This window comes from Anopheles coustani, chromosome 3 (genome assembly GCF_943734705.1).
Source record: "Anopheles coustani chromosome 3, idAnoCousDA_361_x.2, whole genome shotgun sequence".
Taxonomy (NCBI): domain Eukaryota; kingdom Metazoa; phylum Arthropoda; class Insecta; order Diptera; family Culicidae; genus Anopheles; species Anopheles coustani.
Genome location: NC_071288.1, coordinates 88,534,153 through 88,675,276, shown reverse-complemented (window position 1 = coordinate 88,675,276; position 141,124 = coordinate 88,534,153). Strand labels below are relative to the sequence as shown.

At 43.4% G+C, this 141,124-nt stretch overlaps 15 protein-coding genes across 15 annotated transcripts; 9 read left to right on the top strand and 6 right to left on the bottom strand.

Annotated features, from left to right (window-relative positions):
- Positions 1 to 8,772: 8,772 nt before the first annotated feature.
- LOC131272312 (ATP-binding cassette subfamily G member 4) lies at positions 8,773 to 17,695 on the bottom strand. The gene is made up of 7 exons (XM_058274000.1): positions 17,637 to 17,695; positions 16,453 to 16,582; positions 11,359 to 11,897; positions 10,451 to 10,858; positions 10,265 to 10,381; positions 9,933 to 10,189; positions 8,773 to 9,861 (listed from the first exon to the last, which is right to left on the bottom strand). The coding sequence occupies exons 1-7, from the start codon at positions 17,692 to 17,694 to the stop codon at positions 9,520 to 9,522; spliced, it is 1,851 nt and encodes a 616-aa protein (XP_058129983.1). The 5' UTR covers position 17,695; the 3' UTR covers positions 8,773 to 9,519.
- Positions 17,696 to 38,455: 20,760 nt separating this feature from the next.
- LOC131261162 (ribonucleases P/MRP protein subunit POP1) lies at positions 38,456 to 41,306 on the top strand. The gene has a single exon (XM_058263097.1). The coding sequence runs from the start codon at positions 38,550 to 38,552 to the stop codon at positions 41,043 to 41,045; it is 2,496 nt and encodes an 831-aa protein (XP_058119080.1). The 5' UTR covers positions 38,456 to 38,549; the 3' UTR covers positions 41,046 to 41,306.
- A 420-nt stretch (positions 41,307 to 41,726) lies between these two features.
- On the bottom strand, positions 41,727 to 44,747 carry LOC131261163 (acyl-protein thioesterase 1). The gene is made up of 5 exons (XM_058263098.1): positions 44,463 to 44,747; positions 44,299 to 44,330; positions 43,377 to 43,764; positions 43,143 to 43,298; positions 41,727 to 43,076 (listed from the first exon to the last, which is right to left on the bottom strand). Exons 1-5 carry the CDS (start codon positions 44,511 to 44,513, stop codon positions 43,044 to 43,046), a joined length of 660 nt encoding a protein of 219 aa, XP_058119081.1. The 5' UTR covers positions 44,514 to 44,747; the 3' UTR covers positions 41,727 to 43,043.
- Positions 44,748 to 49,171: 4,424 nt separating this feature from the next.
- LOC131260781 (F-box only protein 25) lies at positions 49,172 to 63,325 on the bottom strand. Its single transcript, XM_058262601.1, has 6 exons — positions 63,251 to 63,325; positions 60,506 to 61,427; positions 51,568 to 51,621; positions 51,078 to 51,501; positions 50,741 to 51,012; positions 49,172 to 50,671 (listed from the first exon to the last, which is right to left on the bottom strand). The coding sequence occupies exons 2-6, from the start codon at positions 60,607 to 60,609 to the stop codon at positions 50,461 to 50,463; spliced, it is 1,065 nt and encodes a 354-aa protein (XP_058118584.1). The 5' UTR covers positions 60,610 to 61,427; positions 63,251 to 63,325; the 3' UTR covers positions 49,172 to 50,460.
- A 1,262-nt stretch (positions 63,326 to 64,587) lies between these two features.
- Positions 64,588 to 65,991, top strand: LOC131271775 (dimethyladenosine transferase 1, mitochondrial). Its single transcript, XM_058273304.1, has 2 exons — positions 64,588 to 64,723; positions 64,791 to 65,991. Exon 2 carries the CDS (start codon positions 64,861 to 64,863, stop codon positions 65,923 to 65,925), a length of 1,065 nt encoding a protein of 354 aa, XP_058129287.1. The 5' UTR covers positions 64,588 to 64,723; positions 64,791 to 64,860; the 3' UTR covers positions 65,926 to 65,991.
- An 8,095-nt stretch (positions 65,992 to 74,086) lies between these two features.
- LOC131271943 (allatotropin-like) lies at positions 74,087 to 91,437 on the top strand. Its single transcript, XM_058273533.1, has 3 exons — positions 74,087 to 74,240; positions 89,092 to 89,489; positions 90,077 to 91,437. Exons 1-3 carry the CDS (start codon positions 74,235 to 74,237, stop codon positions 90,237 to 90,239), a joined length of 567 nt encoding a protein of 188 aa, XP_058129516.1. The 5' UTR covers positions 74,087 to 74,234; the 3' UTR covers positions 90,240 to 91,437.
- Positions 91,438 to 94,475: 3,038 nt separating this feature from the next.
- Positions 94,476 to 95,760, top strand: LOC131269007 (probable chitinase 10). The gene is made up of 2 exons (XM_058271319.1): positions 94,476 to 94,482; positions 94,565 to 95,760. The coding sequence occupies exons 1-2, from the start codon at positions 94,476 to 94,478 to the stop codon at positions 95,758 to 95,760; spliced, it is 1,203 nt and encodes a 400-aa protein (XP_058127302.1).
- A 1,204-nt stretch (positions 95,761 to 96,964) lies between these two features.
- LOC131268996 (uncharacterized) lies at positions 96,965 to 99,739 on the bottom strand. The gene is made up of 2 exons (XM_058271309.1): positions 97,913 to 99,739; positions 96,965 to 97,228 (listed from the first exon to the last, which is right to left on the bottom strand). The coding sequence occupies exons 1-2, from the start codon at positions 99,737 to 99,739 to the stop codon at positions 96,965 to 96,967; spliced, it is 2,091 nt and encodes a 696-aa protein (XP_058127292.1).
- A 1,392-nt stretch (positions 99,740 to 101,131) lies between these two features.
- On the top strand, positions 101,132 to 101,581 carry LOC131268974 (probable chitinase 10). The gene is made up of 2 exons (XM_058271286.1): positions 101,132 to 101,138; positions 101,208 to 101,581. The coding sequence occupies exons 1-2, from the start codon at positions 101,132 to 101,134 to the stop codon at positions 101,579 to 101,581; spliced, it is 381 nt and encodes a 126-aa protein (XP_058127269.1).
- Positions 101,582 to 103,599: 2,018 nt separating this feature from the next.
- On the top strand, positions 103,600 to 104,137 carry LOC131268965 (peritrophin-1-like). Its single transcript, XM_058271278.1, has 2 exons — positions 103,600 to 103,606; positions 103,692 to 104,137. The coding sequence occupies exons 1-2, from the start codon at positions 103,600 to 103,602 to the stop codon at positions 104,135 to 104,137; spliced, it is 453 nt and encodes a 150-aa protein (XP_058127261.1).
- Positions 104,138 to 105,756: 1,619 nt separating this feature from the next.
- LOC131268955 (peritrophin-1-like) lies at positions 105,757 to 106,418 on the bottom strand. The gene is made up of 2 exons (XM_058271266.1): positions 106,412 to 106,418; positions 105,757 to 106,340 (listed from the first exon to the last, which is right to left on the bottom strand). Exons 1-2 carry the CDS (start codon positions 106,416 to 106,418, stop codon positions 105,757 to 105,759), a joined length of 591 nt encoding a protein of 196 aa, XP_058127249.1.
- A 1,054-nt stretch (positions 106,419 to 107,472) lies between these two features.
- On the top strand, positions 107,473 to 108,420 carry LOC131268946 (mucin-2-like). Its single transcript, XM_058271254.1, has one exon. It carries the CDS (start codon positions 107,473 to 107,475, stop codon positions 108,418 to 108,420), a length of 948 nt encoding a protein of 315 aa, XP_058127237.1.
- A 12,042-nt stretch (positions 108,421 to 120,462) lies between these two features.
- Positions 120,463 to 126,216, top strand: LOC131268936 (mucin-2-like). Its single transcript, XM_058271242.1, has 2 exons — positions 120,463 to 121,185; positions 124,651 to 126,216. The coding sequence occupies exons 1-2, from the start codon at positions 120,463 to 120,465 to the stop codon at positions 126,214 to 126,216; spliced, it is 2,289 nt and encodes a 762-aa protein (XP_058127225.1).
- Positions 126,217 to 127,823: 1,607 nt separating this feature from the next.
- Positions 127,824 to 128,769, bottom strand: LOC131268929 (uncharacterized). The gene is made up of 2 exons (XM_058271229.1): positions 128,176 to 128,769; positions 127,824 to 128,111 (listed from the first exon to the last, which is right to left on the bottom strand). Exons 1-2 carry the CDS (start codon positions 128,767 to 128,769, stop codon positions 127,824 to 127,826), a joined length of 882 nt encoding a protein of 293 aa, XP_058127212.1.
- Positions 128,770 to 130,670: 1,901 nt separating this feature from the next.
- Positions 130,671 to 140,810, top strand: LOC131268918 (mucin-2-like). Its single transcript, XM_058271219.1, has 3 exons — positions 130,671 to 134,577; positions 136,489 to 137,497; positions 139,817 to 140,810. The coding sequence occupies exons 1-3, from the start codon at positions 130,671 to 130,673 to the stop codon at positions 140,808 to 140,810; spliced, it is 5,910 nt and encodes a 1,969-aa protein (XP_058127202.1).
- Positions 140,811 to 141,124: the final 314 nt, after the last annotated feature.

The window sequence follows — 141,124 nt, the reverse complement described above, 5'->3', positions numbered from 1 at the left end:
TAATACACTCATTCATTGCACCAACACATTCGAAACACAGGTCTTTTGCTGGAATCCTTAACAATGCAGTATTGGATTGGGAATTCCCAGGTGAAAGCGAAGAAAATGCCCCGCCACTGTGGCTTTCTTTATTACACTGCGGGAAAACTCGCCTCCATTGAGACTACAGGGCGCCGAACAGAAAGGAAACGGGGAAAATCCACGCCAGGTGTACAAGTTTTCCCACGCTTTGCTCGACCTATTTTCCGCTGTCGATTCGATTCCATCGTTCCAGGAATTTGTACAGTCCAATTTTCCTTTCCAAACACTAGCAGGACAAGCACACACACACTCGCACGGTAGCACATAAATAGTGCAAAACAGAACTATAGAAAACACGGTAGCACGGAAGGGTGGAAAAAAAAACAAAGAAAAACACACAGCAACCCTTGGACAATACGGTACCGAAACCCTTGCTCGCTCGGAGGGCAGCACACGAGTGCCGAGGAAAATGCGACCGCACTGGTTCGCTGGCATTTTTGCGCGAGCGATGCTTTTCCGAACGACCCGCTCTCGGAATGCACATGCCGTGCTCACCTGACCTGAGCAGCTCGGGCGCGTTAGTGTTGGTTCGCGTTTTGTTTTTCACCTGCCGTATGTGTATGAGAAGAAAACACGAACGTAAGGATAGAGGAATTTTCACCGTTTGTTTCCCACCGTCAGTGCCTACATGGATCCTTGATGCTACACGGGGTCACGCACACCAGTGCCAGGGTGACAGCGTAATTACACGACCACATATAAACACGCACACGACCAGGACGAACTGCACCATTGAAGTCCTGAGTTCCTGTTTTTCCCACTGTGTTCGAGCGAAAAGCGACGGGGATGTTGTTGAGAGTTGAATGTTGAGAAAGGCAATGTGAAAGCAATCCTCAGGAAACACAAACACACACACGCGCGTTACATTGAACCGTAGGAAGCGTTACACCGAAAACCGTTATGCCGTTCATTCACGTTCACTTTGAACGGTCCATTTGCTTCCGTAATCTAAGCAGCAAAACTAAAGTGAGTAAATCAAATCAGCTGTCGACGCTGTCTTCTTGCCCCCTTCTCCCCTCTCACACTCACTCACAGTCCAACCTAAGGCAGTGAAAATCACATCTTCCGCATTCTTAAAGCAACCCCCGGGGGTACGAAAAACACTAACGCGCCACAAACGTCATGACGTGACGGAACGGTACACCTTTTGCGTTCAGCGTCCGAGCGAGTACTGGTCGACGGTGGGTTTGTAAAAATTAGAATGGTTTCCCACAGTCCGACCAGAGACAAACCATCTTCTCATCCGCCCGGTGGACAGTCGGCACATCTTTCAGCGAGCTGGGAGAGAGATCGTTTACCAACTGTCATCTCGAAAGTGCCCGTCCATTGAGGTGTGTACCTTAATGGATTTGTTTAAAATTGCTTCAACAAGCCAGCGTGCGTGTTTTATGATGTCCCATTGGCGTAATCGACCCGAAAATGGGTGGATTGAGCGTGGGTGATGAATATTGAAACCATCTCGTCCTCCCCCATCCTTTCCGCTAGTGCTGAATCATTCCCGGAGTGCAAGCGAACGAACCCCACCAAACGGTAGCGTTCGTTATTTATAATCTCGACCGAATTTTCGCACGTTCCGTCACGAATGCCGTCGCGAAGCGCGAAGGAAAAATTAAAGAGTCAACCGAAGGAATGCTCAACTGGGGGCGTAAGGGAAAAGAAACACGGTGTGCGTCTGTGTGTGAGGACGGGTTGCGCCACCAGGCGTCCGCTTTGTCGGTGGAAAAGTGAGCATGAACAAACACCCTGATTGCTCCCCTTCGTACGCATCAAAAAAGCGGGAGAGCATAAGGAAAACCGTCGAGTTAACGGGTGGCGAAGATGGTATTATCAAACAAAATAAGCGTTCGGAAAATAGGGAGTGCGGGATGATGAATAAAAAAAAAAGCGAAGTGTGAATCCGCACGAAGTGGTTTAATAACCCCGGTAGTGTTTGCTTAGGTTGTTTGGTTGCGGTTTTCAGTGGTAGGGCCGGTGGAAATTGAATCTTCTTTTTTATGAGCCATAAATGCATTGTCATGAGTCGATTGTTTTAGCAACGCATTCCCGGGAGGAAGGCTAATGAAGGCAGGGACAATGTTTTTACATCTAAAGGCTGGCATATTCACTCCGAAATTAAATGCATTAAATAATATTACATGTAATGCTTGAAGCGTTTTTCATTGAATTTTAACTGTTTATGCTTTATGTGAGTTACTAAACCATTTCAAACTAAATGATTTCTAAAATTAATCCTTTCATTTTAATCCTTAAACTAATCATCCACTAACCATGTTATGTTCGCCTCTTTTGAAAACACACCCACACACACCTTGATGGTTTCTAGGTTCATTTTTCTCTAATCATCATAAATCACTTAAACTCGTTTTTCAACCGTAGGGCATAAACTACACGAGGAGCGTCTTTCTTTTTTCACATGATTTATGGGTAATGGTTTTTTTACACAAAAATTCACCGAACCAATTCCGAGCGAAAAATTAAGATCTTCAAAAAGCAAAACAGGGTCAAAGAGTTTAAAATTCGTAGAATGAACAGACTGTTAGCTGCCTTGCGATTAGGAGGTTTTTTTTCTTGGGTGTGGTTTTCTTCTTCGCTACGCACCGCATTCTTTATTGCATTACGTGGCGGAATGCCATCGTCACCGGCAATTAATCGACGACAAAATGAAACAAAATAAACTAAACCGAGTGCAGTGCGTGCAAAGGCGACCCGTCATGTTGTTTTGTAAGTTGTGTAGGGGAATCGGGGTAATATTCATCTCTTTATGTTAAACAAAAAGATTTTACAATTCAACTAATAGCTAAATTTTTCATCAATCTATCAATTAATAAAAAATGTATTAGCAATAATAAAAGTAGCACAAAACTGTTTAAATCATGCATTTAGCAAAGAATTTGCTAAACATGCATTTAGCAAAGGATTAGCAAAGAATTTGCTGCTGTGTTCTGCTTATAAAAATAGATAAATGTAAACTTTAAGATTATCTTTGACGAAAAGGATAGCAGTTGGGAAAAATATATCAAATTTATTAATTCAGTTTGACCAAGGCTGTTTAGATAAAGGTTAGGCAAGTAAAATCGTTACACTTTTGTCAACTGGATCGTTTAGTTATTTTATGTAACTGGGAACCAGCTACATCAAAAATCTGATTGTAAAAAAGAACTTTTGCCTCAAATTTCTTGTCCTAATAAGCGAGGGAACAAAACAAGGATGGCTTTTTTTGTATAATAATCAATTACTGGTTCTGAGCAGATTTTGCGATAGATGTTAAATAGTAATAGCTTGTTTAGGCGACACAAAGAATTATTATATTTTATTGTTTTTTTTTTCCGACACCGTGTTGGGAATATTGTCCCCATATGACCCTACGTATTAAGACGTAGACACCATTTATCACAACGAATCACACCAACCGATCGTTGTTGTTCGCTTCGGCGCGTTTTTGACATTTGATCTCACAGCTCACCATCATTGTATCGCTTGGAATGAGAGGGATTCTTCTCACGGATGTGAATTTATCCCGTTACCGTTACCCACACACACACACACCCACACTAACGAATCCTGTAAACAATACCAGACATTCCCGGGAGCTCCCGCAGTCATCAATCATCTCGTTCCACACACTCCCGGAATGTTCGACGCCACGCAGGGAAAACAAGCAGCAGCGACAAGGGTTTGCTGGTAGTAGTGTAAGGATTTTCCTTCTTTGACCTCCTCCTCCACCAGCAGAATGTTATCCTTTGTGTCCCCCATAGGGTGAACCACACCACCTCACACCGGGTGGGTTCACGTTTGTGTGTGTATGTGTTTTCAATATGTTACGAGACGGGAAGGGGGGATCGATTTTACTTTTTTCCCTCAGCGAAGCCTGGGACACAAGGAAATCACCATTGTTCCTATCGTGGAGTATGTTTTAAGGACGAGAACGTTTTTACAACCATGAAGTAAATTCGGATAAAACGGGAGCTCATTGCTGTGAAAAAAAGAGCTTGGTTGCACTTTTGTATTTAGCTGAAAATTTCATTATTTATCAAAGCACGCTTCGATTTTCCACTGCGAATTTTCACCGCAAGAAGCTTGTAATATAATGTGCAACAATTCACTAGAGAAAGAAGAATACTTTTACTGTCCGCCAAGCCCTTGTTCTGATTTAATTTGTTAAATAATTTCCTTGAATTCTGCTGGAAAATTAATTTTCCCCACACACACACTCACACGCACTCGACACGGGTACACGATGGAGATCAAAAGCTGAGACGGGCGAACCGAGCAGGACCACGCACAACCTTCAACTGAAGCAGAAAACCGTGGGACTTATAGCCTTCGCCGAGAGTTTGCTGAACTGCTCCCCAATTGCAGCTCAACGGGATATATGTAGGCACAAGGAGAGTATAATGCACGCACACAAACACCTGCGCATTTGGCCCTTCTTTCCGCCTTTCTTCCTTTGGAGGAAATGGTGGAAAACCGAACTGTAAAGGGGACCGACTCCACCAGCAAACATCGCTGCATGCACCACCACTACCAGGGCAAGGACCACTCACTCACACGCCCAAACACGACGCGTTTGGAAGGAAAGCAGATGTGTGTATACATGCAAACGCGTGGCCTTCCTTGGATAGCTTGATTTGCCGGCAACGAATGTCCTTGCATGCGCAGAATGCGAGACGCGCGTTTTCCTGTGACGTCACGGTGCACAGTGGGGAAAACGGAACGCGAAGTCTACGAAAATTGTGAAAGAAAGTCTTTCTATCTTTTTGCATAAGAATCAATCACTAGACACTGCCATCACTAGCTAACTGACGGATGGCTTGGTTCTCGTATCTTGAGCTGTTGGAAAATTCGTGGTAACAAAAAAATAGATAAATGGGTATTAGTTTTTGATTGAGATTGCCAATTATTATCGCAATAACTTTATTCCTGATGACGCCGTTGATGCTTCGAGTGTTTGAAGATTCAGCTCTGGAAAAATTACGATTCGAAAACCAGCGTTTAAATACGAAATTTGGGAGACAACAAAACATAAGTTCAGTAAAGCCCTACTTAAGTTCGATTGAACAATGTGTGTTGTGCATTAAACTATTTAAATGTAAAAATGGTTTGGATAATTAATATAAAATCCTTTGAAACAAAATTACATATTGTTTACGTAGTTAGGTGAAACCCCCAACCCAGTAAGGAAAACAATGTTAAACCGGTATCTTCTCTTGAACTATCGAAAGTGAGATAAGTAGAAAATATATAAGGGAAATTTATTACAATGAAACTGTTTTTGGGAAGTTTCAAAAATGTAGCAATCATGAGGAAAATCTTACAAAGACGAGTGCTGTTTTTAAAGCAGTAGAAATGTCCCTCTTTGTTTTACATTGTACTTCCGCAATGTAACTTGCATCTCAAATTTTTCTAGAGAAAGAACGGGGCCGGTGAAGATCAAGATAAACAAAACACCGTCATATTCGTTAGAGAATCAGGTAAATGAAACTTGTTTTGGCAAATTTTCCTACAGTCGACCAATAATTCCAACGAATATCGAATGAAACAATTGAAGCAAACACAGCGCGTCATTTTTTCTTAGTCAACATTAACCCGCATCAATATTTTTGTGCCCTACATTTCCGTAGCGGTTAATATCGGAGGAGGTGAAACATTTTAAACATCATCCCTCCATGGGAGACTGCGAGGAGGAGGGTTTATTTTGAATTTCACCAACGAACACTTTCCGATCGCCCACACTGTTTCACTTGTGTCTTTGAGGCGTGTGAATCACACCCATCCCAAAAGGGGAACGTGGAGGTTTCACAAAAATATAAATGTCTGCCTCCCCGGCCGTACCGTAGGTCGTGTTTCTTTTGTTGTGTTAAAAAAATATATTGCAACAGGGCGCAAAGGGGATATGTTTTTTTAAGTGTTCGTTTCAATGCACTCCCGAGACAGAAACGCTGTTGATAGGCCTCAGATTGGGGATTTAAATCGTCACTAAGTGACATCGTGACGCTCAGTATTGATTCTTGTGTGAACGACATTCGCGTCGGTACGTGCTGGCGCCAAACGTTGCACGATGTTTACAAAAGCAACATCAAGCAGTGTTATTACTCAATTCGTAGGGTAAGAAAGATACGAGCAAAACCTGTTGTTGTTTGCGGCTCGTCTACCCTTGGACCGATTGGGGACGGCGACTGATAAACAGGATGTTTCGGTTGTTTCGCGTGTCGGCCTGCCGATGTGAGAATTTGGAATGAAACTTTTTGGTAGTTTTATCCCAAAAACCGAAACACAAACCAACTATCTAAATATAGAGTGCATGTTTCATACGTTGATTAACTGGCTTGTGTTTTTCCTAAATGCAAATAGCCAGAAATGCCATTTCTATATTATTGCTAGATCAGTAGATGATCAGCAACAGTATGCTGATTTTTTTTACTATTATCTGTGCAGAAAAAATACGTAAAAGAAATGTAATATTTATACTTTCTTGTGTTGCCTACGAGTCTTTTTTTAGTTCTCTCTCCAATTTTACGTACGCATATTTCAATTAAAATTATATATTACTACAACTCTTCCCTGAGGGTTCCCTGAGCACAAACATAAAAATAATTGTTAATACCTACGAGAATTTCTAGGTTGTTCTAAGGCGATTCTAGGCGATGTAACAAAAACACTTGGCCTTTCAATAAAACAACGCAATGCGTTTGATGCACTTTGTTCTGCATCTTGCCTAGCCTAGATTGCAGTGTGGGCCACCTTTAAAACACGTCACCCTGGCATGAATCAGTCGCGGTAAAAGTAATGTTCCATTCAGTTATGCGACCCTTTGATCTGTTCGGTTCCCTCGCACACCATCTGCCCGGGTTGGAATGATAAATGGAAAAATCTTGCCAATTAGTTCACCCGAATACTACTCCGACAGTAGGGCGAACTAAAAAAAAAGGTGTGCTCATTGAGAAGAAAAATCACCTCTAGAAATCGCCTCAGCCCGGTGACCAGTACATTCCAAATGAACGTTGCAAAATAAATTAACATTTTACCTGTCCGAGAGGTAGCACGTTTTTTATTTCTTGGCGCAGGCCAACACAAACCGTTGCCAAACTGTCGCGCAAGCCGGAATCTGAATTACCGCATGCTTTTTTTTTCTGTTGGTGGGTGAAAATATTACTGAACCTCCGGAGGTCCGGATGAGACAGTGAGTGATTTTTCTTTTTCGGTATCTGCTACCAAACGCTGTAATCCCGAGCTGTCTCGATGGCTGCAGGCCAGGTGGCGGATTTCCCGCTTTTTTGGGCAGGGAACGGACAGGCTGTTGGCACACGGAAGGTAAGTAAATTCTAACACTTGCACCGCCCATCGACGATCCCGTTGAAGCCGATCGAAACGGAACCGAAACTAATCGAACCGAGGCCGCGACGACGAATCGCGGGAGCGAGGGGAGCTTCGTTTCACTGTAAAAATATTTAAATGCACACGTTACAGAATGTAAAAAAACACCATAGAACATTTATATTTCAGACGCTTTGGCATCGGTCCAGAATCGGTCGAATGCAGGTTGCAAACAAAAAGCAAAACCCCAACCACCTTTACGAACGACCACGGTGGACACAGCTGACAGGTCCATTTGGCTGAGATCATGCTACGGGATCGTAATCATAATTCTCCGCTAATGTCCATTCATTCTCCTTTGCGCTTTGTGCTGGCAGAAGCGATTTTACTAGAGCAATTGCAAGTGCCGCCTAAAAAACACACACAAACTCCTCATCACCCACTTGCGCCAGAGGTTAGTAAACGATTAACGATAGATAAATTGCTTACATTCCACACGTCGTCGCATGCAGGATTTATACGACGATCGTAGTTTTGCATTCTATCTTGCGGTTCAAGAAACAATTATAATGGAAATCAATGCCAAATACTTTACTAATAAAATTCCATCACTAAAGATGACTGCGGGAAAACGAAAACAGAGCCGGGTTCGAAGAAAGCAAAACACTCATTTACAGGCGGCAATTATTTTCGTTTTGTTCTCGCAATTTATAAACTCATAATATTGTGGTCCTTAATCCACATACTCTGAGCGTGAATAATAGCAGGTAAGGTGCATCCGATGGGAAAAATCTCTTCAGGGCTAATGTTTTCTAAACAAACTTAAGAGCATTCCTCTACCGAATGACTCTGCGTAATCAAATTTACGATTAACTTTAGCTTATCGGATAAGGCAGAAGCTATGAGTAGTATGGATGAAGAATATGGTTTTCATTAACCTTATGATTTGTTCGACATTTTTTATATCACTTAGTTAAAATGCTTTAAAAAGCCCTCTCTTCTATTTAGTGAATGTCGCCATATACTGTAGTCATTACAGTAATTACAACTTTTGATGAAGAAAAACCGATACTAGATCGCTTATGCTTTTTTTTTGTAGTACAGCTACTAGATGTTTTAACAGATGTTTCAAACATGTTTCCTGCGAAATACTCAAGATGGTGACGCTTCGTTTGAAAGAGTGCTTCGAAAATAGAAAGCTCTAGTGCGAAAGGAAGTGCTTCGAGCTTTTGAACGTGACGGTTAAAGTTTTTAAACGACTAGATTGATAATCCTTGATCCTTTTCCACTTTAAACATTTGTTTTGTATCTAAGGATTGTAACTTCTCAACGAACTTCCTTCAAGTGAATAGATGAATACTGTTATTGGTTGTCGAAAGATTGTTCGTTTTATTCCTTTGTGGTCGCTTTTGTAAGTACAGGTCCAATATGTTTGTATATAAAAAAAGTATCACTAGGTTTTGTTTTCCATTTGGTCCACCAACTCTTAATCCTACTTCTATAAACGATAAAGAAGGACACCTTAGTACATAAACAAGAAGGAGAAAGATTAAAGCGGGAAAACTATCAACGCGTTAAAAAAAAGGAACATGACTCACGACAAGACACGCACAGCAACGCATGTCTTGGACGTCTGCTCTTCCTTTTGCACTATCGATTACAGTGAACATATGTTAAAGAGTCCTATTTCCTTGGTCTAACGTCTATGGGAATGTTGTAAGGCATTCGCTATTATCGATAGCTATTAACTTTTAAGAATTCGATGGTTTTTAAAGGGAAAAAATATCATGTACTGTCAAGAAAACAGAAAAAGAGAGTTTGATAAAGAGAGCTAGAGACTAATTTGCCAGCCTTAAAACCTAGAAGAGCCGGGTACGGTTTAAGAATAGTTTTCTAGTACAGTACAGGAAATATGTCTGTTCAACTAAAACTGAGAGTCTTCCATTTGGTTACCGTCTAAACAATGCAAAACGAAAAGCCTTCTTCTATCAAACAACAAAAGTACGTGCTAAAATAAACTCTCGCTGCTTTGGCCTGGCAGCGACAGGATCACATTATGATTGCATATCAGTGGGTCAATGTTGCTGGCTCTTTTGACTGCTTTCGGGCACCGTTTGTGTATACCTACTTGTAGAACCTTCTCCGTAGACTAAGGTAGCACACCAACCGGTAGAAGAGTGTCATCGAGACGAGGATGGTCAGCTCGAACAGCAGCGTCGTGTTGTCGATGCGAACGTAGTGCAGCAGCACCTTTGGGTCGTCGAAGTGGCAGTACATTTCGTCACAATCTAGCCGTGGTCGATTGTAGCCAAATACAACCAACACAACCGACACGACGCCACCGCGTATGAACGACACCCGCATCAGCCATTGCATGAGCGTGGGAATCTGTGCTGCAAAGTCGAATCCGTAGATGGCCAGACCCAGGAACGGGGCAATCGCCAGTGGGCCGATGGCGGAACCATTCTGTCAAACGAAGAGGTAAAAGTTAACAACACATTCAAAGTAGCTGGAGTAAGGCTCGCTTCGCTTCTTACCATCACGTTAAAGGTGGCGCCAATCATAAGACCGAAACCTTCGGCACACAAAGACACAATGATTCCCACTAGGGCGAATAAGCAGTAGCGGAACAGCTCCAGTGGCAACCCCGCCAGCCAATAAACCAGCATGGTGAACACGATATTGAGCAGCAATTGGACTGGCAGTCGAGAGAGCGTCAGGGCAAGATAGTAAGGAAACAGCCCGTACCAGCGGTTAAAACATTCCTTTTTCACCAACTTCACTTCACGAGGATCTGCAAAACGAAAAATGAAAAATGAATTTGTGTTTAGTAGACAACTTGTTCCTTTTTATAAGCAGGTTCACTTACAGCTTAGAATCGGCACCATAACCTGTGTGTAGCAGAAGAAGAAGCACACGCCGAGACAAAACTTTAAGTGGTCGAACATTCGCGCTCCGTCGTTGGCAGCGTTCAGGAAAATCAAACCTAGACCACAACGGAGGAAAATGATGCATTAAGACGCCGTAGCTAAAAGATTTCTTTACCATCACCTACCTATGAAAAACCCACACGCAATGTGATGTATCAGCTGGATCCACAGCACCGTCCGGTTGCGAATGATCTTCGTCCACATCAGGCGAAATAGCACCCAGAACTGCACGAACCCGGACACGGCGTGTCGATTGTGGAAAAAGCGCGTGATCTGCTTCATCTTCTGCACCAGCGTGCTAACGTGCGGTCCTTGCCGGTCGAGGATCATCGAGGTGACGGTCGGCTTTAGGACGAACTCTCCGGCCGGCTCGAGCGAGGACGGTTCTTGGTCGGAGGAGATCGATGCAGGTCCGGAGGCGGTCGTAGGGCCAGCGATCGCTTGCAGCTCGGAGCAGATCGATTTGCCGTTCTGCATTACGTTCGCAAGCGTCGGAATGAGCTCGTGGGTGTCGCTATCACAGATTTCGATAACTATATTCGAGAAAAAAAAACACGTTATTAGTACACCAACCAAACCTCTAGGAACTATTTATGTCCTTTTTTAACAAGAATTATGATTCTGTTACATAAATTATGCTAGTATGTTATTATCGTGTAAATTTTTAAGTTCAAAAACATTGCCTGAATCCAAATGTTCAACCGTAATCAATGGCTGCTGATGTTTCAACAGTTGCATACACTACGGCGCACATCATATTTTATAGCATTATGGCATCATTCTCCTACATCAATCTCTAATAAAATCATTGTTTTTCCTTAAAACTCCGGCATATTTTCAAATTGTTAATTAGTTGAAAACGAAGGTAATGCCACAGATTTGAACACTCTACTGATCTTCCAAACTCAACTGACGGAAGGTGTTTTTTTAAGTGGTACAACATCCCTTAGTGGAACAAGGCCTTTTTTCGAACAAAACTATAGCATAGATCGGTGATCCGTCGTTGGTAATAACGTAGGGTATATCCACTTACTAAAGTCAGCCGGATTGTAGTGCCTCGGACATTCGATGTTGACGTGCGCCAGGAAGGGTACGAGTGCCTTCGGGTTGCCCTGGTACACGCACTGGCCCCGGGCAATCACGTAGATGTGGTCAAACAGCGCAAAAATACGGGCCGACGGTTGATGAATGGTGCAGACGACCGTCCGGTCCTGGCGGGCGAGATCGCGCAACAGCCGCACGCAGTTGGCCGCCGTAACCTCGTCCAGCCCGCTCGTCGGCTCGTCCAGAAAGAATACCGACGGGTTCGCTACCATCTCGAGCGCAATTGAGAGTCGCTTTCGCTCGCCTCCACTCAGCCGCTCCGCCGTCACGTTCCGGCGGTGGTTCAAGTTGAGACTCGACAGCACCTCCGCGATCGTCTCCTGGCAGTCCGTTTGGTCTTTGATCTTCAGCTTGCACGCGAGTGCCATCAGTTCCTCGACCGTCAACATTGGTTGGTGGTGATCTTCTTGAGTGATGTAGCAGGATGCCTTCTTGTTCAAGTGTACTGTGCCCTGGACGCCAGATTTGCTGCAAAAGACAACAGAGACAAAGACCGAAGGAAAGATAAACCCCTGTAACAAACAAAAGTGGATCGTACGTTTGCCGCCATTGCCGGAAGGACCTGTGACGGCGACCCAAAATCGCAACGGCAAAGCGGGGCAACAATGTCGCGTTCGACAATTAATTCCATAACCCAGTTCCAGCACGTTCAATTAGTCCTCGCCGTATGAATAAAAGATGGTCGGGCTTATTTGCTTAGCACCGAAACCGAACAAAAAGGAACATTTGCTACCAACTTGCAAACGGGTGGAAGTAGGTGAATGAAAAGTGAGTTTTCGGTCGATGCAGGTTGATTAATCGATTTGATTTCTAACGTTCTTTGTTCCTGTCCTTCTACACGTGTATTTTGTGTTGTCGTTAAGTATGTTTACATATTTTTCAATCAATTTTGTCGACGCATTTGATTTGTTTTCTCTTAAAAGTATTAATTACAATATTTTATTTAAAATGAAAGTACTTTAATCGAAAAAAAAAGCTGATAATGATGTTATAATCACCGGTCGTTTTTTCCCAAGCGAATAGGCAAACGTAGTTTAACCTAATTAATTTTCGTTGATTACTTCATTACGAAATTCAACATTTTTTCATACTTAAGATCGACTCGGTTGAAAAAAAATTGCGCAAAAACATAACGAGTCTGCAGTTTTAATGTTAATCAGCGGGTAATTAGTGTGCTTTTCACTGGAGCTTTTTTTTTGCACGAAGCAATGAGGCAATGTTAATGTGTTTAACCAAAAATAAGCAGACTCGTGTTGGTTCACGTTTTTGTCGTTCTTCAAACGCCAAAGCGTCAATTAAGCTACGTGTGGAGAATTATTCAAATACAAATTATGCACATCGAAACTGCATGTTATTGCCTTAGTCAGATACATTTCGCATTTGCTACTGCATGGAAGGACATCAACATTACCTTGAATAAGTCAAATGATGCACTTTGACGATGCACGTGCAATGAAGGGCAGGATAGACAAGTTGCAATACGATCCAATACGAATAGATCAGTATTTTAAAGCTTTATAAATTTGTTGCCATGAGTGAACTTATCTCAAAACGCTGGAGCAAAGCAGCTAGTAAGAGCCACTATCTAAATTGAAATGTACTCCTCAACTTATCCTCACGAGCATAGCAATAAATTGTGCCAAGACATGTGCAATAAATACTAGCATAGAAAGACAAAACTCATTTTTCTTTCTCACCAAAATGACAAATTGCCTACCATTAGTCGCACGGATGAGAAAACACAGCTCCTCGCTGCTGCCCACAACCGTCTCTCTTCTCCTTTTAAACTCCACCATTCAAGTGTCATTGTGATTTGCGATTTGCAATTAGATCCAGGCCGTTCTGGTTCCATTTCGCTGCCTACATCGGCGCTTGGTTGGATGATTTCAGCGGATTTCCCTCGAATGACACATGCGGGCAAGCAAACACAACCCATTCCACCTGCGTTCATCCGATCGAGACCTTTGGAGGGCTGGTGTTCGGGCGCAAACACTCAGTAGTACATATTGGCACTGCAATTGGGTGGCGTTTTGCACACAAACGGCCAATAAATAGTTTTGCGCCAACTTCACGGCCATGAGATCGCGATCGACGGCAGGCCGAAGTGTTTGCAAACGTGTTATTAGACAATAATTCCCGGGCCTGTGTCAACGCGGCGGTACTCCCTGTTCTCTTCCCCGCGTTTTGAGCGAGCCGTTATTATCGCAAGTGAAATCGAAAGTTGTGGCCGGTAAGTATACACCAAATAAAACAACGGACTCACAAACGGAACCGACACAGTGATGGAGACATTGTGGTGGCACAAACTACAATTAAAAAAGGTTAACGATCGACAAATAAACTAAATGGTGACTGGTGCGTAACGATCGGTATGTTTATTGCAATTTTTATCCAAACGACACTGCACGTCAACGGAAACAAGCTACTCCATAAAACGATAAAACAATAGTAAATAACTTCTGCCTTACGCCGAGACATAAATAAGCGAACAAACATCAGTTTCCTCAAGGGTAATTGTACATGTAATGTCGACAACGAGCGATCGGGTTTACGCCCAACATAAATGTCTTCATTTTTATGCACCAACAAACTTCCGTCCGATTCTGATTGAGGTTTCTGACGACGATCGGTAGGTGCTTGCAATGCTCCCAAGGCCCTTTGGGCCGGTGCGGGTTTGTGTCATAAGCAACATGCACATGATGTTGCCACCTTCCACCGCTTTCGGGCACCGTTGGCGACTTTTCGGGCGATGCCATCGGCGATGCATGATTGTGCAATTGTGGCAAGCGGCTGAGGCCCCTTGACGTTGGCGTGGGGCGTGCGGGTGGGTTGGTGAATGTTAAAGTCACTTGCGCACGCACGGTTGCGTGCGTATGATCGATGTCAATGACCCCGCCCGCCGGTGCACTATGAGGCTGCCGATGGCGTCGGGTAACGGGCTAACCGGCGGGGTTGTTCGCTGCGTTCGCGAACTGCTCGAAATCGAGGTGGGATGTTTGTGTAGAAGAATGCTTGTCTGATGACGATAAAAATTGGTAATTGAATGATTAGGTGATAATTGAGTGGGTGCATAATAGACGCAGAACCGGATCTTACCAGATAACAACTCTATTTGACGAGTTGGAGATTAAAGATGAACAGAGTTTTAGATTATTTTAATACATTTATGTTGTTGTTTAGATATTTTCATCCAATAAGTTTACACTTATATCATTGTTCCGTAAGTTAGTTATCTGATTTGATTCTCTTTAGCATCAGATGTAAATCTATCGAAAATAATCCAGTTTATTATAGCTTAATATAACTCATTTGAAGTTAGACATTTCCTTTTCCATCCAGCATAAAACATGTTAATTTCACATGTCTACCCTTCCTATATCTTACGTGTTTCAAGCGAGCTTAGCATAAATAAACATATTTAAAAAAAACGTTGTATGAAGTTTAATAATTTCTTTATATTCCCGCTTCGCTTCGATTTCTGTTTTTTTAAGTTCCGTAGTGGAACTTCCCATCAGAAATATATTTGAAATATGCACCTACATTAGGATGCAATAAATATGGTCAAAACAATGTTGCGTTTTGTTGCTGGAACAGCAATTCTTCGGATACAACAGTCGGTGTGTTTTTCTTTAATTATCCTGAAATCGTAAATGCCGCCATGTGTAATCAACCAACTTTCCGCACATAAATTGATCAAACAAGCATTAGGGCATTAGTTTTCGTCGTAAAAGTTTCTTTTCAATTGTACGTACACATTATTTACACCACAAACCGAAATGTCAAACAAACAAACCGCTGTTTATTTTGCTATCCACACCCGATCATGATCATTAAAATCGCATAAAACGCCCTCGACCGCGCGCTGGCCCGCCCTTCTCGAGTGCAAAATTTAGTGCCCTCTCCCTCTCTCGTGTGGTGTGGAAAATCTGTTCAACCACCGCCGAAAAATGTGTGTCGTTGCTGCGGCCCGATTAAAGTTTTAAGATCGTGATCGTACGTAGCTAACAGCATCACCGGGGGTAGAAAACATCAAGACATCGGACTGTTGGCCTACTGCCAGCTAGCGGGTGAACCTTTTGCGGACGGGGCCCCGGCAACGACACGCTACCGAATATGCTGCGCGAAGGTCAGGCGCGCAGCAACCGGTTTCGAAGCACCGATGGTTTTGATGCCTCGATGGGGCGTCCGAGAGGCGGAATATGTAGTCAGTGACGCATGGAAACATAGGCAGAATGTTTGAAAAACATTTGATTTAAGTGCCACAACACGTGTCAGATACCAATAAAAGGAAACTTTCAGAAAAACCTCTTGAAAAGAAACCATGTTAAACAATAAAAAAGTCTTCAAAAAATAAATGAAAAAATTATGAAAAGTTACAATTATGACAAAAAACCTAGAATTGAATTGAAAGAAGATAAAACTAATGACCATCTAATCCCCACCCGAGAGGGGATAAGGCTTAAGAAAGGGCACACGAGGGGTTAAAAATGCCAGTCAAATGATAAAAACGTGTCGATGGCTTACATTGTCATTAGTGAATGTGTGGTTCTTGATGGATGGCTCAAGTGAACGCTGAATGGGTTGAGGTTCAGAGAGGTAAGTCACTCCAAGATTGATCCTTAATGACACGGTTGCCGGTTTTATTGCTTTCCTTGTTATCTACGGCGGTGTGCAACGAAACAAAACATTGTAAAAATTAATGATTTGTTCAAAGGTTGCGCTCGCAACCGTGCCGGATGAGTGGCAAATCTTAATATTTGTGCAGCGTTGCACAAACGGGCAACGTCGAATGTTTGCACTTCACTTCGCCGATGTCCATTCGGGTCAAGTGTGGAATAAGACTCATGATCTTTCTTACGTTCTAATATCCGCATCAATTGAACCCCCTCCTTCTGCCGGCACATCTTGTGACCAATCCCAATGCCCAACAGTCCCAAAAGTGGCCAGTCCACTTAAAATAACAACCGCACGGTAGATAATTCTTCGTACCCCCGAGGGAGCAGACTCACGGTGGCTCACTTACCGATAGCCAGATATTGCGTTCAGCAGGCTACTCTTGCCCGCCCCGGACGGTCCCATAATGGCTGTTAATTGTCCATGCCGGAAAACGCCGCTGACGCCCTTCAGGATCGTTCGCTTCTGGCTTTCACTCACTGAAACGAAACGAAGAAATGCACGGAAGTGATGAGGTGAAGCGGTTAGGCAACGGTGTATGAAATTTCATCCCAGGCCGTCGCCAAAGGGGAGTGTGCACGTCGCCCAGAGTGTCGGCCTGTCGAACATAACCTCTTTCGATCGAACGCGTGTGTGTTCTTGTGGATCTCGTTTTTCGCAGTGTCTTCTCATGAAAAAGGTGCATCAACATAAATTTTCACGCAATATTTTGATAAGACAATTCAAAAGAGTATAAAATCAACAAATATCAAGGATTTTTTGATAGAGTGATCACTATATTCTGACAAGATGCCATATTCTAGCAGAAGGTTTAAGGATGAGTGGAATTAAAACACTAAACAGTGTCTTGGATAAATGTTGAATTTGTTTTACCTATTACTAATTTCAGGAAGACCTATTAATTATTTTAGTTAAAATTGTTTAGATAAGCAATTAATAAAAACTATGTTTTTGGTTGCCATTTCATCTATCTTATGTTTATGTGTAAAACCAAACGATGGCTTTAGTATACATGGTAAATCAATTGAACCAGTTGCAGTTAGCAAGTTAACATGTTTGTATAGTCTTATCGAAATATGATTTACGATAAGATTTACGATTTATTTTCTGAAAAAAAATACTGAAATTCTGTATTTTCAATTTATCACGATCATTTCTTTGTTAATTATTCTACGAAGTTCTTAAAAATACTATAACTATTAAAAACCATATTTGCATTAACATTCCGGATTAAATCAAGGAAACTGCAACATGATCCATCTTCCATGTTCGCTTCCGGTTTGGAAGAGCAAAGCGTGTAGCAAAGATAATTTATATGAAATTGCAGTTCTCGAGACCTGACCCGGGGCAGAACTGGTTAACCTCGTTCAACAACACCACACCCTGTGTCGGACGGTATTGGTTCTACCGATGACTCCAACCTCTGTTACAATCCGATGAAAGTAACCACGCACACCACGTGTACCTTTTCTTTCGTGCTTAAGTCACTCTCCGTTGTCTCGGTGCATCCCCCGGCGATCGGTGCATACTTACGGAAACTTTTGCGCACATTGACCGCATACTCGATGTCTTGGAACTCGACGTCTTTCATCTTGAGGCCGTCCTCTGCTCGGGGTTAGTTTGTGTGTGACTGTCTGGAGCTCACTCCAGCCCGCTACAGGAGCAGAGGAAATGCACCGTGTGAAGGTTTGGAGTGGGGTTGGCCGTGGGCGAAAGGTTCTCTTTTCCTTTTTGCACACTCGATGACGACGAACGAAGGACGGGAACCAGGTACAAAGGGTACTTTCCTCGATGGTGGAATATTTCCTAGGCAGCTTTTGAATCCATTTCCGCGATGTACGTGTTCTTATCTAAAAAAATAGGAAAAACAGCACGTATTAATATTTACTGTACGATTGTATTTTCAAACTTTTTGTTGGGCTAGTGAATAAAATCGGGATTCCCACCCATTCCATTATTTAATGCCATTATTCAATCGGTTGTTTTGGTTTTCTACTATTTCAGACGTTGTTCGAACAAGGAAACCGGCATCGTCGAACCGGTTCCACCGGACGGCGATCGTTCGAAGATCAAGGCATCTCGGCGTCGCGACCATGTGCGCCTTGATCTTGAAAGCTGAACTCGACCGAATGGTCGCCGGCTTGTCCGTAGTTGACCCTTGATCATGTTCATAGATATTCTGTTTTCCCTTTTCCTCCTTCGCAGCGAATTCCAGCAATTATTTTACAACGAATCAAAACCCGATTCGATTCCTTTTTCCAACCCAAGCGAACGTCATGGTTGATGAATTGTTGAGTTCCGAGTTGCTGAAGTGTGCACACTGCTGGTGGTGGTGCTGCTGACACGCAATTCACGTTCTATGGGGTAAATATTTTTTTACATCTCCGAACCACACAATGGGGTGGGCAGATTGGAATGGGCCCCGAAAATTCTCAAGGGCACCGGTTCGTAGCAATTAAGTTTCCGTTTGTCTGCTCAACCGATATTTGTTGATCTTCAGAAATGTTCAACTTCGTGCAAAGCAAAGAAAAAAACAATATCACGTTTGTTGTTTGATCTGACTTCTTTTACAACTAAGCACCAAACAGGATCATTTAATCCGAAAACAAGAGACCAGTTTGATATCAGGAAATTCCAAAGAATTTACATATTACTAGAATTAAAGGTTATGAGTGATCTTATACTCAGTTCTGGATTTAAACTATTCATTTGAACAAAAAGAATAATTTATTTGGTAAAATAAAGCTCTTGATTTCCAAAACACAAAACCTGCCAGATTATGTATAATTATAGTTCAGGCTTTATGCATTTCAAACAACACGTTAGCAAGTCCAATAAAACGATAATGAATCCATGAATCATGGCATCGCGGGGATGAAATTGCCATGCTCGTTAGGAACTAGTTGGGATTTCATAAATCCAATCACCTTCCCATGAATCAACACGGCAGCATCAGGCGCATCGAAAGACACTTTGCACCTTGCCCCACGACGATCAATTACCGTCCAATGGGTGGCTGCATCCTGAGAAAAAGAGTAGCGAACCTCTGATGCATTTACGTCGATCACGATTTTATTTCTCCCCCCAAGCGAGACACAATGGGAGATGGCCAGGAAGCATTGGACGAAGAGGGCCGATGCCGATGCATCAGCAGAGGATCGATCGATCGATTGTCGTCAACAACGGTAGATTCAGCTGACCTCAAGGCATCGACGAAGTGGACGCTTCGGTTTATTTATTTTTTTCACTCATCTCCACCGCGATCTCGCAGTTCATAAACTCTACACGCGGGCGGAAAACAGATGCACAACGCCGCCACGCCGAAACGGTTCTCGTCGTATGCAAATTACGTTTTATTTATGCACACCCTGGCGCTGGGCGACACCTTACGGCCGCCATAGCCCCGGATCGGACATCGAACGTTGATCATTACCTTGTATCCGACTAGGCGACCAGAAGTCGGCAAGCGTTTCCCGAAACGGATCAAATGATGAAAAAGAGCACGGAATCGTAGGCAGGGCACAACAAACTGTTTGTGAATACAGTTCATCCGTTTTATTAATCGGTAAATAGCATACGACAATGTTATTAAGTAAAATGTTAATTCAAGCATTGATTAATCCAAACTTTCAACCGTTAATTTTTACGCTTATTATCAACTCATTTTTTTATTTTATTTTCTCTCATTGCACTTGAAATTATCCCTTCGCATCATTTGATCAGAATAAGATATTATTAATACTCAATAATAAAAAACGCTTAAAATTGTGGAATGTTTTGAATATATTTGATGCCATTGTGACATTGAAAAGAAAAGAAGAAAAGTGAAATACACGACTGTAGAAAATGTCGAACAATATTTAAAATACGATCGAAAAAGTTAAAGAATTTTAATATAAAAAGTTGCGTCATATGGGACATTATATCCTTTTTTAGAAAAAACAACAAAGTCGAGAAGAAAATAATGTTTTTTGAATGTTCTACTATCGGGCCGGACCCATATGCCGACCCCTGCAAGAGGCAGACGATGCTGTCGACCATCAACGATCGTTAATGAGACAATCTAGCGCTGTTCAACGACCGATCGAGGCGATAGTTTTCATGTAAAATCGGAAGCTGTGCGAGATTAATTAATGTTCTACCGTTAAAATAATTATAAATACCGGACTAGGAACAGGATGTCGCAAAATGGGTGAATAAAAATGTAAATTTTAAATCATAGCACGATATCTATTAGACGAACTTTGTAACATATTCACTAGAAATAGCATAATCTGCACATCCCTTGCAAAAAACCGGACAACAAACCTCCCACGAGCACGCGCCACTTTAATCTAAATGCCGTTGTGCAGCGGTGTGTCCTATCACTTAATTTATATTCCCAATTATAGGATATATACAAACAATTACCGAGTGGCCGCATCGTGTGTTAATTGGCATGTGAGAAACATCACCAACGCGGAACGTTACTATTTTCCAGTCATCGAGACCTCTTTAGCGTCACGCTAATAGAGGGTAACGTGAGATCGATTACCAGAGTGAGTGAGCTTGTCCTTCTAATCGCTGGGAAGTATGTTTCACGGGAACTGTAAGACATACAGTATAAACTTGCTTGTGCTTCCTATCTTTGTAGTTTGTAGTTTAATCGGTTTTTTTTTAATATCTTCAGTGGGACAAATAAGTATATCAGCAAACGTTCAATAGACTTTCCTCAAAATATTTTATGGGTAATTATAAATTGCATTTTTTTCGTTATAATATTAAAGAAATTTTGGTTTATCGTTTTTACATTATTTACTTACTTCTTTTGATTGTACACTATAACATGTTCGGCTTTTCTAGTTTTATTGAAAATATCTTCAGTGGGCAAAAAGTGGTTTAAACGTCCAATAATCAGCTTCCTAATAATTTTGTTGGTTGCTACAAATTTAGCTCTACACTAAAACACTAGAGATATCACTTTTTCCCATTTTTCGGAATGCAACATCAAGCCCAAACCCTTCGAGCCAAGTTAGGCTTTAAATGAGCAAAGAATGAGAATTGATCGGAAATACTAAATGGAAAAAAGATCCTGTGATAAAAATGAAAGATTATTAACATGCCGAGAAATAATTTATTACTTTAAAGACAACAATTTATCTTCCTTCTACCCCCTCATAATTGGTTGACAAGCGTTTAACTGCAAGTAGCACCCGGTGGCAGATTTTTTTCTTCTGCAGCATCGTATGCTGCACGAATAGTTTCATAACACCAAACACGGTATTCGGTCGATTCGCGAACGCCATCGAAACCGCGCAGCATCGGCACAAGCCCAGCTTTCACAGAGTAAATACGGGGCTGGCAAACGGTAAATCTTTTTTAAACGTTCTACGTGCAACGGACCCGGTTAGCGGCAAACCGCGTGCACCGAAGGTCGCCGCCATCACATATGCCCGTTTGTCCAGTTTGGGAACAGTCAGCCGCTATCGAAGAGGCTAGAAGCAGCGATTCTTTCCAAACGAGTTGGTGGTTGGTTGCATTTTCAAATCGAGAAACGGGGGATGGTGAGAAACGGTCACATAAAGCGGTGGCATAGACCGGGGGTTGGCAAAGTAAGAAAATGTTTAAAAAAGTTTAACGATAAAATTTCAAATATTTTTATCTTTTACCACTTTTTATGAAACTTAACTATTTAGAAAGCTGATACTCCACTCAAAAAGGGCACTACTTTGAAAACATTAAATAATCGTCTGGCCTTTTTTAGGGAATGTATATGCCGACCCCTGGCAAAGACGGTCGGGTGATGTGGTGGATTCTTTCGAGAAAGAGCAAAAGAAAAAAAACCCAAGATTCATTATGCAACTCTCGCAAGCCCAAACTGAAACTGAAACCAGCAATCGGGTGGTGGGTCGTGGATATTTGAACTAGCATCGTCGTGTAGGTCTCCCCCACCGACTAGAGAGAACCGGTTGAAATTTTGTATGCGAAAATGCAACATGCTCGCTTATCCCAACGGACGCAGTAGTCAACATTCGTTGCAACGGAACACATGACTGTGCCACACACATGCGCCGAACACGAGTTGGTTGCTTGACATTTATTTGACGACTCGGTTTGCCCATTGTGAGCATGCTTGCATTCTCTGAGTGCACTTGCATCTGAGCTTGCTTCAAGGTTAAGCGCGCTCAAGCGCAAAATTCCGAGAATCGTTAGCCGAATTGTTATACCAACAAGTCAACAACACTATAATTAGATAAAACAAGACAAAATGGCGTAGACAAAAAAGATGGTCTCTAACAACACAGTAAGGTCTAAACAACACTATAAATCGTTTTGAGTTCTTATGTTCACACAAACGTGGGGTGAAGTCAAGAGGGCAAGACATTAAAAAAATCCTAATCCCTAAACCCTTTCCTAATTACCGAAAGGTAAAGTTTTATGGTACTTTAAAAGAAAAGAAAAGAAATTTATTCGAATTTTGTTAGTTTTGTCATGTCATGTCATAACCATTTTATTTGGAAAATGCTATATGCTAAATGGGCATGCCATTAAGAGGGGCATGTTTAGTGTTATGCTTATGAATCTTTCACCTAGGATTCATTCAGATTGATTCATGAATCTTTGCGGATTCGAATCTTCAAAGCTTAATGAATCTTTCGAAACCTTCATGAATCTTTCATGACGCATGGCGTGGACCATGCGATCAAAACAATGGGGTGGTCCCTACCCATTTTTGGCTGATCATTTGATGAATCCCTCGACGAAAGATTCATGAATCCCTTAAACGCAGAAAGTCATTCAGATTCATGAATCTGAATCTGATTTTCACAACTCTACTTATGTTGTACCAGTTGAAAAGGTAAAATCATATAAATTTGCATATTCGCAGAAAACGTACATACAAGAGAGTAAAACAAAATTCCCCGAACCTGCTACTACTTGACCTGAACTAATTAACTCCTAAGGACTATGGCGAGGAGCTAAGATCATGCCTCTGATCGAGCGCGTGCCTTATGAACCGATTTTAATTACTGTTTGTTGCGAGATGATAGCTCATCTGGCAGATTGTACCTGCTATCATAGATGAAGGCGAAAACAGCACGTGTGCCGATGGTAATGTTGGGGGGTAAACTGCGGTAATTTTCTTCTTTCCCTACAAAACCACGAGACTACAGCTAGGAGCTTATTACAATAGATCACATCACCATTTTCTAAACGTGATCGATCACGAAAAGAATGTTAATTACCATATACGGAGTGGTTCTTTCCAGGTGACGAATTTTTACCCAACTACAATGTTAGTAAAAACTCCACGGAGGATTCAATAAGAGGAATGAAATAGAAAAGCCAGAAGCTGGTGCTAAATGCTAAACGTAAATGGCTCAACAGTCAGTTCACCGCATGGCTTGCAAATTGCAAATGTAATCTTTGCTTACAGAAACGGTTCAGAGCTTGATAAACCATGATCAGTTGCTGCAATTTCAACAAACCGTAGAAGCAGATGCTCCTAACCTAGGTTTGTCTTGGTTCGCTTACAGTAGATTGCAAGTTTGCCAACTGTACCATTGCACTTTTCACACTGATAGGAACGGATCAAGAGCGAAATGGAATCCAATGCTGATTAACACGTACTCGGTTCGCTAAACACAACGTCCTAGGTCTTTGTCCATACGCCCTCGATTGCTTCACAACCGAACCAGTTACTCAGCCTATCCGGAACAGTTAGTTGGCAGGCAAAGTCCACCGCAGAAGTCTGGGTTATCTAGTACCGGACGAGTGGCAAAATAGACGAGTTGAGATATTGGCAGCTTGGGTCAGACGAACTGGTCCCTACGATAGCTGCCGTTGTTATCGCCACGACCTAAATACACAACCACTGAACATTCTTCTCCAGTTCCTGAACAATGTCTCACTGTGGCCTAGGTTGTGCTTTATTTTTATTTACCCAACCATAATGTGTACACTCGGCGTCTTCGTTCTGTCGACGCGACGCAGGAGCATGCCAAGCATGCCGCACCCGATCAGTCCACGCCACCACCAATGGTGACTAATTGCGTTGCACTGATGTGCCGATATTGCATGATCGGAAGAATGCCTCTACGACGCGACGCGCGGGAACGATTTGATTAGCATTTTATTGAACGACGATAATTGAATTGAATTGTTCAATTAGTTCGAACGCTTCACGCAAATTTCCACCTCGCCAAGCGTGGTTTTGCTCGTTCCGGAGCAACAGGTCGCTTTGGTAGTACGCTTTCGAACCAGCAGCTTGCTCACGGCGCGCCTCTGGATGCGACATAACGTGTTCGAGAAGGAACACCAGGCAGAAGTGTCTACCGAAGGACGCCAACACACGCTAGGTACGCTAAATGATGGCGAGTGTCGTAGATATCGGGTGTCGGATTACTAATAGACTGGGTTGATGTGTTATCGATTCGATCGAAACCGATCATTCGTTTCCGATTCACTCATTTTTATTTAGAGGATCGCCGATGGAAAACGAAATTCTTAGAAACGTAAATCACTATCCGATGCATATTCTGTTGACGAACAGGAGCAGACCTCCAGCACGACTGGACTAACGTAGACTTTGGAACTACATTCAATAAGAAGTGATTCATGTATTAGTATAATGTTCGCGCTTTGCAAATGTTGGTTGTACGAAAGATTTCGAAGAAACTCTGTGACATCACTGTGAATCATAAGCGTTTGCAGTGTTTCGGAAGAAACAAACAACAGCAAATCAACAAACAATGAAAGAAGTGAAAAGAAATGGTACTCAATTTGCAAAGAAACAGTTACATGTGCAAACATCTTTCTCCACCCTTAAAAATTCTGTGGACTTTGCAAACTAATCTGATACCGTACGAACTGAGTTTTATGGACTATTTCAAGTTTGATAGCGTGAATACACGTCCACATTTTAATCCGCATCTAAAACCTAAAAGAAATATAAAAAATGAAGGACAACGGCAAACAAGAAAAAACAGTCCCATGTCTATATCTCGTTTTGAAGCAAAAAAAGAATAACTATCCCGGTCGAAAAAAAAAATTAAAAAAGTAAAGAGTAAAGCAACAGAAAAGAAACAAAACATGGTTGGAGCTTTTTATTACGCAAATTCACACCATGTGTTTCTTCAAACCGGCAATTGCGTCACACGTTGGATGAAAGATGAAACATCCAGATTGTATTCCTCACCTGAAAGTCGGTGCCTAAAAGTGAACGAAGGAAACTTCATAACTTCTTTTCGCCCTTGGCCAACCGCTGGCTTCTAGTCAAACTAACGAACACGAATCACGAAGCATTTGCAAACAGGATGCCAAAGTTCAGTCGAGGCAATTCACACAGTTTCGACTGCATTCGGTCGAGTCGCGTCAGAAGTCGAACCATAACTGGATGAACGTATCGTAAAAAAAGTGAATTGTCCTTTTCCGACGAAGTGAGTCCATTTTCTAGGGCAATTTTCTGGGAGACACACGGTCGCGATAAGTTCTAACGTGTGTAGTTGTTTGCGTATGGATCGATAGAGATTATATACCGAGGCTTTCGCTAAATCGTTCTGTTTCCCTTCGACGAGAAAGGAACTAGGCCGAGGTGCAATGGAAACTATTACATAACACTGACGCTGAAGAGACGAACTTGAACGACTGACGAATCTATTTACAATTAACATTCAGTGAATTGTTTGTCGAACAACTCGTCAAGGAAAGATAGCTCTAGATTGCACCGAGCGAGTAGATAAGGATCTCTTCACACAATGGCCCTCGAGGGGATGATTCACAAAGACTGTTCTATCAATAAGAGTCTGCCAAACAGACAAAGTGAACTTCCAGCGGTTTCCATTTCTTACGGTCCGGTGTGTCAGCCGCTCGGGTGTTGATTAGAATACGACGATCGACCTCTGACCCGAGCTCGCTGGTCCATAGACAGTCGTAGGGTCGCATGAACGCACACCCGGATCTAGCGGACCGTCGGTGGTACGGTGCAGAACTCCGCGTCGTGGCGTGATTGCCATGGCCAAGTTCAGTTCAGCGAGCAGCCTAGTAACAGGGGCAAGGTTTTGGTGTCTGCCCGTGTGCCTGAGTCCGTATTAGTGCACCTACTGTCCGCTCCTAACCATTCTGCGGGCCCTTTGCAGCAGGTAAATGTTCACAAAGAACTCTCTACTGCCTGTGGTATTTAAATTCTCTTTATGAGACATGTTTATACTAAAGTAAGAATAAAGAAATTCAACCGCAATTGACTATACTTAGGTATTCTAGTATTCTGAGAGTTGATAGCGTACTTTTCCTTACACATAAACTTGTCTAAACTTTTTAAAATCAACCTTCAAAGGCTACAAAGCAGAAGTCGCTACAAACAACGCAGAAGTCGTAAATCATAGCATACTCTTCCATGGATACCGACTGTAGGACGCAGGTTCTGTGAATTTTACTTCTGAAAAACAATGCTAACCCGATTGAATTACAAATGCATTAAAAATGTATTCACCCGACGCACGCAACATTCGTGTTCTGGTCGGATGCGAACGTGCGAACGTCGGTTTGTGACGTGCAACCAGCATGGATGTTGGACTGGAAATCGATAGCTTCCGTATGGAGTACCGTACAGCACACGACCGCCGGAACGTGTCGGTTGCATAATGCTGACGCTCGCGCTGTCACGATGGTCGAGGCCTTTTCTTATTTCGTAGAACGAGCTCGTTTGAGTTTGTTTATCTGTTTCACGGCGAAACGACACTATCAATGTTGTGGAATCTGCAGCATGCATCGAGTTTTCCCGACCTCCCAAGTGCCGCACTGACACGGGGAAGAACCATCATACAAAGCCGGGAGCCGGAAAGGGCAAAACGTGGTGTCGAACGTGAGAATGTTTTGCAAACACATCATTGATACTTTCGCCAGACAGTTCACGTCCTTCAGCAGTGGACTTTCGACCTGCTCGTTGTTTCGATGCTGAAATGGAGCATCGAGTCTTCGGAAGTCTTACATGTAAGAATAGTGATTTGTAATAAACTACTCCAGATAGATCCTAACCTAACGCTAATTGCACTCAGATCCACACGTGCCATTCCGCGCAAGGTTCCTCTGCTAACCCTTCTATTATAGCACAGAACACCCTGTCAGCACCTAGTTCGAATTATTTATGGGGCAAAGGGCACCCTACGGTATGGTCAATTACTCTCCTCATATGGGAAGGAGAACAAACCTTCCGTCCCGCTGACCTGTTATCCTAGGAAGATAAACAAAAACCAGTTATGTTAACCTAACCTACAATTTCGGACATGTAATGTGAAATACTTCGATAAGCTACGGTGGACATCATCATCGCCGTCAAGGTTGTGACTGTATGATCGGTGTGTCAACTTTACGTATGGTCAACCTCGACCAGCATTAGCCACTCCAGCTATCTCTGGACATCAGAGAACCTGAACCAGAGTGATAACAATTAGCCGCGCACGGGTTAGAACTGTTGCCTGCCATTATCTCAGTGGACACGGACGCGGATACCCAACCGCGGAGGTCTCTTTAATTACTGATCTCTGTGAGGGGAACGCTGGCGCATAGCATGTGCGTGGGCAGTTGCACGTGCGTTTGGCAAACTGCAAGAGTTTGCACCTCCCGCTTCCGTTGCACCGTGGCCAAGACCAGAACAACCGAAGGGTTCCGCACCAGGGTCGTGTTCGCACACAGCCTGGCCCACTCGAACGTCAATTGCGGAAGAAGGTGTGCGTCGAGGCGCACTGTGCGGTCACCAGAATGACCTTACACACTGCGCTGCGTGCGCCTGGGCGACAGCTCTATCGGCAAACGCTTGGAGGGAGTTTAATTAAAGTTAACTGTTCGGTAAATAGTGCCGTGCGTCGGCAGGGCTTGAATGCTGACTTCTGGGCAGCTGATGCCGTTGTCTTTAACTAGCTGCACACACCCAACGTGGACGGTGCAGCTATGCAGGGTGGTGATGTTTGTCTGTTTGCTTTCTTCCGTGCCACGAAGGCACACGGCACCAGGTGCATCCGGAAGTCGGTTTGGAAAGCTTTATTTACTGTGCCGCTAATCAATAGTTTGCTCTTCTGGCAAATAATAATAACCACTAGATTCAATGTCAAACGAACAAATATTTAAATCTAGAATTCCATACGAGTATCGAGAACTAGACAAAGCGCAAACTTGTCACAAAATTCACAGAGCTTTGATGCCAACATTGGTTTCATGTTTGCTAACGTTTCCGATGTATTTTTAATTGAAATAAAAAAATTAATTAAAAATAAAGTTTTAACACGCGTTGCTTAATTGAGGTGATATTTATAACGGCATTTTTCTACTCGCACAATTTGTTTGCAGATCTTAAGCGTTACACTAAAGCGATAAGCAACTATTCTAGTTTTCGTCTTTGTGTTTTCGCAATTCATGTAAACATTGGAGGTATGATTAGGAACATATGCATTTTCTTTTTAAATTTGGTACGCTGGTATCTGAAAGTTTGTATAAATGTTGAAAAAAATGAACTTTCAAGAGTTCTGAGATTTGAATGAGATTTTGCTCTTTTCAAACATCAATGGTGAAATAATTGCTCGTACAGTGACCGGCAGGGAAAAGTGCCCACTTCGAATTTTGTTGATTTTCGCTCAATAATTTTTTCTCAATCCAACTAAATATACTGCAAGTATTTTTCGTATATTGATTTACATATTTCACATAAAATCCACTAATGAGTAAGCGAAAACAAACATATTTTGATTTTGAGAAAAAAAAATTAAAAAAAAGAATCTAAAAAAACTGTGACAAGAAAAAGTGCCCACTTTTAAAATTAGAGCTTTGCATAAACTTTTCCATTGAGGGCTAACCAATTTATTGCGTTTTAATATTTTTAAGGTTTGTTAGCACCATTTCTGATATTTATACATGTATGATCACGTGTTTAATTCATATTTGGTTGTATATATACAATTTGTTAATATCAGGTTTTGGTATCTCATTAATTTGAGAGTTACAAGAAATTCCCTTGCATAAAATATGTTTTATGACACTCATTTACATTGAAGTAATTCATTCAAAGCACGAAATCCACAAGGCAGCGGTAGGAAAAATCACAATGAAATTTTAAACGTAGGCAGATCGCCCTGGTAGGGGAGACATGTGCAAAACAGATGCACGCATGGACACTAAGATCATTCGTGAAATCAAAAAAATCCAAAAGTAACTGTCAGAGAGGTCATGGAAACACTTCACTCATCAGTTTTCGAAAGAACTATCCGTCGTCGGCTTGTTGCATACGGGTTACAGAGCATACTTGCTAGGAGGCTTCTTTATATGGGCATGACCAATAAGGCCAAGCGTCTTAAGCTTGCTGAGGAACATGCTGCTATGCCGCCAGAGTACTGGAAAACGGTTCTGTGGTCTAACCAATCAAAATTTGAACTTTTTAATCGAAGATGACATGAACGTATACAGCGCAGATCGGAGAAGGCAATGCTGCAAGTTCGCCACATCCAGGGCACAGTATGCCATGAAGGAGGCAATATGGTGGTCTGGTGTTGTTTTTCGTCCAGTAGAGTGGGGAGCCTTGGGAACATTAACGGTGTTAAAACTGCAGATTACAACATAAACATAAACATCCTGCAACAAAATCTGGAGATTTCACAGATCCTGACGGGCCTTGAAGAGAAGTTCGTTCTCCCGGCGGGGGCAAGTTCCACGCAGCCCGGCGGGGCCAAGTTCGACATACTGCCAAGAAGACGAAGTCTTTCTTCCCGTCTTGTCGGACAAAACTGTTGAAATGGCCTCCTCAGAGCCCGGTGATTAAGAATTTGTGGGCAGTTCTCGATGCCAGGGTGGACAAAACTGATGTATCGAATAAAAACGACAATTTTGAAGCTCTAATGCGCGCTTGAGAAGAATAAAATCCCCAAAAACTAAAAATCCTAGTAGAAAACATGCCAAAGCGCCTTCAGCAGGTTCTAAAAGCTAAAAGAGAACACATAAAATATCAAAATGCATTTATTATTTCTTATTTTTATGTATAATAATAAATAACTGAAGTGGGCACTTTTTCTTGTCACGGTTTTTTTAGATTTTTTTTTTTATTATTTTTTTCTCAAAATCAAAATATGTTTGTTTTCGCTTTCTCATTAGTGGATCTTATATGAAATATGTAAATCAATATACGAAAAATACTTGCAGTATATTTAAATGGATTAAGAAAAAAATATTGAGCGAAAATCAACAAAATTCGAAGTGGGCACTTTTTCCTGCCGGTCACTGTACATCTAAAAAGTGAAAGCATACTTAATTTAATGACTCACCACGCCGAGATACGGACTTTGGGGCTACGGAGTGACCACAAAACTTACTACCAAAAACCTGATGCTAATTAAACTAATTAAATTGCTGACTTGAGACGCCTTACGGAGGACTCCCCCAACGATAAAAAGGAATGTACAATAAACACAGAAAGGCATAATTAAACTACAATTGCGTCAACACATGGCACACAAAATGGCACGGGGTTGTCACCAAAGTTGAGCTATTAACAAAATAAAGTGTAGAATAATGTGTGGGTACACGTAAAGGTCAGACCGTATTGCATGGAAGTGCAAAAGTTCCCGACAGCAAAAAACAAGCATAAATGTATCAGTACTCTCGTTATCAACGCCTGAACGCCTCCAACCCAGCGAGCTGTTAAATAACAGTCCGTGATAAGTACGCGCAAAAGAAATTTGCCCACACCAAATCATGAAGAGGGTGTTACAGCAGCAAATGGAGTGCAATGAGATTGCAAAGTGCAACGAGATAACGATTTATAAACGGATTGAAAGTATTGTGTGCAATTTAAATGTGTCGATAACAATACGCGGAAGGGCTTAGCGAACTGTTGTTCTGAGTCACTGTGGTAAAACTAATAAAATATCTAGTTTCTCTTAAAATCTAAATTTTGGAATGACATTTAAAGAAAGAAGACAGAAGAATGTATAACAACACTACTGGCTGTGAAAATCCTGATTGTTTAGCTATCAAATATTTTTGTTGCTACAATACTTCGAAACCATCTTCAGAAAAAATAAAGGAAGTCGATAACGAAAATGAATAATTCGCCATTTTATAATATGCTCAATTTGGGACGTTGGCTTGGCTTCACCGGATGCCCTGATTTGTGCCTTTTGCTCAAATGCAGTTTAGGTTTACGAATCCTACACCTTTCAGGACAGCTTACGAACAGAAATTATTTCTAACTGCCCAGGAACTTGTTTAACACGAACTGGAACCATCCAGACTAAAGAAATGCAAACGGTTTGTTCTGAGTATTTTGAGAGAATGGTGTTGGTTTTTTCTGCAAACAACCGGTTCTTCTATATTGCGAGAATGTTACTATGGGCGAAGATTTTTTATGAGCAAAGAAGGATACCATAATATTGCGAAATTGACCTTTTGAAGGATAAAAAGTTGCTCAGATAAGAGTTTCTGAGCTGTCCGCTGAAGAGCAGAGAGATTTATTGTTCGTCCAAACTGAAAATTTACAACGTCCCTCGGATGTCAGTGGGATTTATCATTCTATTATTGAAGAAACCTTGAACTAGCACCACTCCAACCTAACGCACTTGGAACAACGTTTCATCACCGTGGCCACGAAACGGCTAACATGCATCGGGCCGGTTTTCTTGCAAGTTGCAAGTGCAAGTGCAGCACGGTTGCATTGATTGCGCAATGATCGAAGGGTGTAGTAAAATAAATCGCTTCCTTCCATTTTTGCCGTCAGCTGTTGCTTCTTTTTTTTCCTGAAGTAAAAAACATACTCCTCCTCCAGCGCCTCGTAGAGGTTAGGAAAGCTTACCTTTCATTCGTGCCATCGAAACGGAACCGGCCCGTCGGAAGGCGGCTGATGAAACGCAAGTGCAGGCGCCGGTGGAAGGCGCCAAATTATTGCACTTTCTGCACATCACGCTCTAATTGCAGCGTTCTCGAACTTCATATGGCTATTTCTTTTTGGTTTTGCTTTCGTTAGAAGAGCTTGACGGTTTGCCTAACCTGTGATAAGTTCGAGCTTGTTTTATTGCGCTTTTATTGCACATACTTAGACTTACTAAGACATTCAGAAGAAATGCACCCGAAAGACATGCGTTTGTGCAAGTACGTTACACAGGCGCAATTAGGTCATCACAGTAAGCGCACACGCGGAAACACCTGTCACTAACGCACGACACCATAATGGATGCACCTCGCACTAACGACTCATAATTATGGGTCCTTCCGGTGTGGAGTCATCTGCCACTTCTCATTCCCAATCCATTTCGGAGAGAACCAAATCAAAACGACCGCGTGACATCCCCCCTTTGGGAGATTGTCAGCGAATCTTTCTACTATTTCGAAAACTTTTTCGAAGCACAATGGAAAGAAACAAAACCACAACGGGTCGCCACACTACAGCCGAGGCATTGAAATTAATTTCCTCTGACACCATCGAGTAGCAAAACGAAACAACCGGCGGTCAACGATTTTTCTGCAATCAAGCTTCCTCTCCGGGTGGTAGCAAAAAGGTAAAAATGACTTTTGTTTTTAACCCTGCCTCCAAAGTCGTCGATGCAATCTTACATCGTGTGCAGGTGCAGTGGTGCCATTAGAGTGGCAATATGGATGGTTTGTAGAGGCAGGTGCCGCAGATCTTGAAGCAATCGAATGAGATTGGAGTCATTTTTATTTTTCTTGGCTTTGCTTTCCTCCACCGCTGTGGTTTAGGCTGCCCGCTGTTTGGTAGTGGATAACCTTGCTGGAATATGGAATTTGCGAAAAAAAAAGAAAATTAACTGGTTTTGTGGTTTTAAAAACGGCGAGACCTGAGGGATATAAACAAACCGAGGGATGGAAATAGTAGTAGGCCGGTTTGAGAGCAATGTACGTTAGAGTTCGAATTCGAACATATACAAAATGACCGTTACACCCATCAAACGCACAGCAAATCATAAAAAAAGCAATTGATTTCTTGCAACTACTTTTCTGTTTCTCATTCTGTTTCTCTTTCTCTTATTGCTATCAATCATTTACGTCCAAGTCTCAAGACCTTGGCCCTTCCTTGGCAAAGGCAAAGGTTACCGAGCGGCGATGCAAACGGCATCGGTATGTTTTCATTTCAATTACGTTTCCACAATGGAACCATCATAAGCCGACCGACCGTTGTTCCGAAACGGCCGAAGGTTAGTGGGGTGCACTAGTAGGTGCTTCGAGTAAGTGCCATTCTTCAGCATTCAAACAGCTCGTTGCCTGTTGTTTGCTGGGCGGTTTAAGTTGAGTTTCAATTCCCCAACGCCACACACGAGGCGTTTCTCTTTCACGATACATCCGACAGCATTCTCAAAATACATGATTTTATGTTTTCGTCATAGTTTATAATAAAAATTCTTAAACTCTTCTTGTTCATAATGAACTTTTTGAAAATAAAACTCAAATTTCTAATAAGTCCTTTCTAAGTCACAAGATCTCTTGAGAGCACAAGTGTTCGAGGTAGATTTTGGAAAACACCAACCTACCCAATGGTGCCAAGGACATCTAGAACACCTCAGGCATTCAGCCAGGCTGCGTACCGTTCGCTTGCATCGAAGAATCACTTCTGAGGCACACGCATTGCTCCAAAACTCCGGTGAAGGGATCTCTCCACGCTGCTGAATGGAGTTCTTCATGGCCGCCACAGTTGATGATGCGGTGAGAAAAATGCTTTGGCGGCACCAGATGACGATGACCAAACAACCAGAGATATCTCCAGCATAGCTTCCGACGCCGGTACCACTACTACTCAGCTCCTCAGTAGCTCTACAACCGACCGACATGCACCGGACCGGAAAGGAAACGGCATATGAGTAGCCTTTTCAAGTACGACCAGATCTCGGCGCGCAGTTCGTTCGATGGAATTATGGCGGTTAAGGCAATGTAAATTTAAGCCCGTGCTAGAACGGGACGGTAGGCAAAAGTCGCGTCACTGCCGCTATCGCATATGTAATTCAATGTAACGGCATCATGCGTAGACCGGGTGATTCGAACGCGTGACGATCTTTTGCCTCTGGCGGATGATCATCGTGCGACCGTTCGAGACAGAAACGTGCCCACTTTGAACCAGTTCTTTGCTTGGTTCGATGATATACATTTATTCTTGTTCAAACAAATCAAACTTTTAAGCAACTTTAACGCCGCAGGTTCCACATTGTAACTCACTTGAACTGGCATACGTCAAATTCTTTAAAGACGGCAAATACTCGACCTTGTTTACTACGCTGTTTCGCTACCCTTCAGTGATAATTTAACCAGTCATTCTGCCCCTTTTAGTTAGTCACAAGCCTTTTGTACCAGACATGTTTACCATCTTCTACATTTCCTACCGGTGGTCGCAAATGCTCGTGCTAAGACACACCTAAGCGCATTTAAAGCACGCGTGTTAATAGTGTACCAACTCCCATCGGCTTTCAACCACTGCGCGATGACCTTTTCCTCAACTACGAGACCTCCTTCCGCCGGCCCAGGCGGAAGAGATTTTACTTTCAAATGGCAAACTTCTGACCGCTATACACTGTCACGTCAGAACCGGACGAGTCCGACTTCGTCCATCCTTCCAAAACCGTTCCGGACGGTCAACATTAGACAAGTGTTGAAGTGGGGGAGCTTACGGATAGGTGGACCCAGACGGGGAATTAATTTACAAACCGCAAAGGTAATACAGACTGCGTTGAGGTTAGTCGGGCCGTATCGTCGATTATTTAGTTTAACAAACCAAATGTTAATTTATGCTGGTTTAAATTTAAGAACTCGAGAGAATTATATCTCACATGGAAATACTGAGATTCGTGTCATTTGCAACTATTTTAACAATTGATTATCCTTAGACTGCGGAAAGCTGTAGCATCGGGTAAAATATGCAGCATTGGAAACGAAGCGGTTGTCTAATCAATATTCAGGGATTTCGTTGACGACTGCAGGCTGGATTCAAACCAGCGCACATATCATTCCACGCGAGTTGAAGTAATTTATAATTGCATATGTTTTGTTCCATCTTTGCTTCAATCGATGCACACCTCCAAGCGGGATTTTTCACTACTCCGGCTGTATCCCGCAGTGCAGAATCGATTTCCATAAAATAAGTAGCACCTGGTGCTCGTTTAGAGCGATATAGCAAAATCCCGATCGATCTCTGATACGGCATATGATCAGTGTAGGGGCATTTGTTTGGTAATTGTTCTACCGGAGGGAAAGTCCATCATCAGTCGACTGAAAAACTTTTTATGTGAATAAAGTACCTACAAGTGAGCGATCAGATATTTAAAGGCTTATAGAACGAAATGTGGAAAACTTATCCTGCTTACCTTCGTATAAAATTTCAAACGGATCGTTAAATGCTAACCACAGCTTCCTCTATCGAGTTTCTTCGTGGAACAAGATCTACCAAGAACTTTTTTCCCGCAATTGACCGCACGATATCACTGCGTTTTATAAATCATTTCTTAACTTCACGCGCGCTTCGGACCACGTGTAACTTCAAGATGTTAATCTAAAAAAAAAGAACAATAAAACATGAGTGGGCATTCAAAGATAACAAAAACAATCAAAATCAGCACTTTCACTTCGCAACAAAAACAGTACATTGAATGCGAGTTATCCGTGGCAGATTTTTGTTTCACGTTTTCAGTGCGTGCCTTTCCGGTTCCGCAATGTGTGTCACAAGTGGCAAAAAGCACAAACGAATAAAAAGTTTCCAAAAATATGGCATTGGAACAATTTCATTCCACAAACACAGACACACACACACCTCAACCGGGGAATTATAAAGCAACTAGAATAGGAGGTTGTGCTTGCCACGATGCTTTGCGCTCCGGTGCTTTCGGTAATTGATTTGTTTTTGAAAGTTCAAGATCACTTTCGCGCAATTAATTTACAGTTCCTTCGTTGCTCTCTGCCACCCAATTGCGCTTCTGGAACATTCATTCGAAAGCCGAATCGTACCGGACTCCAGATGTTTCATAGCAAGCTGTGGATTTTACTTTTCGCTTCCGTCAACATAAACTTCTTGATGTGGTTAACGCCGTGCGGAAACGCTCGTTGAAGTTGTTTTAATCTTTTGGGTTTTAGGTACGCGGCAAGGGCTGAGGTTGAAAAAGAAATAAATAGGGCACGGTGCGCACGTGCGTGTGTGTGTCGCATCGAAAACGGTACGCACTTTGAACCAAACGCGAACGAAAAGTGAAAGAACCGGAACGCACTTTTTCCTACAAAACCAGCAGCTGATAGAACCATCGAGCGTTATCGCAGTAAAGTCGCAACTAAACTACGAAGAGCTGAAGTGTAAACAAACAGTTGCTAATCAAACACGAAAGCGCCACACACCAAATTCCACTGTTAGATCTCCGCGTTACAGCACAAAACGACCAGCGCATGCACTCGTTGTTGCCGCTGCTGCTGCACGGACTGAACCGAACGGGTCGAGAACCAAAACAAAACTGCCGATCAGCAGCAACAGCAGCAGGAACGTGCGTTCCGTTGAACCGCGCGTCATATATGCACTCACACACTGCCAGACGTGTGCGCGCGGTCGATCGCGCGTGCTTCATAATTTGATGTGGAGGATCATGACAGAATCCCGATCCGCGAGTCTACATAGCGGGTCTTGAATTGATCTGGCCGCGAGATAGGAGAAATTGTGGTAGTGTATGGAGGACTAATGGCCGCACCATGAAAGACTGTCGTGTTCTAGATCATTTGCGAAGAAGCATAATTTAATTTCGCAGCTCGTGCTCGGCCACGCGACATCTTTACCGTGAGATTTATGTTACCAAACAGCTGCATCCGCTAAATCACTCCTCCGTTCTTGTCTCCTTCTAAAGATGTGTTATAAAATTAATTTCTGATCTTTTCATTTCGCACCACCCCGGAACGTTATGCGCTTGCAACACTATGACGCATCCCAGACAGCCGGACCACCGGAAGTGCTAGCCGACTAAAATACGCTAACGAAAACACTGCCATTAAAATCCGTTTGAACAATAATCAACGGGATCGCGCGTTACGATGGGATCAGCTAGCACGAGGCGCAAGCGACGACCATGTTCGTCCATAAACAGCGCGATGATCACTTCCTCCGCAGGCACATCCCAGGCAACTGCAGTTCCACCGGGGAGGCGGTTCAGGGAGCAGTAGTGCCACCGTGCGGTTGATGGATAACATGCACATGTGGTCAGTGCATTTGCGCGCATGCACTATATTTCAGCGGCACAGGGAGAGACGAGCGTCTTCCACAAAGAGTTCTCGTTGTGCATGCTGATGAAAAGACGAACCGCAGTTGCGACTCTGAGTGTAGTTCATCGTTCGCAGGTCATTGGACTAGTTTTCTGCACGGATCGCAACGTGATGGGCCATGCGCAGGGTGGATTCTATTTTGATTTGATCATCTCGATTTGGTCACACTTTTCTGAGCTTAGTCTAAACCGCTGTTTAAACTTGCCTGGAATTCCCGGTGGCGGGAACGGGAAAAAGTAGCCCAGATTCGACAAAATATCCAGCGGGAACGAGCTTATTCGTCCGATCTGTCAAAGTGAAGCTTTGTTTACGTTTTAGTTTGTTTACGTGATCTAAATTGGCGGCAGGTAAAAGTGGAATTGTGAGTCATTATCAAATATAAAGTTTATGAATGGTGTTGTTGAGTTCCTCCTCCAAAATTTTGCGTCGAAGACTACTCGCATTTTGGTTTCTCTCCAACAACATCGGCCGCATCCATATACGTTGCCCATACCGACGTTGTTGTAGCAAGCGAATGAAACTTTTCATGAAACGTTTCAATTAAGCAAATGCGTCCGTTCCCGCCGGGTCGTAGTTTCGCGTTTTTTAAACATAGCGGGAACGAAATCCGTTTTTTTCATATGGAGTTTCCCGTCGTCCAGCGGGATTCCCGCTGGACGGCGGGAATATTCGTGCGAATACCGCTGTGTCTAGCCGTCGCTTAACGTTTACCGACTGGTTGTGTAGCTAAACAAAATAAGTGTTTTATCGTGCTTTGAACTGGGATGTACATTCATATTAATTTCCAGGAAAAAGGATAAAAACTATGGTGTATAGCATGGTTAAGATCTATGTGGATTGTCCGAGCAGCGAAGAGTATGTGACAAGAATAACCTAGACGCATACGATCGGGTCCAAACGTCCTTTCCATCTCAGTAGTATTTTTTTTAATTTCGTAACGGAAAATGATAATTTGGTTCAAAATTTCGAACATTTCGTTCGAATTTTCGGTATTCTGTTGCCGTGCGCCTGAATGTATGCATACTGCCCACCACCCACTGCCTGTTTGTTTACATTTTTCAAGACAACGTGCTTCTGACAGTTCTCAAAGTAAACGTGCAAGAACCAAAGCAATTTGGTTCGTGTGTTTCTTTCGGTTAAAATAAAGCAGATTTTTCATCATATTACAAATACGCGACAGTGAAATAGAGTACCACCATGGATGAGCCCAACAAGCCGTACGATGCCGCCATCGGGGGACACATTGAACTCAAGCATAGGGTCGATCCCATCGCCTTCTCCGAGGAACGCAAAGCGGAAATTTGTCAGATGATCCAGGACATGACCATCAAGACGCACCAGCGAAAACTAGTGCACCAGTCGATGCCGCTCCACATGCGCCGCCGTGCTGCGACGCACAGTGTGAGGCGGCTGCCGCGAAGATTCCGCGCCGTGCACAATGCCCAGTTCAGCAAGAGCGGCGTGCCGGAGAAGAAGAAGCGACCGTCGCGCAAATTCCGCCGGAAGGCAAACTATCTGCAGCGGGAGTACGAGCGTCGCAAGCGCACGTCCGTGTGGCTGGAGACGCACGTTTGGCATGCGAGACGGTTCCACATGGTGCACCGATGGGGCTACAAAGTCGCCCACCGACCGTGCAATAAATTCTACCGTGCGGCGTATCGCGCAACCGCCCGCCATTGCCTAGTGCACGATCTGTCCTACGAGGGATGCATTGAGATTCGGGGCGACGAAGCGACACTAAAGGAGGGCTTCCGGAGGATGTGCAGCGAGAAGGTTGGCCTAACGCTGGTGGCGAAATCGTTCACCGCGGGCAATCGGGCCGGTTTCGTGTGGCTGTACGAGGACGGTGCCTATCCTTACCGTTGCCTCGGCAGAGTGCGGTTTTTGTGGCGTTGTGCCGAAGACCAAACAGCCGATGACCGACGTACTGTTTGGATCTTTGCACATCCAACGTTCTATCGGAAATTGGTTATCCAGCTCGTCAACATTTTCAAGCTCACCAACGCAGAACGCGAGACCGGCTCGGACCCGCAGGACATTACGCAGAACCCTTTCAGCATCCGGTTTCCACGGTACACCGCGACCGAGGGAAACGTTGAGGTGATCGAGCTCAAAGATACCATCAATCGGTTCTTTCTAACTGGTCCCCTCTCACAGGCAATTATTTCGAAGGTGTTAAAAGTTTACAGTAAACCGGAGAAGGATGGACACGCCACCAAAAACTGGTTCACAAAATATTCTAAGAAAACCAAATCCGAGTGCAAAAGTATTCTTGAACAGCAAGCGACCTACTGGGAGGCCATTAAAGACCTCACCTCACCGGGTGAGTTAAGCCCCGGTGAGGTGCTCGCGTTGCTTGTCGAAGACCCACGGATTAATCGGCCGAAGAAACGCACGAAAGCGCTGCCAGTAAAAGTCCCTGAGCGGTACAATTTTACCGTCGAACAGGAACCGGCTACCCGGGGACCAATGTGTAGCATCTCCCCGCTGTGGGACGAAACAATCCGGAATCGAGTGACGAGCGAGATGAAAACGATGCACGAACTGAACCAAATCCGTGCCGCCGAAACGCTCGTCCCCGGCGAACGGTGTGTGTCGGAAAAGTGGCTTCAGCCCGTGCCGGTGCTTCTGCTACAAACCCCCGGCTCACAGGATGCCAATTACAAGCGGCTCGGTTATGGGTCCGGGTGGGAACTGTTGGTACCGGCCGGGTACGGTCTTCCGATGTGGCACTCGCTCGTATTGTGGGGAGCAAAAGCGGCCGGTCAGGTCGAACTTGACATGCTTGCCCTCGAATCGGGCCAGGACCGATGTGGCGTTCCCGATACGGAGCTCGGGCGGGCCGAAGCGGATAGGATCCACGCGGAAGCAGTTCGCCGGTACTTCAACCTACCGAACAACAAGCGCATCAACTACACGAAGCTCGCTATCGCGTCCCCCTTCCGTTGTCCTTGGGCTCAGCTCGTCCAGGAGTGGGGCAACAACCGCTTCCCCTCCACCAACTCGTCCGAGGGCCAGTTTTTCGTCCTGCGCGATCAAGATGTGTTGGGTAAGCTCAAGCACGCATTCCAACGGAAGGTTAACGTCTCTTCCATTGGACTTGCACCAAACACGCTCGTCCCGCTTTTACTCACGCTAAAAGCCCGCGGTAATCCGGGCGATAATGCCCTCATCTGCCTACCGAAACGGGAGGATTTACGGGCGAACAAAGTGAATCGCACCGTCAACCGCCGTGACGCAGTGTACACCGAACCACTGCGGACCGATCCAAATGCCCAGCAGCGGAAAACGCTTCGTACGGAACATTTGCGAACACTCAAACGGCTGCGTAGTCGGCGGGTGCGCGAAAAGAAGCGCAAGCAACGAGCCACTCCTGGTGCGTTGGTGCGTATCGCTAAGGCCAGCAATCGGACGCTGGTGGAGGAACAGTTGCGGCGAATGGCGGACCTGTGGATACCGGCCCGACCGGACACGGTACGCAATCAGTGCTCCCGTGAGTGCTTCGGGTACGTGACGCAGTGTAGCTTCAGTCTTTCGGAGGGCAATGTGACCGGCATAGGGTACGTGACGGCCAAAGGATTTGAAAAGTTGTTTAAAATTTGCAGCAAAGGTACGCCGAAGGTGCTGGTACGTGGGATCAAGTCGAGAAACTATCGGTTTGCCAGCATCCGCCTATTAACGCAATGGTCCTAAAAGAATCGTTGAAGGGAAGGAAGTATGAAAATTAAATTGGTTTATCCTACAAGAACTAAGCCTACCTTGATTGAATATCGTTGATAAGATGAACTAAAAATGTATCGAAATAGAAACATTTGAAGAAATTTACATCAAATTGCTTTGTTTACTTGTTGAAGGGCCATGGTGGGTTGCTTTGATCCAATTTGTCGTCATTTGCTAAGATTATTCAAAAGCAGGGAAATACAAATAAGCACGCCACGATGGATAGAGATGATGGTAAAATTCTCATCGTACAAGAAGACCGCATACATTAAGGAAGTCTCGAGGGTGGAGGCTTTTTTTAACCTAAAATATATTGTTTAAATCTCTTGTGGTGTATCCACGACCAAATTACATTATGCTGCTAGAGTTCTATTAATTCGTACAGTTTCGCTTTCGTCCGCCCGGTAGCCTCTCGTCATCTCTGATTGCTGTGTGTCGTCTTTCAATGCCGTCTTTAAAGCATTTTTGTTCTCAATTGTCCGTTCCGCTGCACGTCTGCTGCCACTTCCTACTGCAATAGGTTTGTGTTATACATGACAAACGTTTAAGCTTTTCGCGCACTTTAGGATAAATGTCGAGAGAATTAACTGCATGTAAGTCTCACTGGAAAGTTTGATTCAATGCACTTCCCCACTTCTCTCGCTAGCTTTTAAATGATTGCATAGAATGTATTGTTTTGTGATTATTCCTATTGATAATATTCAGTGTCTCCAAACCCTAGATGTAACGCTCGTGCGGGAAACAAGCTGGACGTTGCATCAACTCTGCTCGTCTGCGGAATGCTGGCCAGCTAGAACCTCGATTTCCTAAAACAAACTATCGGCCGCATTATGATGGCGCAGGTAAACCTAAGAGCAGGGGCAAAGGAACCTGTAGCCCTAACCATTCATAGCGCTACACTGATTTAGGTATTGCTCTCATTTGCTGCAATTGTCTTTGTAATGGATTTGCATTTTATTAGGGTCTTTATCGGGGTGGTTTGTGGTAAAGGAAGGTACACGATGAGACGTTATGCTGGCATTAACACGATTAGATAGAAGAAGATTGTTCAAGTTTCTACGCAAAACCGATGAAACGGAACGATTAATCGATAGGATAGATATTAAGTATTCGATAGGGTAGAGTAAAGTAGAGTACAAAAGTCAAAAAGGAGTCTACGAAAGAGAGAAAAAAGCCTGTAACCCAATAAAAGCTCAAGCAACCAAGAAAATAGAGCTTGGCTTATAGAAATAAGGAACGCTTTAGGAAAGTAAGAAAGGGTGAAAAGAATGGAAACCAATATCGCTTACGGAACATTAAATAAGAACATGTGACTTTTGTTTATCGAACTGGCTTGCTTAGCAGCCTTTATCAGCAACATTCTTCAGTGGTGAGCGGTTTGGCTCGATTGCTTGAACTAAATAAAAAGTTTGACTTTGTTTACTCTAGATTATCTCTATGTCATACCTTGCACCTACGTTTGCTCTAGGTATCGTTAAGTTTGCATTTAAATTTCACTTGATTTGAATACTTTTGTGTTAAATATACTTTTTTATCGTTCCTCTCAGTTTTCACGCATTTTTTTCGCTTGTTCGATTGAATTGCTGTGTGATCGGTTTAATTATGGTTGTTCTATATAAGTATCGTCCTCAACGTGCTAACAGTGTCCGGTTGTCAAGACAACAATCTGGTGTTCATTTATCGTTTGGCATTTTCTCCGGACGAATGGGGTGAAGTGGAAAAACGTATGCATCCGGACATTGTCTCAGTTTCTGTATTGCGTTGCATAGTCCATTAGTTATGTGATACTGTTTTTTTTTTAAACTCAGCAGCGTGGTCGAATCTTTTTGCAATGTTTGATAAAACTCTTTTTGATGAAGAGGGATTAATACTAAAGGAAAGAACGGAGAAAAACCACCAACGAATGTTTCATCCAACACTTTACATACGATTTGGTGCACGGTGGTCGGTGAGCAAAGTGGCGGGAACTATTCATTGATTAGGAACATGATCTGCAATGAATTTCTGCACGAATAGAAAAAAAGGAAAATTTAGCAAAGTTTGTATGATTGCTGTTGCAATCCGTTTTACCTTCATATCACTAAGTTCTGCGTCGCAGGAGCTATGTCCTAGTCCCTGGTACGTCTGGAAGTGAGAGTTCTTCATGAAGGACTTGAGCACGCTGGATGATAATTGACCAAACTTGTAAAATACGATCGGATCACAGTCTCCATGGCACTGAAGGATCTGCGATAAGAGAAGAGTAAAAATAATGTAGTTCGGCCCTAAGCATCGTGCAGTTGAAGACGGAGCAGATATACTTACCGGTACCGTATCCGGACACTTTCGCGTACCGGGAAAGCTCTTGTGCAGTGGCAGCCAGCAGGACAGGGCCATCACACCGGCGAGCGGTTCGGCGAACGTAAGACCCGCGTACAGGGCCAATGCACCACCCTGCGAAAAACCTCCCAGCATGATTCTGTTCGAGGCGATACCGGCATCCATTTCACTCCTGATCAGATCGTGCACGGACCGGGTCGCCCGCTTGATGCCTTCCTCGTCCTCCGGGTCACTGATGGAGATCGACTTTAGATCGAACCAGGAGTTAAGCCGGAACCCGCCGTTCATCGTAACCGGCATGGTCGGGGCGGTTGGGCAGATCACCTTCATGTCGCGCGTTCGTAGCGCTCCCATGGATGTGGCCCAGCCATGGCTGCAATGGACGGAGAAATTGATTAAATTAATGCATGATTCTTTTTAAATATGCTGCCAACGAAACTGCCCAATCGAAACAGACACATCTCCCTCGGTGGCACTTATTTTCCCACCACAACAACAATCACAGAAAAAAAAAACAGGGTAAGTCCGGCTTGAACGTGGACGTAAAGTAGGTGACGATGAAATTACATAATTAAATCAATGTGTCCACGTACGGCGTGAAGCCTTTTAGAAAACGCGCGTGGTAGGCAGGCAGCTTCGAAAATCCTCTAAATATCGAACCTGTAAAATGAAGGTCATTCGGTTCGATGGACCTTTGAGGTGGACATGAGGCAGTAAAAGCCTGCCAATGGGACCGGCGCGGTGGGAAATTGATTTTTCCATGCCTCACACTATGTCACTGCTCTGCTCCATGCTGTTAGTGCAGGCAGGCGACAAAGAAATCCCCGATGACGTTGAAGCCACGATGGGCATGATGCTTTTCTTTTCACTTCTTTTCTAATTTTTCCAGTTTTTTTTATATACATACCCAGTATCGCCGAGTCCGTGTAGAAAGATTAGCTGCAAGTAAGGAGAGATAAGCAGAGAATAAACTATCACAACATCGGTCGGTCAGAGCGCAGTTTGGAGGCACTATTTGCCGCACCAGATGGACCCGGAACTTGAGGTATAGTCGTCTATCGGGCCACTTACCGTTGATGTATGCTTAGCTACAGATGGAATGATAACAGGTGCAGCAGCCATCCTTCTGTGTTATTTGGGGCAGCAGATTAGTGTTGATAGATCGAAGAAAAACGCCGTTTCCGAGCACTAGATCGTATTGGCTCTATCAAGCTCTCCTTTTGACTCTATCACTGAACTGGATCACCACTGTACAGAAATGTTTTGCTAAGGATGTTAGCGATTTTGCAGTTCTGTTACACGGGAAAAGAAACACGGCGCACGATTTTCCAAGTGTCCCGATTTAGTGTTGGCAGGAAGATTTGAAGATTCGATCCCTAGAGGGATTCCAAAGATTCGAATCCCATTTGACGGATTCCAAAGATTCGAATCCCATCTGACAGATTCTAAAGATTTGAATCCCATTTGACGGATTCTAACGATTTGATTCGATTAGGATTCGAATCAGATTTGATAGGTTTGGGACTCGATTTGATTCGATTCTGACTTGTTCCTAAACTGTTTGAATCGACTCACAATGATTTGAGTCGAATTAGTCACATAAATAGTCGATCTAGAGATTTCCTGACTAGTCGATCTAAAGAGAGAAAAATTCCAGGAACCTATTTTTTACGAAGAAATACAGTAGAATGTCCATTATCCGAGTTGTTCTACCCAACCAAACCCATTTCATCAGGACCAGACCATTTTTACCGAATTCTGAATCGGATTCTGGGGATTCAGATTAGGATAAACAATTTCCAGACCGACATTGATTTGTTTACATGATGATGATGCTGATGATGATGATGATGATAATGATGATGATGAGTCCCACCGCCTACCCCTACATAGGTTTGAGAGGGACGAAAGTATCTTGCGATACTAAATATAAATCATCAAACGAGAGGGGGCATTGGGGTAATACTCTCCAGAACAATCGCATCCAACTCTGCTCCATTCATACAACGGTCGCCATCGATTGCACAAGGGGATACATCTTAGATTTCCCAACTAGCAAAAGGAGACCACTTTCCGGAGTAGGGCAGGTATTTTCGCACAGATTTGGTTAACACCGCCAGCTATTAATGGGTGATAGTGTGGAGCATTCCACCAGTACTACTTAAAGGACCTCATCATGTTCCTTCCATATAACGTGCCCGAGCAATCACCTTGAAAGGTAAATCGCCGAGTCTCCCAAGGTTAACGGGGCACCACTTTCCGGAGTGTAAGATGATATTTCTGCTCTGTTTGTAGTTCCCCCCGCCAATTACCATTGGTTGATAATGTGGTGCCACTATCAAGAACAGAAAGGGACCCAACTGCAGCGATATGTGTAGATACTATTAGTTCTTTTCGTACAGCCATTACCACCAATTGTCCTCATTTACGCGCGCGTGTTTGTTTGTTTTGAGACTATGTAGACTCATTCATTCTATTAAGTTAAATAAGATAATAAAATAAAAAGTCCCTGTTCATTTTTTACTCGTCATCATCATAATCGAAGACCATGTTGACAAATGCAATACCACGGGCTCAAAAACTACAACATTTACTAAATACATTACAAGCACAGCGTCAGACTACCCGCTTTGCGTATACGGCGCATAGGCGTTTGAACTCCCTAAGATTTCACGCTTGTTTAATCTCTCTCGGCATCCTGTTGTACCATTGTACTCCTTTGCAAAACAACAAATTTCGGGCGTTTCCAGACAGATAGCCGGGAAGTCTTGGCTCACCGGTATTAGGAGTGTGAGTCCTAACTACTATCCTTTCCCCCCAATTACGCTGTTACCAGGCGTTTCAAAATTTTGTACACAAAGACCACAGTTCCAAAGGAACACTATCCACTGCTTGGACTGTTCCGACTGTTTCTTGGATTGGGATTCGGATTTGGGGATTTGGTTTACCCATCACTACGAACGAAGCTGCGCACCAAACTTTGTGCAACAAGCTTCAAAAATCAACTAATTTCTCAATAACTTTTTAGTGGCTTGGCCAATTTTAGCGCCAGACCTCTCAAATGAAAGGTCTTTTAAAGACTGATAACTCTGTGCAACAAAAACTCTTCCGCAATTCTTAGTTTAAGAAATTCTGAGGCGTAGGTGCAGAAACCTTGGTAGGTATTTTCTGCTGAAATAACTAATTTGTTAATAACTTTACAATAGCTGAACCGATTTGTACATGTGACCCCTTAAATGAAAGGTCTGTTCAAGACACACCGCTTTGTCTTACAATAGATCCATTCATATTTTCTAGTTTTTGAGAAAACTAATTGTGTGGAAAAGAGACAGCACTCTATCGGGAACAAGGTTGATAAACCTCGATTACTGAAACGCAAAAAATTGCCAAATTGTTAATAACTATTGATTCTTTCAACCGATTTTCACGATTGACCCCTTAAATGAAAGGTCTTTTTAAGACGCGCATTTGTGTTGAAGGTAGATGTTACCGTACTTTCTTGTTTTTGATAAAACCCGCTCCTGGGAAGTTTTCGCCTAAGGGGGCGAAAAGGTAAATCAGGTTGGTTGGCAAATTAGGTTAAAAAAGCCAATTCTCGCATAACTTGTTGGTTCCTTGACCGATTTCCATAAATGACCCCTCAAACGAAAGGTCTTTGCAAGACGCGTAATTTTGTCTCAAGGAACATATTACATTTTATCCATCTTTTCTAGTTATTCTACCAGAAAAGAGGAAATTTCCTCTCGCGCACTGTGTTGCACATGCGCGGGCCCCCCTTATTTCTCAAAACTATAACAAACTCTCTTTTTCGGTAGACCTAGCGCAGTCCGCTCGCTTCGCTCGCTGCGGGCGTGCCGCCGTTTCCAAATCATTTCTTCGGCTAAACTCATTGTTTCATGCTGTCCATCATGTGTGGTATAGTTTACTTACTAGTAACTTAACATGTAAAAGTATATTAACCCGCATTCAACCTCCACTGCGTGATTAGTTTAAACCGTTATGGTCTTTAAAGCGAACCGTTAGCGTTCAAAAATTCGAAACGAATGCATGTGTCGCGCTTTGCATAGCTTCAGGCGCTAAATGTGAACCAGTAGGAAGAGGAGAATCTAGCCCGGGGCCTCATTTACTCTTTTACCAACACATCATATGAAAAATCGGCATTAGATGAGCATTAGATGATATGACGGATTGGGATTCGGATTCGAAGATCCGGATCTCAGAATGGATTTGAATCGAAAGATTCGAATCCTTGTAGGGATTCAGTTTTCCCATCACTATACCGATTTCTGGACGTCTGAAACTGACAGCAGTGTTGCCTGAAAAACCAAAACACTTTTCTTGTAACCAAGGTCTTTAACCTAAGCAAGATTCAAACACCTTTGTCGCAATTTGAAATAACGGTTGGAAAAGTTGATAGGAAAAGTTAATACATTTTTGAACAATGAAATGTATTTTTTAAATAAACAAGTGAAGTGCTCTGATATATCCCATTTTATCGTATATACCTTTTAGAGGTTTAAAATTAAATGAATTAAATCGATTACTAAATTAACTACATATTTTTATAGTAGTCCGAAAATGTTAGCACAAAGAGTTGAACCAGCCAACAAAACAAAAATTGCGTGACAAATCAAAAGAACTGTTCTTTCGGATAGTAAATAAAACATGCAAACGTTTTGTCATATCGTTGATAGGTTTACTTAAAATGTCCACTTCTGTGTAGTGATATCTTTTTCCATCAATGTAACTTATGCTTCCCAGTGGACCACCGGACCTGTGGAATGTCCGACGTAGGTCACTAGGAAACTGCTAAGTATATTTGTATGTCTGCAAGTACGTACGAATCATACGAAACCGCAGAGTTTTGCTACAGCTTATGAACTTCTACCAAACACGAACTAAACAAAAAAAAACCGATTCTTTAATGATGTCTCACCTATCAGGTGCAGCACGTTTGCGGAATCATTAAATCGGTACCGTTTATGAAACTGGGTTGAAATAATTCTCGCTAATTATACTACACTGAAATCGTTTAGGGAATATTGTCTCCAGGGAGCCACACAACGCTTCCCTGACTTGAGGGGGCGATGGAAGAAAAGAAGCCACAACTCGCGTTGTGGATCGCACGCTACGGATCGTATCTAGCGTCAACGAGCGTCTCAAGTGTGGGTTCTGTTGAGGAACTTTGTTTTAGTTGTTCAATAATTTTTACCAATACACTATGCACGCCCCTTATTCGTCGTTTGCGCTATGTAATAGTGTTTAATGCTTGATTGCCACATGCGCTGCGCGTCGTAGGGCTACCGAGTCCGTACGACACCGTTGTCTAGCGTTTAGAGACAAAAGTCACACAAATGTTCCACAAACTTAACTCCTCTGTATCCGATCAATACGAACATTACCGGATATTCGCATGCACTGTCCTGTGCAATTACCAGTTCGTAAATTGTTTAAAAGCTGCAAGAACTATCGAACGGAACACTGGTTTTATAAGTTGCTCAATTTGATTAAAAACTAATAATCTTTGCACATTTTACAACGGTATCGGTACACGGATGCAGTTTGATATCTTAACCATCCACAAACTCACTCCTCTATCATTGCACCAATTAGCAACTACTGATCGCTGGATGTACGTTATCACATAATGCTATTATTTTTGTTTTATTTTGCCCTTTCCCGATTGCTGTTTCTTTTTCTTTCCTTTTAAATTCATTGCACCTTTGATTCTTGCCATCCGAAGCCCCTTCTATCTGAGCCTAACCATTAATATCATCGAATAAAGATCATACCTGTAGACGCCGGAGCGGGTATGGAACACATATTCAAACGGAACACTACATTTATCACAATCAGATCAGAGAAAATATGTTGCTTATTAAATAGCATAGTTCTGCGAAAATTTCAAGTAAACGCGCTTAAAGTAACCACATCGATGTGCATCCTAGCCTGCTAGATTACCTTTTTTAAATAGTAAACAGTATAGAAAGAGTCGCTTCAAAAAAGAGAGAAATTCGTGCCCTCTAATTCCTGTACGAGCCGTCGTATTGTCCGAAGCTTTATCCGATATCGTTACGTGCGTTCTACTTCAGCAAAACTAATCCATCGATAATCTACTGCTGGACTCGTGGTGGATGGCATTCGGTTGAAAATCAAACCGATACCATAACCCTTCCAAACCCTCACACCTTTGTTGACTTGCCAAAAAACCGGGACGCTTCCCAAATCGGTTGAACTGGTGCTATTCGTACTATAAATAGTTCTACTATCGTAACGGTTAAATATATTTCATTCTTTTCTACCTCCTTTCTTTTTTAGCTTGTGAAAATATGTTGATCGATAAAACGTACATGAGTCGTTTTAGAAAATATATCCCTCTCTTTGCGTTTGTGGTTAGGTATGTATCAATGTAAGAATATATATATAGCATTTTCTCTTTCCATTTCCGGTTCCGTTCAATAGTGTCCCTTCCGGTCGGTCGTGTACGGCGTTTGCTTCCAACTGCGCTAAGCATTCTTCTTTTAATCTCACAATTTACTGATCAGTTCTTCTTGGTTTAGCTGTCTGTTGTCGGTTCTGTTATGAGTAGTTTAAATAGTTTCACGTGGGCCACCAAGTAGGATGATTTACATCCGTATTTGAATGACACCTTTGACAACAAGCACACGCTACGGGCTACGATTTGTCGTCGAACTGATCGATCGTACTGATCAACTACAATATTGTTCGTATAATGCTTACGTTTGTTAGGTATTTTAAAATAAAAAATATCAATATATATAAAAGGGGCTGAACTATAAAAAGGGCGTCCATTCTCTAACCGTTCATTTCCGCTGGATTAGCTGCTGACCCTCGAAGGCTGGTGCACCGGGCAACTGTAAAGCCTACTTTCAATTTGTTTCTACCTTCACAGCATGTCCTCCCTATTTCTATCGCACCTAATTTAAACCTTCAGTGGAAACAGTAACACACGAAAATAGTACTAGAGGGAGGCAGACGAAACAGGGAGAAACTTATCCTCTCTCTAACCGTTGTTGCGGTAAACCGGACCGCATTACGTGTGACAGTTTTACAACGAAAAGTATTGCAAAAACTTGGCCGGCGGCACGGGTTGCGTTTCGTTGCTATTACTATTGCCGGCATCTTGAACGCGCTGGCGAAAATCGGGACACTGATCGACTATGCACGGGTGACCCGCCGACGGCCAGAACAGGCATCGGCACAGTCTGCAGAAGGCTAGAATTTCCGCGTACTGCAGATCCTCGCGTACTCCGTACATCCTGTAAAGATGTAAAAATATTATAATTACAACCGGTTTAGTTCAATCAACTGTCATGCCATCCGCGTACTTTCTCAAGGCGTGATAGATCGCCTGCCAGTTACGGTGACGCTCCTTCGTGTCCTGTAGACACATCTTTTCCAGTATCACATCGATTTGCTGTTTGGTAAAGTGGAAGTGGGACAGCTCGCGCCAGACGCGCTGCTCGGAGATGAGGGCCGCCATCAGCGACCAGGCCGAGGCGGACGCCTCCAGATCCTTGTAGTCCGTGATTCGCAGGATGATCTCCCGCACACACTCCTCCGGCAGGTCGTGTAGTTTTGGACGAATGTTTGGACCGGGCTGCGGCACAAAATCAAGAAAGGGTTAGGTGGTGGTGGTGGTGGTGGTTGTTTCATTCCCCTTACCTCTCTTATCTCGATCTGACTAGCTATGTCCTGTATGCGTTGGATCGTTTGGACGTGCTCGGCCCAGAGGCTCTGGCTGCCGAGCGGTTTGCCCCAGCACTTTTGGTTTTCCTGGTTGAGCAGCGAGCGCAGCTGCTGGACCAACCCTCGCAGTACGTTAATGTTCTGCTGTGAGTCGCTCACGTACGTGGCCACCTCCTCTAGCATCTGCAGCAGCAACCGCTGGGCACCGCCCGGTAGACTGGTGATCCCCTTACCCGACACCAGCAGCCGTAGCAGGGCACACACGTAGTTAAAACGGCGTCCATCGCGAACCGAGCTGCGGAAGTCCAGCCGGCGCACCGCTTCCCCAAGCCCGTTGAAGCCGGCGATTTCACGCGTACACTTGAGCGTGATGTGACAGTGCGGAGGTACTTCGTTGTCGCTGCAAACCGAAGGACATGATATTGAACATTTTAAGCCTTCTTTCCTTAAGTCATAGTTATCTTACCCATTTTCACCCTCGTTTTCGGTGTCGCTTGCGTTGCTACACTCTGAAATGCATCTGCAATTAAACAAGAAAAGAATGTATCAGTCAATTGCAAATACCAATTAGTTCTTTATAGCACATCTTTTCGCATTGGAGCAAGAAAAATTGCTTGACCTGGTTCATTAGCAGTAGATAATTGTTTCGAGTGTGTCAGCAATGAAATACAAATCAAGTTCCCCCTCCTCATCATCACTGGTGTGGAATGCCAAAAGAAAATTATATGCTTCAGCGAGCGAACTACAAAGCTGCGGAGCATAATTTTACACCGGAGCGCCCAAAACGGACTCCGGCACCGATTTGGCTGTACAATGTCTTACGGTCGATGGATTACTTTTGGCCCTCGGGTGGATCCAGTGGTGGGCAAAGCGTGCCAAGTGTTAGAATGCCTGCGTGGAAGCCACCGAGCGGGGCGTTGCCTCTCAGTCAGTCACTGATGCGCAACCGATCGGGGCCAACGTTTTTACACCGACTGTCTGCCGGGCATCCTCGCTATCGGAATCTGCAGATACACACGAGTATTCGGTGGTGAATTTTCTTCCATTTCCTTGCACCATGCGCTGTTGGCCAACATGTTTTGGCCGGAATGAAGGCACAAGCGTGTTCGATGAAAGGGAAACTTACGATATGGACACGAAATATAGAGGCGAGAAACAGTGTCGACATCAATATCGGAGTGAATCCTGCTGCGAAGGTTTGAAGGGGGTGGAACAAATTACCCAAGCTTTGGAATGATGAAATGGAAGAAAACAATTAGCTCCTCTCAAACGATTTACATGCAGATGATTGAGATTTTTAACATGCCATAAGCTGAAACGGTTTAACATTACTGTCCACGTTACATTGTGCGCTGAAGTTGTACTAGATTTATTAAGCTAAAATTTTTAGATGAAAAGACTAGCAAAACACATCAGAAGCTATGGTTATTGCAAAATAAAATATTAGAAAGCAAAATTGCTAACCAGAAAAGACCAGGATATTTAATTTAGATATTTTTCTATTCTTAGAAAGCACACTTATCTCAAAAGTCAGATGATACGTGCTTCTAACCTATCTTTGTTTGAGGTATTCAGCAATACCTGGGTCGCCAAAGTTTTACAACTTTATTAAAGTCCGCGCTTGAAGCAGCATATTTCTCAAAGTACAGTCAAAGGAAGACCAAACTGGGGCCCTCTTCCAAAAGTCTGTGTAAATGGGTTTGCGCATCGAACGACGTCCATCACACATTATCCAAGCAAAAAGTGGAGAAGAACACGATCGCTTCAGTTTAATGGTGATGCACTGTAGTTGTTGCTACAACCTCTCTATGGCATCATTTCCCAACCGGTCTCAGCATCATATTCATTATCATCATCATCATCATTTGTACCGAAATTTGTTCATCTTCGTCGAGCTATCAAATGGCAAGAAATCTCTAAGCATCTTTTTTTCCCTCCACGATGCCATGTTACGAGGATTAAAAGTGAAATGAACGCGAAGGCAATTAACAATCAGCCAGAAAGAAAGTAACAGCGGATGTGGAGGTATCTTTTTTCTCCACTCCTCGGTAACATGTAACTTACATGAAATAATAATAACATCATCCGAGCTGAAGATCGAAAGGAGGCGACCGTCGATCGTTGGTTGAAAGGAAAAGTGTATCGAAAGTGGCAAAATTGGCAGCTGTGAATCAGAGCACTACAATCGTTTCAAATTTTTCAATTTTGGTACAAAATGGAAGTTACTTGATGTTGAACCGAACGAGCGTTATTACAAATTACACTGTGTACGATATTTTTTAAGCATGATATATCAAGAAAAAGAAACATGTCTATAACAAATTCAAATTTTAACTGTATTTTTCAAATTTTAGTAGCAAGTGATTTTTGACCTAGGTTATAAAAGAGGAGGTATAAACTGCCAACGTTATTCTTTAAATACAGTGTAAAAATAAAAGCCACAAACAAGTAAAACCTCATATGCGCCTTAGCCGTTAGACAAATAGTAATAATGTCGAAACGAAGCGTATGACCCACATTAATGTTGACCTATTTTCGGGATCATCCTCCCTGCCAACACGGGGAGCGCTGCCAAGTTTTCGCAGTATCAGCGAATTTAACCCCACTCTCCCCCGGAGGTGTGGAAAAAGAAATCTCTCCCGAAAAACGAGAGAACGGACCGGGAAGCGTCGGTGCCCTTATTCGGGATTGTCCAGATACACATAAGAATATAACGGTCGGGAGGAGGTAGCCTTGACCGAATTGTGGACGTTGGATTAAAACACTATTGGGGAATGGTCGATCGAAAGTGGCTCCGACGCATCTTCCACGGGAAAAACTGGCGAATGGAGCAGAGTAAGATCACTTCACTTTTTACAGCATGGTGTTAGCCATCCATTCCTATCGAACGATATGTCTATTGCTTATCTTAAGAAAACCCAGTATCTTCTGACACACGACTTTATGTCTTCACAACCTAAGCGTCTGATTGGATGGGGTGTTTTTCCATCTCTGAATTTATTCACGGAATCACGTACCGTGGTGAGACGTGAAGGTTATATAGGGCCTGACCGTTGCAAGGTTCTCTAACAACGCCACAACGCGGCACAGCGGTCTCTGCAGGTTGCAGTGCCAGTGAGCAAAACCAAAAGTTAGGTTAACGTTGAGAGTATGGTGAAGTGTCGAAACGAGCAGATGGTGATCGTCGCGAGGGCATTTATTGGGCTGCTACTGTTGGTGGGTTGCTGCTGTGATGTAACTTTGGAGGAAGAGAAGGTGCAAGCGGCTAGTTCCACCAGTTCTGTGATCCAAAACGCAACCACTGTAACAAAGGATGTAACGAAAAGTTCAAACTCAAACGGAACTACTGAGTCCTTCGTCCAGCATGAAGTTCAAGGCACTACCTGTAATGCTTCTCCTTCCTCTAGTACCTTGTTTGTTGAAGCAGAATCCCAAAAAGAGCATAACGTGGTTGCTAATAATTTATCCAACGATACAACACCAGAGAAAAATGATGAGACAGTTTCAAATGGTGAAAGAGAGCTCACCGCTTCAAAGGTGACTATCGGAGCGAATATTGACGATGGTGTCGAACGGGACCATGTTGAAGCTGCCCCTTCTTATTCGCTTCCAGAGGACGCGCCTCGCTGGCCGGAGGATGCGCCTTCGCAACAGAACCTTCCGGAGGAAGCCAGGGAGACGGAACAGGAAGAATCAGTTTTCCCTCCAGTAAACGCGAACGGTGTTCAAGTTGGCGATGTAGAAGTTTCCGATCCAGAGACTTTTTTCAAACCGAATGATGAAGATGACAAAGTGCAACATAAAATTGAAGAGAATAGAGCAACATCGGAAAGTAGTAACAATGATTCCGAAGGTAAACCGACGAGTTCACCGGACATAGAAAAGGAAACCACAGGAAAGGTGGTCCCCACAGTGAATCCAGATGATCCTTTAGCGTGGGAAGGCCCTCCTTTGGGTGAAGAAAATTACGAACCCTCCAACCCTTTCAATGATACTTCAGATGCTGATAAAACGAAGGAAATGGAAAACAATGGTACTGTTCACATCTCTGAAACAGATGTTGCTTACAACCAAGAAACAGATAAAGAAAAGATTGATGTGCAAGTTCTTGCTGACGATGCGGAACTTGAGGAAAGCCCAAACAAGGAGTCTAATGCGAACGATGACACAAACAGGGACATCAGTATTCCGAAGTCCGAAGCCGAACCCCAACAAGGGGAGGTTACCCGACCTTCAAAAGAAGACCTGGAAAATCTTAACAATACCAGCCAATATGAAAAAGTGTCTACGATGTATGAACAGTGGAAAAAGGTTGCGAAAGGATTAGAGGGTTTTCTTCAGCAGAAGAACTTGACCATTTCTGAAGGCACGGGAAATCGCACAGTAATGGTCAAGGAAGTCCAGGGGAATGAAAGTGAACCTACCTTAGGTACTAATGCTTCAACGGAGGGCGTGAAAACTGTAGCAAGCGAGTCTTCAGTTACTAAGTCATCTACAGTTACAGAAGCTAAAGATCATACAAGATCAGTTGAAGATGTGCAGCAGGGGCTTCAACAATACGGAGTAACGGAAAAACCATCTACTCCACCAACGCCTAATTATGTCAACAGTTTCCCGGAATGCACCACCAATAGAAGCTGCCTGTCGCAAAGTGAAGGCAAAGAAGAAATCTCCAAGAAAGCAAATGAACTCAATTCAGTCCCAACCGAGGGTGTCAATGTAGAAGTTCTCGCAGACGACGCTGAGTTAGAAACAACTGAAGGGGTTGTACCAAACGATTTAAGTGAAAAGAAAAACATTGAACGCAACGAAACAAACCTAATACAAAATTCAACTGACGCTGGAAACAATAATAGTACATCATATCCAATTAAGAGCTTAGCCACTCTCAATAGTCCCGATCAAGGTCAGAACGAATCTGATCCATCCATAATCCAGAAATCAATTACGAGCGAATCGGAGAGAATGCAAGGAATGAATGTAACATTTTTCAACGGGAGTACTAGCACGGTGTCTGTCGTTCAGAGTGCCCAGTACTACACTACTTCAGCTATAGGTGATTCCCGACCAGTGGCCGGGATGAACAACTTATCCTCCACAGCAATACCAACTACCACCGATGGTCCATCGAAGGGTGAGGATGGAAAAATGAATGATACAAATAATGCGGGCTCAGAACAAATTAAAATTGCACAAGTGATGGAAAAGGAACATTCAAACGATGTTGTGAATGTAGAAGTTCTTGCAGATGATGCAGAAATGGAGACACATTCGTCGGACCGGGTGGTAAGTGCTGAAGAAAATACCGACAGTTCCACTACACCGCTGCCGCAAAGCTCGACGCAAGCAAATACAACGACTAGTGCTCCATATCCAATTAAGAACCTAGAAACCGCCAACAATGCCGAGCAAGGTCAAAATAAGTCCGACCCAGCCATAATCCAGCAATCGAGCATGGAACCAAGTGTACTGAAATACAGCAATCCTGAGGAAAGCACTACAGTAAAAGTAACAAGTAACACATCCGATTCGATTGAGAATGGTCAAAACGATAAAGCTGTACGAGTTACAGCGGGTTCCCCAAGTGACGTAAATGCAACTACATCACCGTACAGTGGATCAGTCGTTGAAGTTCTTGCCGATGACGCTGAATTCGATACAGATATTTTGGAGGCTAGTGAATCCGCCAGAAATGATTCAGTTCCGTCGACTTATAAATCGGAACTTACTGATGAGAAGCGGGTCACAAAAACGCCCAATGCTACATCCGAAATGGACACAAATCGTACCGCTATTGAAGAAACACTTCTGAACGAAAAACCAGTCAGTAAAATTGAAGACGAGAATCGCGATAATCTCCCGCAAGGAACGACACCTGAAAACAAACTTTTCGTCGAAGTCCTTGCAGCCGATGCAGACTTCGGTGAAAGCTCCGATGATGGATCAATTACTTCAAAAGTCACCATAACCGAAGATAAACCTTCTACGACAAGCAAACCAGTCGAGAGTGTCGCTAGTAAACCGGTTCCCGATAATAAGGACGCTCCGTTTATGACAAAACTGAGCCCAAACGAAGCGATAGTTATCCATGTGTATCAGCATAGTGATCCAAAAACGAAGTCTCGGACTGGTGAAGAAAATTTCGATGAAGACGATTTGCCGGAAACAGAATCGAAAGGTGGAAAAGAACATGATATGGGGGCAACAGCAGACGAGGAAGAGGAAAAGATGTCTAAATCCAAAGAAGACTCGTACGAAAATGATTCTTTGTTGATCACCACACCAAGGAACCCCTCGAAAACCAACATCAAACCATTCTTTGTGCCCAAGGATTATCCTGCAAAGTCCAAATCGAACGATACGGGATGTCCCTTTGGGGTGAAACCACAATCTTCGGATCCCCGGGCAATGAACGCTGGACCTCTGGAGAATCCTGAAGAGCCTTACTACTACGAGTTCGATCCCTTTTGCCTAACACAACACCACGTGCTGATACCGGTGATGCCATTGGTCGTGCGTCAGTGGTGCTTCGCTCCGGAGACTCCCGACTTCATGTGCCCTCGGTACGATCTCGGATTTCACATCGCGTTCGAGCACGAGACCAACCGAGACATGTACTACCGTTGCGTCTACGGGAAGGCCGTTTTGCTCAAGTGTCCCAGCCTGCACCACTGGGATAATGGGCGCAAAATTTGCACCCTTATGACGGACTTTGGATACCAACATCATTACCACCATCACCACAATCACCATCATCATCATCATCATCATCATCATGCTCAACAGCAGCTGTTTGATGAAGCTGCCCAACGACACTGCCAGCATTGTCGGCGTAACTTTCTGATGCCACAGGATGTCGATCCGGGTGCCAAATGTTCGGATCGGATGCTGCTGGCCTGCAATACGGACGGTTCGCTGTCGGTGTACGAGTGTCCGGGATTTTACTTCTACGATCGAAAGGTTCAGCTGCGTTGGTACGCGGATATCGAACGCTGTGACTATCCAGCGGATGATGCTGGTCCCTGGCAGGGATGAAAGCCTCTTCTTGTGCCTCACGAAAAAAGCGCAAGGCATCTACAATCATTCAAACATAAGATTGTTAATCAATAAAAATATTCGTCAGAAATAAAAGTGATTTGTTATAATTCACTAGGTCATTGAAAATTATGCCTACATCTTATAAGAATAAAGGAAAAAATATTAGTTTGTGCAGAAACATAGACTGAAAAACATTTTATCTAGGTAAAATCCATCCATGTTTCTATAACGCATTTTAAAAACAAATTCGTGTTCAAAAGTGTAAAACTATGTTGTTTTTGAAGTATTACAAATGAAAGAATTAACCACCTTGTGGAGTGTAGTGTGTAGACAAGACGTAAACAAACCGTAACTTAGTATTTTAATTAAAAAAACCAAGCCTACTAATGCTTTTATTGTTTCTTTGTCTGTTTTTAATTCCTTTTATTGGGTATTTTCACATTTATTCTCTTGTGAAATTTCACTTTCTAAAATAGGAAGTATCATAGCAACTTTTTATACTGCTTTCTTGAGCCAACGTGGATTAATATCAATTTGTTATTTACATCAAAAAGAAAAATAATTGTGAATAAATGTTGGTAGGTATTGATAAAACGATGATATTAATTTGTTTGTTTACATAACATTCCTGTGGGACATAACATGCCTATCAATTGTATTACCATATGTTACACGAACAGGGGCGAGAATTAGCAACAAACATATTGAGGGAGAATAAAAAAAACGGAAATGATTATCTCAGCATATGGAGAACAGCGCGAGAGACAAACATGACCCCTTCACAAAGGGAAGTTGAAGTCAGACTTGCTCAGAACAATTTGTGCTGTTTTCTCTTCGCGGGCCTCGAGGAAAGCACAATCCCCCAACGGGCTCCCTAGACAAACCCGTTTCTCGATGATTCAGTGCACCTTTCTAGCTTTGCTCAGACTTCAATGCTCCATGCGTCGTGCCCCAAACGACGTTCTGCTCACTCTCCCCCCGATGCAATCAACCGCGAATGTGGTTTGTTTACTTTGCCTTATTACTCTACTCGCTGCGTTTGCGTTGAAGCAACGGATCGTCATCTCTTTCTCCAGCAGCGCGACTTGTACGAGTTAAACTCAGCTGACCGTTGCGTCGTCGCCGTCGACCTTTTTTCCGCGGGGTCCGTTATTGTTTTTGTTATTATCGACGTTACACATCGCCAGGGGCTGGGGAGCCAGCGCAACGGTGGTCTAGCGTGTTTCGTCAATCGAAGCCACGCCACGGTCGCATGGATGGCATGTTATTTTCCACTTCCCACAGTTTCTATTTTCTCGCTCTTCCTTCCATCTTGCATCAACGACCCATGGATAAAAGCCCATCGCTGGGTAGAACGTTTTTCCTACGAACGAAGAAAAATGTTCGCATGGCAGAAGGACAAAGAACTTTAGCAAGGGCAGCGAGATTGGGGAAGCCAACCGCAAAGGCAGACAGCGTGACAGCTTTTGTGGGCTTAGCTTACGGGTGCTGCATGCCCGCTCGGGTGTTTCAAAGAAAATTGGGTAGGTTTCCGCTCCGGCAACATATTAAATTTGATTAATTAATCAAATATTCGAAATAAAAACTAATATATGCTACTTGTCTTAACTTATTGAAAATAATATCAGGAATACAAAAATTACTTCCATATTTTATGTAAAAACAAACAAAAGCTTTGGCAAAAATAGCTGTTTAAAATTATTCACAAATGTCTTTCAGTAGCAAATGTTGAATTCCATTTCATTCAGCATGCTACCCTGCCCTATTTTATTTTACCATTTTGCTAAAACACTTAAATTAATTGGAAAACTTATCATTAGGGTGATCATTACTGGAAGCAACGTTTCATTGCGTCGTTTGCAATAACCAATTCCGGGTTGATGTGGGTTTTTTTGGTTCCAATAAACAACAATGCGATGACAATAAAGTTAATGGTCCCGTGATAATGGGTGATGGTTTTATAATTTCATTTCTACTATCAACAAACGATGAATCATCGAAACGCGGGGAAAGGTGGACGAATGGCGCCTTGTTTGCGTGCACTCAGGTAATTGGTAGTAGAATGATAAAAATAAAAATAAATTCACCAGCTCATCAATCAACTTCCTTTATGTGCAATAAAATACATTCGAACCGTGATAAGGTGGACTCGCATATCTTGGGGCTGGTTGATATAGAAAAACAAACTACGAAGTGCTTGTGCCCGGAAAATATCAATGAAAACGTCGTGGGCGTTATTCTGTTTTCACTTTCTGAACACTTTCAAAACAGTAAGTGGGCAAGATAATAAAAAAAACTACCGAACTGTTACGTAACATTTTTCACAGTAAGTTCTACATTTAACTTCTGCACCGACGTACACTTACCTTTTCCTTTTGACACACTCGAGCACCTTCAACTTTTCCCAGCCTTCTTCGGTTTTCACCCACGAGTCGCCTGGCGAACGCCAATCCTTGGAAATGAACGGCATTTTGCTTGACTGGTGCTAGCGCCTGTTGCTGGTCTTGGAGATTTTTCACCAAATTTAACACAAAATATTTTACCCACTTGCTTTATCAAACTTTTTCTACTTCAATTTTGTTTTCACTGTAACAGCCGATAAATTTTTGAATGATGTGGCCTCAGATTTAGCTCCCCCCTTCCCGTCGCTGAACCGCGTTGCGCTGTTGGAAAGTTTCCAAACCCTGTGTTGCTTGGATCCCTTTCCCAAAACTGGATGATATGAAAGTGCCCGGCTGAAGCGCGGAAAATCAACCGTGGAGGACGAATGGACGAACGGTGCTTCTCGCTAGAGCGGCATGCAAAATTAGCTGTTGCTTTTCTGCGACGGCCAACGACCAGCAGTGAAATAACCGTCGTTGCAAGCAACAGCAGCTTCACTTTCTCCACTGCAATAGATGCAATTTGTAAGCAAACACACGCGCGCACAAACACACTCACCGACGCACACACAAACACAAGGCTGGCGCTTCTGAAGCTGATCAAGTAATTTCCACCGCGGAACTCTTTTTCACTCTGGATAATCACTTCTTTCTGCTGACCGGAGAAGCTGCTTTCGCTTTCCGTGCCTTTGGATGACCTTTTCGCTGGTTTATACTTTTTCACACTATCGCTGATGGTTTCATGCGTGTTATACACCTTTTTGTTTTGTGTCGTGCGATTTGCGACAGAAAGTAAATCAACTTGTACCAAAAGAAGCTAACGTACTCGGTGTGGATGGATTGCCCTTCTCAAATATCTTCACACAACGGCAGTAGCAGCAGCAACGACAGCAAGGGACAATCGAACCTGCAACAGCAAAATGTAGAGAGTAAAATAATGAAAGTAAATAGAAAAACACATTTTTTAAATTTTCTTCCGGTGCTTAAAGACAATGGCCAAGTGTTTGCGGTGTAACAAATTTTGTCGCAAACACGTACATGGACATAAACACTATGCACTTGCAAGAAGCAGCTTCCCCTATAGTAAATGCAATCCGAGTAGTATACAACGGTCGTAGTAAGCGTGTGGAGCACACCGTTCAAATGTCAGTCGTTGACTTTTTCCGCCATGCGTAGAGTTCCGTATGTTCTGGTGCGGGGTAAAATAGGGGATTCGTTAGCATATGCACTACCTTAGTATACCTTCGTTGTTTTTATTCTATTTTTGGGAATATACTGAAAGAACATTTGTGTATTCTACCTAATACATGTTGTAATGCTAAATATGCTCTGTTTGCTACCCTCCATTAGAACTTAAAAGAATATTGCAGTTCTATTCAGAAGTCACCTTATTATACAAATATTCGTTAGATGCATGCTCAATAGCATTAAACGTGATACATTAAAATACCATGTTCCCCTGCTTTCTATGCTAGTTCTAATGCTGTATATTGTGAATGTTAAAGTTAAATCATTCATCTGAAGCGAGCCCTTCGCCCCAGTGGTACATAATGGAACACTTGCCCGTATCGCTCCCCGTGCATAGTCTCATATGCAACCACATAGGAAAGTTTCTTTTTTGGAGCACCATTTAAATGGTGATTTGGTTTTCCCTCGCTTTGAATCCTCCCGTTCCCGAAGCAGTGATTCATTGGGAAAGTCAAACCTGTCGCCAGGAATAGCACATAGAGGGTTTGGGGGAAGAAAATCGCTATTCATGTACCATCATCACGTTTCGTTCTATTGTCGGTCACAGGTTCACATGGGAAATGCAGCTTGTTTCTTTTTAGCCTGACACCGAAGAACCCGTCTGAAATTCTTCTCCTTGCAGCAGAACACACAAAACAAACTGCGCAGAAGAGCATGTCGATGCACTTTCTAATCCTCGTTCGTCAAAGGGAGCTAATTTGATGGTGTTCTCGAGTGCAATTGAAGTCTTTCCACTCGCTCTAATGCTTCCATTTGCGACACGTGTGGCAGTAGTGTTTGCCTCCGAAAAGTGTACTTCAGTACACAGAAACCAGTGCAATGGCAAAGGAAAACATCTCATCCTAGAGTTCTTTGTTTTGGTTGTTGTTGGTTTGCGGTCCATCCACACGATTAGTAAGGTAGTATTTTTAGGGGTATGCTATGGAACAGGCTGAGGATTTCATTTCTCTCCTCCTTTTTCACAGCTGCTTTACGACAGGTTACTGTACTGATGGGAATGTACCGCGTACACTATTAGCGCAGTAGAATCCAGAAGCTATGCTTTCCATTCAACAGCATTACGCAAACCAAAATGGGGATGCGATTTGTACGTGGGGAACCGTACGTTGTGAGAATCGGCTGGGCATGGAAAACGTTTTCAGTATAACTTCCACCTAAACGGTTACAGCACCATATTTTCCCTAATTATTCCACCATTTATTGGCGACGCAAAAACGGACATCTGGCTTGTGCTTCACGCGGACGAAAAATGTTTTGCGTCGTTTCGAATTGATATAGATTGCACGGTTTGTTGCTGTTTTTGTTTTCGCTCTTGAACCATTTAATCTCTAACATCTATCGGAGTACCGTTGCATCAGTCGATAGCAAACCAAAGGGAATAAGTTCGGAACGGTACGATTGCTACACTTCACGATACGCGGAAGTTAGTAGTACAAGACACATTTACGAATGGTTGCATTTGTCCAGTGTTTTTCCTCTTACCGAAAACGTTAGCTGGATGCTTTGTGGACGGTCCAGACGGCACAGACGGAGCACTCAACGTCGCACATTCACTTCTAATTCAATACTGAACTTTACATTCACCTACCTCCGTTGAAAATAGTAGTTTTTGTTGTTACTTGTTCTCTCTCCACATTGCTCTTCTCTTTCTCTCCGGCAGTTGTTTGACTTTTCGCAATCGTTCGATTGATCCTCGATTATAAAGTTTCTTCCTGATAGATGTGCAAAAACGCTGCATTTTTGTAATACGATGTTCATTTGCTTTGATAAATTTAACATTTAATGATTTAAACGATTAAATTAGGTGTAAGCTTAAGAGAAACATGATTAGAAATAAGAGAATCTGAAAGAGAGAGGAAGGGAGTTGCGAGGCAAGTGATTTTGTTTATTTTTTTTGTGTACATTATTCTCTTGCACTCATACTTCGCCACTTCGGTTGCGAAACCAGGAAATGCAAGAAATATTCAACATCAAGCATATTGGGATCCATGTTTACTAAACACAAAGAGCTAAAAAACATTTTTGAAGCAGTAAATACATTTTACTCATAAAGACGAATGCAGAAACGCTGGTAATGTTGATTTTGCGTCTACCAAAACATGATTTCATTGGCAACAGAAAAACAAAACAAAATCAGCTGTAGCTTCATGTATTTCACGGAGAATGGCAATATGTGTGTGTGATGTATGTTTTCAAATTCTCTTTGTTTTCATTACTCTCTTTCTCTCTCTCTCTTTAAATCTTTCACATCTTTGAGAGAACTTCAGTGACAGCTGACTGTTCATTGAAATCACATAAGCTCGCGTGGATGACATTAACAACTGAATTATTTTCTTTTCTAAATTTATAACATTTCCTGCTTTGTTGAATAGTTATATTAAAACCTACAGAATTATCGACAATTTACGCTAATTACCTTGAAATTTCGTTAAAATTTTCACCGCAGCAATGAAAATAAAGTGGTGAAATCTCAAAACATTTTTTCTGGGAAAAAGTTATATCACCACTACAATTGTCAAAATTTCACCACTTTTCGTGTTGCCGATGAGAAACAATATCATTTCGTTGTGAAATATTCATTCTAAACCGTAGGATACGGGAAGGATTCTGTCCATTATCGCACAGAAAAATGTCCTCCAGTGAAGGTCCGAAGAGTGAGTTCAAGATCGAACAATCGGGTCGCCAGTTAAAAAAGGCGGAGGTCGATTTTATGCGACTGATCGAGCAGCAAAACTTGCAGCGTGTTCAGAAACTGCAGCGGCAGCGGCGGAACAACAAACTGACCGGTATCGCGCTGGGAGGTACCGTGCTCGGTATTTACCTGTATTCCATGTTCTCGGTGAAGCAGGAAAAATTCCTGGACGATTTTGAGGAACCGGTGAAGCTGGAGGTTGATAACAAGGCGCTGTAAGTGGGGACGATACGTTGTTTTTGCGTCGCACGAGTGAGGTTGCTGTGAGTATGCTTACATCATAATCCTCCATCCATAAACATCCTTGACGAAATTGTGTTTCCTTTGCAGGATTTCAAGCTACCTTCCTCATCTTTTGAGTTTCTAGTTTGTAAGTACTTTACCAACCTATTTCTACACGATGGCCTCTACAAAAATTTCCAAAGCCCTAACCTCAACCGGAGTCCGGTTGCCACCGCTTCCTACGATCCGCGACCTGGTGAAACTGTATCAACTGCGGGCCATCAAACAGTTGTCTCAAAATTTCCTCATGGACGAGCGGTTGACCGACAAAATAGTGCGTGCGGCTGGTAACATTCGAGATCACTACGTGCTCGAGGTTGGACCCGGACCGGGTGGCATAACTCGCTCGATCATCCGACAAAACCCTCGCCACCTGGTGGTGGTAGAGAAGGATCGTCGGTTTATGCCATCTATGGAGATGTTGGCGGAAGTGGCTCAACCGTTCATGCGGATGGACATCGTGCAGGGCGACATCTTGGACTATCGCATCGAGAATGCGTTTCCCGATTGCCCCCAGCACGACTGGATGGATGGGAAGCGCGCACCAGTACATTTGATCGGGAATCTACCCTTCGCCATCTCGACACGCTTGCTGATCAATTGGCTGCGGGATATGAGCCTACGAACCGGTGCCTGGAGCTATGGACGGGCCAGCCTTACACTCACCTTCCAGAAGGAGGTCGCCGAACGCATCGTGGCACCGATACTGTCCGACCAGCGTTGCCGGCTGTCGGTTATGAACCAAATCTGGAGCAAACCGGAGTTACGGTTTATGATCTCGGGCCGTGCCTTTGTGCCGAAGCCGGAGGTAGACGTTGGTGTTGTTACGATCGTTCCGCTAAGGACGCCCCTGACGCAGGTTCACTTCGACACGGTGGAGAAAGTTATACGGCACATATTTTCGATGCGTCAAAAGTACTGCCGCCGGTGTGTTTCCAATCTGTATCCCCCGGCAGGACGGGAAGAGCTCACAGAGCTGACATTCAAGAAGGCATCGGTCGATCCGCTCGCTCGCTCGTTTCAGCTTTCCGTCGATGAATGTTTGCGCCTCGTGGAGGCATACGACGAGCTCTCGCGGCAACATCCAGAAATCGTCGGCTATGACTATCGGGCGCCGAAAGCCAAAGGAGGATTATTGACTGGGGAGGGGGCCGGTGGGGAGATTAGGGAAGTGGAGCGATAGTGGTGGTGGCAATGTAATATTTGAATCGTTTGTGAATAGTAATAAAACTTCTTAGTTGTCAAGAACCATAGTCAAAAATATCGATGAAAAATCATTATTACATGTTGTTAATGTTAAAAAGAAGTAACATAACCTACACATTTGAGTTTTAAATTTCCATGGCTTCTTCTACAGACATAAATTTTTGCTGGGATCATGATTGTCTTGTAACTTTCAATTTTATTTAGCTTTGCACCGTTGGAATATTTTAGAATCATGAATCGTTAATAAACATTCAATGGTGCACTTGAAAACGAAAATTTGAATAATGCATGTCCCACGCAACCTTTTCGGATGTGTATAAACAGGACGCCAGGAAACGCTTATAAAACCAGGATGAAATATTCATCACAACGCACTTTTATTAAAATAAACAGCGAGCAATATTTCTAAATATTCTAAAATAACCGAACGGAAACTAGCAGAAACGGAACACGTGCACGACCGTAAAAGACTTGTCACCGAAGAAGGAAGCCACATGGGAGAAATCCTTCCTGGCCCTTCTTCGGGACACACACGCACACATACGCACACAAATGCCTTTTCCCTTTGTATAAGAGGCGTTGGAATATTTCTATGAATTTGCGTATCGCTTTATATTAACATAAATCGATGCTCATTTGTTTATATCTTGTATGACTTGTTATCGCGCTCGTTGGCGTAGTGGTTGGATACCAGGATTCTCTTGCATTACGAGGCCAGGAATCTGGGGGAAACCAAACTGCGTTCGTTTTTGCTAATGCACGTCACGAGCTTCCCGGATGCGATAAGAGAGGCTGTATATAAGGTGATTTAGTGTTCCAAACACTACGCACTTGCAGGTGAAGAAAATGGTGTGTCCCAGAGGGACGGTCAGGTTGCCGTTAAATAACGCAGTCTAAACTTTCCGAAAGGATATCAGTGACAATTAATTGGGTTGAACATTATGTCCACTACCATTAACCCTCCAATGCAGTAGTGTTAAAAAGATATTCCAGATGTTTTCAGTCTTATTACATTAAAATGGTAAAATTTTACGAAATTATGTTAACATTTAGTAAGTAATACATATTTTCAAACTACGTGTTAATCGTAGTAACTTACATAAACCTTTTTTAAATAACCGGAAAATTGAAACAAAATTTCGGCAAATACAACCGAAAGTAAACAGCAATAAGATTAAGAGAATAAGAGTTGACTTAAATGAGACAATCCGACTGAACGACATGGTCCCCCATGAGCTCAGAGGGCGGCAAATCTAGGCAAAAACAGAACCTTTCCCAAAAGAGGATAAAGTCTTGAAAAACAATTTATACTACACCCTCTCCCGTACTTATTCTGTGCTACTTTTCACTTTAACGCCTCCAGCTGGATGGAAAAGGACGGTTGGATGTGAGGTGCGGTGGGATGGAAAGCTAGGGGCATCGGTGCAGTGTAAAGTTTTCCCCCTTTTTGTTCTCCACAGTACAGAGCACCTACGCCTTCTGGCTTTGCGTGCTTCCTTGAGCATCACCAGGGGTCATTTTGACCCCAGAGGGAAATGTTAGCTACTCGCGAACCTATTTAGCTGATAGTTGAATGTAAGCTTCATTATTTACTAGTCTTGTTAAGCAAACAATTTATCTTTGCTCTGCGTTCGTTACTGCGGAAGTGAAAATTTCATAGTTAGTGTACAACAAAAGTATTTTAGAAGTTTAAGCTGCATAAATAACTCTATTTGCTGCTTTTTAAAGTTAACATTTGCAAAAGACGACAATATTCAAGACAATTTTCCACTTGGTACTGTTAGTGTTAACTGAAAACAGCTTTATTCATTTGCATCTTCGGTGACAGGATTGCCTTACGTTTGCACCACTTTTTCTCCAACAGTTGGATGCCCATGAACGGTTGAGGCCAACAATGGCCGAACGTTTCGCTTTTAGAGCTGAGCAAAACCTCCACCAGTTCGGCGGAAGGGAAGTGAATTGTAATGGCCTTTTTCTGTCATATGTACGGTGCGAGATTTATACACCGACGGCCGACTGGGTGTTGCACATGGTTAATGCCTACGGTCTCGGGCAGGGTCTCATCAGACATTTGCAGACTGAGGTGTAAGTGGTACGACAATCCTTGCGCCTTTAATTTTTTGCTTGCGACCCAGCTTGACCTACAACGAAGAAGCTTTCATGCGAAGGACTTCTTACGGGCTACGCAAGATGCATAACAATGGCGCCATTCGCCCAACCTCCACCGGAGCCTAATGAATTCGGTGCGACTAATAACGTAAGTAATCTCGGCGATGGCCAGCACAGAAACATCTAGACACGAGCGTAAGCGGAACGACCGACCAAAGTGATCGTTCAGGAAACTACGCTTCACATGAAAAAAAATCCGTCTATACATTGGTGCCTGGGTTTGCTTTTCCCGGAGACGAGCAGTACTAACAAATCCGCTTAAAATAGACAACTACAACTATCTTTTTTAGGAGTTTACTCTGTCCGGCATGAAGCACTGGGCGCCATGTCCCCGTGCGCGATTGTAGCTTAAAAGCATCGAGAAATTCAATAATTTGACCGTAACTCCAAAGGTTTCATATGAAAGAGATCCTTCTGTTTCTCGAGCTGAATATTTCATTCACCTGCTGCTAGGGGAGTCCCGCTCCCTTCCGACTTTCCAAATGGCAAATGCGTATTTCGAGTGCGTAGCCGGAAGAGAATGCTTGGCGATAAGTACGTATATGAGCTGTATGGACCGGATCCCACTGGAGTATCGTACTTCTTGTGGGGACGGTTTCCGGTGGGCGAGTGCTATTTTCATCAGCAAAACCAAAGATGATGATTAAAGGTCAGAAGGGGATGGAAATGCAACATTGCCAAAGTTTGTAACAATTAAAGTTGAACACAGTTTCTGATCCGATCGGTGTACGAAATTCAAATTTTGATATGCACTTTTAAGGCAACAAGAATAATTAAATGTATGCTTTTCTAAAGATTGCTTAAAACACAATAATAAACCCAACATCGTACTACTGTTAAGCGAGTTTTAGTAGATTTAATGCCTCAAAATTGAAGTAGTTTTGAGTTCGAAGATCTTTGTTACTAGAGCCAGCAGTCTTATGTGATACAGTTCTCTTTAGTAGATTCATTTACTCTAGATGTTTTTAATCTACCAAACCAAACAAGTTATTTAATTCTAATGTGATCTCCTTTCAATGTAAGGGAAAATGGCTTAGATATTATAACATTTTCGTTTATAGCTCATAATATTTTTGGAGCATTCGCTTATCACGCAATAATTAAACAGTGACTGACGGTTGAAAAAATAATAATAAGCTGCCGTAAGAAGATTTGTACATTTATTTTATGTAATGAGCAGTCTTACCTCAGGACTCGGTTTAAATAAAATCGTGGAAAATAAATAAATGATTATATTTTACCCAAATTAAATCATATCCTAAGGTCCGCTTTCACACCAGGATGATGATATAAATCCCATCTGCGCCAGGGGTCAAATCCATTCCTGTTCGTTAGCCCAATTTCCACAACGAACCTGGTGTTGCATATTAAAACGCACATCTCCCATTAATCCTTTACGCGAAACCGCGAACACCCAAACCACACTGTCAATAATATCCATTGTTGACGGGAAGATTAACGCCGTCCCGGTTCCGATGGTCGGCGCTCGACCACCCTCTAACCGCCTCTAATGACCGTGGGACGTGATGTGCGTCGTTTAGGCCCTTCCTGCTTCCTGGGAACCGATCGGGTTTGGAAACTGAGCGGCCAGCGGAGGTGGTTTAGTTGGCGATCGTTGCGTACGCGCTCCGTCCGGAAAACTTCCACGTGGTTTTAATTGTGTTTGTCTGCTGCCGAGCACGCCACGTCCGAGCGGCGAACTTACTCCCGTGATGTAACTCGGCTTCTGGACGGCCGGATTAACATGTTGGTGTGCTGATTAATGCTCGGTTATTAATTTATTTTGCCACTGCTATGATTGACCGAATCCACGTTCGGCCAACCATTTCCGAAAGCACGCTGGGCTGGGCGCAAAAAAGGAAAACCACAAAGGCAGCAGACGTTGAATGAACTGTAGAAAGCTTCCTCATCGTCCTTTTGGGATGGTTATCGTCGAATGAACATTTGTCGATGGTAGCTTCGGGGTGGTTCATTCCGAAGTTCGCGACCATCAACAGGTTTTACATCAACCCCCCCGGGGTGGTTACGTGTGAATTTGGGAAGAACCGCGTGACGAATCGCTTCCACTTGTTTCCTCACACACCGGTGTGTGTTTGGTTTAAATTCAAAAATAACAACTTCATCACCCAAAGGGTTATTGTTTCGCTGTTTCCTTGCTCCCTGCGAAAACACTAAACCACCAACGGAACATATCTGGGACACCTCACCAAAGTTCATCGATATTCGGGCGCACTAAATGTCGGCACACGATGGATTGCCTCGAGAGGCAATATTTGCTTTGCAACCGAACCCGACGGCCGTGTTGGGCGACAGATTTATGATACACCAGCTCAGCTTGCTACCCTCCCCAAAAACGTTAGCTATATTCAGCAGCACACCGTTCGAGGAATGAAACAACGTCCGCGTTATGGGACTTCCTTCGAGCGAACACATTCATACATGCGTTTGAATATTTAGCAACCGAACCGGTGAGAATGGAGAATGAAACCAAAAAACTAACATTTTCCCTTTGAATGTGCCCGCAAAACAATCACGGAAAAAAGCAGAACCAACCATCCTTGTCTCAGGGGGTGGGAAAATGAAATTTCCCATACGCATCGAGCGATTGTTTCGCCCAATCGGGTTTCGGCACCTTTGTAGTCGCCATTTTTATTGTGATAACGGTGAGGTGAAACCACGCCGGTGCAGCTGTCACGACATGGCCGCCCGATAAAAAGCACACACGTGTTGTATTGTCTGTGAAAAACGGCATAAAACGGAGGGAAAACAAAAAGAAAATGCATACGTCTATCGTGTACCGCTGTTCGTAAATTTTCCCTTCGGTTCGGAGGCGTGCAAATTTGCGCTTATCACATTTCGTTAAATCAGTCATTCTCAACCAACTAAATTTTAACTATTTAAATTCCTCGAGTCAGTGGTCGTAAAAATGGGCATGTTTTACAGTCATAAACTGTAAGAAATAAATGAACCAGCAGTTTTTTATGCCACAGATAATATTACAATATGCTAACGAAAAGTTTCACATTTGTACATGGTTAAGTACTGGAGCTTCGGATAGTGTAATTTCGTAGGAAGTTTTGGCGTTTGTTAAAGCAAATTGTAAAAGAAATGCATTTGAAAATGAAAAAAGTTGAATGAGTTGTAAAATCAATCCATTCAAACAATAAAGATGATTAAAAGTATTAAATTTCCCTGGCTGTTATCCAACGGAAATGTAACGTTGTACGGACAGCCCGTTGGTCGCGGTTTATCATTTGAGAGCCACTGAATTAGAACAAATAAGCTGTGGAATCGTGTAGGCTAGTTCGCAGTTTGGTATTTTGGTTTGAAAAAAAAAAAAAGAATAACTGATACTGTAACACGATAGTGCTGATAAATATTTCCACGAATCGATATGAACTGTAAACACCTTTAAAAAACCTCCATAAGCGAATAATATTCTACCGGATTTTTATCCTCCATTTTACGCCTATCGATCGAACAGTTTTGGCTGCGCCCGCGAATGAATATTTGCATATATTATGCAAATGTCGAAGCATAATCACCTGCTCGGGTGGAGAAACTTTAAACATTTAAAAGACTGTGTTTTGGAAAATCGACACCCACCATGCCGCAGGAGGATCATATTGCTTGCATGAAAAACCGCCCGGGGAGAAGCATGGGACAGTTGGGGGGGGAGTTGTTCCTCTTCGTTTTTCCAAGCTCACACGACACGCATGGCGTTATTGTTTTCCGGCTAAAATCCAATCCCCTTCCGCTAACAGGTGTTTTGTGTGGTATTTTGATGCGGAGGTTGGCATTATCTTTTTTTTTTACTATTTCATGTTCATATTTTGATTCTTCATTCATCCGTGGCACGCTTCCCCGAGGCAAGAACACGACGATGTTCTGACGTTGGCGAATTTAAATCTTCGGTTCAGCTCAGTGCCTGCTCGGAAATGGTTCATCCGTGGTTCATGCAGCATCCTCATCGTAAGAGGGGAAAGTGATTCAGGATAGCTCCGGGCGTTCGTTCATTCCGGTGGCGGTTCGTTGTTCGGCAAAGTAAAGCCAAAACTCAAAGCCTTCCCTTTTCCATCGCCTCCCATTTCAAAGGTCCCTGCAAGGAACCATGACCAGGTCGGTCCGAACCCACATCATTCATCTCTGTTTCATTCGTCCCCAAACAACCACAAACCCGCCCACCAACCGACGAAGCAACAGCGCGCACGAGCGTCTGTCTCCAGGAGGCCGGGGCGAATAAAAGGAAGTGATCTTCAGCACCGGCAAGCACTCGTCTGCGATAGGTCTCAGGCTGCGGACGCAAAGTTGCCGAAGTCGAAAGGGAGACTGGTTTGCTGGTGAAGTTCTCTTCGTAGGGTGTCAAAGTGGTGCAAGTTTAGAAAGGTGAATAATTGAGTTCAGTTTAACACGCGACGAAAACGTTTGTGCTTCAACAGTTCAACTTTTTAAAAAGTGACGCAGTTTTACAATTTGCTGTTTATTGTGAACTTTTCTATGAGAAAGTGAATTTCAGACATTTTTTTGTCGTGATAATTTTGCGTGTTTCCTTCGTGGTCGGATAAGATCTTCTCCAAAGTTAGGAGACAGTTCAGTGCGGGAACTTCTAAGGGTCGACCCTTTATATTGTATGTTCACCCTTTGCTTCAGGGCAAGGCATAGCTAAACTATTACTTTACATCCGTATCATCTCAAAACCATCCACTTCGGTCTCCCTGTCGAAGATTTGTCACACTCTTGGGAGCTTTGCAATGTTCCTTTGAAATACCTTTTGCCCCGGTTTTATTGTTGTAAGCAACAGAAACGGCTCATTTTGTAGCATTTCTTTTTAGGTTTTTTTTCTTCTTTAGTTTGCCTCAAATCCCGGCCCGTGACTTATCTATCCGGTTTCCAGTGTGATGCTCGAACGACCATTCGTTTCTCGGCCGAGTGGTTGATTGTTACTTGTTCGTGCACGGAAATGAAATGCTTTTAAGAATATTCTTAATGAAACAACCAAGTGAAGCGATTCCGAGATGCAGCAAATGGCATTGAAGGACTAGAATGGTTTGCATACGCGAGGTACATTTAGCCCCGGTGCATTCTTCCGCTTCCGTGATCACAAACAATTGACCTTTGGTACGAACGAGCGACTTGCTCGTGAGTGTTTATGTAAAATTCAAAACAAAGATGTAAAATTTTGCAACTAACAGGAAAGCGTGCAAATCGTCCAAGAAAGGATTTTTTTTCGCTTCCCTTTCCCATTTTTCTCTTTATCTTTGAAGAGAATACGACACAGAAAAAAAACTATCGTCAGGAAAACATTTGCATACATCACACACACACGGCACGGAAGTCGGTAGTCATTTTGATAGCTTCCGCATGCACAACACCTACTAGACGCTCCATTGTTGGCCTAGTGCAACAGGCTCGGTGTAGAACACGGTTCATGTAATAAAGTGTTTTTAAATACGTCACACCAGTTGCTAACCGTGGCGAACCCAACCGAACCATGACGTCGCTGATAGACTCTTTTTGATTGTAGGCGGACGTTGGAGGCATCGTTTGATTTTCTGAGGTTTCGTCTTCTGCCAGCATTCCAAACAGATCCCGATCCTTACTCATCCGAGAACGAAGCGTGTGCGTAATTTATGGACACATACTCATGAATAAAAATCCCATCTATGCAAACTGGGAGCTATGGTGATCTGAGAATGGGAAGAAATTACACATATTCCAAGGTAGATACAAGTCAAAACCGCGAATCGGTTTAAGAAACTCAGCAATTTGGAATTTTAAACTAAGAAAATGATGAAGCTTTTAACAATTGTCTTTCTTACAAGATGTTGTTGGGAAAATGATTCATCAAACTAGAAAACGGATAACCACTCGGGTGTGAATGTTCAAAGCAAAAACTCATGAAAAATGTTGTTCATTTATTTTTCTGCAGAACAAAACGAGTTTTAAAGAGGACAAAATAAATTATCGGCACCAAAAAACGACGTGAAAATTAATCTAACCAAAAAACAGATAAAAAGTGAAGCTTTCGTAAACATCTGTGGTGAGAAAAAGCTTGCAAAAATTGTAGTGCTCGCAAGAATAGTGTCGATTGCGCTACTTCATAACTTCGGGGGAAACATGGAGGTAAGTACTATCAAAATGTATGATCGTTCAGTAGCACATAAACTTGGGAAACTACCTGTAAGATAGAGTAACGATTAGAGATGATTTATGAGGAACGTAGAACGTACGCAGATTGAAAAACCAAACGGTGCTCTTACCTTGATGGCGTGTCGAAATTGGATGCAGAGAGCACTATCTACTCGTCGTAGCCATCGTTGAAGTACACGGATACATTAAAGGACATAAATTTGATGTGTAATTTTGATTTCACCTTTGATTTACCTTGAAAGTGGATTGCTTGCAAAATTGGCGGTGCTAAGGAAATGAAAATACTAATTTCAGAACGGTTTCTTATGATCGCTAGTTTCTTGTACTTTGTGCTAGATTTAAAACGATGAAACTCAACTTACCGGGTTTTCGGTTTAAAATACAAGTTCTGTTGCTCAACATGCATTCATTTTTTTTTTTCAAGTAATTTACTATAAGTATAATTAACTAGAACAGGAATAAGAATCGTGAAATCGTCTATCCTATTAAACTAGATAAATAGTTGGAGTGTTTTAAATCTGAATTTTCAAATCCAGCTTTTTTTTTTCTCACTTTCTTATTAGGTATAGAGAAAACTTTGTACCAATATTGAAACAATTGCAACGCAATTAATAAAGTTGAAGCACCATGAAGGTCTCGAGTGTCGTCTTCAATATTCTCAGTTTTTAAAGATCTCCCATAAATACCCATCATCCGTCGGTTGGTGGAGACAATTCTCACGAATTAAAACAGTCAATAAGATACGCTGATCAAAAGAAAGAAAGTTCAAACATCCGCTAGCAGGCGGAAAGCTCTGCTTCCAGCAACGATCAACCCTAGTTCCAAGCATTGGAAAAACAAAGCATTCCCACTTATTTATTTCATCCTTGCATTTTGTTTTGCGCTCTAAACTTTCTACAATTTCACGTAAGTGGAATCATCTGTTTCGCCAGCCGACATACCTCGACCGTCTCGATGCCTCTAACGCTAGGAAGCGGAGAGAAAAAATCACGAACGGTGTGACTAACGGGCGGAAGGAGGCAAACTTTTCGCTTCGGCTGTTGATTTCGGTTAGTTTGCGACTTCCGCCGTTTCGACGGAAAGACAAACTGAAAGCGCAATGCTCGCGAAAAACTGCTCTTTTACGGCAAAATGTCACTCGTCGCCTAGGAATCCAGGAGAAGGTATCCCACAGCTGGAAGTGTCTTTCGTATTTGCTTGTCTTCAGTCGCATAAATTATACACCAGTGCGATTGCAACGAGCATGGTAACGCAATCTGCAGTCGACCTAATCCGGTGCAATAGAAAATAATTTGTTTTGCAAAGAAGAAAAATTGCAACGAGATACTTTCGTACATCCTACCGCAATCTGCTAGTTCGGTACGATGAATGCCATACAACATTGATTTCCCATACAAAAGCAACCCGTTTGATTTTCGTTTTGTTCCATCCCGCTTTAGCTAATCCAACGAAATGAATCAATGTTGCTGACTGAACTGCTTAGCGGTGACCCATTTCAGTCGATAATGAGCCGCAAAGGGGTTCTTTTTTCCCAGGTAGCTTTTATTTACCTTCCTCAAAAAGGGCCTCATTTTCCTCCCGGAGCTGTGAGGCCCTGGATATCCAGTGAAAGTTATACATCCCGAAACCCGCATCTATTACTCAAAGTAGAGACTATTCATTGTTTTACCACACGATACCATATGCTTGAGTACTCATGATACTTCTGTTATTGTTCATGATACAGTTGACAAAACCCTGAAATAGTTAAGCCAGAAGTAATGAGGCGGGTACCTTCTGAATAGCCAAATTAATCTTGCTCGATTAATAGAACAGCCTTGAGCATCCCGTCGAACCAAATTGTTTTACTGTATTCCATTTTCACCAATTGTTTTCGGTTTTTTGGATCTCCTATGGATATTGTTGTAGGTTATTTGATGGAATTTTCCGTTAGGTAGGATATATTTTTGTCCATATTCTGTAAGATGTGAAGCTTTCAGACCGATCTGTAATGTTTTTTTTTGCAGTTTAATTTTCTTATTCGGAAGTTGCTTTAATCCGATCTTTTTCCTCAATAAAAACATGTCGTTTAAAAGTGTGCTTCTTTTCAAATCCCATTTGAAAACTGAAACTGTCCAACTTAGAAAAGAAAGTAAAAGGAATAGAACAGTTAGAGGAAAACATTAAAATTCTGTGATCTCGGTTTTTGCTATATTCAAATGATATGCTAATATAACACAATACAATACAATTTAAAGCTGCTTCTTATTTGGTTTCTTCCGTTGTCCTTCAATAACAGCACTAACCAATTTTATTATTTTCGTATTTAGTTTATTTCGTTGTTGATGCTTTAATTCATTTTGTATGTAAAGAAACTATCGTCAATAACATTATTTATTACTTTACACTACAAACACTTACGTAACACTAAATGTAACAAACTAATTATTGAAAATGAGTCGTATTTGGCTTTCCATTGGAAATAATGCAAATTGTTCTCGTTGGTTTTGATAGATTGCTTAAACAGTAATAGGCGTTTTATGAACCAAGTTTCATTTTATATGTGTAGGTTTGTCGAAAGATTTTATCATCCATTACTAGATTTAAGATTACCTCTGTTACTAGGTTCCTTTCATTCGCTGCTGTTGTAATTTACGACACTTTTAAAGTGTCCATAGCCGCAGCCAATCGCTCAGGTTTATGAATGCGCTTGTATGGTGAACACAAAACGTAACGAATCGAAAAAATAGAACAATCCGGCATACGTTCCGCTTCAAGTGATAGCTTGATTAATGGTGCTCAAAATTGGAAAATATAACCACGTTGTAAAGTGGCAAAGAGCGATTCTTCCCAGCTTTCCAAGCAACCAGCACACCAAGGGACCAAACGAGTGGTTTAATCCGTGGGTCAAGTTGAAAAACGTCCCAACAGGAAGCGTGAACCTGTTCAGGTGAGCGTTCTCCTGTACCGGCCTGGCCGTGGTGTGACCGTACGGAGTTTGCTAAATACTTCATCTCCATAAATACCTCCGGAATGGGGGCGTAAGCTTTCCCGTTTGAACATAGAAACAAAAAACCATGGAACGTTTCCAGCCCGAAATAGGAGGTTAGTACATTTTAAATGGTAGTCTAATGCTTGCTTGTCCGCTGTGGCAGGCATGAAAAGGGCAAATTGTAAGATTTATTGTGCTTTTTCTGGTTTGTGGGCTGGGACTGACGTGAGATACGGAAAGCATGTGTAATTATCGAAACCTCCGTCTGGTTCCAGACCGGAATAATTCACTCATTGTCTCTACCGTCTCGTGGTATTTAAATACTAAAAGTAATCGAAAACTGGAGCACACTAGGTTTATGGAAAAGCTTCCGTACTTTTGAAGCTGGAAGGAAAACGACTCCTTGGTGAAAAGTTAAGACTGGCTTTAAATTAATTAACCGACCAATTTATTGCTAACAAGAGTTGGAGAGCTGCATATAGGGCCATTAACTCACATGAAATTAACCACTCGACCGTCCGAGGCACGCCGTGGCAACATTCTTGCGAGGTTAGGAGTAATTTTCGAACCGCCAATTTTCCAACTTCCAGCACCGCAAGTACCAATAATAGTAAACCTTTCTCATCAGCAATGCTTTCGTGTATCGTTTCAGCTTTGGGCGAGAATAACTAAATGGTTATAATTGAATCAGTTCGGTAAAATGCTCTCAGCGCCCCCAAAAGCCGCAAGCTCGTCTATTTGCATTTAATTTCGCTAATTTCCCGTCCACCCGACCGGTTCCGGTTGATTTGTTTGCATTTTTCTGGCCAAAACTTCCCGTTCCCGTAAACAGTTCGATGGTTCGTCTTCGAATTAGAAAGAATTAGCCACCCGACTTGCGTAAGAGTTGTCGGTGAGGTGAATGATTTCTCGTGATCTTCCCTTTCGTTAATTAACTCTCTCCCTCGTGCCTATTGTTGGTAAGGTACAATGGAAATACAAATTGCAGACTTTCTTTAATTTAACTGTTACGTGATCCAAGGAATATCAGTTGATTCATTAAAGTTCAGACTAATTTTAACATGAACATTCTGCGTCAGTTTCCACAAATACTCATGGTTGTACGTTAATTAAGCACAGTCAATAATGCCGGAATTTATAATTAATTGTAGGGTTGGAATCTTTAATTATGTTTGATTTGACTCCTGGGATACTCCACAAGGAGAATATAAATCATCGTTTTATGCGAACTTTTCGTTTGTTACTATTGTTCACTGTTGATAAAACTATATTATTTAAAATTTTGGCAGAGGACATAAAATACTTGTTTGTTCTCAATAAATCAATGTGATCCGACCTAAGCAACATTAACATGGAAGAGTTTTACATTCAGCCCCCAAGGTATATCCAAGAAAAATCCTGTGGAAAAGCGTTAAGTTCGAACCATTCGTTCACTATCATAAACCAAGAGAGTCATGATTATGAAAAGATCCTCATCGTAAACCTGACTACCGGAACAAGGCTTTAGTAGAGCATTTAACACTTTTTCACGTAAGTCTCTCGAAAGAAGACTTTATAATGTATCTTCGAACCATATTCGAACTTAGATGACAGCTTATTCATAGATTTTTTCAATTATGAATCATACGTTTTTTTGAAAAATTGTCGGAAAATATAGAAATTCAAGGATTATCGCTTTCGAAAAACCGTTTTTCCGTATAAAAAATATCCAGTGTCGTCTGAACGAACTGAGTCCTTTTTTCGGTCCTCGGAAAACATCCGGCACAATATCGAACGTTCATCATAACCGACAGCAATACATGTTTGTAGTTTTTCTTTTTCAAACAGCAAAGAGCAACGAAAACCAACTATATTGTGGGTTTCTTTCTCGCTGAAAACTTGAGTCAATTTCTGTTCCACGGAAGATTGACGGAAGGAAGGCCACACGAAGTGAAAAGTTGTCAGAAATTAAATTTTTGCTTTCAACACCCAACCATCCGTCGGAAGATCGATGGCGTAGACGGTTCCGGAAGAGGGAACGGCACTATTGGCAGTAAATGGCTATAAAAATATTGCCATCCACTTGGGGGGGGAGAAAATGTCGAGTGGCGTGCGTACGGAACGCACTTTCCCGCCACAGTGTGGGAGGGAAAAAGTTGAATGAGCACGCCACAAGAAGTCCCCATATCTGCGGCTGTACGCCGGCTCGAACGAAAAGAAAACACTTGCGAATTCATCATGGAGGGAATAGAAGTGGAAACATGGATGCTTGTATGAGACCCATAGGCCGGTGGCTGATGGGAAACAAATTGGTGGGAAATGGGCATTGTTGGGAAGAAAATTGTAACGAAACGGTCCCAGTGAAACACAACGGTGCAATCATCATCAGAGACGATGATCCGGTATCATTCCACATTCTGAAGATATGAACTGTCGATGTGATGTTCGGAGAAAAATAACTTACTGTAGAATTGCTAGAGTTCGAAGAGCCAGAGAGATAGGTGAATAGCGCATTCTTAGCAGAAACTTTTGCTGACCTTTGTTCTGTTCATTTCTTTGTTGCTTTCATTGCGTACGGCCATGCAAGAATGTAATTGAAAAATAATATGGAACCAAATTTAGGACAAAGCCAGATGAAAGTGTATTTTCTTTAAGTATCGAGAAAATCACTCTTCAAACAATTCTGAATTTGTCTTTGATCAATAATATTTAAACCTATAATTACCGTCGAATGATTACAAAATAAACATTAGTTTTATACATCAGTGCCATTTGTACAGTATCTTTCAATTTGAATTAACATCGCACACAGAAAGAACAGAAAAATAAAGTAAAGTCTGAAATAAATATAAGAAAAATAACTGAAACATAGTTCTGTTCAGTAAAAAATTTAAACTGCTTCAATTACATTCTTAAAAGGTAAATATAGCTTTTTGCTTACTAGGTCTACACAACACGTGGCTCAGTTTAATTGCATATATTACACATATTTTATTTAATTTTGGTTTTTCAATCTTTCAAAAAAACATTTTTAAATTATTCCTTACACTTTCCTTGGTCGTTTTTCTTGATGGACGAAATTCTCAAAACAACATAAATGTTAATAGCATATAAAAAAAATTATCAACTACGTGTAGCTTTTTCAAACTCTAAAAACAAAATGAAGAAGATTTTTTGTCTGAAAGAGTTCTATTCACGTTATATGAGTAATTGATGTGACCTACTTAAATATAGACGTTTTAGTAATGAGAGTTCATTATTCCCCTTGGATACATTTAGTTTAATCCTTTCGTCTGGTTTTCTTTTTTCCAGTTTATATGATGAACTACTTATACGGCTTCCGACCCTTCTTTGCATAATAAAAATTCGAGAGAGAGCTTCAATTAAAGCAAATTTGTTTTGTACCATCAACCGACTGTAGTAACGGCTCGTGCAAGCATATGTTTGGCAAGCACCTACCTCTATCCGGAGGATAAAGGCTCATACTCCCATGATTACTCGATCCACAGCCTTGGCCACCCGTGTGCGACTTATTAACTGAACGCACGTCCGTTTCTTTGTAATGAGTACGACGCACGGTCCGTACGGACAAACAAGAACGGAACGGTCTGCTGGAAGATTCATAAATCATCGTTAACACAGGGTTAGCTGCTAACTATCGTACACCCTCGACGTCCACGCACCGCAACGCTAGATGCCGACAACTAAACAGCTTTCCCGTGCTTAATAGCCATCCGGATTTCTTCCCTCGCCAACCAAGAGTAGCATTATCAAATCGTTCACCGGAACGTTTTCATTCGGTCGTTGAGCGAGCCAATATCACTCGTCCCACTCCCAAAAAGGGGGAGGGGGGGGGAGGAGGTTGGCAAGGTTCGCCGGAAACTTAACCGTGTTCGAAGATGAGCCGCAGCCCGGTGCGGGGTAGTTTCAATGAGCGAGAATTAGACACACACTTGGCGTGTGTCGACCCTCGAGTGTCTGCAAAATGGTTGCCGCGTAGCTTTGGCCTTTTCTTTTTCATCTCATTCTCATTTTGTTTGATATTTAACTCACGTTAAGCTCCAGTGCATTTCTTTTTCGTGTGATGATTACATGATTCGAAAGAAAGGTAAATCGATGCGATATTTTTATGCAGTAAATATGATAAAAAAGGATGAATAAAAAATGAAGGTGGATGAATGAAAACATATATATTAGCTTCGTATGGGGAAAATATGTTTTGGAAAAATATACTTCCAATCATGTAGCTGAAAATCAACCAATAAATCAAGTAGAATAATGGGATATAGATTGGTTTTCAAACACATTCCATTACATTTCGTTGTCATTTGCTGACAAATTAATAGCTTGCAAATCTGTCAACGCATTTGACAACTCATCATAATTTATTAATCACTATAAACAGGATCCCGGTGCGAACGTAAAACGTCCTCTTAATAACCGAGACGTTTACAATTGCTTCTTCGTCACGCTCTAATGGCCGGGAGTGATTGAATCGTTATCCTCTTTATTGAAAAAAAACATGCACCATTTCTGAGCTAAAGCGAACAACAACAATATGAAATAGCTTACTAATGAAAGATATATCGAATGGAAGTGGAATGGAAGGAAACAAAGCGAGAAGAAAAGGTAGTGATTTGAGCATATCCTTGAGGTGATCTGTCGAAGAATTCCTATCAGCCATCAATCAAATCACGTGACGAGAGAAAATGAGCGGTTCGAAAATACCAAACAAGCACTTTGTGGGCAGGAATACATTGGATGAAGGATATTTTACGGCTCATTTCACGTAGGTAATTTCAATATGGTGAACTCGTCCCAGGATCTTAACGCGTTGTTAAGAAAAAACCCTCGTGACAACGACGTGCAGTTGAAACCGATGTGGGAATAGAATGTATATATTTGTTTGCCTTCCAAACACAACCCACAGGGAGCATGCAGGTTGAAGATGACTTGTTAAATAAACACTTGAATGCATCGTATGCCCAACACACTGCACATTCATATATCATAAATACCTGTGGCTTGTTGGCTTGTCTTGGATGATTGTCGAAAGCTATCAAGCGTCGTGTTGTCCGGTGTCCATCCTTCACTTTGCTACATCCGGTTAGATCCCAGTGCTTGGCCAACGGTCTTTACCAAAGTATGTCAAAAGTGGAAGAAAGCGTTGTCGTTGAAGCTATGTTGGACAAAGTTTGCACAACAGTTGACGGTCCTTCGTTGCGGGCTTTGCCCGGAGGTTGGCACGCTCGCCAGGTACGGCTTATCATGAAGTATGAAGTCTTGTTTCACATCTTCTCCCGGTCCCGGTTCCGGTTTTACGCACAGTCTATTTCCACCTCCACACCGGAACAATGCGTTGTTTCATTGGAAAAGCGTCTTGGCAAAGTGATTGCAGGATACGGCATACGGGAAGCGCTCACTTGAACATGGGGTAATTACACTCAAGTATGTCCAGTTGTAACAATCAAACATTTGATTTTTATACAATTCTTTCGAATTAATCGATTTAGAAGTGTTTCTTTTTTTTCAATTAATTAATTTAAGTAAGTCTCATAAATGTTGACACCATTCTTAAACTTAAACTTATTAAACTTTCCTTACATGAAATTTATCAAACTCCATACCATACTATGGTTCTTAAGGGGTAGTAATTGCAAAAAATATCACTTTATTGGTAACAAACGAATACCAAAAAAATACAAGAACCCTGTATACAATAAAATAGGAAGAAGTTATGCATGAGATAAGCTCGGTTTTGATAATATAACTTGGATAACGATCAATTTTGCTGTACAAAACATTGGGATCATGATTTTCAAACATAAGTTGTTCAATTTTCATGAAGAAATATTAATTACTTTTTCAGTTCAAATCATCAGCCCAGCATCAAGATATGAAAGAATAATACCTACCGCCAATCTTGAAAATTGTGCTCAAAGCTTTTGTTCATTTTGTGAGCTTTGCTCAACCCATTTCTAGATTGATTCCGTTTGCACTTGGTAAATGGAGGCGCATGATGCCTGACATGTATATGGAGACGCCTGGTCTTTTGTGTTGAATTCTTGTTTGTGAAAATTACTGCACATTTGAATGGATTTAATGTTAATGACAATAGTATTTAAACGTTCCGCAAAGTTATTTTTGTTCTATACCTAAGATTGTTTAGCAAGCAACGGTTGTTTATGGGTCACGTCAGAAATCTTGTACGCAATTTTCCCTAACCCTCGGTAAGATTGTAAGATAAACATAAAAAAAAAACACATAGCCTCAATGCCTAAAAATAACAAAACTGGCTACACAAAGAATAACTTTTTAGTGGGGCAATGTTGCTTTAAGTTGGTTCTTTATTTAAGCTTTGTTCCACCAGACATCGGTCGCGAAATGCTTTTTGGCTCAACCGCGGCCTGTTATGACAATTAAAAGACACTCGGGGCGCTTCTTTTCTTAACAAAATAATACAAAAGGAAAAATTGGTATTCCGATAAAGAGACCCGGTTTTGCAAACAAGTCAGAGCACGTTGCGTGTTTAGACTCTTTGTATTAAAGGAGATCGTAGAGCTGATTCAAGCAGCTAAGAACAAAAGTTAGATTTGAGATTTGTTTGATTCATAAAAATTAAGTTATTTGTAACACACCGATTGCAAATTTAATGATTAAAAATATCAACAGTGTACTTTTCACGTGTTTTGAACCTTGGTTTAGTTAAAAATATACATGAAACGGTTTATATCTCTTAAGTTCTATGCGGGGTTTTAGGATCAGAACTGATAAATATGTTAGACATTAAAATGTTTAACCAATTGAACCAGTTGAACCAAAAAAAAAAAACCAAGAATATATTGCAGAAATATTTTACAACCGTCACACGATCCAAATGCAACGCTACCCCTTAAAGGCACTCACATGTATTTTTCCATTAATTTTACCGTTGCAAAGCTAAAGGATCAACCTGACGTGGATACGACGCCCGAATCGGATGTCCGTTTTCGAGGCCTTACGATTATGACCATCATCCCCGATCGTGTCGCGTAAATATTGACACAACAAATTATGATCCCACGCGTGAATGATGCGGTGGATGCAATCAGCCGGAAAAACAAATGTTTATCCACCATTAGCAGACCGCCACAGGTCCCCCCGGTCGAACGAAACGGTTCCCCGGACGGGAGGCACCCTCGGCTGTCTTGGGAAGAAAATAAGAAAAAGGGATAAAATTCGGCAAGACGAAATCCTCGTGGCGCAAGTGGGCATGAAATTGCATTTTCGCGCATAACTCCCTTTACGAGTGCTATGGGCTGAGCAAATGGAAAACGAAAAAAACAGTGTGAGAAAATCACACATGAGAGGGTGCGAAAGATTCGGTACATCATACTTTTGCGTTAGCGTGACGTGGTTTATGGCTGTCCCCAGCGACGGTCATTTGAAAGAAAGGAGCCGGTTTTCACCAAAACCATATTTGAGCATACATTTTTTTGACACATAGTTCTCGCACGAGGAAAGAAAATATTTCTTCGAATATGGGACAAAAAATGTTTCCACAGGCGAACTTGCAGGCAGCATTTCACTTCTTTTTCATTTTTTCTACTTCACTTTCGAAAAACATAAATGATTATTTATTGCCCCCAGAACAACAGCTGCACCGAGTAGCAAATAGCATATGTAATATGCATTATTTCACTATGCATGTTGGCATGTGTTATGTAAAACGCCTCCTTAAATTCGTTGCTAGCAAAATATTAATTCCCGAAACAATCCGTACATAAGCATTATAAATGGAAATAATAGAAAGAGCGTTTGAAAAGGTAGTAATACAAAAAGAAGAGAACAGAAAACGGAAAAATTACTTTACTACCATCCATCTATGCCGATTAACGTATTTATTGACCTTGAAAATTTTAGCTTGGGCAAAGTTCAAGCGCTTTCGATAAATTCTTTAGCGAGTAGAACCGATTGCTGCAGTAACGGAAACCTTTCAATTTGTAAGAAACGATTCAACGAAACGAGAAGCACTCCACATGCTTCCATTGAAAATACGAGTTGTGAAGGTGTTGTTCCAGGCGATTACATTCTACGATTGTTCCAAAGTGCCTAAATTTAGCGAGGGACATCGAATTTCACCATAACGCAACACTTGCGTAGGAAAAATGCCCACGCTTACTTTGTCGTCGATCGATTTTCTTCTGACTCTATATGACTCAACCTTCGGAGTAACCTTGGTAAGCATGCAACTAGTATTTTGCGAAGAAGCAGTTTTTTAGTTGAACACTACGATGTTCCTTTTTTCCAAGTCCCTACTTGTGCAACAAGTTGTCTTTCGGTGCGGTTTCACAGAAAAAAGATACATTATTTTTAGTAGAAGAAGTGCATGTGCTGAGTGAAGAAAACTCGCTTAATTTACTGCCAAATGCATGAAAACTTCTTTCCACCTGCCCTGCTGAACGAAAACGAACTTCATCGCCGGCCGACACTTACGACAACTTAATTACGATGTAAGCAAAACTTACAACTGCAGCAGTTTCAGGCGATTAACCTTCGTCGACTGGACCGACTGACGGTGCAACGGACTCCTGTCGGTTACGCCAAAGTCATGTACAGGCTCTACAGGCCAGTTGTTTTTGGCAACTATGCTGCGGTCAGCAGAAAACAAGAAATGAAAAAGTTGAAGCCATGAATCTTTGGACGGTGAAGGCTCCCGTCAGCGCGATATACAGTGTGTACAGGTTATGATATGATGTAGGAAAATGTGTTATACACTTTGTAAATTCTCTGTCTGCTATCCGGACGTGATGATACGAAAAACATAGATGGCTTTTGGTGGGCGAAAATATTATTATTATTATTTTTAGCATCGCCAACGAAGTTTGTTGCACGGGTTCGGACGCAATGTTGGCCCCTCGGATACGTTCGATACGTTTGAGTAAAAATCAATTACAACCGAAAAACTTTTCTCGCTAAAAATGACCATGCACCGAAGACTTGCAAACGTTCGAACCGGAAATTACCACTCGGCAAAGGGTTGAACGCTTCTCGCGGAAATCGGATGTGTGTTGGTGTTTTACATCAACAACTTCTGGTTCTAGCCAAATTTCCCACAACTAGTTCGACCTGCCATTTCTGTAAGCGTATGCCAACGAAACGGAGGTTGTCTACCCACGACGTAGTGTAGTTTAGCGTTGACTAACGTTGCCTAGATGAGCAACTTTTTCGCAGCCCAAGGAAAAGTTATCAATATTGTAGGGGGTCCAACGCACAAAAGTATCGGGTAACGTACGGAATCGGTACCGGTGCATGGCTATGTAAGTGATATTTTTCAGCGAAAAGCCGTTGCATACTTTTACCCTTTTGATTGAAATAATAGCAATATAGCTAGGAACCTAATTCACATTTTCTCACAAGCTTCCATGATAGGCTTCCAGGAGGCTTTCAATTACATATCATGAAATCTATGTTATTTGATAATTAACTTAACATTAAATAAACTTAGGATTAAAGATATTATTTTTATAAAAATATTACTTTTACTATTGTATTTGGTGCTTTTTTATTGTACCTAATTGTAGTACTTTTTTATTGTACCTTGATTTAAATTTCAAATTTTTCGATGCTCGTTTTGGTTTTGATGGCATGTAAATTGTTTGTCAGCCCATGTGATTTAAATTACGTACTTCTAAACTTTTTATGTTATGTAAGTTATTTTATAATTCTTCTAACTTTTTCTTATAGAACCCTTTAGTAGCTCAATACTGAGGAAAGAGATGTTTTACCTTTGCTACTTGTCCTTTCTACAAACAAGAATATGTGAAGAAATTCATTTTTTTCCGTATTATACATAAATAAAAATGAATCCATAAAAATGAATCCATAAAAACGATCGACATAAAAAAATGACAAATGACAAAAAAAATCCCTATCAACGCTGAAGTCAAAAATATCTAACTAATTGGATATGACCAGTAGGAAATCCAAATAATAAAAGTGGTCTCAAATAAGGCCAGTATTAGAATGTGTTGAAAACTATGGGTAATTTGAAACCCAACCTTTCTAATGTAAATAAACTTTAAACCCGGCCAGCACACCGGTTGCGGTGTGTATGTGGTAAAAGCTGTATTTTAAAAGGCAAAAGTTTCGATTTAACCAAAGACTGACTCGCGTGATATGGGAAATGGATTAGAATGCATTTGATTATATCCACTACGTATGATAATATGATTCGTGATAGGATATCGGGTGAAACTGGGTTAAAATACATCTTCCTATATTCCACCACCAGTATTCAATACACCATGGCTCCAGTGCGATTCACACAGTCTTTTAGGGGTAAATAGCTGCCTTCCTCTCGAAGCTGGAAGCTTGCATCCCCGAGAGGCCATGAAGTACCAAGGAGGCAAGGAGTAGATTACATTTCTTTCGAATCTAAATAGCCCGTCTCCGTTCGCTGAAGGTACACGGCACGACGATAAGGTTTCAAGCAGTTCAATCGAAACGGTTTAAAAACAGACACCTTCCACAGAGGATAACAGCAAGCGGCGTTTGGGCCGAGCTCGGGCGAGAAGCAGCGAAAGTGATAGCAAGACATGTGTAATTGAATGTAATCGGAAAAACCACACAGATTTCCCTTTGGAAGTCTGGAATTGTTCTTTTCTCGCGTCGCGTGTAAGATTATGTTGCGACGACGGGAGTATCAGGTTCCCGTTTCAGTGAAATCACATCACGCGTATCTGCACCTTGGTCTGTTTTCATCCCTCGAGGCAACCTGTTACCTTCGATAGAAAGAGTGGGACACTGTGTATGTGCTCGCAGTTCGCAGAAAAATGAAAACGGTTCGCAAAAAAAAAAAATATCGTCCCGCAGCAAATCGGGATGACAATGATTGGGTGATAGAAAATTGATGGCTGTTTCCCAACCCTCACCCGGTTTCACACGTTCATAACTCTTCTATCTCCGACGCACTGAAAAAAAGTAGCAGCAGTGAACCTTGGCAATAAATATTTATTGATAAATTAAATTTATTGTTCCATGCGACTCAACGCTTGTCCATGGTAGGTTTACAGTTTTGTTTTTGCACCATTTTTGTCCTTTAGTCGCCAAGACGGCAAGTGTAAGTAGCATCTTTTCGCGTTGAAGAAGGAGCAAGAAATTGTCGAAGAAAACCCACCCATCGTGTACACTTGCGGCACGCATCCAAACCCCTATCGATGAATTGATAAACCATAACGAGCGGAGGCATGTGTACGGCAATGCATACTGATTGATTGTTGTTCATACGAAAATGGATCGGCATGAACGGGTGTTTTGGTCCACGGCAAACACGGTGCGACATATCTGGGTCACCAAATAGAGGCTCGCAAATATGTACTTTGCACTCCTTTATCCTCTAACAGTTTAAGTGTGGTAACATTTAATTTTAGTGTTTTATTTTCTTAGAACTCTTTTTAGATTTTCGATCGCAAAATGCTTGTGAATCATCTCATCAAAATCTATTTATTATCGTTTGTTTATCTCTTTATAAAAAAAAAGAAATAAAAACAATTTATGTGACGATATGTCCCATTTGACAGGTTCAATTAACTCATGTTTGAAATAGAACCGACGATCGTTATCGTTACATCGTTCGATCGAATCGGTACAAAGGAAACTTTGATACTTTGTGAGCAATATCGTTATCTCATGTCGTGCTTAAATTTGTTTCAACAGTTTCACCTTGTGAGGAGACTCTTTTCAATTTGACAGATTTGCTCCCAAATATAGCAATAGTTTGTATTTATAATGACTATTCATATTTATAATGAAACATGAAAACGAAAGGAATTGCAATCAAATTTCGTCCTAACATTTTCCCTTATTGACCACTTTCTTCGTTTCCCAAAATAGATAATGAAGCTCTCAGTGAACAAATTGCTCGTCTGCGTGGTCCTCCTGGCCGTGGTGCTCTTCTGTCAACCCTCGGAAGCTGGCCCGGCCCGGCAGCTGGCCAGTTTGGCGGCGGCGCGCGTCTCCAAGATTCCACGCTCCATCCGGGCGCCATTCCGCAACTCGGAAATGATGACGGCCCGGGGCTTCGGCAAGCGGCGGGCACCGATCGGGGTGAGCTACGGCGGTGGTGGCAGTGCCGGGCGGCCCTCGCATCACAGTCTCTCCACCGGCGACGGCGAGACGGCTTCGTGGGCCGAGGAAAAACACGACATCGGCAAGCTGATGGAGGATCTGGCCAGCATGGATCAGAGCGCCGATCCGCTGCAGCAACTGATCGTCAGTGAACCGGAAAACAGGTGAGCGTGAAGAATGGGTTATACTTATCCAAGATGAATTGTGTTCCTTTACTCTAGAATCCAAACAGTGGTCATTTTGAACGAATTTTTGACTTAGTTAATTCAAGTTATCAAGTTAAAAAAGGGTTGAATTAAAAAAAAGAAGCTTTTCTTTGAATCCATCTACATCTAAAAATTAAGATTTTCGTGTTCCACCAGTTTTCGAGAACCAAATAAGACAATTTGGACCCGGCTCGAATGCTTTATAGCGATGATTTTGACCGCTCTTTTTAACACGCTATAAATTTGGCTACTTTTTAGCACCCTTATTGACTATTCAAAGATCAAATCGGCTTTCTAATCAAATTTTATTTTTTTACGTAAAATATGAATTCTATGAATTATAAGCTGGTGACGATATAAATTAAAAAGAGTTTCTTGTTATAGAAAAATGTAAACAAGCAATAAGCAACATGTTTTCTGTTGCGTATGGTTAGTTTAGAGACAACCATAATACCTAGAACGAGTGTAAACTACTGTAAATTGATCCTTTATTATCGTTGGCCTATTCATTACCACCTGTTAAATTTATTCTCTTAATTTCACAGTTTTCCCCTGGAATGGTTCGCCAACGAGATGTCCACCAATCCAACGCTGGCCAAGTCGATTCTGCAACGCTTCGTCGACACCAACCGCGATGGTTTGCTTGAGACGGGTGAACTGATGCCGTCGGGCGGTAGCAGTGCGAACGAGGTGGCCGAACTGTACTAAAGACGAGGCTTTCGATCGGCTCGAATCAACCTCGACGCCTGGAAGTGCGGTCTAGAGCGCTTGCTGAAGGCCCACCTGTTTTTCCTCTTACTGTTGCCAAGAAAAAGCATATACTACAATGATCCGACACATCCGGCCCCACCGAATCCTTCCTGTGTTCCCAGAGGGGGGAGAATGTGCAGCACATAGCATAAGGCTTCCGATGAGCTCAGTTTATCCAACAAAATTTTTCCTTCCCGATGTGCTTACTATCTTTCATCCTCCTAGCATGATACAACCATTATTTATTTTCTTTCGTAAATCATACTACATACATACATTATAAAGCAGTTAATCCAGTTCCTCCCCAAACTTTAGAGCTGTAGCTCCTACTAATTCAATTTGAACTAGTCGTTGTGTGCAATGTTGCGGTGCAATTACAAACCTGAATGTGATCGTTTTAATTTCCAATGAGATACCTGCCTGATAGTTGGATGTAGAAATTATGGTTGAAGAAAGTAATATCGCTGAGCCATACACCTTCAACATGGCAGCTGCATGATGGTATGGTACAACCCTGTTTCCCGCAGTAAAGACAGAAAATGAACAAAAATGAAGAAAAATAAAAACATGAAAAACGCCCGAAAACGTAACCAATAAAGGCTGGGTATTGGTTTTACCTTTTCCGGCGTTTTTATTCGCGGAAATGCTGTCTTCTTTAACATCTACGCGGGGACGCGGGTTTTCGATTGTAAAAATGCTCCCAAAATGAACACTTGCTCGGTATTCCTTTACGCTGCTAGCAGGCTGGATAAAGCTGGTTGCCTGCCGGCTTTTCTCTCGTAATGCTCTTCGTTGCCATTCGCCATGTTCACGGTGCACCACACAACGGACAACTATTTGTAGCATAGTAGATGTTAAGGCGGGGCAACAGTGAAGGAGCTCGAAAGTGGAGATATATTGAATTATTTAAAAAAGAAGAAACAAGCAAACACACACAGAAAATAAAACACTCATTAAGACACATACACAGTTCTTATACAATCGGTTAATGTTAAGTAAAAGTCAAGAGACAACCAAAACATGCAAAGCATCTCTAGCGAGCGTGGAGAAAGCGTGGAGGTAGAGGAAATGATTACCTTAACAATTGTGTAATATATAAATAGTACATTTATTCACATGAATAAAGACAAAATAGTTACTGAAAAAACCGTCATATTCAGGGGACAAAATATATAGAAAACACGACAACTGCAACATGTTGGGTGAGTAATCCATTTGATTTTATTGACCACAAACGGGTTCAAATATTGTATGAGTCAATGATTTCAAAACTCAATTCGTATCATTTGTAAGTCGATATGCACAAAAGAAGGAAGAAAGGTTTATTAGTTATTTAACATTGTAATGTATTAATTTTGCTATGGTAGGGTAAGTGCACCCATAGTGGAGCTAGTACCAATAGTGGTTGTAGTGGAATAAAATCCTAGCTCTACGCCGATATATATACAATGGAGTTATTTGTTCTTCTATGAAATGTTCTTTGATTTTCTGCGGAGTGTTAAAAAGATGAACCATCTCATTCCGTAATATAGAAGCTTAAAAATTCATATTTTCAAAACAGGTTGTCCCAACATGCTGCATTCCTTAAGAATCTATAAGGAATATCATGATTTCCTTAAGGCTATAAATCACTGCAAAATCATTAAAACTATATGATTTCGCTACTGACATACCCCAATATAATTGATTTATACGAACTTAGTGCATTTTAGCATAATTGTATTATATATTCATAGTTTTTACTATAGTGCCACTATAGGCACAAAAACCCAAGTTGTTCCTATAGTAGCCATAGATTTTTTCACAAGTATATTTTAGTTTTATTCTGGTTTTGGCCAATATAATCATGTAAATTTAGTGATTTTATTCTGTTTCTACAAAATACACAAAGTGGAACTGGAGAGAAGGCTCAGCAGAAGAAGCAGAGAAAAGAATAAAGAAAGCGGGCGAAGGATACGCTATAAAGCATATACTATAGTTTTAGCTGTAATATTCAGAGCATTTTTTATGAATTAAAATTGGACATATTTCGGTAAAACAATACAGTTTTTTCAATGACAACGCATTGGTCAAGGAGTATTTTACCGTTCTATTTGAAATATGCTTAAAAAATAAGTAATAGTCAAAATATATTCAAGTTTTTCGTACTATCACCACTATAGGAACACGATACCACAACTATAGGAACCATACCACCATAATAGGAACAACCGACTAGGAAGAAAAATACGCTTTTTTTCGTGTATTTTGTATGGTTTACGGTGAAAATAGATGTTTTTCAGAAGAAAAGTCATGTTTCGATCATAATTGATTCAAATATGTAGAATATTGTGTTCTTAACACTCATAATTTACACCTAATTGGTATTTACATTACTAAGTGCACCACTATTGGTACAGTTACCCTATAGTTTTTTAAAGTAACGTTCCAAATGAAACCACGCTCAAAGACATAATTTCTGGGGTAAAAATAATTGATTATTTATCTACAGTTTTATTCCTTTTTTTCATACATATTGAGCTTACACAGCTTCTTACATATAGATACAAGCTTTTATTTGTAATCCATTGTATTTTCTTTGTTTTTGCATGGATATAACTTATGAAGAAAAATTATTTATGTATTTTACAGATTCTCACGATGCAAAGCACAAACATATCATTGCAGAACGACCCAGGAAGAGCAAATTGTATTACTGTAAAACAAGTGTTGCTCATGGCGAACAAAGTAGTTCAACAGTTTCATCTGGTAGTTTTCAAGCCATAATAATTATAGATAACTTGTAGAACAAGTAATATAACTTTATCGTCTTAGTTTTTACCCTTTTAGGAGACGTGCTGAAAACCCCTTGTTCAGCAAAAGTTCACACAACAAATTCCACGCCGTGGGTTAGCTTTCGTACCCACGGCTTCTATACCCACGACAGGAAGTAACTAAATTCCTGTTAAACTTTTCCGTTTGGAATCTGCCCTTAATTGACTATAAAGGGTGAATCGCGAGCCGCACATAATTGTTAAATTATAATTGACTGCTAATTTCATCACTTTCAAAGCATCCGGTCACTTTACTGATAGCGCATAGGATAGTTTGTCGCCAGGCTACCCTTCAAAGGCGGGGTTGTTTCAAAAGGAAGCGTACTAATTTAAGTTAGGTAAACGTACCGAACATGATGACTAACTGGTGTAAACCTATCGTTGATTTTGTCTGGTAAATCATTGTATGGTAAACTCTGATACTCCAACAAACATCGTATCGGATGTTGGGGAATCCCAAAATAAAATGTGGCGTCCTTGTTATCAGGGCCATTGTGTTGGATGCACGGTGAGACATCAACTTGCTCTTGTTGCACTGTTTCGTGCGATCAAAATAACCACTTCATTGGCCTTTCTGCACGGTTATTCATAAATTGCATCTCCCGAGTCGATGTTAACATGGTAGGTAAATAGCAAAACAGCTGAGAAGTACGGAGCTTTTACGACTAAAGTTTCTTCCGCCTTTAAGGTCGTGATGAATCACGCCATATCAACGTTAATTATCATCGGTCAGTGAAAAGCCACTGACGATTGTTTTCGAGCTTTCTGTTCGCTTTGACAAAGGAACAAGTAATACGATACTACGCAATCCTTGTTTTTATAGCGAGCGACGGAATGGTTCTGTGTAATCGGTAACATCAGCGAAAGACGGCGTACGGAACAGCACTATTCAGTTAGACACCGATCGTATCAGATATCAGATGCAGATCACACCAAATGCTCTTTTGATGTTCCCAGGTGGATACCCACTCTGCCCTTCCTTTTCCATCGTCTATCACTGTCCTCATCTATGACTATTGGTTTGTCTGCCCCGAGGTTGCCTGTTGTTGTGTGTCGTATTTCACCTACGCACTTTTGGTATCGGTAGCTCGATAACTGCTGACCATCACCCTGAGGGCCACTCATTAGCCTTGTACAACGACCAATGACAGTTGAGTCGGGGATAACGTGGCTGCCGGTTGGAAATAACCGTGAATCATCCTGCTCCGGAGATTGCAGTTTACTCGGCGTATATAACGAGGTACCTTCAGACGGAACACTTCATTCAACAGCTGAAGAGAGAGATAGGAAGATCGTCCAGGAGATATTTGCTGAGTGCCTAAGCACCTTCAACCAAATTTTCCGCTGCTTATCGGAGAAGATTGGCGAAGAGTTTCGTACCATGAACGGTAAGTCGATCGTGCGACATGAGTTGTGTTAGTGCTTATGAATGGAGTGTTCTAAATCTGAAGCGCTTGTGGTTTGTATCAGGGTTTCAGCTGTCGCTGATCGTGGTGCTGTGCGGCACGGTAGGAGTCGCTCGTGGTCAAGAATTAACGGCTTCCTTTAATTTTGCGGATGGCATCGCGGACGCACGTTGCCCAAGTAATGACAACCCAATGAACCCGATGCTGCTGGCGGTGCCGAGCGATTGTAGCAAGTTTCAGAAGTGCTACAATGGGCGTGCGTTCACGATCAGCTGTCCGGCGGGTCAGGAGTTCGGTGTACACATCCAGCGCTGCGATTACCCGATGTTCGCTCAGTGCCGCCAGGGGTTCGTGCAGCCGCAGCCGGCTGCGTTCCGCTACGAGGAAGGTAGCAGCGATACACGCTGTCCCCGATTCGACGATCCTTTCAATCCGAAACATCTGGCACACCCGACCGACTGTCGCCGGTTCTACAAGTGTTTCGATGGGCTCGCTTTTGAGCTGCAGTGCCCTATGGGTCAGGAATGGGGCAAGGAGCTGAATCGGTGCGACTATCCGACGTTGGCGCGCTGCTCCGTCGGTCGCCAGGATCGTCCCGATGTCGCTCAAGAGTCCGATGATCTATCCGCGAGTGTCGAGTTGCCAGAGCAGGGGGAGATAGTGGACGCCACTCTGAAGAAGGAGTACGTCCAGCCGGCCAAGGCGGAGTTCACCTACAATGCCGGTGTGTATGATGTGCGCTGCCCGAAGTATGACGATCCCTACCGTCCGATCCACCTCTCGCATCCGGGCGATTGCCGCAAGTTCCTGAAGTGTTTCGATGGACGCGCGTACACCATCGATTGCCCGCCTGGTCAGGAGTTCGGCATGCGTATTAACCGCTGCGACTATCCTCAGTTTGCCCAGTGTTCGGCACCGAAAGCCCGCAAGAGCCTACGCAAAGCGGCGGAACCGGCGTACGATGACAGCTACTACTACTACGACGAGGATGAGTTTGGAAGCGATGTGCCGCTGGATTCGGCCGAATGGACGCCAGAGCAGCGGGAGATGATTGCCGGGATATCGGACACACGCTGCCCGGAGAAGGACGATCCGGCAGAACCGCTCCACTTCATCCACCCGCGTGACTGCGGTAAATTCTACAAGTGCTACTCGGGACGTGCCTACCTGATCAACTGTCCGATCGGGCAGCACTGGAGTGTGCGGTACGATCGGTGCGACTACCCGAAGGTGGCCAAATGTACGATCCGAGGCAGCTAAGCCGGCAGGAAAGACCGACACGTTTGGGTTCGGCGCGGATGGCACTAGCGTTTAAGGAAATATTTATTTGTTCGCTGGACACACACATGTTTTCAAAATAAACGGTACCATAAGATGAGCAAAGGGGTTACACGGTGGGTATGTCTTAAACTTTCAGCTTTTTACATCTCCACGAGCCTTGAACGTTGGAAGAAGTGTTGGTTGGCGCAAAAATACACATTTGTTATACACCTACACATTTGAGCAATAGGTTCGTATTTGAGAAAATATAAAGGTTAAAGAATTAAAACTAATTGGGTATTTCCGAAAACATAGAGTCAATGATCAATTAGATTAGTGATGTTTACGTGAGGATTTGCGCAGTGCATAAACCAGAAACGCTACGTAACGCTTCGGTGTAATGCTTTCAGTTTGGCCCCTGGCATTTGAATCACAGATATAAATAATATTAGACGATATACTGGCAAAGAAATTTAATGAAAATTGCCGAAAAGTGGTGCTAGTTTGGCCGGTTGTTTGTACTCCGTACAGAGCAATAGCTGCTTGCATCAACTTTCATGTAAATGTCACGCGTCTACACAATCCGTAAGAAATTCCCTGACCTTTTATTATTTTTTGAAATACTTGAACTTTCTTGGGCATGTTATGAATTTGAACTATGGCTGAAAAATGTGGAAATGAACTTGCTGAGACGTGGGATTGATAGTATTATAATTAATTATTATTAATACAGGGTTTTTCAGATGATATCATAACAGTAGCAGCTACGATTCTGATTTCAACTGACAGAGTTGTTATAAACATGCTTCCGTTATAAAATCAACTGGTACTGTTGGAATATCAAGTGCTGCAGCTAGAATAAATGCTGCTACTGTATGACATCATCTGAAAAACCCTGTAAAACCAGGTTCACAATTGACGGACACAATTGGTGACATAGTTTAGAATTCTGACAAAAACCAACACTCGAGGACTACCTTTCTACATATTATGTAATACAAACAGTTACCGCACTGGGCTAATAAATATACCCTTGATCCCATTCCCACGAACCTGAATGGGCTGTAAGCTCTCCAGATCATTTATCGAACATATTCAATCTTCAGATGCAAAAGGTTAAAAGTATATTTCATTTTCCGTTATCGTTGATCGTTTATTTCGCTGACTACACTTTAGCACTTTCCGATCCTGGCGAAATCTCCATTTAATGTCGGGAGCAGTTCGCTTGCGCAGGATAGTCGCAGCGATTTCCACTGGCATCGAACTCCAGTCCCGGTGGGCAACTCATCTCGTAAGCCACTCCGTTGAAGCACTTCTGGAACTTCACGCAGCTGGTGGGGCTCGGGATGTGGACTGGTTTAGCCGGATCATCGTTTCGGGGACAGCGTGGATCGACGCGTGATACCGGAATCTCCCAACTTTGGTCGTCGGCATCGTCATCGTCGTTGTTGTCGGGCTCGTAGTATGGCTGACGGTTGTATGGTTGCGCGGGTGCGCTAATCGTAGGTCGCTGAGCTTGAGGCCTTGGACCCGTGGATGGTTTTCGAACTGGAGGTTGTCCGTACTGTTGTTGATGTTGTTGCTGTGGCTGCTGCTGCTGCTGCTGCTGCTGAGGTAACTTTTGCTGCTGAGGTAACTGTTGCTGTTGAGGGAATTGCTGCTGCTGCTGGGGTAACTGTTGCTGCTGAGGTAACTTTTGTTGCTGAGGTAACTGCTGCTGCTGAGGTAACTGTTGCTGCTGAGGTAACTGCTGCTGGTGAGGTATCTGTTGCTGCTGCGGAAACTGCTGAGGTAACTTTTGCTGCTGAGGTAGCTGTTGCTGCTGAGGCATCTGTTGCTGCTGAGGGAACTGTTGCTGCTGAGGTAACTTTTGCTGCTGAGGTAACTGCTGCTGCTGAGGTAATTGTTGCTGCTGAGGTAACTGCTGCTGCTGAGGTATCTGTTGCTGCTGCGGAAACTGCTGAGGTAACTTTTGCTGCTGAGGTAGCTGTTGCTGCTGAGGCATCTGTTGCTGCTGAGGGAACTGTTGCTGCTGAGGGAACTGTTGCTGCTGAGGTATCTGTTGCTGCTGAGGTAACTGTTGCTGCTGAGGGAACTGTTGCTGCTGAGGGAACTGCTGCTGCGGTGGTTTTTGTTGTGGGGGCTGCGGTACCTGATTTGGCCTCTGCTGATCAGGTTTGTAAGGGGATTCCCAGGAAGGCGCTTGTGGGAAGCTGGGTTGATACTGAGGTGATCCTTGCTGTTGCAGCTGCGATTGCTGTTGGGGTTGCGGTTGAGGTTTCCTTGGAAGCTCTTGCTGCGGTGGCTTCATTGGTGACTGAGGGGCACGTTGGTCTAGTGGAATGGCTGGCTTTGGATACTGCTGTTGCTCCCGCGAATAGGTGGGAAAGTCTGGTTGATATGGTTTGAACAGACCATCAGGTTTTTGCAGTTCCACTTGACCGGATGGACCATCGGGGGTGCGAATTCCAAGGTTGGGCTTTTGATAGTCGACCTGTGGCTTCGGTTGATTCCATTGGAACAATGTAGGATTCTGTTTTTCGGCCTGCGGCTGATTTGGTTGATACGATGGCTTCGGTCCTTCGAGCGGACGCTGTGGGCCAAGATATGGCTTCTGTCCATCGACCTCTACCTGATTCCATTGCGGGAACTGAGGAGGTTTTGGCGCCTCCGGACGTGCACCTGGGTACACCATTGGGTTATTGATCGGCTTTTCAGGTTGCCTCCATTGCGTAGGCTTCTGCTGCCCATCAGCTTCGCCCAGAGGATCCTTCGGAAGAAAAGACTGTTCCCCTTCCGATGGTCGCTGACCGTTGAAGTAGGGCTTTGGATTTCCAAACTCCTGTTCGGGTTTGTTCCTTGGATATTCGGGGGCCCCTGGGTTGGGTCGGTTCGGTTGGAACGCTTGCTGTCCTTCAGGCGGCCGCTGACCAACAAGCGGAGGTTGAGACATAACCTGTTGGTCTGGTTGTGCCCACTGGTTCACGCTCGGTCGGTTAGGTTGGAAAGATTGACCCTCCTCTTGCGGTCGCTGGGCGTACATTGGTTGATTGGGCAGGAAAGTTTGCTGCCCATCCTGAGGACGCAATCCAGGGTACGGCTTCTGGGAGTTGCCGGGCAGTTCCGGGAACCGTTCCAGTTGAACTGGTTTCTGCTGCCCACCAAGCGGACGCTGATTTACTTGCTGTTCGGGCTGGTTCCATTGGGACACCTGAAGGTACGGAACAGCCGGAAAGCGTTGATTTGTTTGTGACGCCTGAAGACTCTCCGAATGACGATGTTCATTGTGTGGCCCAGGTTTTTGGACCTCAACATGCGGCTCCGGTTGATTCCACTGCGATGGCTTCAAATATTCATTCGGTTGGTCTGCATTTTGTCCATCTTGTGACCGTTCTAGCGAAGGTCCTGGATTTTTAAAGTCTTCCTGCGACTCCGGTTCATTCCATTGAGAAAGCTGGTGGTATTCATTCGGCTGAACAGCTTGCGGTCCTTCCACAGGGCGCTCGTTGTAGTACGAATTATACAAATCGGCCGACTGCTCCGGTTGATTCCACAGAGACGCCTGATCGGCATCAGCAGTTTGTGGAAGCTTCTGAAAACCATCATCAGGTTGGGGTTGATTTGGAAGGAATCCATAATCGCCATTTTGCTGCCGTTGACCATAGTACACGCTTTCGTATTCTTGAGTCTGAGAAGCTCCGTCCAGGGTCGCCTCCGGAGCGGCAGGTTGTTCGCGCCATTGAACCTCCGGTTCCTCCATCGCCTCAGGGCTTTCATCGGCCGTATAGTATTCCGGCGGCATCCAACGGTTGTCCACTGGTGGCATAAGCTCGGGAGCGTACACTAGGCCGTTCCGGTTTTGCATCATGTATGATATGCCCTTGTCCGCCACCCATAGCGGACGATCCAGGTACGTTCCATCGGTACGATGGCCGATGAACAGCACCAGAAGTAAAGCGAATGGTGCATTCGCTAGCATAGTGATAACCTAGAACGGGAATAAGTTAATACTCGGCTATTGTCGTCCAGTAAACCAACACCATCTCGATTATCTGATCCTCACGGTTATACCTTGTGTGCTGTACTGTCTGTGTCGCTACTGACAGGTTGTTGTTATTGTCACTTCATTTACATTAAATAAGCTGCAATACAGAGATGATGTTACAGACCCTCGAGTGCCCCTATTTAACTGCTTCGGGTTATCTTATCATGTATCGACCGGTGGGTCGCGCGATGAGATGCATTCGCGGAAAAAAGGGACCTTACTAATGGGGTTTTTGAGTACGAACAATGTAAAATATTTTTTGCATTCGACTAGACAACGGTGCTACTACTAGCAAACTCTCTTACGCTATCTATGATCCAAGATGTTGCATGTAGCGGGAGCACTTTGCTACCGGATCTTAGAGGCCGCCTTCACCGACCGGACAGCTGTATGTTATCACTCTGTTGAATGGGCGCCTTCTGCCAAAAACATGCAGGAGTCACCGCGGCACCATTATGAACGAACGGCGAAACGAACGATGAAAGGAAATGCTTAAATAATGCAATGGTATCCGGGTATCGATCGGCGTGGCGTCGTGACAAATATGTCCGTCCTGCCGTCACCTGATTAAGCCAAGCTAGCCCGTACATGTACGTGCCCCGTCAACTAAGTGTTATGATGTGCGCTCTGTTTGTTTCGATACTAATTTACATCTTGCTAGGAAGACACCATACAGGCTTGGATCACCATTGCATTGGGAGTTACATCTGATCTATCAGTTTACAGATCGTTATCGCTTGCGGAAGATGGTTCCTGTATGGGAGAAAGGTGCGACATATGGTATTGCTTCACACAGAGAACATTTCAAACCATCCTGGCGTCGATATGTTGCCAATTAGAACATATGTCTAGGGCTTGTACGCGAGCTTAATAAAAGGTGATCAAGAATGAAGTAAAAATGATTCGTGACTCCACTGAAGTTAACGTTGAAAACACAGTTGTCTGTCGGTTGGAAGGCTCCCTGGGTTTGGTGGAATTCTCCGGAATTTTCTAGTGATGAAAACTAAAGTATAGAGTCGTTTTGCTATTGTGTATATAACTAGCAATACACGAGTTCCCTCTGAGGATCGCACATTCAGCGAAGCCATCTATAATCGAATTTTGTCTAATGAAAAACCTTGGGAAACAATCGAGATCGAGCGGTTCGTAGAAATGATACGCGAGCGATAAAGAGCGCGCGTGTGGACAAGGAAACACATTCTAATTAATAAGATCCTCTCGCGGAGGACAGATAGAAGTATGCTGGTTGAAATCATATAAAAGCGGGCCCACTTCGCCCAGTAGTTATCGTCTTCGACTAGAACCGCAACATCCCAGACACTCAACATGAACGGTAAGTGTGGATTCAGTCGGAACACCCAGGCGTGCCAGTAACTGTAACCTAATGTTCACCCACCTGCAGCTCTCATCGTGCTCTCATTGGCCATCATCGCCGGAGTCTCGGCCCAGTACAACTACAACTCGAACTACGAGATCGGCGTGCCGCAGGGCTATGGCCAGGATCAGTACAACCAGCAGTACAACCAGCAGTACAACCAGCAGTACAACCAGCAGCAACCCCAGTACAAACCCGTTCAGGCCATCCCAGATGCGCGCTGCCCGCGCACGGACGATCCCCTCCGCCCGGTCCACCTTCCGTACAACGGAAACTGCGCCAAGTTCATGAAGTGTACCGGCGGCATGGGCTTCGTCATGGATTGCCCGGCTGGTCTGGAGTTCAGCTCTCGCATGAGCCGCTGCGACTACCCGGCTATGGCCCAGTGCTCTCGCGTCTAAAAACCTACCGGCGGATGCGGAATGGAATGTAATCGAACTTCTGCGGCTAGAATGCATTCTGTAACTGCACTTCGCACCCCGGAATGAATCGATGAATATGCTACGATAGACAAAACGCAGAACGTTGGTCAATTCTAAGCTGATCATTTTTCTGAATAAAACACTTTCAAAATGCCAATTTAAACAGGATACGTTGTGATTTCCTTCAATTATTAAACAAATAACAACAAACTACGAAGAAAAAAAAAACGAAATCTTTCGAAACAGAAATATGATAACTTAACTATATTGAAAGGATTTGATGAACAATGCTTCATGGAGTCTACTTGCTTGTTTATTTGTTTGTGTTATTTTTATGCATTGTTTATTTATTTTTGACAGACACATTTAGTTTTTCTTGTACTTTCCTCTAACAATAATTAAACAGATAGGTGTGTACTAGTGTTGTGCCTTGTTAATCTTTTGGTGAATTTCATTTATATTAATCTTTCACCAAACATTCATGAATCTTTTGGGATTCGACTTTTCAAACGTACGTATGAATCTTTCGTAGCCTTAATGAATCTTCCAGAATCTTTCCTGGATCTTTGACGAATCTCTACGATTCTTTCATTGGCGTGGATCATGCAACCAAATACAAAAGTGGAATAAGTTTTCCTCAGTGAATGCATCTGTGGGATTCATGAATCTCTCATTTTTAAAAGCAAAGAATCAGTCAGACTCATGAATCTGAATCTGAATTACACAACTCTAGTATGTACTGACAAGCAATGCTCTAATACGACGAAGAAAACTACCTCTTTTCTTACAAATTGTATGATATCCAGGCTGTACAAATCACATGAAAGTTATGAAAACCTTCCGAATTACATTCGGATCTTGAAATTCTCAAGAAAATTTACAAAAAAATTCTTTTTACGTTTGTAGGAAAAAAAAGTAGAAAAGACACAGCTACTTTGAATTCTACATCAAAAATCGCTCTAACTTAAAAGAAATGATTCAATTCACATTTGGGAAATACATGTCCACATTATACGGACTAGCAAGTAGCAATGTAATAAAAAAATGTACATTAAACTTGGCCAGCAATATTTTATTGAAATAATGTTGTTTGGTGACTCAGATAAACAACTATCGGATAAAAGTTATGGTTTAAAAGTTACTTATAACAACTGACAAAAAGTAGGTCAAGGTCACTTATCAAACGTCACGTTTATCATATTGGAGGCAACAAAAATTTCCACATGCTCAGTATTTTAATCACAAACAGACTTTCGACCATTTTCTGACAAAAATGAACAATGGAAGGTCAGAAGAATGATTATTACAAATAAAAATGTAGTGCTACTGTTTAACAATTTTTGGCATGCAAACATTAGCTTCATGTAGAGATATTGATATTTGAAAAAAATATTTTGTGAGTTGAAAAACCGGAGTCAAAAAAAAATTAAATCTATAATTAACTTGTCTTAATTTCAATAAAATTGTTATCACATTTTAACTGCAACGAGTGACTATTTTTTCTAACAATAAAAATTCGAACCAATGTGTAAGCACATAACCTCCCGTTGACAACAGCAACATGTACTGGAGGCATCCGGGAATGCCAAGATGCTTTTGAGCGAGAAAATGAGTTCCTCGAAAAGAGTCTCCCGAATGTGCTACATGCGTCCATCGATAAACATCCGGAAGTCGCACCAGCACCGAAGCCCGGGACCCGTGGCCTTCTTTTGCTGAGAGGTTTTGCTCGTCTTCTTTCCCCGGAACGGTCCGATAACGAACTTTCGATAGATACGAGGCATACGATAAATGTCGCCATAATGGGACAGCTGCGAAGTAAACGGCAATCAGCTTGACTGTTTATCAATTAGGCAAATTGCCTTGTCAGTTTGATATATAAACACTCGGCCGTCGGTGAGGAAGGCATCATTTGGATCCCAGCGATTTCCAAACTTACTTTGGAACCTCCAACCATCCCAACGTACCAGTTGCCAACTATTGCAACCAAAACCTTCAACATGCAAGGTACGTCGGATGAATAGATTCGTTCGCGAAACTGTTGCAGAAGCTAATCGGTTCGTGTTTCATTTTTCTCACTTCGCCACCACAGCTTTCATCGTCTTTGCCGCCATCCTGTCCGCGGTCGTCGCGGCCCCGCAGTTCCCCGAGTTCTACAGCATCGCTCAGGATCCACGCATGCTGCCGATGCCCCAGGTGCCCCAGGATATGCTGCCCCAGGAGCCCCGCGCCTACGAGCCGTACTACGCCCCGCAGCAGTACGAGCCCCAGTACCAGCCGCAGTACCAGGCCCCGGCCCAGACCGAGCAGCTGACCGCTGACGGTTACAAGATTGTCCCGGGCATCGTTGATGCTCGCTGCCCCCGTGGCGACGACCCGATGAAGCCGGTCCACCTGCCGGTGCACGGAAACTGCGCCAAGTTCATGAAGTGCTTCGGTGGCCGCGCCTACGAGATGGACTGCCCGTCCGGTCTGGAGTTCGGCTCCAAGGTGAACCGTTGCGACTACCCCGCCATGGCCCAGTGCTCCCGCTTCTAAGAACCTACCGACGACTGCTGAAAGGAATGTGATCGAACTTTCTGCGAGCCGCCGGCCCCAGACTGTGAGAGCATAGTTATAACAATAAAGTATCCAGTTTTGCTCGAAAGCTACTCGATCATTCCAAAGGGAATATTTTTCTTCCAACACCCTCTTCCTTTCTTTTCTTTCTCAAGTGACGCTACAACCGCTGAAAGCTCTCAGTCTAGCGAAGCTTCATCCGAACTCAAGGTTCTCTAGGACTAAGGACACGAACCCAGGGTTCACTATGTTTTGTATTTTTTAGGAACCATTCAGGATATCATGTTCATCCTAGAACTCGCCATGGTGGAAGTTGTATCTGTTTTTCGGTGAAGGTTTAGTTATTGTATGAGGTGCAGGTTCCACCATAGGGGTTGGACCGGTAATCGGTTCCGTATTGGTCTCTAATAATTCCGTAGATTAAGGTCTCTATTAAACTCGTTGTTGCAGTTAGCGTGGCGACCTTTGTCGTTGAAACTGTTAGTCTCCTGACTAACTGTTAGTTAGCTAGTATTGAAACTGTTAGTGTAGAGTCGGTAATTTAGGAATCTGTTGTTTATACGCTTGAAGTTGTGGCTCTGTTAATCGGCTCAGTTGGAGGCGGTGCTGGTGGTAGTGATATTGTGTACCTCTCATGGTATAGCGCTACTTCCGGTGGCTAACAGCGTTGTATCCCGACAGAAAAATGATATCCGTCGTAACATGCCAGAGGAAATTTTTGAACGTTTTAATTGGTCCACATTTGGTGACCAAATGATTATTTGAGGAGAGATACATTTGGTCTCACTCTTTTGGTGCATATTGCCGCTTTGTTATGGCGATTTTATCTCAACCGAATACGGATCTATCTAAAATTAAACTTTTTAAACATTGAAAATTAATGATTTTAGAAAAAAAGACACAAACTGTCTAACAGATTACTAGTTTCAACCATAATGAACCAAATGAATTGATAAAACCAACAATCACTAGCGAAGTTCATTCAAAACTCGCTAGTTTTTCGTAAGGGGTGGATATTTTCCTAGGAACTCCTAGCAGGTTCTAAATAATTCTTATGGTTAGGCCAATGGTTCTTAATAAATCTTATGGTTGGGCGAATTGTTAGTAATTTAGCAAATTATATAATAGTTCTAAATCAATAAAGATTCGAGTTTATGCCACGGCAAATACATCGCCCATTCGATAATGTTACACTCAGTCGCAGTCACTAACTTACTGGCAGCAGACGTTCAGCACTGTCGGAATGGTAATATAATTTTGTATATTTTTTTGGGATTTCTAGCTCTATCCCTCATTTTAAGGTTTTCTTCGTTCTGACTCCTTTTGCAAAATGTGTGCTTGCAAATATTCTAAAATATTTGATAAATTCACTCAGTGGTTGTAGAGCAACGTAATTAAGTATGTATTTACATGCTTTATCTTGTTTGATCAACATTTCGGATATCTTGACACATAAAATACTACAGTACACGTAGATTGCTGTCCTGGGTTTCGACTGGCAAATGAATCATTTTGAAACATGCACAGTACACGAATCTCGTTTACAATGAGAAACGCTCTTTTATTGGAAAATTATATTCCAAAATCGTAAGAACAACTTACATTCGGCTGCAGCCGGCGAGCGAAGGATAATCGCAACGGTTATTCTTCGCATCGAATTCAAGCCCCACTGGACAATCCATCTCATACGCTCGGCCACCGAAGCACTTCATGAACTTGGCGCAGTTTCCGGTGCGCGGCAGATGGATCGGTTTCATCGGATTGTCCGTGCGGGGGCAGCGAGCATCGACGACACTGACGGGCGCTTTGTACTGGGGCACTTCATCACGGCGCTCCTCCTGAGGGTCGTTCCAGGCCGGCCGATTCAGCAGCAGCTGGCTCGATGGCATCTCGAACGGTTGATTTGCCTGCTGGATCTGCATGCGTCCACCCTCCGAGCAGCGGACCAGATAGTCGTAGTCGCAGCTGCGTTGCTCCGTATCGTACTCCAGACCCTCCGGGCAGCGCATTTCGTAGGCCATGCCGGACGAGCACACCAGGAAGCGGTTGCAGTCGGTCGGGTGCGTTAGGTGGATCGTCTTCTCGGGATCGTCCACTCTTGGACAGCGCGAATCACGGGTAAAAGTCACTGTTGCCTGGACAGTAACCAGCGCAAGGCCGAGCAGTAAAGCAACGGGAAACGCTGAAAAACGATATCAAATAAATTTCGAACTAAACAAACCCTTTTAAATACTATTCAAACTCATATATTACCTTGCATCGTGTGTTTCGATACTTAGTGATCGTTGTACTACCTGCAAACAAATACTAAGTCTGTCCGTACGCCAAAGCCTTCTTTTTATAGCACAAACTCGCGAAGACGCCACCGGTTAGTCATCCGGGAACGTTCTACGTAGTTCTGCCTTGTCCGAGCGAAGAGAGTTCAAAATGTTGTACCAATTAAAACTACATTCTTCTTTATGTACGACGCGAAACCCAGTGTTGTTCTGAGAACTCCCCGCGCATGTCCCTGTCTTGCACGCTCGCTACGCAATGCCCTAGCCCCACCAGGTACCCCATATCTTCTGCAAAACGTTTTAGATTTCGGAAAGCGTCCTTATCTTATCGGTACTTGGGCAGGTTCGGAACAAGAAAATGGAATAGCTAATACTCAGGACACACTTGAAGGTTTACTTGCAGAAGTTGGTTGCGGTTCAGTGCACTCGAGCATAAAGCATTTGTATTATGTAGGCAACGGTTATTACCAATCTTTTTCGAAGTTCAGTAAGTTCATAAGACAATAAAAAATGAGTTTATTATCGAGTAGTATCAACAAGATACCAAAAGTACAAACTTTTTCAGAATATCAATGGCCTACTTAGTGTTAGAACTTACGGCACAAAGTTTAAAAGCCATACAACAGTATGCGATCAGTCAGTATCTATGAACTCCTGCCGTCAATTTAAAGAGCTGATTGCGAATGAATGGAACATTATCGAATGAACGATGCAATTGACGTAGATCCAGATAACCTCTTATCTTTATTGATTTATAGCAACTATGTATTTCGTTACATTAGTAACTATTGGCCAATATAAGATTTAACGAAAATAGGTAGTAGCTACATGATTACGGAAATCTCGCCGAACCTAAAGGCTATATGTAATACGATTGCGATGTAACAGCTTTGCAATAATGCCAAAGGCAAAAGTGATAAGATAATACTTGTGTGGTAACATTTAACGGAAGTTTTCATTCTCAATGGCTCTAGTCAGTGTTAGCAAGTCAGTTCGTTGGGCGATACAATGTTTGCTTGTTTGAAAGTTATAACCTATATGATACTATGTTCGGTGCTTGTGGTCAGAGCACAGGTAGTGTTTGAGTGCACGGATAATGATCAATCCAGCGGACCATTTCCCCACCAATACGATTGCAGCCTGTACTACATTTGTTCGGTAGGGAATATATACCTGATGGCATGTTATGACGGATACCACTTTGCTGTCGCGACTAAACGGTGTGAACCACCGGAAGTAGCACTGTGTGACGCAAGCTACACAACATCATCAACACCACCAACGGCACCTTCAGGACCAACACTGCCAACTTCGCCACAGCCAACGTTTCCGTCGAGTACAACTACGCCAGAAACAACGTCAACAATGGCTTCAACAACCACATCACCGGAGTCGACAACCACAACCACCTCTGCAGGGGAAACAACAACAGCTTCCGAGATTACCGACACTCCACCAACGGTTACAACGACAGAAGATGACACATCAACTACTACAACTTCTTCTTCAGCCGAAACAACAACAGCTTCCGAGATTACCGACACTCCACCAACGGTTACAACGACAGAAGATGACACATCAACTACTACAACTTCTTCTTCGGCCGAAACAACAACAGGTTCCGAGATTACCGACACTCCACCAACGGTTACAACGACAGAAGATGACACATCAACTACTACAACTTCTTCTTCAGGCGAAACAACAACAGCTTCCGAGATTACCGACACCCCACCAACGATTACAACGACAGAAGATGACACATCAACTACAACAACGAGTTCGACTGAGACCACATTCGCAGTTCCAACGGTAGGAACTGCGGGGCCACCGACGGCAGAAACTGCTGAAACTTCAACGACCACGGCCGAACTAACAACACCTTCTGAAGTATCCGGTACTACACCAACGAGTTCGACTGAGCCCGAATTCACGCCTCCGACGGTACCAACAGCTGCGTCAGCGACGGTTCGAACTGCTGGTTAACTGTAATGCTGACTTCAAACATCCAGCTATTGAAATGTCTTGAAATGAGCATAAAAATATTAAACTGATATCGTAGCATGAAAATTAAACCCTGAAAATTATAAACTTATGCTGCGAAAGTATATTATGGAACATTATGTGATCATTCAGTAGACCTGAACCCCTGCTGCCAGTTTTAAGAGCTGTTTGCTTACTGCGACTGAAAGTAACATTTTCGAATGGACGTTGCGAGTGTCGTGGATCCAGACAATCTCTAATCTTTATTGATTTATGGCTTTTATATGAAACGCTAAATTACTACCGATTGATCAACATAAGATTTATCGAAAACTGGTAGTAGCTACATGATTAAGGGAATCTCGCCGGATCTAAAGGCTCTACGAAAAACGATTGCCATCTAAAGGTTTTGCTAAAACGTCAAAGGCTAAGTGATAAGATAATGCTTGCATGGCAACATTTAACGGAAGTATCCATTCTCAACTGCTTTAGTCAGTGCTAGCAATTCGTTGGACGATACAATGTTTACTTGTCCGAAAGCTATATACTTAGTGGTGCTCTGTTCGGTGCTTGTGGTCAGAGCACAGTTAGGGTTTGAGTGCACGGATAATGATCAATCCAGCGGACCATTCCCTCACCAATACGACTGCAGCCTGTACTACATTTGTGCGAGAAGGAATATAAACCTGATGTCATGTTACGACGGATATCACTTTGCTGTCGCGACTAAACGCTGTGAACCACCGGAAGTAGCACTGTGTGATGAAACGTACTTAACAATGGAACCAACGTCACCATCAGGACCAACACTGCCAACAACACCGACGCCTACGATACGCACAACCACCTTCACGGTTCCAACGGTACCGACAGCTGCGCCACCCACGGTAGGAACTGCTGGAACGCCAGAACCGAGTACAGAGCTTACTTCCCCCGATGAAACAACCGAACCTACTGTCAAATACCGAAAAAGTACCAGAGCCTGAGCCTTTGACGAATCCAGGCTGATCTACCATCCATCGTCACGAAATGCCTTATCTACCACATCCAAACCAAATTGATGAACAAGATTTCTAACAAAAAAAGTGAACTAGATACTTCCTGTTATTGAAATGTTTTGAATAAAATACCTTATGAGATATTCGTATTGTAGCATGAAAATTACACCATTTAAATTTTAAAGTTACACTGTGAGAATATATTACTGCATGAACATTTTCTTTTTTACAAATTATTACGTTCCGTGACAGCTAAGCGGATTATTCTCTTAGAAAATAAAACCTCGAACATTTGGGCACCACCTTAATGACGTGGGTTCGAATCCTAACGGAGACCGGACCTCCGCTGAACGAGAGATTACTATCAATGTTCTTCTTCTTGGCTTAGCGACCGTTTTTTGGTCATACCTGTCACCGTTAAGGGCCTACAAGACTTTTTCCCTTTGTGTAACGTGGATAGGTAGTCCTCTCTCATACAGGGGTAGGTTCGGTCTCGGTTGGGATTCGAGCCTAGCCAACAAGGTGATGAGCCCCAACGCTCATGGGCCAATTTTCTAAACAGCTGTCGCGGAACCTCAAACTACTAACCATTAACGCTCAAACTAGTGATCGCTATTGTCACCTTGCACTATGCCTTCAACTTTCACAAGTGAGAAATAAGATAAGAGATCACACATAAGAGTTCAGATATTTTATGGTACTGACAGGCAACGGAAGGTACTTCGGTAACCATTTGTTAAGAAAATGTATCCGAATAAACATTGTAGAGAGGTATATGATAATCATTGTTGGAAAAAATAGGAGGGTGGATCAATTTTTTTTAATAATGAGTCAAATTTCAACAAATTGCTATGTGAAAATAAATAAGACAATGGTTCGTCTTAATAAGACAATGGTTCGTCCTAAGTCCGCAGACCTAGGGACCTTATAACCTTCCTTAAAACCCTTTAAAATGAAACCAACGTGCCCTAAGTCATTTGTTTTCCATAACTTTGAGTCAGGTTGTTATTTAGATTCTTTTACGAATGCGACTTTAAAGTCAATCACTGTTGCTATACTGAAAAATGTGAAAGCCACGGTTTATCAAAGACCTTAGTCAACATTTGTTTTTTGGTCATCATGAGTCAAATCCTATCGAGTTTGATTGGAAATTATTTAACTTGAAAAAAATATTGTAGCATATTCTTGTAGTGTTGCAAACATAAAAAAGTTTTTTTTGTTTATTATGGATTTTAAATCCAGTTCTGAAACAAGACAGCTACTCGGAATCTTAGTAAAAAGGGGTAGGCAATATCATATCAATATTAAAATTATTTTGATAAGGACAAATGCAGGGTTCTAACAAGACATGAACATTTTAATAAGAACAAAAGTAATGGACAAAAAAAATACCCTCGTAACTTTGTGTGTTTCATTACTTTGCGCTGATGGCCATGCATGCATTTTAAGTTTGATTTGACTCATAATATTGGTACTGCAATCACTCTACACTATCGAAGGACTTTTTTCTACATTATAAAAACAGTAGAAGCATTGAAATGAAACTATTCCAAAAAATCATAAGAGTGCACTACTTAGCGAACAAGAAATACCCCGCATCAAATGTTCAGTATTCTTTCCGACGTTGAACGAGGCATACCCAAAGTGTACAAAAATGTTTGTGTGATTTTCAACGAACAGCTTTTATTAAAAACGAACAAACAAATAAGACGAATAGAATTTATTAGTTCACGTGCTAGTGCTTTATCGTGATGTTACCAACCGTAGAAATTTTGACTTTTTTGTTATGTTTACTGTTTTCGTCGAACGTTATAGGTGAGTCATTGGAAATTAATCGTTAAATCAGATGAAACGAAAATTTAGAAAAATTAAGGCAAAGTGGATTTAGAAACAAGAAAATACTGGATATTATGAACTTATTACAAGTTCCAGAACAAAACTACGTCACCGACAACCCCTAATGTTGGATACGGCTGAACTTAAGAAAACTAAGAGCCTTAAGAAATTTGGTAGTAATCGATATTTGTTCGTGTAAACCAGGATAGTTTTCAATCTTACAATTAAAATAACGCCAATTGAAGTCGTCTTTACGAATAAAACATTTCGTTAAGCAATTTTATGGTTGGTTTGAAAACGTGGATCAAAACAATGTGTTGTGGAATAATGGGGTTTTCATCAATTAATCAAATATCCATCAGCATACCAGTTTGACTTCCGTCTTTGACGACAGGCGTATCAGGATGAGTCATGCTTTTTTTCGAAACCTTATAGATTTCGTTCTGCTCATTTTCTAATTTTTTTTTTATTAGTCACAGAATTCTAAAAAATATTTCGTGATTCATAACAGTTTCACAATACACAAAATGTTAAACAATAATCATTCTTGTGTGTAACGAATATAAAAAGTTAAAAATCAACGTACAATTGTGATTTTTGTGTACCACCAACAAAGCATTTAATCGAAAAGGCTAGTTATTTAATGATAAAGGGTATAACGGAAAAAATATATTTTTTTAAAACCATTGTTAACGTTAAAAACGAAAAACAAACGTGTAGTAGCTCACAAAATTAATCGTATCTCCTATCCAGACGAATATTTTGGCATTAAACTTGCCGGAGAAGTCAAAAACAGAACTATCGATTATAAAAATTAACAATCCGTCAATTCCTATATGTTCACAGGAGGCACCTACAGAAGCGTGTATTCGTTATCATCCTGGTACCGTTGTTTTTTAACTGTGAAATGTGATTGAACTAATATCCACAGTTTTTAACGTTTGTCGTTTATGAATCTTTCAATGCAGCTATCGATATATAAAGCCCACGAATTGTAGCGAAAGGAAGCCATGTGGAATAGAAATGCGTCGATAATGCATGGCATTCACAAAAAGTTTAAAATGGATTCATGTTACGTCCAAAAGTAACCCGTTGGTTATTTCAAACGTTGGTGGGAAACATGCTGGAATTTACAAATGTTGCTCCAAAGAACACTAGTGTGTGGAACAGCTATTATTGGTGCTAAACATAAATGACACACTTAATTATACCAGAATTAATTACTCTGCCGGATTGGTGATACGCAAGAAGTCAATTGAGTTGGATGTTATCCACAATCTTCACGATGCAACTGTTCATCTTCTTCTTCTTCTTGGCGTAACGAACTTGTTGGTCATGCCTGCCCCGTTAAAGGCTTACGAGACTTTTTTTTCTTTTGAGTACGTGGCTATTCAGTCCTCTCGTACAGGGGAGGGTCCGGTCTCAGTTGGGATTCGAACCCACGCCGTCGAGGTGTTGAGCCTAAGCGCTCATGGGCCGATTTTCTAACCCGGCGCTACCGCTCGGCTGTCGCAGACCCCCTACTGTTCATATTAAAGATGAAAAAGACTGTGAAATAACTATAAAAAAATAGTAGCTAGAGTTTTAAAATGCAACAGTTATACAAAGCACATCTCCTATTTGTTCATTTTGATCGGCGTAAGGTTCAAAAAGAAAAATTGAATCGAAAACTAATGATTTAAATTCTATAATTAAATGGGTTTTCATTTGTTTAGGAGTACCTGTGGTGGAAATCAGACGCAACGTTTTACAGCTGTGGGCAGAAATGGTTGAATTCACTTGTTATGGAACAACATATTCTTCTCCGATAAAATTTGAATTTAAATCAATTCCATACTTACAAAATACACCCCAAGCGCTACCAGTGGTAAGTTGCACTTTAGACAGTCCATGAAAAATGCAGTGCTTCTTTCGTAGGGTGTTAATTAAAGATTACATTTAATTTATTTCAGTACAAACAATCAAATGATACGCTACAAGCGAGCGCATCCACGCTTGTCAGGGTTCCATCTCTTGGACCTACTACCGTTATTTGTAAAGCATCGAACCTTAAGGGAATCTCAACAGTAGAATCATTCTTGTATCCGGAAGACTTTAACGACCACGTCAAGATAAATATGATATCTTCCGAAGGCGAGATATTTTTTGGTGACACAGTTGTAGTGCAGTGCCTTCTGCATAGTCATTTCAATTTCACAAACAACATAACTTTTATTCACGATGAGTATGAGTTCGAGACAGAAGGATCAAATGTTAAGTATGGGTGGGCGGCCAACTTTTCGATTTTCAACGTTTCGTCAGGACTGTTTAAATGCCGGGCCAAGTTGGAGAATGGAACGCTCAAAGAAGCAGAGTTAGCAATAAAACTGATCGTTTCACGCACAATACATTTCAAGAGTGGCAATGCCAATGAAACAATAATTTATTTGAATCCGGGTGAAAATACTATGTTGGACTGTGATGCGGTCGGAAATACTGTTCCGAAGATATATTGGTTTGAAAATGAAATATTTTTCGAACACAAAAATGGTTCATACAAAGCGACCCTGAGCTCCGCAACGAGTTTCCGGAAGTACCGATGTTTGGCCAAATCAGGAAAACAAGAAATTTGGAAATCATGGAAAATCAAAGGTGAATATTGAAATACCTCCTAGGGTAGTTATAGCAGGACTTCTTAATTTAACTAACATAATTTTTTTTATTTTCTCATTAAACGACAATTTTGTGTACTAATCTAGCGCAAAACCAACCGGCTCAAATAGACGGCCCACGCAAAGTTTATCAAAATAGTGAGGTTACATTCCAATGCATTGTTCGATCATCAGTGGGTAGGAAAACTTTTGTGTTTTGGTACTTCTTTGATAAGAATAATTTTATGAAGGTACAGTTTATTGAAAAATATAGTTAAATAAAAACTGGATTTCAATGTTTGGCGTGCTATTTTATCTTTGTTTTCGCAGGACATATTACCATCCGCCAACATACAGGGTGGAACATTAGTTATTAATAATGCACTAGATTTTCACGCTGGATGGTACGAATGTTGCGTACCGAAACGCATCTGTGCTGAAATTGATTTGTCCGTTTTAGAACCTCGTAAGTATTTGTTGACGAAAATGATGAATACACATGGAATGATTAACTTCGGTTTGACGAAATTATAGATGGTTCTGGCCGTTTGATGAACAATGAGACCGCGCTGTGGAACGATGGCGGCGTCGACTTTTTTTGCTACTTTCAATTTGTGCCTTTGGATCCATGGGCATATTACACTCCTTATACTGTGGATCTTGAAGGAACACTGTTTTCAATTGCTAAAAATGATGGCTTTAGAATAAATGCTAGTAAGGTGAGCTTACAATTGTGCGATACTAATTTATTTGACATGGTATTACATCAAGGTAACTTTAATCTTTTTCTTTAAAGGTCGAACCTTTCTACCCTCCGTACGTGGTACGTTACAGATTTCACATTCCTGGACCGATACAAAAACCAGGCACCGTCGATTGCAATTTTGGAGACTCAAGTTTGACATCATATCTAATGGTACGAAATTTCCTTGAACCGATGAAACTCGAGATAGTGAGTACTCAAGGCAGTGCTATGACTGTACGATGCCAAGTTCACGTATACGAATTTAAAAGAGATTTCGTTATATATGAAGATGATAGATCCTACCATGTAGTCGGACATCAAGAGGCATATACATGGGTCGTAAATCATTCACTGAGCATCAACACCAAGCATGTCTTGTGTATGGCCATGCGAAAGACTACAGGGTACTTAAAAAAGACTCTTGTGGTTAACTCGCCCCAAGAAATCCCCTTGGAACCTCAACAGCATACATTTGAACAGGCTGTGGTTGTCATTTGCACGATCACAGTGATTTGTGCAATCGTGTTCCTGGTCATACGAAAACTGAAAAATTCGCAGCGTAAGGTATCATTGAACAATACAGAAGCTGTACAGCTAGTTCCATCGGAATATGAGTTTTCAACGGATAAACTAACACTGGGTGAAACAATCGGACAAGGTGCGTTTGGTGTCGTAAGGAAGGCTATGGCTAGAGACATCTTTGTCCATGAACCATCGACGACTGTTGCTGTGAAAATGCTGAAAGCGAACCACTCGGCTGATGCGATAAACAGTTTGGCTACCGAACTCAACATGATGATCCAAACTGGGCTACATGTGAACATTGTGTACTTCTTGGGAGCCGTAACCAAAGGCACAGCGAGAGGTTAGTATTATCTTGAATTTAAATGCGTGAGCGTTTGATAATCATATTCGATATTTGCTTCAGGCCAGATCATGTTAATTTTTGAATTATGTCAGTACGGGAGTGTGGATATTTTCTTACGTGACAACGCGCAACGGTTCGTTAGTTGTTGGGACACATTGCAGCACTATGAACCACAAATGACACATGCAGATCGAGTGGACAATACTGATACTGGCGAGTGGCAGTTGAGGACTACAGATCTTATTAGCTGGGCCTCACAGGTGGCGAACGGTATGGACTATCTTTCATCTAAAAACATTCTGCACGGTGATCTTGCCGCCCGGAATGTGCTCCTCTACTCTATACAGGTGGTCAAGATAAGTGACTTTGGTTTATCACGAAAACTGGAACGTGGCATATACATTCAATCAAGCGATACCCCCCTTCCATACAAATGGCTTGCCTTGGAGTGCTTCACAAATCACACCTTCAGCGTAAAGACTGACGTTTGGGCGTTTGGAGTATTCTTGTGGGAGCTGTTTTCGCTTGGTACAATGCCTTATCCAGATGTAACAGATGGTAAGAGGCTGTTGACTATGCTGCAAAACGCGTATCGATTGGAAAATCCAGTTCACAGCAACAGGGAACTGTACGACCTAATGCTGTCGTGTTGGTACGTCGCTCCGCATCGTAGACCTGATTTTAGGGAATTGGCCTCGGTCTTTAACGCAATGCTGCCCGTGGAGTTGCGTGATGTAAGTTGAACACTTTTAAGGGTTAGCTTATAACAATTGCGTTTAAAATGAATGTAACATTTCTTTTTCTACAGACCTACATAGCCTTGAAGAGCAAATATATCCAACAAGCGATTCTGACGAATTCTGGCGTTCCAGCAGAGGAAGAAAGTTGTGTGTGATCATGTATGATATACATGGTGACATGGTTTAGCTTCGTGGGTTGCGGTTTTATCAAGATATCAAGGAGTTATAGATCAAAGAGGATCATCTTTAGGTCTAAATGATAAGTTTATAGAGCACAGAATAATGGAATAACTAACGAATATTACAGCGCAAACTAGTACCAAGAAGGTAATAGTAACGGTGGGGTATATAAAGATTTATAAAATAGACTTTTGATTATTCCCTGATTGCAGGTTGTCAAAACCACAATGTTCCATATATATTTTTGATTCCCTCATAACCGAGCCACTTCATGAGTTTGCGATATTTAAAACTTGGTTAAATGCTGAAACGATCGCTCATGATCCGTAAAGTGAACGCAGGTAATCGGAAGTTTATTTTAGTTGTTAGAGGTAGGTACGGAGGGGATCCGCGACAGCCGAGCGGTAGTGCAGTTTCTTGGACTGGTCATTACACCAACGAAGAACAAAAATAAGAAGAGATTATGAAAACAGAGCGACAAAGCGTATATTTTACCTCAGAGAAGGTTCCCACATTGCACTATGGAGCGAAAAGAGCAAATTGCCGGGATAAAATTCGGAATCAAATGTTTTGCAATTTTTTCATTGTAATATCGTGTAATACTATCATATTACACGAAATTATGATGTTTCTGAACAATCCCGCCAGGTGGCGCTGCAAAAACCTCATATTTTTGGACTTTTCTATGGGTGCATTATTTTTTCAATCTTTTTTTACATTGAATTAAAGATTTTTTTTTTAGTTTGATATAAAACAAACTAAATTTACAACAAACTTTCATTCAAAATATTGTTATCTGGAAAATCATTGATATTTAATCTAAATATAAATTTAAAAATAATATTGTACCATCATATTCTTGGTTTTGAATTGGCAAGGGTCTGTTACTATTTGAGGAGCTGTAATCTACGAAGAATGTTGTTACTTCGTCTGGGTATGGGATTTGTTTTTTTTTTATTTTTCAACGATTTAGACAGAAATATTGTTGAAATGTATGGATCGGATGATTATAATGCTCTCATAAAAATGTCTTTAATATTGAATTCTTGTGACATTTTACGGGCATGTTCTCTTCTATCCCTTCTGTATATTTTATTTCTACCTTCTGCTGCTTCCTCTCCTAAGGATCCCAATGGACCTGGGGCATTAACAATTATTTTATCTACATGCGCAAGAACTTTATGGACAGTAGAAGGCATTTTGTACCAATTGTAATGATGTATGTAAAAATGTATGTGTCTTTGCAATATAGACCAATAGTTTTTGGATTTAAAGGCTGTGAACAGTTGATGGCTATTAAAATATTTCGAATCCTTTCTATAAGTTCTGTTTCTATTTGCAAAATATTGCCCGACATAAGCCCGCAAATAAGCCCGACGACAAACGTTTCCCGTCATACTATTTTCACCCATTTGCCTTGGTTCATCTACTTTAACACCAAATTTTTTACATCTTTTCCAATACAATTTTTTTCGATCATTGTCCATATTTTTATAATTTTTAGTAACCTTCCATTTTTTAAATTCAATTCTGTACGAAATGTCTCATCCAGCAGTGCAGTGGAGATATTCCATTAGATAAATTCTCATGATTTGGAATAAATCCATTTTCTAAGTGCTCTACACTGCTTATTTCTGTTGGTTTTGCACCATGTTTGCATAGACAGATTGTCAGTTAAATATGTCAATTTTTTTCTATCAATTAAACTCAATCAATTAAACTAAAATGAATAGTTTACCGCCACATAACTTGTTTCATTTAGCTGAATTGTACAAGGAACTATCCTGGTTATTTGGCTTTTGATTTCGTCTACTGTTTGTATAACTTTTTCTTTCGACTCTCTCGCAAACTTGATCACAATTGGCCTGCAAAACCTAACACTTTGGGGCATCAAGTTTATACAGATGATATGTGAATCGTCACTAATGAACGAAAGACGGATAGGCGTTAATGCCGATACTAGTAATTCACTGTCTGATGCAGCATTTTCTCTGGAACCATGAAACAGTTGATTGTAAATCCTGTGTCCACTAGATCCGTCAATGCCCCATGAGCGCAATAATACGACGCTTAGTGAATCACACAAAGAAGATGAAAGGTGTCGCAAGATTTCTGCTTTTTGCATTTCGATTATTCTACACGCAGTGTGATTCACCAACTCTTGAAGATTAACTTCAACTTTTACCGGTAAGGGTACAAACAGAACAAAATGTTAGTGTAGGGTACATTATTAATAGGAATTTTGCGTATAAAAAGATGGGTTTGTGAGCTGTAGAACAAGAAAAAGCGACCTAATGCATTCAAAGCAAACCAAACCAAATTTCATTCTTTGCCATTGACTTGGCTCGTCTTTCCCCTTTTACGTGATGTTCAACCACTACCCTGCTTCACATTTTTACGATACGATCATCGACCTATATTTCATTGAATGAGAATTTCAAACATTTCTTACCACACACGATGCGGCATATGGCATGATGGAGACGCCTAGTAGGTGATAAACTATAATCTTCACATACGAAGTTCAAAAAAACAGGTAAAGTTCGCGCGTATATGCAAAAAAAACCATCTTTTTTTGTTACAAAACATTCTAGACTATAAGTGGGTATGCAACATATTACAATCTTTTACGATCCTTAGCGATGGCGTAAGGTTAAAAATAGAAAATTAAAAAAAATTCCAGGAGTTTTGCGAAACAATGCTTAATATTTTCTGACATTCAATTTCAATTTACTCAAACTGTCAACCATTTTAAAGCATGATAATATACCTTTCTAAAACTGTGCTTGAAATTCCATTCCGGCCATTATTATAGGAGTTACGGCCCTTCAAAGTTGATGGATTTTTTTCAATTTTTCACGCAATATTTTCACAAATCTTGACTTTGACGGGCTGTTTCTCAGAACCTGGAAGAACAGAGGCTCTAGTTTTTGGGTCATTTCTTAGTTTCATCTTGTAGTTTAAGAAAACATATCTCATTTTTCTGAAATCCAAAAATGAATTTTTGATTTTTATCCCGGCTTCGCTCCATCGTGCATTGGTCCTTTACTGTACGCAAACTTTCTTCAAAGCTTCCCACGACTCTTTTACGCCTGCAGCGTATACTATCTTGACGTTACGGAGCGTTATCTGTTTGCTTCATTCATACTAGAAACTGATTTGATTCCATGGATTCCATCAGTATGGAGGTAGATTGTAATGAGATGAATTCAACTATTTTTAAATCAAAGATACACAGATGAAATAGACAAGAACTTAAAAGAATGTAAACAGAAATTGTCTTTTACCGCAATTATTCTTCATTTAACACCAGCGAGTTATTGAAAAAAACTATTTTTTAAGTAAAAAAGTAGCAACTAAAACACCATTCACTGTTCATCATATTCGCTAAATCTTTTTGAAAAGAGCAAAAAAATTCATAGCTAACAATCTTTAGATATTGGAAAATTATTAACATAAAAAATGATGGTCCAATTCCATTTCTAAAAAATAAATGGCAAAGTAAATAGATAGTTTTTTTTGTTCTTTGGTTTTTCGTTTTGTTGTTGTGATGACTGTAAAGCACTCTGATTGCTATCATATATGTAAATATGATATACTATCTTTTTTTGCGACCGATTTCCGGTGTATCGAAACGTAGACAAATACACATTTGTGGCGCAGTTTCTTCAATCAGTGATTTCATCATATTTTACCAAATCAAACGAAAGCCAAAAGCACCTTACAAGGACGAAAATGTGTGCAATTTAAGGGGTACTTCCAATTGGCGCTGGACGTCCACTATCTGCAGACGGTGAAATTTATTAGCTTTGCAACGTCTGCGGCCGAAAATATCCCGCCACTGTATCTTATCTCGCCGCGGGACTATGCACACAAATAACACCAGACCGGAGTCCTACCGGATAAGCTATAAAAGATGAACAGCCGTACAAGAGATTTCCAGTTCTTCACTTTAACGCCGCGTAGTGAGGTGATAAAGCTTCTCGTCCTGCCCGCCATCGATTTGAGAGAGTTTTGTGTATAGGAGTTTACGAGCCCTTGTCTCGAAATGCTGAAGTGCGTTATCGTAGCGCTGGTGGCGATCAGTTCGCATGGTCTGTGGGTAAATGCGCAGGCCAAACTGGATCCCCGATGCCCGCTGGTGGACAATCCGAACAATCCAACGCAGCTGCCACATGAGACCGACTGCGGACTGTTCTACACCTGCTCGTATGGTTACGCGTACTTGAAACAGTGCCCGCTGGGACTCCACTTTTCCGTTGCACTGCAGCGCTGTGAATATCCGTACGTTGCCAAATGTACTTTGGGAGGAGGAACCACCACCACCACTGCGCCACATCCAGTGACTACAACAACTACGGTGGCTTCAGTGACTACCACTGTACCGGCTACCACAATGGCTCCCGTGACCACGACAACGCAATCGCCAACCGTCCCGACGCCACCACCAACAGCGCCAACTCCTGGAGCAACGACTACAACTGCTAGCTCGACCGTGTCCACGACGGCAGCAAGTACCACCACGGTGGACTATCCCACGGCTCCAACGCTATCTCCCACAACTGCTCCAACGCTAGCTCCAACGCTAGCTCCAACATTAGCTCCAACGTTAGCTCCAACAACCACTACCGTGGGATCCCAAACGACCGTACCAACAGCTCCGACACCAACGCCCTCTATACCAACTGCTCCATCCCCCGGTACCACCACTGTACCGCCCGCCACTACCATTCCCGGTGTCCCCACGGTAGCGACGGCAGGACCCCCGACAGTAGGCACAGCAGCCTCACCAGTTATCTAAATGTGAACGAGACGAAACAGGGCGTGAACCACCAGCATATCCCACAAGGGATCCCATCTCCTGCCAACCTAGACTTTGGCCGTGAATTTTTGTCATGAAAACCACGAACTACCCTAGCCATAAGATAGCCAGAACCAGATATGTCCGTAAGCCATCCGTCATCCGGTGTGCCGGAAGAATGACGTAGTATCCTCTAGTGTTGCCCCAGAAAGCAATAAAACTTTATTTATTACCTCGCCACTTTGATACCTATCACGCACGCCTAACTCGATTAGTGATGATTTCTCTTGTACGAACGAAAAAAAAAAAATGGACACGTATTCCCTGGCGGGACTTATCGCCCGATGGGATTATTTGTGATTGGTCAAATAAGCTTAACTTTATGGCTCCAATCACCCCGACGATCAGTCACTTGGGAGTCACGAGGGTGGCGTATCGTTCCCTGATAGATTACAGGAAGACAAACACCGTTTCCCCGAAGCGGGAACTGTAATCTTGGATCAGATCTTGACTTGTGGTTTATGTTGCCTAGGATAACTTGAAGAATTATGGAGTAGGGTTTTTTTTTACATTTATTTCGGTTCCATCACTACCTACCATAAATGGGTTAATAAAAATATGCAAAAAACCGTCACTAAAACATTGATTTCATGTGAGAAAGTTAGCAAATGTGCATTAATCCACATTGGTTCTGGAAGTTGACAAAATGCGTATAAAGCTATAACTCTTCGTATCGTTTCGTTTCGTTTCAAGCCCTAGATATGAATTAGCTTGCATTATTTCCTGAGGGTTTTCTTGAAGGTTTCCTGGTTTTTTTTTAACATCTGGTACAGATAACTAATGGATTAAAATAGATCATAAAATGGTTTTAAAATGATTAAATAAAAAAAATCAAAAATTGATTAATTCATTACTTAAGGTGCGATAACGTCCAAGGCTAAGTCTCCAAGCCAGTGTTGCAAACAATTTTATCAGTACATGAGTATAGTTTCTCCCAGTAATCCTACTTAGAAGTATGACAAAACTTAGTACTATAACCTGCGGTAAATACCGGAGTTCACAAGCAACGACCTCGAAAGAAACATATCACCTCGGTACGACCGGATGTGTACTGTTTTATCTGGAGTGTGTTAAGTGTTGAACGGATAGAGACGCAAGCTTATCGTAAAGCCATTAACTTTATGGGATATCATAACTACATCAATTCCGAGTTGCTTTTGATTGTTGATCAAAACATGTGGGAATGTTCAAAACAAAGTCTAGTCGTTCTCAGAAGTCAGTGAAAACGTACACTTTGGATCCCGGTTATAGACCTAGATTTTCGGTCTTAACATTTAAAAATAAGGATCATCCGCTGTAGTTAAATAAAAATCCCTACTGTTTTCTCAAAACTATTAAGTAGTGAAAGATGGCTGAGGCAAGGAACGTATTTACTTTTCTCGTGCTGGTGTTCTTGCTGCTCGTTGCCGTCGGCATTTGCCAGGAGCAAACCACTGCCGAACCGGGTGATGAGCCCTTCGTGGAAGTTATGTATCGCAACATCCTGCGGCTACGGTGCCCCGAAGGTCAACGGTGGTACAACACACTCAAACAGTGCATATTTGTGCCGACTGCCCCGACGCCGGCACCAACCGAGACGTTCTAGCCGGGTCGGAGTGTCACAACCGCATATCGTCCATTAGAAGTAGTAATACAAACAAATTCTTTGTGAAACAATTGCATCATTTGTACATTGAACATGATGACCGTCCAAATTAATCATTTCCCTGCTTGTTTGGATGAAAATTTTGCGTTATCACCCACCGATAGCAGAAGACCGTGACTCCCACAGGGCAGAGATAGCCAGAACAGAGGTTCAAAATCGCGTTACATATACCGACCGCGGGAACATTAAGATGATTGCCTTGCTATAGTACCCTAATTTTAGCCGCCCCACGCAGGACCAATGGCATCACCTGAAGGTCCCGCGAAGCGATTTTACAAATGGTGGCTCCCGTCGTTGGATGTAAAAACTGGTAATTAACATTGTTTTGATGTTATCACCGTACCTCCGTGTTGTTGTGTTGTGTTTTTTTCTGTGGTTCGTTGTTTGGTCAATGGTATCATAAATATTTCATGACATCGAATGAACGTCAATGGATTGGAATGTTTGCACACTGAAGTATAACGGTATTGGTTTTTATTTCTGCAGTGTGTTCCATTATTGTTACGACTGACCTGACAGGAAAAATGAATGCAACAATGCACTTCCTGTCGGTTGGTACATGACACCTCTACGCACGGTGCAGCCTTTGATTTCATGTTCGAAATTCTTGTTCGAATTCGAAACCGTCTAGCGTTTCAATGTCAAGCAGAGGAATGTCGATACCGTTGAACTGGACCGATAAAGCATAGAACCGTTCCTATTTCCTGGTCAGCAGAGATCTAGTCATCCTGCTTCTTGAATCGATTACACTGTTATTGTTTCCTTCCTGTAGGTGTTTGCATCTCTGAAGATAATTTCGCACCATGCCCTTGCTTCCTACGCCTCCAATCACGTTGTGCTGCCGTGTTGTACACCGATGGCAACTACCACAAGAGTGGCAACGAAGTTGCATTGCACCTCTCCTTGACGCACCGGAAGCACACGGTGGATGTGCCGCTCCCGTGCGAGCCAATCAAAGATAGTGCATATTTACGTACGACTTTCTTCCAGCCAATACCAATTCTTTGGGTCGCCCCGAACCGTGTACGATCTTGTCCATCAACGTGTCGGCTGTCAAGTAGCACATGTCGCGCCAGTCAACCGATCCGGAGGCTACAAAAGCTGGTCCCCGAGACCGGGGCGGCACTAGTTCTGTCCGTTTTGTCCGCCCGCCTGCTAACGACGCCACCATCATGGCTTGGCTGCGGTGGTTCGTTTGTTCGTTGAGCATCGCCGCGATGGCGTTGCTCCCGCACGGTGCATACGCCCTGCCGGAGGGCGAAAGTGACTGCTCCAAGGGAAGCATCTTGGCGCATCCGCACGATTGTCGGAAGTATCTGGAGTGTCTGGACGATAGGCTGCTGCTGTTGGTGTGCGAAACCCCGTTGTACTTCGACGCGGCGATCGGGAAATGTAGGAGCGAGCGGCCGGTCAGCTGCTCCGGACGCAAGGACCCCGTGCCGGTTTCGAACGAGACGTACCTGGGACGTGCGGTGGTAGATCCGTGCCAAAATTATCGGCCTGGCTTTAAGCTCGCGCATCCGGAGGATTGTAGCCGGTTTTTCCAGTGTACACAGTACGGGGCGGCCCTGTTCCGCTGTCCGGCTAATCTACTTTTCCACACCGGGTTGAAGGTTTGCGTTTGGCCGCAGCAGGCAGTATGTGAGCCGGGTGCAGGTACTCCTACACCTCCACCTCCACCTCCACCTACTCCTCCTCCACCACCTATACCAACACCACCACCACCACAGCCACCACCACCCGGTCCCGGTGAGGGTGACGATGACGACATTGACGATATCTGCGAACCCGGCTGCTTTCTGGACTTCCGATGCCCGATCAACTGTGACCCCATCCTGCCGGCGGAGGTATTCCCGCACCCGAGCCGATGCGATGCCTACTTCCGCTGCAACCCGTACGGATACGCCTGCGAAACCGTCTGCCCGCCCGGAATGTGGTTCAACAAAATCCTCCGACGCTGCTCGTACCAGGATTTGGTGACCGACTGCGTCCCAGTGAACCGACCCATCTGCGATGACCCGCTCTGCCTGCCCAATCCACTCTGCCCGGTACCGGATACGGTGCCGCCGACGAAGCTTCCCAGTCCGGAAGGCGAAAACAAGTACCTGATTTGCCGCGATGGATCCGCCTGCGAGATGACCTGCCCGCCCGGTTTGATATGGGATCCGATTAACAGGCAGTGCGACTTCCCGGATACGGATGAACCCGAACCACCGGAAACGACGACCACCGATGAGCCGGAACCTACGACCACCACTACTCTCCCACCGGAAACGACGACCACCACTACTCTTCCACCGGAAACGACGACCACCACTACTCTCCCACCGGAAACGACAACAACCACTACTCTCCCACCGGAAACGACGACAACCACTACTCTTCCACCGGAAACGACGACCACCACTACTCTCCCACCGGAAACGACGACCACCACTACTCTCCCACCGGAAACGACGACCACCACTACTCTCCCACCGGAAACGACAACAACCACTACTCTCCCACCGGAAACGACGACCACCACTACGCTCCCACCGGTAACGACGACCACCACTATGCTCCCACCGGAAACGACGACGCCAGAGGTTGACTGTCCGACCTGTCCACCGTCGAACTGTGTGCCGGACAGCCGCTGCCCGCCGTGTGAAAAGTGCATCCCGACGTACTTCCCACACGAAGAGTGCGAAAAGTTCTACAAGTGCAGCCATGGGCTGATCTGCGAGATGGTGTGTCCACCGGGGCTCCACTTCAACGAGCGGGAAAATGTGTGCGACTGGCCGTCGCAAGCGGGCTGCTACGGTCCGCCGCCGCCTATCATCCCTCCGGGCGACTCCACCTGCACGCCGCATCCGAGCTGCCCGCCCACCAACGACTACGAGGTGTTCCTGCCGCACCCGGACTGCAGCCTCTTCTACAAGTGCTCGTGGGGTAACGCCTGCCTCAAGGAGTGCCCCGATGGGTTGCACTGGAGCAAGTCGCAGAACCGCTGCGAGTGGCCGTTCCTGGCCGGGTGCGACCTCAGCTTCCCGCCGAACGATCCGAGTTGTCCGACCTGCCCGTGCATACCGTGCCGCTCGAACCGGAACGCCTGCCACCCTTCGCCACACTGTCCCCCGGCGTGGATGGTGAATACCACGGTCAGCTTCGGCCACGAGTACCGCTGCAACCAGTTCTACGAGTGTCTGTCCGGACAGGCGTGCGTCCTCGAGTGTCCGGATGGTCTCGAGTACAACGGAGGTGCCGAGCGGTGCGACGAACCGAGCAAATCCATGTGCCGCTCGTGGTGGAAGTAAAGCTGGTCACACAAGCGATCGATAAGCCCGCCCGGTCACAAGAACATGATTCCTGTACGTAGCATTATAATCCCACGGTGGCCAAAGCTTACCAAAACGGGCCGTGGGGAACCATAATAAATAATCATATAACTTACGATATCCTGAGCAGCGAGGAGTGTTGGCAACGTCTTTGTTTTGTATCGTAGCTTTCGTGCAGTCGACTAACGGTGAATAAGAAATCGAATCAGCCAATCGGGCGCTGAAACTGTTTTATATTTCATTACGCTTTATTGTATACTTGTTGCTCATGACGCAACATATCATAGAGGAATAGATTAAAGGAAGTAATAAAACGTTGTAATGATAAAGATAGCGTTCCACATCTTCCGAAATAGTTGAAGCAAAGCGAAGCTTTACTATTCATGCTATTTCTCAAACCTAAACTAAAAACCGGCGAATACTTAAAGCAGAGCTTTCGCAGGACTTGGGATATCAGAAGCGACGTACGTGGGTTGCTATGATATAGACACCTCGATACAATGACAGTCGATATAGAAAAAGTCGACTTACGGAGATGTCATCGTGGAACGAGAAGATTCTCTCTCTCTTCTAGCGTTACAGGGTCGTGTGCAGCTGACTATTGAACTAATGTGTAAAACCAGTATAAAGTGTGAACTAATAAAACCTCAGTCCTATTAGATATAAAGCATGGATAGTCAGTCCTTTCGTACAGGCGAGGGTCCGGTTCTAGGTAGGGATTCTAGTCCACGCCGTCGAAGGAGTGCCTTTTTTTTCTAACCGGCGTTACAGCACGGCTGTCAATGTTATAGCAATGGATATTTTCAATTCAAGAACTCCATAGATGCCTTGGATAACAAAGTGAATCGCCAACGTCCATTAAAAGTAGGTAAGTTTTTCTGCAGATGTTTTCATTTAAAAACTTTGTAAAATGTTACCCTTCTTTTACCTACGAATTTTGGAGCAAATTTAGCCTTCATGGAGAAATATCCATTCGAAAAATGCCGCTCAATTTAAATGTAAAGTTTCGGTGGTCACACAGACCACCGAAAAGAATTCGGGCAAGATTCTGATGCAATGTATTCTAGTGTCAAAATGGTAATATTTCATAAATAACGTTATCAGTTTTTGCTTTTTCCCAACATGGACTTCTCAAATCTGCCATTTTGCTTTCCTTGCTGATTGAATTTAGAAGTGAAAATAGATATCGTTGGGGTTTTGAATTCAACAACAGATTCAAGCAACCAATCCACGTCTAGTAAGAACTTGCTACATAGCTTTACCGACCACTAAAACTATTCCAATGCCCGATTTGGGAATAACTAGCTTACTTTTCTGTACACAACTATTGTACGATTTGTTTAGAACAATGTTTCTAAGGTCATAGCAACCAAACTAAGGCTACACTGAATGTGTTGACAGACATGTTGTGCGTAGGAAAGGCAAACATCTGCACCATTATACTCGTTTATTCATTGTAGATTGAAGTGTGTATCTATATCGACATCCTACAGCTTGCATCCGGCAGCCGCAACAAAGTCGCACCAGTTATTTTTTGGCATTCCAGTGTTGACCGGGTGGACACTGCTTTTCGATCGCAGTCCGTCCTACGCGGTTTTTTCGACCGGTATCAACTCCGGAGTTTCCAGGGGCTTGTCGTCGTCGGTTCGTAGGCTCATATCGACGCCGTGCATATCCAGCACTACGTTACCATCGAAGCGGGGTGTGGCGCAGAACGAAGCACTTGCAAACTCGCAGCGCTGCTGCTTACCATCGTACAGCAGACCCTTGGGACACCGCTGGACGATCGCTTTGCTGTTGCCCATACAAACGACGTACAGACCGCAGTCGTGCGAAACGGGGTAAACCTTTCCGGCAGCTTGATCCTTGCAAATCTGTAGCGTCAACGAAAAAGCACTGGTTAATGTACCGATACTACTGCGCCTTTGCTTAACTTACGTTTAGCTGATGGATATCGGGCTGCTGCTCTGGAATTGAAGCCACGGTTGTTGGCGCCGTGACAATAGGTAGCAGATTTGGGAACAATGGTTTCGAATTGATCAGATCAGAATCAGGGGCTACCACAGGTGGAAGGAAATTTGGTGGTTGCACGGGTTTCGGATAGAGTGGCAGCGGGTTCGGCTGTACTGGGAGCGGCCTAGGTTTGACTGGAACTAGCGGTTGAGGTTTGATAGGAACTTGGGGTTGAGGTTTGACTGGGACTTGGGGTAGAGGCTTGACTGGAACTTGGGGTTGAGGTTTGACTGGAACTAGTGGTACCGCATTGTCCGCCTCACCCGTAAGCTCACCGTGCGTGCAAGAGCCCTTCTCGTAGGAACAGGCGTGCGATTCAACGTCGAAGTACAATCCTTTCGGACAGGACAGCACCTGGCCGTTACCACCCATATCACAGATGACGAATTTGCGACAATCCTGCAGGTACGGTAGAACCTGCGCCTCCATGCCCTGGCTGTAGCGAGAACATCGCGGATCAATCGTGGCCCCAGCGGCCACCAGGATTGCGCCAGAAAGAATAAAGACTCTTCCCAGCATCGTTATCTGCAGTACTAGCGGATCGTATCAGATTGCGAGAACCAATCACCTACTATTCTCGGGATACTCTGAATCTTCAGACTCTGCCATAGCTGCATTTTATAGACCCTGTCCGATTTCTCCGGCGCGCCGAAACGACAGCTTCCCTGAAGCGTGCCCTTTTACTGCGCCATCCATCTGCACACCGTCGCCCGATGGTCGAACGACCAGACTGACGAGCCTTATCAGCATTCAAATTAATTGTGATTCATGTTTTCATGTTGATGCAGCGCGTCTACCTCTCTGGGCGCAGCGTCAACTAACAACTCCAAACTGTTGCTAGACATCGGACACCAATTAGTGAGGATGCGACCGGTGACATTAACGGGCAGTGCGGTATCAAACCCGTCACAACGGACGGCCCGATAAAACTGGAATGTGTCGTTACGATGGTATCTTTCAAATGGATACAATGTGCGCTAAAAAAGGCATCGCGAAATCGTACCGGCTCATGCCAGCAAAAGAACCTATGTATTGTTTAAAATTTCACCATTCATTGAGTAGCCTTGCCATTTTCATTCTATCAAACATCGAAGCCAATGCTTTTGGGCGGAACATCTGTACATCACATCTTCTGTCCTTCGGAAGAGCTAGAGAAGAATTCTACCGGAGTGAATGGAATGACTCCTCATCAAATTCGGTAGTTTAAAGATATTAAAAAGTATTATTTGCTCTGGCATTTAGTAATATGACATGCGACATGCGATTGGAATTTAGTAATATGTCACTAAACGACGATGTAATGTCTATCTCATAAATTAATGATATAGGCGAAGGCAAAGCTGAACGGTATTTACTACTGGAAATGAGTTAAACGAGGTTAAAATAGGTTTATTGGAACCTATTAGAGTAGTTGAGACCTTTAGAAACCATCTTAGGGTATGGTTCCATATCCAACACAATTAATGCGTTCATACCATGAACCTGTTTCGAAAGTTATATACATTAATATATTTGATATTAACGATAAAACTATTAACCCATTTAGAGAAGCACTTTAGCAAAGTTTAAAGAGATGAAACTACATATGAAAACCTCACCAAAAGCCATTATCAGTGAAGTGAAATGAGATCGGCATATGAAGAGTGAATAAGCTGAGAATCGTGCTCCATAGTTTGACGTCATTGTGGTTCAGTCCGTGCTCCAGCCACAAATTGGGTTTCCAAAAGCGAAGCACACCGTAATAGCTGATGTCCGACATTGAAGTCCATACACCCATCGGCACGGTTCGAATGCCATCCAGTATCGATGTACACCGATAAAAGGCGAACCTTGTACATACCATGAACATGAACTAGAACTTTGCACACTGACAAGTGATAATAATTAAGATAACACGACTTTGGGGGCTAAAAACTTCGGCTACGGAATTGATACCAAGTACCGAGGTGGTTGCTATCAATGGCCCGTTCCGCACGGTGCCTACCAGGGCCGACCCTGAGAGGCATCTGCCACGGCAGATACTCCTAGAACCTTGCGGGCCCATCGATCCCCCCCAGGGGGTACCTCTAGCACCTCCCTCTTCTATGTATTCCTCAATGGTAATGCGCTGTTCTAAGCACTCAAGCTGTACTTCCGTACTTCCTGAAACAAACAGAAAATGCGTAGGGCATCGTTCTCCCAACCACCCACGGGCCTTGTTGCGCGGTCGATATCCCCGGGTCCACTCTTCGCCATTCAGAAAAACGACACCACTTTCATTCAAGCTTCAAATCTTTTGAAGGGGGCGGTGAACATGAAAAGATTGCGACCACACTGCCGAGGGAAAAGAAGGGTATAAAAATTCTTCCCAGAATCTACCGCTAAGTCAGTCTGGAGCTCGATCAGCTAGAATAGTGGCACGCGGTCGTGAGTCTCTACCGATGAAACTGTATCTGGCGGTCATAGCCGCCACCTTGCACCTGGCACAGGGGCAGGGTAGTAGCCCGTGTGTCCCGGGAGTGACCTGCCCAACGTACAACTGCGTCGCCGACAGCCGCTGTCCGCTCGTGAACCCTCAAGAGGGACCTGTCTTATTTAGCCACCAGAATTGTGCCAAGTTCTACAAGTGTTCGAACGGCGAGGCCTGCGAGTACGACTGTCCGGCGGGTTTGCACTTTAACCCTAATGAGCTGGCCTGCGACTGGCCAGAGCGTGCGTGTTGTGCGTTACCCTGCCTACCGCAAGATCCCTGCATACCTGGCGTAACCTGTCCACCGCCAGTTCCGACAGCTCCACCGCCGCCAGTTCCGACGGCTCCTCCACCACCAATTCCAACGGCTCCACCACCACCAATTCCAACCGCTCCTCCGCCACCAATTCCAACGGCACAGACCCCACCCGTTCCAACGGCACAGACCCCACCAGTTCCAACGGCACAGACCCCAGCAATTCCGACGGCACCGACACCAGGAGATTGTATACCGGGAGTGACCTGTCCATCATACAACTGCGTCGCCGACAGCCGCTGCCCGCTCATAAACCCTCCCGAGGGTCCAGTCTTACTTAGCCACCAGAATTGTGCTAAGTTCTACAAGTGTTCATACGGTGAGGCCTGCGAGTACGACTGTCCGGCGGGTTTGCACTTTAACCCTCATGAGCGGGTCTGCGACTGGCCAGAGCGTGCGTGCTGTGCGTTTCCTTGCCTACCGCAAGATCCCTGCATACCTGGCGTAACCTGCCCTCCGCCAGTTCCGACGGCTCCACCGCCGCCAATTCCAACGGCTCCCCCACCGCCAATTCCAACCGCTCCTCCACCGCCAATTCCAACGGCTCCCCCACCACCATTTCCAACGGCACAGACCCCACCAGTTCCAACGGCACAGACCCCACCAGTTCCAACGGCACAGACCCCAGCAATTCCGACGGCTCCGACACCATCGCCAACGAGTTGTATTCCAGATTCGCGATGCCCACTGAATGATAACCCACTCGAGCCTACCGTTCTCCCGCATGAAACAAACTGTGGTCTGTTCTACAAGTGTGACCTCGGCAGCCGATGCCTGCTGGAATGCCCAATTGGGCAGCACTTTAGCATCACGAACGGTCGCTGTGAGTTTCCGGACGTTGCCTGCTGCGATTCGCGAATACCATGCGTGGGCTCACTCGACGTCTCGACCAATTGTATTCCCGACTCCCGCTGTACGATTTTCGATGATCCCTTTAATCCGACCATTCTGCCGCATTCCGACTGTGGCCGCTTCTATATGTGCTCGTTTGGAGAGGCTTGTGAAAAGACCTGTCCTCCCGGGCAACATTTCAGTGCCCAAGAGCAACGATGCGAGAGGCCCGACATTGCGTGCTGTGATCCGAGCATACCGTGTACGGGACTACTCCCGGACCCTTGCACTCCCGATGCACGCTGTTCAATATTCGACGATCCTGATAATCCAACCACTCTTCCGCATACCGACTGTACCCGTTTCTACATGTGCTCCTTTGGACGGGCTTGTGAATTGCCCTGTCCACCTGGGGAACACTTCAATGCTAATTCAGGGCGATGCGATCTGCCACAAATTGCTTGCTGCGATAGTTCGATCCCGTGCGAATCGACACCTTTACCTCCAGGGACGCTTCCTCCGCCAACCATACCACCGCCTACCGTGCCTCCGCCAACCATACCACCGCCTACCGTGCCTCCACCAACCTTACCACCACCCGTAGTGCCTCCGGTGACCCCGATACCACCAGGACCAAGCGATCCTTGCATCCCAGGAGTAACCTGTCCACCGGTTGGTACCGGCAATTGTATCACGCATCCTCAATGTCCACCAGCCAATGGACCAAACGCGACACTGTTCCGTCACGTCGAATGTCACATGTTCTACAAGTGCGATATGGGACGGGCTTGCGAGATGTACTGTCCAGCTGGGTTGCACTTCAACGCGAATCTGTTCGTATGCGACTGGCCAGTGAATGCGTGCTGCGACCCAACGTTACCCTGCATTCCTCCCTGCATACCGGGAGCCACATGCCCACCAACTGGACCAACTCCGGGACCTCCAACCCAGCCTCCTCCTACTCAGCCTCCGCCAACCCAGCCTCCTCCGACCCAACCACCACCAACCCTTCCGCCACCGACTCTGCCACCACCAACGCTACCTCCCCCAACTCTGCCACCACCGACCCTACCGCCTCCAACCCTGCCTCCACCAACGGTGCCGGATCCTTGCATACCCGGAGTAACCTGTCCTCCCAACGATGTTGGCAATTGCGTCTTTGACTCCAGATGCCCAGCCGCTAACGGACCGACACTAACTCTCCTACCTCACAGCGATTGTAACATGTTCTACAAGTGCGATAATGGCAAAATCTGTGAACATTACTGTCCAGCTGGTCTTCATTTTAACGCGGACTTGAAAGTTTGTGACTGGCCGTCGAGTGCCTGCTGCGATATAACGGTGCCCTGCAATCCTCCTTGTATACCGGGAGCCACCTGCCCACCAATTGGACCAACTCCGGGACCTCCAACCCAGCCTCCTCCTACTCAGCCTCCGCCAACCCAGCCTCCTCCGACCCAACCACCACCAACCCTTCCGCCACCGACTCTGCCACCACCAACGCTACCTCCTCCAACTCTGCCACCACCGACCCTACCTCCTCCAACGCTTCCTCCACCAACGGTACCGGATCCATGCATACCTGGAGTAACCTGTCCTCCCAACGATTCCGGAAATTGCGTCCTTGATTCCAGATGTCCATCCAGAAACGGACCTCAACCCACTCTGTTACCACACAACGACTGTAGCAAGTTCTACAAATGTAACGATGGTAAAGCCTGCGAACATAACTGTCCACCTGGGCTGCATTTCAATGAGGTCCTGAAAGTTTGCGACTGGCCGTCGAGTGCCTGCTGCGATGTAACGGTGCCCTGCAATCCTCCTTGTATACCGGGAGTCACATGCCCACCAATTGGACCAACTCCGGGACCACCAACCCAGCCTCCTCCTACTCAGCCTCCTCCGACCCAACCACCTCCGACCCTTCCGCCACCGACCCTTCCTCCGCCAACCCTTCCACCACCAACCCTACCTCCACCAACCCTACCTCCTCCAACTCTACCTCCTCCAACCCTGCCACCTCCAACTCTACCTCCTCCAACCCTGCCTCCACCAACGATACCGGATCCTTGCATACCCGGAGTAACCTGTCCTCCCAACGATCTTGGAAATTGCGTCCTTGATTCCAGATGTCCATCCAGAAACGGACCTCAACCCACTCTGTTACCACACAACGAATGTAGCAAGTTCTATAAATGTAACGATGGTAAAGCCTGCGAACATAACTGTCCTCCTGGGTTACATTTTAACGAGGTCCTCAAAGTGTGCGATTGGCCGGAAAGTGCCTGCTGCGATATAACGGTACCCTGCAATCCTCCTTGCATACCGGGAGTCACATGCCCTCCGATTGGACCAACCCCGGGACCACCAACCCAGCCTCCGCCAACCCAACCACCTCCGACCCAACCACCACCAACGCTACCTCCACCGACCTTGCCACCACCAACAGTACCACCAACCGGACCGGATCCTTGCATTCCAGGTGTAACCTGCCCACCGACCAACTGTCACGACGACATGCGATGCCCGGCGAACGATGGTGGCAAGCCGACTCTGTTTGCGCACACTTCCTGCGAGAAATTCTACAAGTGCGCCAACCGTAAGGCTTGCGAACACCGCTGTCCGCCAGGGTTGCACTTCAACGCGGTGCAATTTGTGTGCGACTGGCCGGAGTGGGCGGGCTGCGATCCGAGCATAACGACCAATCCACCCTGCATCCCCGGTGTGACATGTCCATGAACGAAGCACAACGATCCCGACCTCATATTAATTATGCCAAGCGATGGCAAACGCGGTGTAGGGGTAACTAATATATATATACACAAACCATATTTATCTTATGCAATTATACAATGAGGAACGCTTTTATAGGAAAATATTATACTTATCAACTATTTAACAACACATATATAATAACCATACATTAGTATTATGTTACGAATAGTAGTAACGGAGCCTCGAAGTCCAAGCATATATAACAAATAATTAACCTTTGCCATGATGGATTGCGAATACTAACCTATATATAAATATTCAATAAAGGACCATGCAACTTACAACAAAACGCTTTCTTGATTTCCGTTCACCAAATCGCAGAATGAAGGTTTAAAACCAAAGTATTTTGCAATGCGATTTATACCCTTGAAGAAATCATGGCATACCTGATAAATTCTTTAGGTATCCAGCATATTACTACTACCTGTTTAGAAAATATTAATTTACGAGCCTTAATTTATTACGTAGTGGGAAGGTTTATCTTTTGAACACTCCGCAGAGGAACATTCTATCTCTACTCCATTTGCATGTTTTCGCTATTGTAGACTATCGACAAATTTTGCCGAAGACAGCTAATCTCTTGTATCCCTGATACATTCGTCCAACTCAATGTATAAACATGTATTGTAAATCAGTTTTTGTAACCTGATGCCTTTGAACTCAACCTAAACATATTAGAAACGGATTTTGTTTGATTTTCTCTAAATGAATATAGCAAAAAGCATGAATTAACGTAACTAGTAAAGTAATAAGGAAGTATTGAAGTTTTCCAGACTGAAACAGTTAGTGATCATCGCACGTAAACTTACTTTCGATGGTCCCCTGTCCTTGCGATGGAGAGATCGCGTCTCAGGATGCTTCACACAGAAGCGGCATCTTCATCTTCATGGCAAATGACCTAGAGTAATTGTCACTCTACAAAGAGAAAAGGAGATTCTGTTGAGTAATCTAGCTCCGCTTTCAGTCATAACGTTTGCCATTTCTAGTTCCAATGGCAAATCCAAATATTCAGGAATTTTATTCTGGATTCTCTTCGTTTTCAAATTTCTCCAATTCTATGCCGAAAACAGCTATCTGCTGGGACCAAATTTACTGTTCATTTGCGTTAAAATAATAAACAGTGAAATCAAGATCCAACCAAATGTAATACAGATTTGATAGGGTACATTTGTTGGGTACATAAAATACATATTACAAGTGATTTGAACAGACAGGCGTACGGGCGATTTTGAACAACAAATTAGACTTGTTTTACATACTCGATAACCACCACCAACGTATGTGATAACGACATTTCTCACCCAGGTGACATCATCGACCAAAGAAAGCCGCTTTGTTTTACCATAATATACGATAGGTCCGAAATGAGCACCATTTGATGTATATTTTTATCCCGATAATTGGCCCCAACGATGCAGCAACGAGTGCTGATATGCCCGGCGATATAGGATGGGTCCATTATCGACCAACTCCAGGCCAAGCTAGAGCATCGATGCAATCGACAAGATCTCAGTTGCGCGTTACCGCGTGAGACCCTCAGGCGACCGACGGAGGAGACGAGAGAATAGAATAGTGAACAGTTTCACTAATTGCCAAACATACCCAGATACTTTCCTCCGATACTACCCACCGTCCTTGAGACGACGATCTGATGATACGGGATGCAGATAAAATGCACCTCCCGATGTCGGTGCGAATTTGTATAAAAAGACCCGCTGTCCACTGGAGCAGTCACAGTATCTCGTCGAACGGCAGCGTCTTTCATTAGGTTTATTTTCCCGAAGAATAGAGAGTAGAGCATACTATAGGGGCAACACAAAGATGCATTTGATTTCGATCCTCGTTGCCGCACTGGCGGCGACGCTAGCCAACGGCCAACAACCATGCGATCCCTCGGTCACCTGTCCTACCTTCAACTGCCACCCACACCCAAACTGTCCCAACAAGGACGACCGTTATCCGGTGCTCTTGCCGCACAACGAGTGTGGCAAGTTCTACAAGTGTAGCAGTGGTAATGCTTGCGAGCAGGAGTGCCCTATCGGGCTACACTACAACGCCCAGGAACAGGCGTGCGACTGGCCCCGAAGGGCGCGCTGCGATACAACGCTGCCCGAGGAGGGAAGTGACGAGTCTATAAGCGATTGTATTCCTCACCCTGAGTGTCCGGCTTCATCCAAGATTACTGTGCTACTACCGCACCAAGACTGTTCCAAGTTCTACAAATGTACTGGACCATTCGCATGTCCGATGGACTGCCCGCCTCTGCTGGACTTCAACCCGAAGGTGAACGCTTGCGACTGGCCAGAGCGCGCCTGCTGTAACCCGGCCATCCCGTGCGATCCGTGCATTCCCGGTGTGACCTGCCCCCCGGGAGGTGGACCGGGACCAGCGCCAACTCCAGCGCCAACTCCAGCACCAACACCAGCGCCAACTCCAGCGCCAACGCCAGCACCAACTCCAGCGCCAACACCAGCACCGACCCCTGCTCCCACACCAGCACCAACACCGGCACCAACTCCAGCACCCACTCCAGCGCCAACTCCCGCGCCAACTCCAGCACCAACTCCAGGTCCGATTCCGAACCCGACACCTGGTGAACCCGGTTCACCCTGCGATCCTTCGACGACCTGCCCGCCACTGAATTGCGTCGAGGATATGCGTTGTCCGCCGCGTGATGGCCCTACGGTAATCCTGCTACCGAATACTGGTAACTGCGGCAAGTTCTACAAGTGCCAGACGGGTCGCGCCTGCGAATTCGACTGTCCGAAAGGGCTGCACTTCAACAATGACCGAATGGTATGCGACTGGCCGCACCAAGCCTGCTGTGATCCGACCATCGAGTGTGTCCCGGCCTGCATTCCCGGCGTTACCTGCCCGTGAGCGGTTCCCGGAAGCGTGGTTCCATTTACCGAAAGAAGAGATTATCAATAAACTAGAGCAAACGTGAATAAACACTCTTATCACTGGCAGCTCAACATCCGAAGTAACCGTATCACATCCTTTGTCACGGCCTAAGTTTAAGCACTGCAAATGTTGTTGACGATTTGTTCGAGCACTATTTTTTTATAAAACCATCTAGATTTTACAATTGCATCTCAGACAAGTGTAGTGGGCCGGCTCTCGGAGGCAGTCGTGTAGTCGTGTAGAAGGCGTTTTTCTTTAGAACTTCCTTTATTCACGACGCTAAGCTAACTGATTTGGTGATGCGCTCCAAGGTCCATCGGTGGGGCCGTGGATCACACCGTCCAAATTAAGGCTAGTTCGATTGGGCTCATTCTCTCCTGAGCCCAACCGTCCTACTCTAACAAGCCACAGGGAAAAGCGGGCGTGAAACTCGACACCGATCGACGGTGATCGATGGGCTACACTGTTGCTAACACCAGGTTCCACGCTTGCACTGACCTATGGCCGAAATGCGATGTAAGCAAGATACCATTGCTTCACAAGCATGTACACAGATGTCAAGGAGTATCTGTTGTTCATATACATGGCTTATTTAAATCCTCGTTTATTTCACGTTCAGAAACAGACCACAGACTACAGACTAACGAGACAAACATACTATAGGCGACAGACGACAGATAGGACGATGCATCTTCATTACAGTCTACTAGATTTATTATAGACTACTAGATTGTTGAAATTGTAATCAATAACTGAACAGTATCCACCAAAGTTATAGAAAAAGGTTTATGAAACACGGGGAAATGGTTGAAATATCAATCATTTCAAATATTTCGTTATTGTAACTATTAAATTAAAACATACCTCTCAAGAGTTAAACCTATAATTCTTTTCTCAATCCCTTCTTTACCGAACATGGCTGAGCCGTCAAGGTAGTAAGTCATATTTGGAGAATCTTCCGCTTCGACTGATCTTTTCCTTGAGCATAACAGCACCTGTACGGTGGCTTTTTGCGCATGGGGACAAGTGAATCCCCTTTTGAAGGAATAACCGAATACCGTTGCAACGCCCCAAAGAAGAAGCAGAAGTAACGTACCAGCATTTGCGATACTTAGGATCTACGAATCTTCAAACGTTTTTTGAACTTTTGATATTTTTTTTAAGAGTCTCGATTATGCCGCGATACCAAGGAATCCTGAAGGCTAACAAGAGATTTGCATACGCTATAGGCGATTGACCTAGGCCATCCAGAGCTTCGCCTAAATTAACATACAATAAATATGTTTAAGTCTACCTGAAGCAATCCTTACATCATTACCGAAGGTATCTTTAATCGACCCAGAACGGCGTGGGTCAGCGAGCGGTTTCGGTTGACGATTCATTACACTCTGTGGTTGTACCACCGCCGACTATGGCCACCGAGCCTATGATTCTGTGCAGACAAGGACCGATTTCGTCACACTTTTCCCAGTATCTTATCAATTGTAGACATTTTTATATATTCTCGTGCCACGATTGGAATCACCGGTAGGTATTGATAGGCTGGTTGAGAATGGCGTAGCGGAAAAATAACAACCGTCATACGTCATACGTGACTACGGATGCCGATAACGGTTCGCTGTTCTCGGGAGATTCTTTACCGATACCGAGGTTATTGGACTGTCGCCTCTATGACGTCATTGGGAGAAAAACGGTCATCGTCTGGCCAGCGACTCAGTATCCCCCGATCGTGGCTGTTGGGAGACAACAGGAAATGTGTTTTAAGTTGTTTATCGCACCCCCGGCCCTCGATTTGGGATGTGTTTTTAGAGGATACCGGCCATCGTGAGGTGAAGTAGGGCAAGGAGTCTCCGACCACCGTCAGCCGGCAAAGTCCACCTTCCTAGCGTAGCAGGAAGCGCTGCACGTGGCAGATAACGCAGTCGTGTAGAACACATCGTCTGACCGTGTACCATCGTACCGTCGCGCCATAAGAATGATGACAACATGCACGGTTTCACAGTTCCGTCCGTCCCCGAGAAACAATCAATTACTTATCCGCGCTCGGGTGGAATATGTTCTCGAGGCAGCTCACACTTGTAGCAGGTTTTCGGGAGGGACAAGATTGATATGCTCGGGGGTGGTCAGTGTATCTGCTGTTCTGCCAGAAGATGGGCCACATATAAAACCGACTCTCGGCAGGGAGTGTAAGGCTTAGTACGCTGCGGTGCCATCTAGAAAAAGGAGTAGAGAATAGGCAGTGAATTATTGAGCTTAGGGAACAGAACGTGAAACAAAAATATGCACTCAAGTTTGATGCTACTGGTCGGTGGGTTGTCGGTGATCGTCTCAGGACAAGCAGCAGTCCCATGGAATTGTAACCTCTGCCCGGTTGGGGTGTGCGTCAACGACCAGCGCTGCCCGGTGGTGAACAACCCGCTGGGACCGACCTTTTTGCCCCATGCAACAAACTGCAACCAGTTCTACAAGTGTTCCCATGGCCAGGCCTGCGAATACACCTGTCCGGCCGGGCTGCACTGGAGCCAGGCGTTGGAGCGCTGCGAGTGGCCCAACGTGGCCTGCTGCGATCCATCGATCGAGTGTCGTCCCGGATGCCCGGAAGTTTGTCCTGCACCGCCCACCACGACTACACCGGTTCCGATCACGACCACACCGGTTCCGATCACGACCACAACAACCACACTGGCACCAGTCACGGTCACCACCACCCCGGGACCGATTCCCACCACACCCTGTTCACCGTGTACTCAGTGCATTACGGACGCGCGCTGTCCGCTTACCGATAACCCAATGGAGCCAACCTTGCTACCACACGAGAACGACTGCAGCCAGTTCTACAAGTGTGCCTTCGGTCAACGCTGCCTGATGCAGTGCCAACCCGGGGAGCACTTCAGCGTGCAGCTGCAGCGCTGCGAGTGGCCACAGTACGCCTGCTGTGATCCGGCGATACGATGCGAGCAGCTTCCGACGCCCGGCGATCCGTGCTCGCCCATGCCCTGCCCGGTGCTCGACTGCCGACCGGACAACGGATGCCCCCTCGGCGATGATCCGCTGAACCCGCTGCTGCTGTCCGTGCCGGGCAACTGTGGTGCGTTCTACAAATGCCGTGACGGTGACGCCTGCCTCATTGCCTGCCCGCCGGGGCAACACTTTAGCCGGACGCTGCAGCGCTGCGAGCGGCCGGAAGTTGCGTGCTGCGATACAAACATCGCCTGCTGCGCGGCTTGCGCGGCCTCCCGTCGCCATGAGCTTGACCGATTGTTTGGCATCAAGCGCTACCTGTGAGCCTTTTTTCCAATTGCCATTTCTCTTCCCCTGTAATACAATAAATAAATTAAAATGATTTGCCAACCAAAATGTCACCACTTAGAGCTTGAGCATGACCCAACACGCCAAAACACCTATAAACCTGTGTCTATATTTTCCTGTTTCGTTTGTGACCAAAAAATCTTGTAATACAATAAAACAAAAGATTGTCACAAATGCTGCAAAGCATCTCACTAACAGCTCCACTGAACACATTGGTTGACACGCCAATCCGTCATAGCCCCGACCGACAGGGTACATGTCCGCATGACCCATAACAAGCGCATCCATTG

What these genes read in the sequence shown, in the direction of transcription:
- LOC131272312 (XM_058274000.1), bottom strand. Translation starts at nt 17,694, where the DNA reads ATGAAAGACGTCGAGTTCCAAGACATCGAGTATGCGGTCAATGTGCGC. An exon ending in AACGCAATATCTGGCTATCG is followed by an intron (nt 11,898 to 16,452) that starts GTAAGTGAGCCA and finishes TGTCTTTTGCAG; the next exon opens with CAAATCTGGCGTCCAGGGCA. An exon ending in CTACAATCCGGCTGACTTTA is followed by an intron (nt 10,859 to 11,358) that starts GTAAGTGGATAT and finishes TCTCGAATATAG; the next exon opens with TTATCGAAATCTGTGATAGC.
- LOC131261162 (XM_058263097.1), top strand. Translation starts at nt 38,550, where the DNA reads ATGGATGAGCCCAACAAGCCGTACGATGCCGCCATCGGGGGACACATT.
- LOC131261163 (XM_058263098.1), bottom strand. Translation starts at nt 44,513, where the DNA reads ATGGCTGCTGCACCTGTTATCATTCCATCTGTAGCTAAGCATACATCA. An exon ending in TAGCTAAGCATACATCAACG is followed by an intron (nt 44,331 to 44,462) that starts GTAAGTGGCCCG and finishes CCTTACTTGCAG; the next exon opens with CTAATCTTTCTACACGGACT. An exon ending in CACGGACTCGGCGATACTGG is followed by an intron (nt 43,765 to 44,298) that starts GTATGTATATAA and finishes CGTCCATTGCAG; the next exon opens with CCATGGCTGGGCCACATCCA.
- LOC131260781 (XM_058262601.1), bottom strand. Translation starts at nt 60,609, where the DNA reads ATGCCGTTCATTTCCAAGGATTGGCGTTCGCCAGGCGACTCGTGGGTG. An exon ending in GTCAGATCGAGATAAGAGAG is followed by an intron (nt 51,013 to 51,077) that starts GTAAGGGGAATG and finishes TTTGTGCCGCAG; the next exon opens with CCCGGTCCAAACATTCGTCC. An exon ending in ATCTATCACGCCTTGAGAAA is followed by an intron (nt 50,672 to 50,740) that starts GTACGCGGATGG and finishes ACATCTTTACAG; the next exon opens with GATGTACGGAGTACGCGAGG.
- LOC131271775 (XM_058273304.1), top strand. Translation starts at nt 64,861, where the DNA reads ATGGCCTCTACAAAAATTTCCAAAGCCCTAACCTCAACCGGAGTCCGG.
- LOC131271943 (XM_058273533.1), top strand. An exon ending in GTCAGTGAACCGGAAAACAG is followed by an intron (nt 89,490 to 90,076) that starts GTGAGCGTGAAG and finishes TTAATTTCACAG; the next exon opens with TTTTCCCCTGGAATGGTTCG.
- LOC131268996 (XM_058271309.1), bottom strand. Translation starts at nt 99,739, where the DNA reads ATGCTAGCGAATGCACCATTCGCTTTACTTCTGGTGCTGTTCATCGGC. An exon ending in ATCAGCAGAGGCCAAATCAG is followed by an intron (nt 97,229 to 97,912) that starts GTACCGCAGCCC and finishes TACAACCGTCAG; the next exon opens with CCATACTACGAGCCCGACAA.
- LOC131268946 (XM_058271254.1), top strand. Translation starts at nt 107,473, where the DNA reads ATGATACTATGTTCGGTGCTTGTGGTCAGAGCACAGGTAGTGTTTGAG.
- LOC131268936 (XM_058271242.1), top strand. Translation starts at nt 120,463, where the DNA reads ATGCTGAAGTGCGTTATCGTAGCGCTGGTGGCGATCAGTTCGCATGGT. An exon ending in CGACGGCAGGACCCCCGACA is followed by an intron (nt 121,186 to 124,650) that starts GTAGGCACAGCA and finishes CCACCACCACAG; the next exon opens with CCACCACCACCCGGTCCCGG.
- LOC131268929 (XM_058271229.1), bottom strand. Translation starts at nt 128,769, where the DNA reads ATGCTGGGAAGAGTCTTTATTCTTTCTGGCGCAATCCTGGTGGCCGCT. An exon ending in CCGATATCCATCAGCTAAAC is followed by an intron (nt 128,112 to 128,175) that starts GTAAGTTAAGCA and finishes TTGACGCTACAG; the next exon opens with ATTTGCAAGGATCAAGCTGC.
- LOC131268918 (XM_058271219.1), top strand. Translation starts at nt 130,671, where the DNA reads ATGAAACTGTATCTGGCGGTCATAGCCGCCACCTTGCACCTGGCACAG. An exon ending in CTGCATCCCCGGTGTGACAT is followed by an intron (nt 134,578 to 136,488) that starts GTCCATGAACGA and finishes CGGCGACGCTAG; the next exon opens with CCAACGGCCAACAACCATGC. An exon ending in ATTCCCGGCGTTACCTGCCC is followed by an intron (nt 137,498 to 139,816) that starts GTGAGCGGTTCC and finishes TATGCACTCAAG; the next exon opens with TTTGATGCTACTGGTCGGTG.